At 40.2% G+C, this 113,395-nt stretch overlaps 5 protein-coding genes and 2 pseudogenes across 5 annotated transcripts; all 7 read right to left on the bottom strand.

Annotated features, from left to right (window-relative positions):
- Positions 1 to 940: 940 nt before the first annotated feature.
- LOC132955386 (growth/differentiation factor 2-like) lies at positions 941 to 5,429 on the bottom strand. Its single transcript, XM_061028232.1, has 3 exons — positions 5,337 to 5,429; positions 4,941 to 5,259; positions 941 to 3,914 (listed from the first exon to the last, which is right to left on the bottom strand). Exons 1-3 carry the CDS (start codon positions 5,427 to 5,429, stop codon positions 2,995 to 2,997), a joined length of 1,332 nt encoding a protein of 443 aa, XP_060884215.1. The 3' UTR covers positions 941 to 2,994.
- Positions 5,430 to 17,457: 12,028 nt separating this feature from the next.
- On the bottom strand, positions 17,458 to 46,432 carry LOC132955934 (dynein axonemal heavy chain 1-like; annotated as a pseudogene).
- Positions 46,433 to 49,443: 3,011 nt separating this feature from the next.
- On the bottom strand, positions 49,444 to 54,413 carry LOC132955700 (growth/differentiation factor 10-like; annotated as a pseudogene).
- A 4,271-nt stretch (positions 54,414 to 58,684) lies between these two features.
- LOC132955933 (growth/differentiation factor 2-like) lies at positions 58,685 to 60,466 on the bottom strand. The gene is made up of 2 exons (XM_061029023.1): positions 60,118 to 60,466; positions 58,685 to 59,085 (listed from the first exon to the last, which is right to left on the bottom strand). Exons 1-2 carry the CDS (start codon positions 60,464 to 60,466, stop codon positions 58,685 to 58,687), a joined length of 750 nt encoding a protein of 249 aa, XP_060885006.1.
- A 10,769-nt stretch (positions 60,467 to 71,235) lies between these two features.
- On the bottom strand, positions 71,236 to 100,303 carry LOC132955932 (dynein axonemal heavy chain 1-like). The gene is given in 76 exon segments (XM_061029022.1): positions 71,236 to 71,396; positions 71,759 to 71,993; positions 72,222 to 72,428; positions 72,769 to 72,913; positions 73,882 to 74,012; positions 74,109 to 74,279; positions 74,549 to 74,725; positions 75,642 to 75,821; positions 75,926 to 76,096; positions 76,206 to 76,337; positions 76,983 to 77,141; positions 77,434 to 77,578; positions 77,667 to 77,863; positions 77,988 to 78,139; positions 78,274 to 78,469; positions 78,578 to 78,803; positions 79,053 to 79,213; positions 79,321 to 79,470; positions 79,826 to 79,945; positions 80,129 to 80,254; positions 80,620 to 80,751; positions 81,068 to 81,259; positions 81,368 to 81,535; positions 81,741 to 81,932; positions 82,034 to 82,219; positions 82,457 to 82,567; positions 82,693 to 82,884; positions 83,338 to 83,509; positions 83,634 to 83,842; positions 84,098 to 84,233; positions 84,721 to 84,917; positions 85,131 to 85,361; positions 85,686 to 85,864; positions 86,445 to 86,618; positions 86,768 to 86,925; positions 87,031 to 87,191; positions 87,476 to 87,616; positions 87,701 to 87,802; positions 87,974 to 88,132; positions 88,521 to 88,640; positions 89,059 to 89,253; positions 89,345 to 89,522; positions 89,613 to 89,767; positions 89,857 to 89,948; positions 90,033 to 90,219; positions 90,327 to 90,413; positions 90,727 to 90,876; positions 90,967 to 91,080; positions 91,624 to 91,729; positions 91,837 to 92,025; positions 92,110 to 92,223; positions 92,339 to 92,502; positions 92,617 to 92,757; positions 92,868 to 93,047; positions 93,155 to 93,260; positions 93,527 to 93,648; positions 93,790 to 93,954; positions 94,046 to 94,258; positions 94,594 to 94,847; positions 95,045 to 95,243; positions 95,352 to 95,507; positions 95,724 to 95,865; positions 96,006 to 96,088; positions 96,179 to 96,298; positions 96,447 to 96,672; positions 96,804 to 96,997; positions 97,177 to 97,327; positions 97,563 to 97,861; positions 97,953 to 98,164; positions 98,268 to 98,431; positions 98,554 to 98,809; positions 98,909 to 99,046; positions 99,143 to 99,260; positions 99,342 to 99,477; positions 99,732 to 99,801; positions 100,144 to 100,303. Coding segments are annotated over 76 exon segments (12,351 nt in total). The 3' UTR covers positions 71,236 to 71,274.
- A 3,011-nt stretch (positions 100,304 to 103,314) lies between these two features.
- Positions 103,315 to 108,303, bottom strand: LOC132955696 (growth/differentiation factor 10-like). The gene is made up of 3 exons (XM_061028650.1): positions 107,814 to 108,303; positions 105,619 to 106,511; positions 103,315 to 104,757 (listed from the first exon to the last, which is right to left on the bottom strand). Exons 1-3 carry the CDS (start codon positions 108,097 to 108,099, stop codon positions 104,566 to 104,568), a joined length of 1,371 nt encoding a protein of 456 aa, XP_060884633.1. The 5' UTR covers positions 108,100 to 108,303; the 3' UTR covers positions 103,315 to 104,565.
- Positions 108,304 to 109,982: 1,679 nt separating this feature from the next.
- Positions 109,983 to 111,763, bottom strand: LOC132955930 (growth/differentiation factor 2-like). Its single transcript, XM_061029021.1, has 2 exons — positions 111,415 to 111,763; positions 109,983 to 110,383 (listed from the first exon to the last, which is right to left on the bottom strand). The coding sequence occupies exons 1-2, from the start codon at positions 111,761 to 111,763 to the stop codon at positions 109,983 to 109,985; spliced, it is 750 nt and encodes a 249-aa protein (XP_060885004.1).
- Positions 111,764 to 113,395: the final 1,632 nt, after the last annotated feature.

Raw genomic sequence — 113,395 nt, 5'->3', positions numbered from 1 at the left:
CTCTCTCTCTCTCGCTCTCTCTCCTGTGTCTGTTGTGAAAGCTAATGTTGGTATATTTTGGTACTGTTGGCTTTAGAGGTCATGTCTGGGTTGATCCACTGGTGAAATTATTACACAGTTTATAGACATGTGGAGGAGCATTTTAAAACTCATGCCTAATAGAATTTCTTTATTTGAACTTAAGGTTGGATTATCTGCTCACTTACTTTTGGCCTGTCTTGCTTTCCCCCCCTGAAATGCTTCATGTGTTTTTTTTTTTTTTGAAAAAATAAAACATATTTTAATTTGATGCATAGTAGAACAGGAGAAAATGCAGTGTAACTATTCATACTGTGCCATTTTGGACCCTATCCTTTAAATAAAATGGTGTATCTCCTAAACTCTTTTATTTTCACATTTAACTTAAACCTATATTTTGAATGAAATTATTACTTAAGACAATGATTAACACAATCATTGAAACTTAAAATTACTCGTCATTTGTCATCTCCTTTGCAATGCCAGGCATTGCTCAGCTAATCCTAACGTCTTAACCATTAATATCTCCTTAGTGTTACATAATACTATCCCCTTTGCCAATTCCCAGGACACTAACTATGACTTCTTAACACTGTATACTGCTTTTAAGAGTCATTGCCCCCATGTGTTCTAAATATAACACTGGTTAGACAGCAGTGGTTTTGAAATCCTGGCACAATTAAGTTAGAATACAACACAGAGGAAAACTTTTAAGCATGACATTTCTTTTGCCCACCATTTGAACGCAAGACTGCTTGGACTTGTATCGATCAGGTGAACCGACATGGGATAAAAAATGATGTGTTATGCTACTTCAAATTTGTAGAGTTTAAGAATTATAGTCTTCACAAAAAACCCCAACACATATGAATAAGTAGGCAAATAATTTATTGGCCATGTTTTTATCCAATAACTTAAAAGAATACAAACATCTTTCATTTCCTCAAACATTTCCTCAAACAAGCAAACTAAAATTTTAATGTGAAAGTAAAGTTACTTTATATTGCTTTCAACACCGTGTCATGGGTGTGATTGGTACTGTGCTGCAATTGTAAATCCATTCCTTGTCAACAGTTCACTGGTATGATTTTGCTGCTTTTAATCCTGCCACTCTGCAAAGGATGATGGTCCTCTAAGAAATGACGCCCCCTGGCTGCATCTTGGAGCTGTCACACCCCATGTCATATCGGTTTATAGGTGTAGTTGGGATGCAGGCTTCTGTTTGGTGTATTTAGAGATATAATTATTTTTCACTGCTGTGAAAAAGGCTTTTTCTTGCAATCAACAACTAACACTGCAAACTAGTCCATGATGTTTTATCAGTGTTTTATACCTTTTAGTAGCCTACAGTCAGCACCTGAAGTTAAAAGAGATAGGAACGAGGGTTAGAAGCTTTATTACAGATTTGGCAGATTGAGTCCATCAAATTCTCATTTACCTTATTTAGAAAAGTATGAACTTTATATAATGTAACAATTGTATGAAATGCCACTTTAAGAATTGCTTGTAGTGGAGGTAACAAACACAATTTAACAAGTGATGTAAGCTGAACAAGTAAATGTATGAATCCTGATTATTCACATTATACAGTATTCCTGTTATTAGCAGATGAACAGATGGGATTACATGTTATCTTACTGTCGTCAATTAGCTTCATCACTATGGACAGTTTTAGAAATACTTTTGAATTCTTTCAGAAAAAAAGTATTGTTGATTTGTTGTACTAGTAATAAAATAAGACCATAGACCAATTTTTGACTTTACACATTTATTTTCACTTTACTTTTTACATATTTAAGTTCACTTTTACATTATTTGCCCTTTAATAATATAATTAATTTGTTTTATTGAAGCACATTGGACCAAGATGTATGTACATGTATTAAATAAACAGTTAAAAGACGTCTATGTCCTTTAGTTTTCTGCTGAGTAATGTTAAAATGCGAACAAAAAAAAAGATTACATTATTATTGTAGCATTGCATGACCTTTATGATCTCCTTCCCCATACAAGGGGCATAACTCAAGAGAATGGCTATGTCATTTGTCCATCACCTTGGTCTGTAATATGTAACCAGTCAGCCATTAAGATTTGTACACAGAGAAGAACACCTTTGCCTTTGGAGCAGCTTCTCATCCAGCCCAAATCATCAGACTGATAATCTTTGCATCTTGTCTAATATCCTGCAAAGCTAAAGATATTTCCATACTATTTTTTTTTTAGAAATGATTAGCTAATGCTAACATGTTAACACACTTACATAAGATAAAAGATAATGATTACCATTTTACCTGTAAAAAATTGCAGCATGTTTTCATTATCATGTGTGCATGGCAAGGACACCAAGTAGCTCAAAAATAAGATGCTAACAACCTTGTCAGGGTGTCAGAAAACTCGCTAACACGGAAGAGGTCATGAACATAGACCTTTATTATACCTGCAAAATATCATTGATCATGATTTATTATCATTGTGAGCATGCTCATCAAATCATGAAGCTCAAAACTAACAAACGTACATGTGTTTCAGGCTAGCTTAAGTGCTAACACATTTGGATAAGATAATGAATATGATCAGTAGGTTTTTTAATAGCTTAACACTGTTTGTGTGTAGATGATACTGTTTAGCTTAATGCTAACATGCCAACACTTGGCGTTAACATGTTGACAGGTCAAATTCAATGTCATAAATAGACTATTATAAACATGTTTTTGTCATTCTGGTAATAACACTAATTATCTCTGTCACAGAGCTGTTGGCATGACTGTAGACTTTTTCGATTATCATGGTGTAATAGGCTTACATGTGGTGGCAAAGGGGGTAATATTTAATTTTTCTTATTGACCTAGGACCTAAGTAGTAGCTGGTGTTCATGTTTCTTTGTGGACCTTGTTCCTTTAACTGGATCCAAGGAGGGACATGCGAGTGACATGAATGAAACCGTTTAAGTCGCATCAGGAAACCAACTCTCACTGACTACCTGCAACCACACTCTGCCACCCTCATCTCTTCGTAAAGATATCTTATAGTGAGGCGTCCATTCTCCTTATACATCACTGTGATGGGGTCCAGTTTGATTGGGACGCAGCAAGCCATGTTGGCCTTTTTGGGGTCCCTGATGTTGATCAGCGTCTGGATGAGGGCGTGTTTCGATGGGGTCGATTCGTCCGTCAGCGGGTGGTAGCACAGGCCTCGACATTCGTAGGCGTCATATTCTGGAGGCGCAACAATCCAGCTGTCCCATCCGATGTCTTTGAAGTTGACCTTGAGCGAGGTCCGCTGGCAGTATTGCCTCTCGGCCTTTCTTTTCTTTCTCCGCGGATGTTCCGCTTCAGGGATCTCGTTTGAAAGTTGATCTCCTATGTTCCAGTCAGCTCCCGAGTGAAAGATGGTCTCTTCTTCATGGAGAATCATCTCTCTTAACTCCTTCTTCTTCTCCCTTCTCCTGCTGCCCAGGTCGTCAGAGAAGACTATCAAAGCAGCTGAAGTGTTATCTCCGACAGAGGTGCTCATATTGATGCAGCGTACTCCTTCCTCTCCACTTCTAGGAGTTTTGCAGTCCTTCCTATCAACCACTACATCAAAAACGGTTGCTCCATGGCCAAACTTGATCCAGCTCTGAATGGCTGTAGTAACATCAAAGGTCTCCCATGTGCCCTGCGAGCCTTTCACCTCTTTGCCCACCAGTAGTTGGTTTGTGGATGTGAAATTGTTGTAATCCACTTCATAGACTTTCACTGTGGTCCTGAAACTGTTTGAGTTGACCGTTGACCTGGGCTCCGGGGTGAAGAACAGCTGTAGTTCAGCAGTAGTGATCTTTTCGTGGTTGGGAATGCTGATGTTGAACTGCAGCCTGTGTTTGGACTTTGTGCCATTTGTCACAGAGAGAGTGATATCTGTTGATGAGATACAAAGAGGACAAAGGTTTAAAAAAAAAAGAAATGGCAGTCTGATGTTTGATCTACCTAGCCCCCTTCCTTTCTGTAATGCAGGTTGAATGCCATTGGTGTGCTGATAACAGATCAGCTAAACCAAATGTATTTTTTAAGTGGAAATGTTAGCAAGTTTGGCTTATCAATGCTGCGCAGTAACCTCTAGTGTTCAAAAAATGCCAGTTTTTACAGCATTAATTAATATGTTTACAGCCAGGTTCAGATAACGCAATTGTCTCTATATGCACAGACTGTACAGGGGATGGATTTTTGTATGACTCATCCAGTTTGATTTGATGAAGGATAAGAGTTTTCATAATAAGGCGCGTAGCTCTGCGTGGTGTGAAGGTTTGTCGCGAGGCTGATGACCTGCCTCCCCTACTTTGAGACATCTTTTCCAGCATGGCAACGGCCATTGACGGGCTACCAAAGCCCCCTTCAGTAACCAATGGCTTTGTCCACTTGAATTTACAGTCAATGATAAATACTCACTTTCATTGTGGAAAGTAAGGAAGCCGACATGGATTCACATATTTCAATATTCTCTGTTTTTGCACAATAACAAGTAAACTTTGGTTGTTTTCTCATATCTTGTTTTTGATCTGAGTTTTTTTTTATGTTTTCATGAACAAGGATACCGACAATGGTTTTGTCATTCTTGTCTCGATGTTTATTTTCATTCAAATTTTTAGGAGTTTCTCATTTTCATTTTAAGTTTTCCATTTCTTATTTTCCAATTACCCATTGGTAAAAGCAAAGAACTCAACTATGTCTAACATGGATAACATTGGCAAGTGATATAAAAGTGATAGCCTAAACTAAATGGTAAGTGGAAAAGGATTTCCAAATATTTATATCAAGGTTGTGTTAAATAACTGAGATGGCTAAGAAGGTTAAAAGCCGTCATTGGCATGTCAACGTCTCATTAGATTGACAGATGATAATTACACATTGGACCTATGTTCTTCTAAGTGTTACCTCTTCACTTACCTTGCACAGTGAAGCTTCGTATGACATCAGACTGAGGGATTGAGCTGTCAGAAGCGTACTTATTGTAGAGCTCCATCATGAACTGAGGAGGGTAGATCTTGCTTTGCTCCTGAGGAACATCCGACAGGTTGAGTTTCCTTAAAAAGCTCTCCTTCATGCTTCCCAGGAGGTTCGCCATCCTGGCGTCAGTGTCTTCCTCCTCCAGAAGGTCCTGCTCTGACAGCTGAGAGTAGAATTCCTCACCATAGTCACTCTGGATGTCATTATGGAGAGGTTTACATGTGCAGGAGCAGACAGAAACCACCAGACTCAAACACACCTGAAACAGGAATGATCTTGAGCTCTGCATTTTAAAATTGCACTCTTTCTAAGCCACTAATCTGGAACAAACGTCACCTTCTTCCCGGCTTGAAAACAGACTTTGCGATTGCAAAAGTTGAAAATGGAGATCCCAAACACAAGGACCACTGTCCTGATGTCCGCTCCCATGCTCCCAGAGTAAACACGGGGACATGTGTCATCCAAAATAGTAGCTTGGCCATGCTTATCACTACCATTGATGCCTTCCTTCAAGCTTTGTTATCATTTTGGGGCTGGCTGCTAATGAAGACACTGTAAACACTTGACAGCGATAATTAGGGAGGCACTGGAAACTGTGAGGATATGACAAGCAGACATTTCCATGAAATGGTTTTTCCCAGCTTGAGGGTGAAACTTTTTGTCTGATTCTGTGGAAATAACACATTTAGAAGAAACAAAGAAATTCTTAGCATTCTTCACAATCTTTATTCTTACATATTTGTGACGGGCTAGTGATTTTTCTCACTTGTAACCAATCACTGTACATCAAGGATCACACACATGTTTCAGATACAGACAGTTATATCTGTGTGTTCAAGAGGAATAATCAGTCAGTGACATAGAGCAGAGGGCAGAGCCAAAAATAGAACACATTGCACAGTAAAAAAAAAATCCAATAACATGCACTAGGCACACTTAATTACAGGGTAGTCGATGGGTCACTGACTAAATATAATTTGTAAATTAAAAGATGTAAAGGCTAAAAAATGATTGAAAAACCGCTTTGCTCATATTGCTTGTGATGTGGTGCACAGATGTTAAAATGGTAACATCATACCAACATGGTAAAATCCAAGCTAACCAGAGCTTGAAATGAAAGATGCATAAACAACTACTCATGGTTCTTAATTTCCAGGACAACTAATTTCCAAACAGCCTCAAATTGATAGACCAAAAAGATAATGTCATGATAAAATGCTTGGTATGCAGATGCAGCTGGGTGTGTTCCAAGATATATCAAGTCATGAGCCAGGCATTCATTAAAAAAACAGACTGCACAGCAGCAGCATGCTTATATCAGAAGCTAAAGTGCGAACACTTGTGTTGCTATATTAAGCAGCTGTAATATTAGGTAGGTTCTTTTTTATTGCACTAAAAATTTTGATGCACTAATGCAGCTCGGCTCTAACTCAATGCATGAATATGAAAAAACAGAAAGAGAACACTTTGGGGGTCAGGCATTATGGGTGGTATTCTCACATTCGCTCCTTGTCATGTTTGTAGGCTCATTTCTTTCAGTGTCCTCCTCAACATAGGGGCAACCACTAACTTATTTTTCCTATCAAAAATGTTCATGAACTGATAGCATTATTGTGGGAATCTGTAAATCCAGAGACACTTGAGATCAGAATATTACAAAACACGGCCAAATGGAACAAAGATGGTGCCTTCACCATTACATCCTGTGTGTCATTGATGGATGATGGGATCTGCTTCTTGTTCCTGCGGGGGGGGGGGGGGGTTTGAGCCCGAACCAAAGCCAATGTTTCTGGGGACATTGGCCCGAGTCCCGCATGTCTTGGAATTTTTGTCTCACACCCATACAGTCACTCAGTGCTTGATTCATACAGAGTTTCATAAAAATGCATTCAATGGGCTAATTTTAAGGGTTCCTCTCTGTGGAGTCAATCAGCGATGAAAGGGGAAGACAAAATCTACTGGCATGGTTTTTTCTTAAAAATTATGCATCAAACTACTAATATTTTGTAGTTTCAAAGATAGTGCAGTCATGGTAACAAAATCATGCAATCGATAATTAAATTGTGCCAAGTCAAATACTGTTTGAACAGCTTTAGGAAAAGATAAAAATGTAACATATCTTGTAATTGATTATCTTATTACCAGTGATATTGTTGCTCTGTGGGAGGAAAGTACTTTTAAACAAAAGAAAACCTGAAAACTGTACAATAAATATGTGAATCTTTCCCTTATATTTGTCGTATGTAAATAAATCTAGGGTTCTATTTTAATGACTGCTCTGTCAATGTTGTATTCCTCTTTGCTTGAACAGAACTTAATGGTCGGGAGAATGGAATGAGAACATTCTCTAATGTCAATTCAGCACACATTTGGCTGAGCTCTTACTCCAAGATGAGTGTTAACACATTGTTCCTGATGGTTACCCTGACTGCAGTCTATATCATTTCTAATATTTAAAGGCCTTAATTTGCGGCTTAACAAAGTTTTGTATTTGAAGATGTTGGTTACCATGTGATTCTATGTAAATATATAGAGAGCTCTTTTTAAGTTCAAATCATCAAATCATAAAAAATATCAAAACTCATTTGTACAAGAGTTTCTTTTATAAATGTACGTCATTCTCATTTTTTTTTTTTTACTTCACCTCTCCTGTAAAGGTATTAGCCAAACAAGGGACATTTTCCAACATCGTCAAAAAGAAGAAGCAGAGGCAAACATATTTTGAATTCAAGTCTTACTTGCTATTTTTATTATGTCATGTCCATATCATAAGGATGAAAATACTTTGGCACTGTTCCACATGTCGAGGCAGTTGGAGGTTGTTGAGGTCGGAGAGGATGATTTGGCCTACAGCTGTGAGAATTTGCAGGTGGGGGTGAAAACTGATAATTGCTGACAGAGGCTCCAGTTAGTGGTAGTGGCTGCTGGTGTTTGGCTGAAGTTTGTGTTTATGACATGAGCTACAACTATTAGTTTCCAGTAATGAAAAAAAGTTGAGGAATGAACAGTATACGCCCCGAACTGCAATGATTTCTGATGTGACCTGCTGCAGGTTGCTGGCAGAGGCTTCAGTTGGAGGCATTTGAAGCAGCTGTCCTGCATATTCCACAGATGAAGGTAGAGGTCGATGTTTTCGGGTTGAGGCTAAAAGTTAGTCAAGGTTGCACGGAGAGGCATTTTGTTTGCAGGTGGAGGAAGAGGCTATACAGATATGCATAAGAGGCGGAAGTTGGTGGCTACTGGCGTTTGCCTGAGGTTGGAGTTTACAAGGCAAGAGCAGTTGTCACCCTTAAACTGCAGGTGGAGCTGGCTGCATGTTGCTGGCGGAGGCTTGAGTTTGAGACCATTTAGGCAACAGTCTTTAACATTGTGCCGAAGGAGACAGTGACTGATGGATGAGTACAAAGGTTGGAGATGGAGATTGACAGATGCTAAAAAAAAAAGACAAGATAATGGCTTGGAGTTGGAGGCCTTCAGCTCTAAGTGCTAGTCACAAATTGTCACAAACTGAATGAGCTGTAGGCAGCTCAATTTTGATGGCAGAGGCTTCAGTAAGAGGCACTGAAGCCAACTGTCTTTTATGTTGTGAAAGTGGAGATATATACCCATGTTTTCCGGCAGGTGGAGTCGGCAGCTGGAGTTTGTGGCAGAGCAACAGGTGGAGTAACTTAATTTGCTAATGGAGGCTGCAGGTGGGAACACTGGACGCAGATGGCAAAGGCTGTAGTTTGAAGCCACTGGCTGTCGTTGATTGGCCGAGGTTAAAGTCAAAGGCCTGCACGTGTCTGCCTTACACTGCAGGTGGAGGCAGCTTCAGGTCCTGGCAGAGGCTTGAGTTGGAGGTTGGAGATGTAGGCTGAAGATATCGGCTGCAATAGGTGGTGGCAGGTGTTGGTGTGGCAGAGATAAAAGATAATCGTTGTCTTCAGAAGTTGTAGTTGAAGGTGGTGGCAGCTGGGTTTTGGAAGAGACTTGAGTATGATCCATTGAAGGCAGCAGCCTTTTAAATAGTAATCATGAAGGCAGAGGCGTATGTTATCTGGCAGAAGCTTCAGGTGGAGACATGCAGCTGTCAGACACAATCTGCAGGTGAAGGCTGCTGCTGGTGCTGGAGGAGGGTTGGGGTTGAAGGTATTGGAAGTTTAGACGGCAGGTTGAGGAAGCAGCTGCAGGTTGCTGGCGATGAAAAAGGCTGAGTTAAAGAAACTGCTTGTGGAGGCTACAGGTGGAGACAACAGCTGCTGGTTTAAAGCAGAGGTTAAATATGGAGCCCATGTCTCTTAGAGTTTGACAGGTTGGAGTAAAGGCAAAAAACATGCAGGTGGAGCTAGCTGAAAGTTGCAAGAACATACTGTTTTGGGAACTTAGCAAATGTGCAGTTTGTGGTAGGGGTGATTTCTTGGCAGAGGATTCTGTTAGTGTTTGGCTTTCAGCAAGTTAGAGCAGGGGGAGGCAGCGGACCACATTGCAACTGTCTTTAATACTGTGCAGGACGTAGTCGAGGCTTATGTTTTTGGATGAGCCTTCACTTGAAGTCAGGGCTCTTGGTGTTTGGCAGAGGTTAGACAAGGAGCAAGAAAATGCAGACGACGGTGGCTGCTGGTTCACAACAGTTGCTTGAGATGTAAGGCAGTCGTCTGACATAGAGCACAGGTGGAGGTACAGGTGGATTTTGTTTTCTGTCGGAGGCTGCAGTTAGAGGTGACTGACTGTTGGTGTTTTGCAGATGTTGGAGTAAGAGTCATGGGCTGCAGCTTTCCGAAACATTCTACAGGTGGATTTGGCTAAAGATTCCTGCTGGTGAGAGGTCAGGCTTCAGTTTGAGGAAGGGGCTACAGCTTTAAGCCAAAATCTGCAGGTAGAGGTAGTTGCAGGTTGCTGGCAGAGGCTTGAGTTTAAAGCTTTTGAGGCAGCTGTCGTTCATATGACACGTGAGGGTGTTGTTTTCTTGTCGAGGCTGCACGGGAAGGCAGCAACTGAAGATGTTGGCAGAGGCAGCAGATGGAGTCAGCAGCTTGGTTTGCTGTTAGAGGATGCAGATGGAGAAAGATACTACTGATTTGGATCAGATGCTGCAGTTGGAGGTGGGTGCTGCTGGCGTTTTGCAGAGGCTGGAGTATGTCACCCTCGTTCTGCTGGTGAAGGTGGCTGCTGGTTCTCTTGGAGGCAAACGTCTTTAACATTATGCAGGTGGTGGCAGAGGTTGATCTATTTATGCAGAGGCTGGAGATGGAGCTTAAATGATGTTTTCATGTGCAGCAGTTTGGTGGTTATAGTCACTGGCACATGTTGGAAATTGTTGATTTTTTTAGGTTGAAGGCAGGTTGGAAGTTTGACAGGCTGGCTGTTTGGTTTGCAGAAGTTTTGTGGTTGGAGGCAGGAGGGCTAACGGTTGAGGACTATTCAGGTACTAAAAGTTTTTCAGAGTTTTTTTTTACTCCTACTTAAAATGACAATATTTACAGAACTTAAAACTACAATATTTACAGAACTTAAAACTACAATATTTACAGAACTGAAAACTACAATATTTACAAATCTTAACGTATCGACTAATGTAAAGACTTTCATATCAGTTCTTTACTCTCTTTCTTGGTGGAGCCTCAGGCTGTGGTTCCCCACATATATATTCACATTATGGAGGGGAGGATAAACTCCAACCCCGTATGAAACGTCCACATGAACGAGTCCTGTCTCATCCACTGATTCAGTGAACATGGGACGATCCATACGCTCCCACAGCTTCTGCTTCAAACAAGGTCAGAGAGCTAGGCTGTAAGGACGTGGACGGCTGCTCTTGAACCTGTGGAGGGGACATATCTTATCATGATTGTGCATATGATTAAAAAACATGACTAATGGGAATATAGATAGTGGCATGTTCCTGATGGTGACATGAACATACCTTAGCATGTCATCCACCACAGCATGGTAGAGCTGCTGGTACTCAGACACTGAATAGTTGTTGATCTTCAGTGGGCTGTTATCTAGCAGAGGAGCGGTGGGAGGCTGGAGACCGGGGACCACTTTCCAGGCGACAGGCAGCTCAGGAGGTGGTATGGTAGACTGAGGCCTTTGGACCCAAGTTGGAAAGTTAGCATGCATTTCAATTGGATTTTGATAAAAGTAAGGGTGAAATTCAATCCAATTCATTTAGACATTCTTAGAGCAGAAATGTTGAAATGAATTGTGAAAAATATGTGGCTGTCCATCATTGAAAGAACATAAGCTTGAGGTGTTTAGACTTTTACTCTTGTAATAAGCCAGTGTAATCAATCATTTAAATTTTTTGTTGTTGCATTAACTGAATCAGAACTCCAGATTTTGCATATCAAACTAATATGACTCCATGAAGTGGATTAAAAGATAGACTTGTTTGGCACCACCTTGTGGCAGAATCACTCTTAAATGTGTAGAGAGTAGTATGTATGTAAAACTGAACTTAAAGACATGGTTTTGCAATATTTCATTTAAAAAACAGATTTAGGTATCATTATATGAACAACTTTAGATCAAGTACGTCTGGAGATAACCTGACAAAGTTTACGTTTAATGGTTTCCAAGAATTGAATTCAGAATAACTTGACATGAGGTCACAAATGTAACATTTTTAAGGAATACGACTTTTGGAGATCAAGTGTAGATGACATTGAGATTAATAATATGAAAGTCTTGTTTAAGTCTGTGCAATAAACTTCCCCATTTAAAACCAATTTTGAAAATATAGTCCACTTTGTGTTTATTATTATACTATCAGTTATCTATCTGCTGAGGGTTATATTTATAACATCTGGGACTTTTTGTTCCAAAATGAGAAAATCAAAAGTGTTACCTGGTGGTTCCTGCAGCATGAACAGCGACTGAAAGCTCGGGGCTTTCTCTCCGCCTGGCGTGCTGAGATCCTCCTGGTCTGATAAAGGTCGTGGTCCTGAAGGTGAGACGCACCACACTGCAACAAAACAGACACACAAAGGCTTCACATACAATAAATGCAAACACTGAATGATGAATAATCTTCTCCAAAATATAAGCCTCCTGTAGAAAATGAATATTTTCAGCAGTCTGTCAGTCCTTTGAATTCATCCTCAGAATAACACACCGAGCATGAGCTGCTGGACCATCACTTACCTCCGGTGTGTTCAGGTTTTAATATGTGGGAATAACTAGCTCCAGATGTAGTAATCTCAATATATAAACACAAAATGGGTATAATGAATGTTCACATCAACTATTTTAAAGGGACATTATCTTAGGATTTCTAGATCTGAGATGAGTGTTGTGTTATTGTTGTAAAATTATTGTGTTCAATATTTGAAAAAGACTGCAGGAGCCTAAAGAAATCTTTGTTGATGCAGAGAAAGAATGTGACACATGTTGATCTAAAGATTATATTGTCAAAGTTAATCATTTGTGTTTAAACTGTGTTTTAAGTAAAGATGATATATTACTTTGCTTATAGCCTATGAATCAAAATGTGAAGTGAAAAATGTGTAATACTTTTACTCTCAATTTATTAGAAAATGAATAGCTAGGCCGATCTTTTAAATGCAACACTTCAATTATGTTCTATAGCCTATATTTAATATTAAAATCAGGAGACTTGCAGATACTGTTTTCTTAAGATATTTAAGGTTTTATTAAAGATTATTTTGTTAAATTAGACTACAAAATGTAAGATTCACAACACTCTTCACTGTGTGTAAAGCATCATTTTAGAATAAAGGGGGTTATTTGCACTCAGATTTATTCTAGATAGCCGATGGGTTTTTACACAAAATGAAGTAAGCTATGTTTTGATTGCTAATTGGCTAATTTGTGAATAACTCTGTTTGCCTCCAACACAGCTCGGAGTTTGAATATTTTAAACAAATGATTTATATTAGGCTATAGGCCTTTTCATATTTGATAATTTGATATAGGAACAGACCGGATAGGCTACAGTCCAGTTTTAGCTAGTCATTAAGATTAAGATTAAGATTTACTTTATTGATCCCTGCAAGGGGAAATTCTGTTTTTACACTCTGTAAGTCATGAACACACACATAGGCTGAAGTATACACACATGCACAAACAGGATCCTCTGGACATGCACTAATGGAGAGATGTCAGAGTGACGGGCGCTCCTGAACTGATGGTGGTGGGGAGGGGGTTTGGTGCCTTGCTCAAGGGCACCTCGGCAGTGCTCAGGAAGCGATCTGGCACCTCTCCAGCTACCAGACCAACTTCCATATTTGGTCCGCACTGGGACTTGAACCGGCGACCCTCCGGTTCCCAACCCAAGTCCCTACAGACTGAGCTCTGCATCATTAACACCGGAGCTCGTCAAACAGTTCAATTCTTACATTTTCATTTCGGAAGTTGGTTCTTTGGATCTTGTGTGTTTCAGGGAGTCTTTTTATCAAGGTGATAAAAGTCCTCAGCTGAAGCGTGAATTTAGCAAAGTACGTAATTTAAAACTTGTTGGATACTTGTCTGTGTCACTTTGACCGGGGAGTCGGGTTCAGGTTCAGCCTTCGGCGCCCGCAGCGGTTTGTCCTTTTCGTTTTCATTTTGCAGCATGGTCACACCGGCTTGTTTTTACCAGCAGAGGAAGAAAGCGTGAGTCAATCAATGCGATGACTCCTGCTGTCCTCCGGTAATTTTGTAAAGCTGCGAGGGAGAAACCGCTGGTGCGTCTGCTTGTCCTGGCGCCACAGACTCCAGAGATTAATCCAAATGAACCTAGAGTGTAGCACAGAAAACCAATAACATTGTTTGAACAACTTAATAACTATTCATTCTCATCCGACTTAAATATTTATCCATCTACCTAAGAAGTATTCTTTGTCAAATATGTCTCTTCATAGAAATCCAAAGACAGTAAACATCTGAAAGTCTCAAAAGGATAATTCCAGTCAGAATGTGGAGGAGACAGCAACAGTGGGGATTTTCTGTTGATCCTGGTGAGCTCAGCTTCCCGTTCATCAGGAGTCCTGTGGTTGTGTTCACATGGCCAGTCACTGTCACTGCTGATTTAAGCACCACCCACCTACAGTCAAGTCATATTTCTCAACAGCCACTATGCGGTCGCCTTAAAGGAGCAGGACGTATGTTATGTTTAGTGTCCAGTGAGCTTTGTTGGTTTGGAGATTTAAGGAAGGATGGAATAAATCATTGTGTTTTTAATATTGTTCTTTATGTAAGACACTTTGTCCTTGCAGCAAAGTTTTTGTGGAGCATGACTGTCACCATTTTTCTCATCCAGCCTGCAACTCATGGGATTGTGATTTTCACAACTCTAAATCTTATATTGTTGTCCTCTGACAAAATCCTGCTAAAACAAAAAGTGTAATAAAGGACAGACACGATTACAAGACACTTTCATAAGGATGAGCCAATAACTTTTCATGTATTACCCAATATGTGTTGGAAATAACTGTAATAAACAAAACAAACTCAAACTTTCATAGTATAATAAAGAGTGGACTGTTCATGAGTCACATCCTACAGGTCATGATCAATAGCAGATGTGCTTTATGCAAAAACAAAAACACCTTAACTCAAATTCTATGAAGTGTGGGAAGTTGTGACCAAGTGTGTCATGACAATCCCCACAGTCCAGGATTCACAGCAAGGAAGGAAAAACATTGAAATTTGAAATGGTTGATCCATCATCATGTGTAAAATACACAAAGATAACATGAGGATGTTTTTTCACTCAGTCCACGCCATGTTTTTTGCAGCTCATATCAAACAAGCTTTGAGAACCATCAGACCATCATCCAGCCAGGGATGCTTAATTTTGTATTCCCGAATTTCCCCTCTGGGGATCAATAAAGTATTATCCTTAATCAGGCTCAATGATGGGAAGCTAGAGGAAATGTTATTTTTCTTTATACAGGGGACAACTGCATGTACCAAAACATTTCTATGCAATAACATTTGAATATAATACATGTTTGAAATAAAGAATTTCACTGATTTGTGATGATTCCTCTGACCTGTTGATTTGTTTCTATGCTTTCATTCTGTGCAGTAATGATTTAAATATATCTGTTCAGAGTTAGTGATCCAGATGACTCTGTGTAACTTCTTGTTGAAAAGAGGCTCCTGATAACATGTTCTTTTTTAGGAGTAGTTTAACCACTACACATTTTTGGAACACTTTCAACTGATTACATTTAGAAAATCTTCCACCAGCCAAACATCCCTCGAGGGAAATCAATTCACCAAATACCAATACTGCTTAAGATGTGTGAGTGCTTTATTGAATTCAAAACAAACCAGTTGGGTTTAGATGATGACATACATGCTTTGTGTAGTTCGGTTGACGTCCAATCACAGGGGATCCAGGATCAAGTCCAGATCTATGAAATAGAAGAAAACAAGAAATACATATTTCTTAGCCATTTGTATTCAACAATAAGTTAATATAAAACAATTTATACCAATGGACTATTAATTTACAGAATCCAGAAAAAAAAAGATCTGCAATTTCTATTGTTTTTGAGGGACAGGGCAGTGGATAGAAATCAGGGAGAGAGAAAGATGTGGGAATGACATGCGGGAGAGGAGCCACAGGCAGGATATGAACCTGTGCCGTGTGGTTCCAGGACAACAGCCTCTGTACATTGGGCGCGCAAACTTACCACTACACCAACGGCGACTCAGGCCTTAACTTTTGCACTGACGATTGGAGCAATCACATGTCCAGAGAGAGGTTAGGTATTAGAAAAATCATCAGCATACTACTCCTGCAGGTCAGAGGTCATTGCTTTATCTTTGCCGTCAAGCAAATCATGGATGTGCTGAATTTGCTGTCCTTGTATTCCATCCTGTTTTACTGTTTTGACCACCACAAGGGAACTGCAGGAGCTCTGGCTGTGATGGAGTAAGATGAGGAAAAAAAATGTGAGTGATTAAATTTACTTTTACATGAATAAACAGGTTTGTCTTTATAATTAAACTTACAGTGAGAGCTAAATCAGGAGCTAGTACTGGTCCGCTGCTCATGAGGTCGAGTAAGATAAAAGGAGAGAAAAATAAATGATGATTAGTCAGATTTATAATCTCTGAATTTGTAAATCAGTCATATCACATAAATAACCAGGCTATGCTGGTTTAAAGTATTCTGCGTTACTTTTTTCTTTACAAAGTAGTAGCTCATTCTTCCTGTATGTATCACTTACACAGTGAATGGCAGCAGCATGGTGGTGGAGTAAGAAAACAATGTTAGAATGATGAACAAGCACCAGATTAAAATACAATAATATTATACAGTGAAAGTTGAAAAGAAGTATTTCACTCGTGATGAAATCCACTCAAACACGATTAGCATTTGGAGTACTTCATTTTTTATTTCAGTCAGAAACTCATACTCATCTTTTTTCAACCACAGTGAGTGACAATCAGCAGCTCTGACTTTGGTCTGCAGGGTCTCCTCCACGGGGGGTCCAGCCGGTGAGTTTAGCTGTGTAGGCCTAGCTTTTCAGTCAGGTGGTCTTCTTCTCTTCAGGGGTTCGAGATTTTGTCTTGCAGACAAAGTTCTAGATAAGGATTTCCAATTTCTTTGCTGAGAGGTTTTTGAAATCTTGAAACTTGGGTCAAGTTCGAGAACAAATGAGAAATTTGGAAAGGCCTGAGGCTCTCATTCTGTTGCCATAATTATTACTGAAGCAGGTGTGTGAGAGATCGGTTAAAATGTGTTGTCTAATACTTGACCATTTTCTTTGGCTGTCATTTTGTACTTTATTTTAACACCATTCATAATGAGAAATAGCAGTTTTGACTTTTCAAAACATCTTCAAGACAGAATATTAATAACACAGAATACTTAAATAAAGTAGGATACAGTAACCCCGTGTTTCAGAATAAAATGTTTTTACACAAATAATACGCTATAAGATTATGTTTTCCCAGACTTATTTGCTCAATATGTGTTTCTTTTACTTTTCTTATGTATTTTAGAGTAACTTGAAGATGTTGCTCTTATGATCAGTTTTTCTTCACCCTCCTTAATTTCTGTAAAGGTTCTGAATCTTTTCTCAACATCTGATAACAGCTACAACCGGTCGTTAAAGGAGGAGATGTAGGCCATGTGGATGTATAAAGTCACAGAGAAGGAAATGGTAAATAGACTTGAGCTTGTAGTTGTGCTTTTCTAGTCTTTTAAACCACAGGTCATAGTCTCTCAAGTGGAACGATTGAGGGTTCGATCCCCAGCTCCTGCAGCAACATGTCCAATGTGTCCTTAGGCAAGACACTTTCCAGCGGCGTATGAATGTGTATGAATGGGATTAGTTACTTCTGATGATCTCGCTACATAGCAACCTCTGCCATCAGCGTGTGAATGTGTAGGTGTGACATGCGGTGTACAAGCACTTGGAGTAGTCAGAAGACTAGAAAAGAGCTATACAACTCAAGCCCATTTCCCATTTTTACCATGTGGGCTTTAAAATAAAGACACAGTCACCACAGGTGTTTTTTCTTGTTTAAGAAAAAATGTGTGTATTTGTGTTTAGTAGTCCAATGCACAGATGAGGGCCACTCCCCGTTTGATCCAATGTCCCTGACTCTGATCTGTAGGCAGCTCCACTGCAATCACATAGTTGGTTGAATGACCGGTTGTAGACAGAGTCCCTACAAAGCAAACAAAGCCATTTAGTGAGAAAATTCAGATAGTAAGTTATTTTTCCATTACTGCACTGAGTTCTCTGCCGGTCCAATGTGCCAACATGAAGGTGTCAGCTTCATGCTGTGGGTGGAAAACACAGAGCTGCACATTTAGACGCTTCATGAAACAGTAAACTAACTGGAGTCTATTTTTGGTGAGTAATAAAACCACTGAGAGGAGATACACACAAACACAAGAGCGAGAAGCCTGAGACTAAGCCATGCTAAAGAAAGTGTTAATGATGCAGCAAAAGTTTTAGTTGCCTATTTCCCTACCAAAAGGAAAATACATTGAATACATTTTTAAATCGGACATTGCGCAGACTAACCAGCACGTGTGAGGGTCTTATAGATGGGGCACACGTAGACCCCAGTGGGTGGAGGTTTGCGGTTAGGTTCCGGGATGAGCCGGATGACCGACATTTCTGTGTAGAGCTCCTTGGGCCTGGAATCCGTGAGTTGACATTCCTGCTTATCCCAGCGAGCACCCTCCAGGAATAGACCGTGGATATAGCAGCCTGAGCTTGGTTTCTCTGTTATCTCTGACACTGGCTTCACTACAACCTGAGGTAGAAAAGAAACAAAAAGAAAAGGGAAAACAAGAAAAGTCAGCGTAAATCATAAAAAATACATTTTTAAATACACAAAACCTGGCAGTTTCCTTTACAGTATTTGATATACTCAGTCAGAGTGGTAAATATGTGTGTGCAGAGTTAATACACCTGACAAAAGTTTGTCAGTGAGACAGAAACAGTAGAAATGATAGACTTTCTGATAAACAGCTTACGTCTCACCTCAAAGTCAAATCCAATAGTGTCGATGGAGAAGCCCGAGCGACGGGCATAATTCTGGAGGGTTCCGGTGAGAAAAGCCTGGGGGAAAAAGAAGCCACTAATCCAGAAGACAGGTGGAATGCCATTATAGATCCATCTGTGCATGAAATTGATCCTCTGGAGCAGATCTGACACCCAGGAGGCCAGAGGCTTCAGAGACGGGTAGGCCTAGGGTGAGAGAGACACACCACCAGAGGTATTTATTGTTAGAAAGAAGATCCTGCATTGGTAACAGAATTAAAGAACTGTTTTCAAAATGTTTATTATAAAGCTTCTTAAGGTAGAATATCTGAGTAATATCTCCAACATGATGCAAACAAACAAAGATGGAGATCATATTTTAGGTTCAGTTCCAGACAAGCAGCAGCTGTCTGTACTTTGACATTTTGTGTTTTTATTTCTTTTTAAATAAAAAAAATAAAAAAAGTTGTAAGATTTCAAATTTTGAACAGTGAACATAAGCCCACTGGTATCACCAAGAGCATCATAAAAGTGGTGTGCGTCTTGCCTTAGCTTTCCACATATCAGGCACCAGGTTGTTAAACAGACTGTTGGCCATATGCTCCAGTTCTGATGACATCACCACTAAACCATTCAGAGCCTTCACAATATCACCCAGACTCTGCGAGATGACCTCCAGCAACTTGTTATATCTGAAAGAAAAAAAAGATACAAGCACCACTTTAGTACTGACGTTTTCATGATTTATGTTATTCATGTTTTCATTTGATGTTTGTCTAGTTTTCATCTAGATAACTGGACATGGGCGTCACTATTTTCCGGTTTATTAGTTTGATCAAGTTGTGCATATTTTACAGCCTGTTGTCCAAGTGAAGTCCATCCAACATGTGCATACAAAAAACAGTGATGAGAGAGGGATTTAAAATGAGTGATGAACCTCAGAGCTCCATATTACACAGTATCAATAGTATGTTAGCTTAGTGAGGAGGCGTGCATGTATAAAACATCAGTGTAGTCCAGCACAGACATTTCATTTCAAACCTTGATTGAAGCCTCGAAAATTATTGAGGTTTTCCCTCATTTGCAATGATGTCGAGATAGAAAGAAACAATCACACACTGTGGTAAAGTGGATTGAGATAATTGTCTTAATTTGTCCAAGAGAAACAAGAGAGTGGGATGTAAATGATTCCACATTTTTGGAGCAAAATAGCTAAAAGCGGATTTTCCAAGTTCAGAGCTAACCCACGGGACTTGAAGCAATAGACAGTGCAGCAAACAACCTCTTCTTAGATTGAAAAGAGGGGCAAATTTTGATTCTAAAGTAGAATCCCGGTTTCAGCTTTAACCTGTTTACCAGCTGCTGAATGTGAGGAGTAAAAGAAAGAGACTCATTAATTAAAATACCAAGATATCTGTCGCTCCATACAGACTCAATTTGTGTACCATGAGAGGTGGAGATCGAAGGGAGGTTAGAGGGTTTATATTTTTTTGAAAACATCATGACTTTGGTTTTGTCTGCATTTAAAACGATCATACTATTTTAAATCATTAAAAATGTGTTGAACAGTGTTAAAAGCAAGTTATAAAAGCTTGGTCTTAAGTGGGTGCAGAGCATCAATGTGTGTTTTATGTTGTTATCTAATAGTACAGCCTGTTGTGTTACCTGATGACCTCCTGCATGAGCACTGTGTTCATGGACTCTTCATAGAGGACCGGGTACTTTTCCATCACCTCCTGAACACTGAAAGGCTGTGGGATCTTTACAACGATGTCTGCCACTATCTCCTCCACTATCTAGAGAACAAAAGAGGACGATCATCCATGAAGCACAACATGTCATTTTAATTATGCAAGTTGTACTAAAACTCCTTCATCAATGTATTTTTGTACCTCCTCATGAGTTTTTCCCCCAGCAGAGGCAGTTCTAGGCTGGAGACGAACCACGGTTCCCAGCAGGGCAAAAGTCTCATTCTGGGCAAAACTGATGTTAGCGTTGTCATGGAGACCAAAGATCTCCGGTGAATCGTTGATGGGCAAACCACGGATGTATGACAAGTAACCCTAGGGTAAGATTTACCATGTGAGGTCACATACTGATAGTAACTGCTGATAGTAATTGTCATCAATTAGTTTGAGGTTCAGCAGTACAGACGTTTTGTGCTTGGATTTAACTGAGATACTTCACATACTACAGCCTGTGATTTTCAGTCAAAGTGATCTATCCTGACCAGTGAGCCAATCAGGGGTGCAACAAACTGATGCTAGACAAAGGTGAAGTCAAATGCATGTCTTGTATTACAATCTTTCGAGGTCTTAGGACTTTATCTGACCTTGATATCCAGATTTGTGTCAATCTGCCTGTAGACTCCAGATGAAGAGTAGTTGTGTTCTTCAACAAGCACATTGGGAGAGTAGAAATCCTCCAACACACTGAGCAAACATCGTCTGTCCCAGTCATCTGTCACACGGCCGCCATAGTTGATCTCTCCAGCAGTGTATCTTAGTACCTGGACAGGCGGTAGACAAAAAAGAGAAGACAGATATATAAACAAGCAGTAACACACATTCTCTGGTTAAAACAAAAACTTCTGAAACTTACAAAGGACTGTGTTTCTGTAAGCTCACACATCAGTTCCCCACAGTGATCAGAAGAAAAAAAGTACATTAGCAATTAAAGCTACAGTGGGAAACATTATTCCAATAACAAATTTTGATCTTTGCACATTATTAACAATATTAAATTAAAAGTTTCCTTTAAATAAATGCTGATCTGATCTGAGTCTGTGAGCTCCTGCCCCTTTGTATTATTGCTTTTTAAACAACAGAAAACGATCAGGGTTAGCTTGCACAACACTAGCCAATCACAGCCCCCGAGCAAAAACTGCATCATCAAGCTTCCATGTGTCTGTTAGTGGCAGCTCTCTCTCTCTCTTTCTCTCACTCACTCTCCTCGCCACGTGGGGCTGAGACCACAAACGGTGTACAGAACACACCAGTTGCTACTTTTTTCCGCTTTTTTTACACGTGTGTATTGATCAGACGTCAGTGTTTCTGTCATTTGCAATTTAGGTTCTACATTTGGTGGGAGTTGCTTAGACAGTTAATATGAAGTAGCAGAGGGTGAGCCAGAAGGTTATTTTCATTGGAAAGTTCATGATGCCTACTGCCAGAACAGCAATGGATATGTAGTGAAAATGAAGAATTACTGGGACAGGATTAAAGTGATGACGATAAAACAGAAAGAGGGACAAAAAAAGACAAAGAAAATAAAAACACTGTTTAAATCGTGCGGCTTTAGATTTGTTATTGATTGGTTGTAATGAAATATAAACTCTCCCCCACCTTGAATGGGGTGTCCTGATACTCGTCCAGGAACATTTTGAGTTGGCTGATGCAGATATTCAGGTCTCCGTCTGTGAACTCGTAGGGAATGTTAAAGCCTAATGGACCAAACTTCCTTCTCTCAAGAGAAATTCCATGGAAGAGACACAGAGAAAGGAGCAAAGACTTCAAGTGTGCCACCTGAAAAGAACAGAGAGGAATACAGAAGACATAATTGGACATAGTTTTCATAGCAGGTCATGTAATAAAAAGTCAATTTAAAAAGTAGGACTGTGAGTCAGGACTTTGGTTGAAGAGGTGATAAAGTCATTGGTGAGTCTCAGGTAGGTTTTCTGCAGATTGGCCTTGATTCCCCTGGGAGGCTCGATGGTCATCTTTGATCCATTTTGGAGAATGGAGACGGGGAACTTGTTGCTGGGGAGACTTGTGAGCCACAGACGGAAGTCCTTGTGCACCTGTTTGATAGTTTAAGATAAATGTGGTGCCCATCAGTAAAGTCAGTAAAGGTTTGTCTAACATACAGTATTACCTGGGTGTGCATTATACATATGCAGATGTTCTGACCTTTGTTGGGTCGATGTTCTCAATGAGTCTCTCCAGGGAGGGCATCCAGCTGGGAGCCAGGTGACAGTTCTGGAAGAAGACCCAATGACCTTGTTTCATTGCAGCGTGCATCATGAGCTCAGCCCAGGGGCCCTAAGTCAGACAAGCAGCAGAAGAAGAAAGAAGGTAGACGTGAAGACAACAACAAGAGCAGTGCTAAAAACTACTAAGTAAGGCGTAAGCCTCTAATTTGATATGTAAAATCCAAGTTCCTTAAAGTGTGATCCTTATTTAAGCAGCAGGCAGCATAGATTCAGCTCATCTAACAATAACCAGTTTGATCTTCTAAGAAACTTTCAGGAAGTTGGAGTGCTTAGTTTGATGCAGACAGAAATTTTGGACAGGGTATTGCAAGTGCCAAGCGTGAAACAGCAATTTGGGCTCAAATAATTGGAAGACATGTAACAAACACACTGACATGTATTAAACAGTCACAAGGACAGCGTGTTGCTGTGAACATGTTTGGCTGGTTCCTACGCTTCAGGTTTGGCAGTTGAGTCAGCAATTATCACAAAGGTTGTAGTGGGGTGATGAAATCTACCATGTGTAAAAAAAGAACATTACAGTGTCCCTGGCTATGGTCACAAATAGGGGAAACAATTAGCACCAGTGTGGCCATTCTTAACAAGACAAAGGAGAATGGCCTGGTTCTGTGAGAAAGTGATTTCCTCCAGGGTCAGACAGAGAAGAGTGTCAGAGAAAGAGAAAGAAATCCAAGGCATCCCCCCTGGCACTGACCTGGCCCTGACCCAGAGAGATGGCACTCATTTTCTTTGAGAACTGCATGACGTCGGCAAACTTGTAAAGATCAGCTGCAGGATCAGTGCCAGGGGACAACACAAAGATGAGGGGAGTGGAGAGGGAGGAATCCTTGAAGACCACAGCCAGGTCTGAAGTCTGTTGGAGAGAGACGGGAAAAATTACAAAGTTACTTATTATATACTAGTTATTAAAGTTACAAGCCATAAAGCCAGCTATCATTTTTAGACCAGCCAGGTTTGCAAAGTAAATTCTTTACTTATTAAACAAAGTTTACACCACAGCAAACTCTTACAAAATTGAACTTTATGACACTTCTGGGTGCTCAATGTCAAATGTATGAAAATAGCTGTGTGTTTCAGCAAACATTGGAACTGTTTTTTTACATGAAAGTAAGGAAGGCAGGAAGAGTAAGGACAGGTGTTCTACCTGAGGTTCTATGAAGCGTTGTCCCAGCTGAGCTGATACGTAGTCCTGCAGGCCTTGAACGAGACAGTCAGCCCTCAGACAGCGGAGGACCAACAGCCTCTGGAATGAGTCCAGCTCTGTGTCCCACTCGCCTGGCAGGGGCTCCCTTTGTCAAAAACAAAGTTCCATGCACACCATGTTAGAGACAGTATGACAGCTTCTGCACAGAACAAATGAGGGTAACAAGCGAGCACCTGTGAGGGTGGTTGCTATCAAAAATTCTCTTGAAACCCTGAAGATGTTCGGGGAAGCTCTCTGCCAGGTTGCTGAAGTTGTCCAGAGCACTGAGGCCAAGAATGTCCCGCCAGGCTCGATCTGACAGCCAACTCACTGCAGGGTTAGTCAGCTCTTGCATCGGCATCCCTCCTGATAGCAGGTAGCGCCACTCAGCCTGCCACAGGGAGACGAACCACACTCATCAAATTTCCTTAAAATAAACTGACTAATGTGTTGCATGGGTTCTTACAGGAAATGAAGGAGAGGAGTGAGAGACAGCAAATTATTCTGTGACTCACCATATTAATTTTGTTATCATTCATCATGATGCGAGTGCAAAGGAGGAAGGCAAACATAAGTTTGTGCTTCTCAAACAAGCTGCGGCACACGTTGCTGTACAGGCTGAAGGTGAAAAATTCATTGATGTTTTCGATTCTCTTCTCCACCGTGTCTGTGAAAGACATGTTGAGACAAAGTCAGTTTTAGCTGGTGAGACCACTTCTGTTTTTTTTTACCTGCAAATTCTTGTTTCAGAATGATTCATAACTTCTCCAAGTAAAGTGTACTATGATAATATCTCACTACCTGCTCTTTCAGAGTTTGCAATGCCAGCCATGAAGATCCGAAGGAACCACTCCAGAGAGTACTGGTACATGGGGTCTACATTGGACAGGTCAGATACACAGAAGAAGAGGATCTGTGTGCGCACAGCCACTGGCACATACTCCAAACGTGTGGCATCAATGTCCTTCTCTGTCTGCTCTGCTGCTATCACTTTAGCCTGCCCAAATAATTGTGTAAAAAGTGGATTATTTATTTGATGGCAAAGGTGTCATACATGAGGTTGTTTTGGGATAGCACTGAAAATAAATAAAAAGGACGAACTGACCTTGATCTCTCCTGCTTTAATCTTGGAAGCCTCCAAGACTTGGATGAGCTCTTCATTGTCCACAGGGTTTCCTTCTGTGGAGCTCAGACGGAACAGAATCTCATCCTCAATTTCTTTTAGCTCCTGTTTCATCTGAGCATTGCTGACGATCAGCTGGTTCTTAGCCTCCTCAAGGTCTGGACGTTCCTCAGCCACAACCTGACCCAGCAGCTGGTCCTCTAGACCACTGTAAATATACAAAAAAACTTAAACTTGGATCTGAAAAAACAAGGGTTTTCTGTCCCGAAAACAGTCACAACCATTGTTGTTGATCTACCAAATCTTTTATCAAGCATTAATACATAAGCACAAATTTAGGGAGCTTGTTTAAATAGCATCATTACAAATACATACATGTGGCACAGACAGAAGTACCTACCAAAATAAGATCAATATTATGAAGAAATACATTTAGCTTTTGTCTGAAAATGCATACCTGGGTGATAGAGTGAAGTTTATAAGGGTGACATTGGTGGAAACTTCTGGAGAGTAGTGTGGGTTAGGTAGCTTGGTGGTAATGTACATCTTGAAGTCTTCATGGTAAGGGATGACTGAGTCGCCCAGCTTCAGCACTGTATTGCCCTGCTGCTTAAATGTCTACAGGCCCAAAATGGGCATAACAGATCAGTATATGGTAGATATTTGCATAACGCTAACATACAATACGGGTAATGATTATTTGGAACATATGTGTGTGTATTTACCTGTTGCAACAAGACAGGTTCTAGGGCTGGATCCAACTCCTCTCCTACATTCTCCAGGACGCAGGGTTTCCCAAAGCAAATGGCGTTCTCCAGACTGCGTAGGAAGTCCTGGTCACTAAGCTTCATAGCCTCCAATCCATTGTCTCGCTCCTGCATCATGAAAGGAAGCAAGAATGAATGAACAGTGGAAACAAGAATGAATGAACGGTGCATAAAATAAAACTTCAGATATAAAGAGGCTTTCCATAGTAGTTGTGGATGATGTGAGTAAGAGACAAAAAAACAACAATACACAACCAAAGCAGGCACCCGTGTTTGTACTGAACCTTGTATATCATATTTAGCATCTGCATAGTCTGCTTTTTCATTTGTTGATAGTGGTGAATAAGGTTCACATGTGGTGGGAAGGGATGAATTAAAATCTTGATGTGGTGTCTTTGATGAGTTTTTTGTCTCACTGGCACCCTCTGCAGTCTCGGTCTGATCAACAGAAAAGTGTTCTCACCATAGTTTTGATCCATGTGTTTGCTTGTCCCTGAGGATCAATGAAGAGTGCCCAGCGCAGAGAGTACTGCGTAATCACACCATTCTCCACTGAATGGTTGTCTTTTGGCAATCCTGATATCTATGCACATAGAAATGACAGTGTTCAAATGTGTGATAAAAGAAAATAGCCTAGTTAATTAGGGTCTAAAAGCACATACCAGTCAGCCTGATGGTCTGACTATTCTTATTCTCATGTAACAGTTAAGATCGGTCTTAAGAAGTGTAGACCCTGAAAGTCAGATCATGAAAGCTTGTTTCTAACCTGCCAGGAACGGATCTTGACTGGATCTCCAAGAGTGCTGATCAGGTTTGGTTCTTCAGTGTGCGGGACACTTAGCTCTTTGAAACAAATCAGCCACTCCTCTGCCATGGCTGCCCTGTACTCTCCCTAAACACACAACAAATGAACCTTTATGAAATCATGCAATAATGCTGAACTGTTGAGCACAAATATATGTACTGTAAGTCAAGGGCCACACAGAGACAGTCACACACAAGGCCTTTCCAACAAAAATCTACACTTGTACTTTTGTCTCCAACAGTATCAATCAGTAAGGTTCAGATTTCTGGTTTAATCAAGTTTTAGCTTGAGTTATGTCAACAGGCAGAAAGGAACTTATCAAAACTTACTTTTGACTAGTCAACAATCACTGAATTAAATGAATCATATTCAGTCATTTATGATACGATACATGTATCTATAAAATAAATGCAACTTTCAACTTTCTAATCACTGAGGTACAACCAACTTACAGTGAAGGGTCCCAGGTATGCTATATATCCTGCAGACAGCAGCACGTCACCTGTCACATTATTAACCATGTAATCCAGATGTTGTACTGTTTCCTTCCAACGCACCTTCTCATCTGCAAGACCACCTATGAGCTGGAGAAAAAAATAAACATGAAGAAAAATTAAAAAACATATTCAGTTATATATTTATATATTTTCTAAAACACATTTGCACTGTACTCTTGATTGCACTGATTATCCACAGAAAATAGTCTACATATATTCCTACATTTAATGTATCTTATGGCACTTCATTATTGGTTTTCCCTGAAATGTTATTTTTCATTTATTTTCTACCTATGTGTACCCTGTTCACCATCACTCTGTTTATTGTGCCACAAAAATGCTTACATTTCTTCCTTTAAATTACGAGAGTTTTGTCTTATCTTGTCTTATCCATAACCCTGACCTTGTCTGCTCGGACGAGGCGGGCTCCACACAACTGAAACTTATTGTCCAGCTCGTCCTTCTTTGCCAAGCAGGCTTGGTACTTGGCCTGCAGAGTGGCAATGCCTCCCTCCACTACTGCCAGCTTTTCATTGGCATCATCCAGGATGAGCTGGGTAGCCGCTAAGTCTTCCTGAGCCTCTTCGAGAGCTTGCTGTGAAAATATTTACAATTTAGTGACAAAATGACTCTCTTATTTGAACACATTTAGGAAAAAGGTGTCTTAAACAAGATATTGAACAATGTAGATATTTGTATTTACCCTTTTAGGTTCCACAGCCCTAGCCACAAAATGATAAACATGCATGGCCCGCACCCACTGGCAAATGGAGGTACAGGCTTTGGAAACCTTGGCAATGGAGGCTGGCTGGAATTCCTCATTATCTATGTAGGGCTGGACTAAGTTTATCACACTATCCGGGATATTCTCCTGCAGAATTGACAATTGGGGGAAAAAACCCTGCTCTTAATACAACTCAAGCAGGAAATGATGCAACAAACACTGGATGTAATAGAATTCAAGAGCATAAAACCAAATTAAGAGAGACATAACTCTTTTTCCTGAAAAAAACGTGAAAAATTCCCCATTAATAGTAAAACATGTCAATAATAAATCAACCTGGTGTGTGCTTTACCTTATCATACTTGAAGAGGCTCTCCAGGAACTTGCCAGGGTCTTGTAGCAGACACTTGCCAGGTTCCCAGTAGTCATCAATCTTAGTACCAGGCTTCTCTCCAGGAACTCTTTTGGGTTTGATGCCTTTCATAATGCACATCGCCTCGATAACCAGCCTCACACCCTGTGGAGGTCGCTGCATCGCTCGTAACTATAAGAAAAAAAAAACAATTATCGGTAATTCATATTTTTTACATGTAAACAGTATCCCATTTGAAGAATGTAAAACCAATCATCATCAAACTCTCTGACCTCGGTGACATCACCCTTGTTGAGGGACTTGAGGCTCGTGAGAGCAGCATCCAGGGCTGGCAGAGCCTCATCCAAGTCTCTCTGGGCATCTGCAGCGATGGCTCCTGCAAAACGGGCTTTCTCTGAAGCTTTGGCTTCCTCAGCTTGTACTGACTTACGGGTTTCCTCTGCAACCACTGTGTCTACCTGGCAGTGTACAGAAGAAATGACAATCAAGGACCACAGATTATAAATGAATGAACATACATGGGACAAACGCTTTATAGTGTCCAGTGCTGCCCACTCTTTTGTTCCACCATCAATGATTTTAAATATCGTGGTCATGAAAACAAAGAGTTTCAGTTCATTCAAGATTTTTTCAAAACCAAAAGTAATTTAAACTGAAAAGTTTTTGGCTATGAAATGTTTCTTTTTATTTCTTACTTTGATGGTCTCCATAGTGACTTCGGTGTCCTTGGCAGCCTCCTCCAAAAGAGGTCTCATCGACTCCAGTTCCTCCTGCATATTACTCACATCCTCAGCTGTGCTAAGAAGCTACAAGACAGCAGGTAGTCAGATAAGAATGCTTACAACTCATGCACTACACATGATAAATCGAACTTCTAGGTCTTTTGTTTATTTTATGTTTATTTTGTATAATCATTATTAAGATGCCTTGCCTTGTCCAGGCCAGTCTTCATGCGCAGACGAGCACCACACAACTCTTGCTTCTTACGTCCAATGAGATCTGAGAATATTTTGAGCAGTTCCAGGTAACTCTTGGGAGTGACATAGTTGTGTCGCGAAAGCTCAGCCAGGTACTGTTCACACTTCTTGGCTACTGTCTGGTGGATCTTAACACACATCAGTGTCTGGAAGAAGGGAATCCATCAGGAGAAGACAACGCTTTATGATCATTTTTATTTTGGGAGTTATTTTTCCTTTTGTAAGCAGCCAATAGTTTGTATTTATTTAACAAGATAATATTCTGTTTTCAGTGGTTTGAAAGTTGCTTGAGACTGTTTTCCATCACCGTGCGCTTACTGCTTCAACTGTTTGCAAACTCTTGTTTCTGTTACTTGGCCTGAATTACTCCAGAGTCAATACAAACTATAAATCTGGCTCAAACTAACAGTGCAGACTATTCTCTGTCACATCACATTCACCTTGTTGTTTTGTTTAATGGAATGATTAAGTTGGTTTCTATACAATATTATTTAAAGGATGTAAATATTTCAATGTAAAGTACCTCCCTGCTAAGAACTTCCTGCCAGTAAAGCTTTCTAACATCCACACACAAATAAACACACAAACATCACCCTCACCAGTCCTCTTGTAGCTGTCGGGCTTAATTCAAGCTCAGGCAACTCATTAAGAAATGATGTGGCAACAGCCTGAAGAGCCTCCTCTGGCCAGGCGCTGAACCAGTCTATGGTACAACATGTCACCAGGGAGGGAAACTGCCTGAGCCGGGCACGAAACACCTCACCAATAGGACTGTGGAGGAAAAAGTGAAGGTGAAGGGGAGAGGCGGGGGAGAATAGGGAGTAGGGTGATGGACAAGCTCAAAGGAATTATCTTGGTTAACGTTTGATCATGTATGTTTTGAACAATTGCTAACCTCATGCAAAGCACAGTGTGGATGTTGGTGCGGACTCTCCTGATGTAAGCAGCCATGAGGTTGGATTTAGTTGGCTGTTGGCCCAGATCTTGCACCACTGGCTTCATGGCTGCTAGGATGCGTTCCTGCTCGTCTGACGCGTACAAGTTGGGAACATCTCCAGAGTTCAAAATGTTGTTGATATCCTCCAGGAATGACTCACTCTTAATCTGGGAGAATAACACAAACGCAATGATAAACCTTCTGTCCTGGTGAGAACAGACAAACATTACTGCGTAGATGATCAACTTTAATTTAAGTTCATACTCTCAAACAAACTGACCCCAAATAAGTGCAGTCAGTATAACCACTGTGTAGGATTGCTGTTTGCGTAGTTCATACTGTAAAATCACAGTGCAGTCTAAAGGACTGTGTGGTTGTATAGAGTATAATGTAGAAGGTGATAAGACACAGATTGTGTTTACCTGTGTGTCAACAAAGAGGAAGGTGATCTGCTGGTCCTGGAGGCCGGCCTTCAGCATGATGCTTTTAATATCTTCTCTCCACTCTGTCTGACCGTAGTTTTTGGCCAACTCAATCTGGAAACACTCATACTCTGACCTGATTGTAGAAAACAAGGCTCCATAAGTTGGCTACAAGATGTTTAAGTCCCATACTTATAATATCTATATATATCCATAAATTCATTGTTTTCAAAAATAACTTATAAAAAATATTTTCAACACTTTTTGAGTCTTCTCTTAGCTTGTATATGAACTTTAACTACACTGTCATGAAATACCACTCTGAACAAAAACAGAGGCAACCCTGTGATGATTGATCTAATTCTATGTTTTTCCAGATTTCATAGTATGCTGAAATTGATGGAATCATACAGCTGCCTGTGGAGAGGTACATCAATCTTAAAAGCTGAACATGCTTTGAAAAAAAAAATCTCATCTGTAACCTAACCTTAGAAAAGACAATATTAAAAAAACAGCAATGGGATCCTTACAGCAGCAGTAATCTGGAGACACAGAACTTTTTTCAATGATAATTGTATTTTGGTATAGGTGTTGCAAAGAGAGTGTGAATCTCACATATATGAGGCCATCTTAGTAAGGGACTGGCGTCCACTGCCGCCCACTCCAAGCAGCAGGGCGTTGCCCAGGGGCTGGCGCAGGATGCGGCTGATACGACACACATGCTCAATAGCATCCATGAAGAGCACCAGCTTCATCTTTGTGGTACTGATCTGGTTGTAGTCCTCCATGTATTCCTCCATCACTTTCGCCAACTAATACATAAATCATTTAAACATTTTTTTTAAAAAGCAACCATTTTGTTGTGAAATATAGTTGGTGTGGAACAAAAACATTGAGTGGAACAAAAACATTGACAATGGGTAGAAAGAACAATGGAACTAGCCTTGAACAAGCTGGTCAGCTGTTTGGCAAAAAGAAAAAGAAATCTTAAAATAAGACCATATCAAACCGGTTGTAACCGATCACCTTTTCCTTGTCTTCTATGAGTGTGTAGACTTTGTTGTCAGCTCCAGGAATCATGAAATCTCCATATAAAACAGGTTGGAATGGCACAACCTCGTCAAAGCTGCAGTCAAACTTCTGAATGCAGTCCTTTAGGAGCAGGTTAAACCAGTCCCTGTCTTCAGTACACACCAGGCGGTCCTGGAATACCCGGCAGCTTTCATGGTACCACAGCCGCAGTAGCTGCAGTTTGTCCTAAAATCACCCAAATAATGTTACTTTTACAATTGAAATATAAAGATGAACCCTTTCAATTCTTCCAACATTTCCCTTTAGTCCACACTTCCTCATACATCATATTTCTAGGGTTCCAATAAGATCAGTTGCATGTATCCTCTAGGTGACATAAGCCATACAATATCAATGCTTTTAGTAGTTGCTTCACTTGTAGTTGTAGTTGGCTCAGATTGTTTGTACCTATTGATCAAGAGGCTAATACTGAAAGTAAATTGAAATAATCTATATCATAGAAGTCATCTGATTGTGTCATATGAATTTGAGTCTGTGGGATAAGACAACCTCCATCATTCCAGCCTCAGCCATCAGGATGCCCTGGAAGACTTTGGACAGGTCTCTGAGGTTGAAGGTGTAATGGGATTTGGCCGGTGTTGGGAGGAGCTGAGATGTAATGGTAGCGTAGACTCTGATAGTAGCGTCTACCAGGGACTCATTCAGCGGCTGGATTGCTGGCACAGGTCCTGGTGAAAGCAGCAGCAAATAGGAGAGAACTAAAAAAATCTACTAACATGTGGAAAATTGAAACAGTTACATCAGAGAACAGAACATATGCTCCAGCAATAAAAATACTTTTATTGACAATTATTTTAATGTTTTATTTATACCATGTGTGCTATACAAAGCAGCTAAAGACTCATCTGTTCATACTTGCCTTAGTTTGAACTGTCTGTATTAGATTTTATGTGACTGTCTGTTTGAATTTTCTCTGTTCAATTCTTTATTGTGAAGCACTTTGTGATGTCCGTTCTTGAAAGGTGCTATAAAAATAAACTTTACTTACTTACTTACTTGCTATACCAACTTATTCTTATTATCAAACTGCATTTTCTCATACATTAATTTCTGTCTGTTTGTTATCTCTGTGTCCCTGACTTACTTCCTGGCTCCTTTTTACTCATATTTCCATCTGGAAAAAGAGCAAAGATTCAGTTAAAAGCTGTTGTTGGTTTCTTTTTCACAGGCTAATGACAATACTTTCTACCCTGCAACACCTGTCCTGCATGTAAATCCAAACAGACTAGCGGCCATAACTAACCCATCCAACTGCCCAAAATGGTGGAAAAAATCCTTTTCTTGCTGGCATCCTCCATTTCAGTGAAGGACAGGAAGTTGAAGTGGCGTGTAAAGCGCTGGGTGATGGGGTTCCTGCCTCCCCCTGGGGGTCCCATTGCACAGGCAAAATTGATGTCCACTATGTGTTTGAAAGTCCCTGTGGGGGTTAATGAGATGTTTCACATTCAGGAATGAAAACCAAAATCCGGATCTATCTCTAATAGTAATGAGGAATATGTTTTTAGGCATAAAGATGCACTCTAGAGCCACACATACTGGTAGATAAATAAGACGCTAAATACCAACCTATCTGTTTCCTGTCATACCAGCCTCTGTGGTCCATCCACTGCCTCAGCAGTTCAATAGGAGGTTGAGCACCATAGGTCTCCAACATTGGCATGTTTAGGTCATCGATGAAGAAGATAAAGTACTTCCCTAGTGGAGGTCCAAACATACCTTTCCGCCTGACAAACAGACACATAAAGGATTGAAATGGTTGGTCACAAGTATATTATTGTAATGTAGATGATGTGTAGTGGGCTAGACAAAGTCTAGCAGTAAAAGCCCACCTTTTATCTAGTTTACTGTCAATGTAATCCTGAGTCTGGTTGGCTGAGGAGCGGGCAGAGAACATGAGGAAGTGTGTGATGTATTCAGCAGGCATGTTTTTCAGCAGCTTGTCAGACATGGTCAGGGTCTTTCCTGTGCCTGTGGGCCCAATACAGAGCACCTGGAACACACACACATTGAATTGTAAAAGTAATGTAATGGTCTGTGAAGTCTTTCTGGAATTCGTAATTCTAAATTTTTGTCCAAAGGGCATACTTCAGGCTATGTCCAGCAGTACGTTTATTGAAAGCCAAATGAAATGAAAGCCAAGAACTTCAACCAGTCTGGTTTTATGGTGACTTTTCAAGGGAAATAAATAATTTCAATATTTATGTAAGTATTCAATATTAATTTTAAACAAAATTGTTTGTAGACCAATGTGTGTTATCACAGTACTCACAGGTTTCTTATTGGCCAAAAGCATATCCATGAGGAAAGCCATTCTCACAGTGTCAGCAGTGGGAACGATGATGTCAGCATAGCTTGTGTTCGGGGTGATAACAACACTCTTTGCAGATTTCATCCAGCTTGCCCACTGGACCTACAGTACAGGAAAACATATAAAAGAAACTATACATCCTATGGTGTTAGTTTCGTGAAACACCTGTATGCATCATCGACTTACTTTACGGTCCTCATCTTCATCGTCATCCTCAAAATTACTTATCCCTGCATCATCAAGCCTGTAGTCATACACCAGTTCCTCCTCTGGAAAACAAAGCTGAATCTAAAGGACAAACACATTGTGTTAAAAAAAAACATATATTCCTTAGTTATGATAAATCAATCTGTAAAAGGTGGATAGAGACATTTCCCTTTTTTTACAGGTGGCTAGAAATTAAAATTAATAAGGTATTTGGATGTTAAAGCACTAATGCTGATATGACCTGAGACTGACCTCTTCTTCTGCCATCTTGTTTTTGAGCCAGGCACTGAAGCGCCTACAGCTAGCTCCATCTCCTGTCGCTCCTACACTCCACACTAGAGAGAAGAAGAACCAGGGTTCGATCAGCTCCTTGAGGCGGTCCAATTTCTTTTTTGGAGGAGGCTTTTCTCCCTACAGAACAATAAGGTGTTAAAGAGGGGATCACAGATACTCACATAAGCAACAGGTCTTTCCTAAACTCCAGGGTGATTTCAATAGCTCGCTGCATATTGTTCTTAATGTGGGAAGTTTGTTAAATTACAGTGATATGTTGAAGAAATATCAGAGCATGAACAACATGTACTGAAACAGAGTAGAGGCAAGAAAACACTAAATTATTTTCAATAACAGAGCAGCGTCTGTATTTTAAAAAAATAGTTCAGCACAGGATGGGTATTTCAATAACAAATAAGACACATCAAACCTTTAGTTTTAAAGAAGTAAAGAAGAATATTTGTACAGAAATCCATATACTGTATATTCAATAATGGGTGATTGTAACATAATTATGATTACAAACCTCTTTAACTTTGAAGGGATTGAAGAAGCAGTCCATTAGTTTAAGAAGACTACATGTCAGGTTGCTGTCCAAAGATGTAATGACCTCCTTTACTGATGTTCGGACACATTTGATGGAGTCCTGTGTAAAAAAGACAAAAGTATAACAATCATTAGAGCCCTTTTAAGGAGTATTTAAGTAGTTATAAAAAGACCGGAAATAATAATGATGCCTCTTTATGAGCTTCAAAAGCAAACAACAGTATTATATATATATATAACAACCAGCAACAAGTATGAGTATTAGTATAGAGTCATTTCTAGTGTTTGTAATCACAGAAAAACATTCACAGTGAGTGACAAGGATGACTTTTTTCAGAAACTACACTACATTTAGTGGACAAAATCAACAGAGAAAAATCAAACCACTTTGAACACAGGGCTCACCAAAATCTACACAAGATGAAAGTTGCTGTCATTGCCTTTTTTACCTATCATAATAAACTTGTTAAAAACATGTTAAAAACATATTTAAATATCCTGCTAGTCTCCCCTCTGACCTGCAGGAACCTGGCAAACAGGGAATTCAGCTGCTCTGTGAAAGGTTTCATGGCTTCAGGGATCCGCCTCAGCCAGCACTCTGTGAAAGGGACAAGGCCCAAAATACTTGGCTCCAGGTAGACCATACCACAGCGAGACACTGTGGCTGGAGATGCAACTGCCAAGTCTTGTACTTCAAACATCATGGTCATCACCTACAGAAGTAAGGACACAGAATGCCTGGGTATACATTTGACAGAATCAGCACAAGAGAAATAAACAAAGAATGCGAAAGCTTAACCTTACATCTGTCAGTTTAATGATTTCTCCTGAGCTGAGGCACAGTTTTTTGTTGTCATCCAGCACTGTGTTCATGTTCTCAATCCATACAGCATCCACTGGCCCATCAAACATGTACCACTTTTTCTCTTCGTCCATGGATGATGCACCTCCACGGATAAGAGATGAGAGGATACCATCGGTCCTATAGGGATGGACAAAGAAGCAAAGTGAGTGTTAAGTCAGTCTCAGAGTTTTTGTCTTTGTACTGTAGTTTGCTATTTGTAGTTCTTACCACTCGTGTGTGAGCAAGTCATACTCTCCATAGAGCTGTCCCATTGTGATAGACTTGGGATTGAGGACATACATCTGAACAGATTCATACATGCCTCCACTCACAGAGGGCTGGCCCTTCAGAGCTGTTACTGCAGCACCTAGTATCTCGTAACACTAACAAATGTAACATTAAACGTACATGAAGAACTATACACTGAAAAAGTAATGTCATTGTTTTCTTTTGGGAAAAGTCAAAGACTCACCTTGGTTTTCCCTGATCCAGAGGGCCCCACCAACATCAGTCCATGCCTCACCACTGTGGTCTCATACAGCTGAATACATTTACTGATATATCCTACAATCAACAAAATACTGTGACCTCTTCTTCATGAGAAAACAGGTGCATCAAAATATATTTTCTGTACCCAAAATCACTTACCATCCACATCTTTGAGGTTTTTCTTGATGCAGACGTTACGCATGGATTCTTCGAGTGTGCCATAGTTGATCGGTTCCTGCTTAGTCTTTGGGAAAAGATCGGACACGATACCGTTGAAGAGCTTCAGGTCATCCTGTAAGAACTTAGGCACATTGACATCTTGTATTGCCCGCAGGCAGATCAACTCCTGGGAGACAGCAAGATTGCAGACACATAAGCAATCATAGGACAGGTAGAGTTTAGATACAAACTTACAATTTGGGTCAGTATTTCTTACACTTTCACATTTCTAACCTCATTCATGTCAGGATTCTCTCTCTTCAGATTGCCAGCAGCTGAGATCACAGTCTTTACAGCTCTCATTCCAAAATCATAATGATCCTTTATTAAAACAAGAAAATACACAACATTTTTAAAGGTTTGTTATCTTATGTACATACTCACTTCATCTTTTACCAATATCTATATAACTATGCGCTGTAGGCCAGATTTTTTTTAAGTCTAAAGTTGTACAAGGTGAAAAAAGTCAGAGGTCTGTATCAATTTACAAGATTTTACAATATGTGAGTTTAATTTGCTTTCTGTTTCATGTATACTCACTTCATTGGACCCATAGCACATTTTCTTGGTGTACATAAAGTACATTGAGTTTAAACAAGTCCCATTTCTGACATCCTCTGAACCCATACAGTACCTGAGAGCTCAGCTGTTCAGAGGAGAGTTTGAATGTGGTGGTGATCTTCTTGGAGAGGACTTTGGCATCACTGAAGCCAAATGAGTACAAAGAGATCTCAGCAATCATAGCGTAGTTAGGGACCATCATGGCCACAGGGCGAAACAGGGCCTGTAGAAAATAGAAACTCCTGTATTGTAAACCTCATCTGTTCGCCCTCAGGGATAAACAGTTATTCAATTTCAGATAGCATTTTCAAACCTTGAGATTGTCAGGAAGTTCAGTGCGCCCAGCATATCCAGGATTCATAGTGATGAACACAGCGCAAGAAGGAACAAGAGGGATCTCTGACCCTTCAAACATAAATCGTTCTGCCTAAAGACACATCACAAACACACTGATTTAGTAACAGATTACTGACTCTTTATGGCCCTATGGCTGATTTACATTTTTTGTACCAAGCGAAGTTACAAAGGTTTACAAAAAATTGTAAACACTTGTAAAAAAAATTGTAAACATTTGAAACTTCCTTTTGCACAAAAAATTAAAATCACTTGCATATATGCAATTAAAATGCAATTCTTGTAAGAGTTGTATATTAGGTTCATTTTACATTATTCTGTAGTCCTACAATACTAAAACACAACATGATGTTAAACTTTCTACTTGCATTGTCATAGTTCTGTTTTATTAAGCATCACTATAGAAGTATGCTTCTATAGTGTTGCATAAAAAAGTCTTTATGCTTCCTCCATAAGCTGACCTGACCATTATTCAACTTAACATTATGCACAAGTACAATTGTCAGATGGAAAACATTCTCCCTGTAAATACAGAGAGTACATGTATAACTATAGTTTTCTGTTAATAAGTGCAGTCAGTCCCAGAGTGTGAATTCTTAGTTAAACAGCATCTCACCCTTTGCTGCTGGGCCTTTTGTATGGTGGTGATCTGCTGTGCCACCACAGACAGCACTTCCACATCAATACGATTAAACTCATCAAAGCAAGCCCAGGCCCCTGAGCTAAAACAAAAAGCATAAATATGATTAAAAGAAGATTTGTATTATTGAACAGCAAAAAAACTCAAGCAACTTGGTACTGATACATTTTTCCCACTTTATTAACTCACGTTGCCAGTCCTTTGAGAAACTTGCCCATTGCAATGAAGTCCAGCTGATCAGAGCAGTTGAAAACAACGGTCTGGATAGCCAGAGCCTTTCCCAGGTCTTTAGTCGTTTCTGTTTTTCCTGTACCTGCTGGGCCTGCAGGAGCCCCTCCAAATTTCAGGTGTAGAGCTCCTGTTAGGGTCAAGTAGCACCTGAAGGATGCAGGAAATGGTGTATTTAAAATGCTGTGTGGCATTGAGCTAAAGCTGAGTAGATAACTAAGACTAAACAACTACCTGTCAGTGAGCTGGGTGATGACCAGACGTCCAGAGTTACCAAGGTACTCGTATCCATACAAAAACTCTGCATTTACTGCACAGATGTAAAGGTCATCTTTTGCCCAGTAATATCTACGAAAAGAGCAGTATCCAACTTATTCTGCGCCCACAGAATTGCAAAAAGGTGTGAAAGGAGTGATACAACTAAAAGCCAAAAAAAGACAGGCCAAAAACATCAAAAGATAACCTGAGTTGGCTGATCCACTCAAAATCATTGACGCTTGAGACCTCCTGCTCCACTAGCTTGGCTGCAACATCCTTAGCATGCACTTCTATGACAATAAGTGCAGAGAGCACAGATCGCTGCATCTTTGACAGACCTCCTCTCACTAGCTGCACCAAGTCCCCCAGCTTCAGAAACAGATGTGAAAATGTTAAGAATGTCAGCATAAAGTTTGGGGTAAACTGCCATGTGCATGATGTTTGGTGTAAATGTTAGTAAAGTAAAACAGAAATTGTTTATACCTGTGTCTGTAGTTGTGGATAAAGACGGCTGGCCATGTCTCCCTGCTCCAAGGCCTCAGACACCTCAGTGGTCCAGAAGACCTGACAGCCAGCGATGACTACTTGGCCAGGCCACGATAAGACCCACTCTGTACGAGGTTGCTGAAGGGTCAAGAGAGAAAGCACAGATCAAACATAAACTCCACATATTAAATATTCCTCAGCTTGAAATTGCACAAAAATGAATGTTATACAAGAGGAGGGTTTCAGACCTCAGGATAGACTTTGAGAGAGCGGTCAATATTATCCCTCAATGTGGCCTTCATAGATTTCTCAACATCCCTAAGCCAGTCCTCCACATTTCCAGTCGGCCACACAGGCAGGAACAGCTTCACTTCCTCCCCTTCTCCTGAGTACATGTGAGTGATCTGTAGATCTGACTGGAATTTAAGCTGAAAACCGACAGAAGACTTTATCACAGGCAGCATGCGTATTGCATTTTAAGTAATATCTAAAAGAAAATCAGAATAAAGTAAAGGCAGAACCAGCCAGAACAAACCCTTGCAATGTTCTCAAAGCATTTGCGTAAGTGTGGCTGCACAGCATTAGGATCTTTGGTCTGGGACAGAATCTCGAGGAGCTCATCATCCGATAGGAAGTAAAACCTACAAACAAATATTCACTAAGTCTGTATAATCAATAGTGTTTCATCATTTAACCAATTCTCGCTTGAAGTAACCATTATTGTTTGTTTCTTTGTGTCATAGCTTCCCATTTTATAAGAATTTAAAGCATATTTATTTTGCTGATTAGTATTGATGATGAGATGGCAATATAATATGAAAAAGTGACATAAATGTATAAACTCTTTAAGTAATGGTAAGTGGAATCAAGGTCAGAGCACTTTCATAGTAGTTGTGGTGATGCCTACCTGGGAAAGGAACTTCTTTTAGTCTCCAAGTACTCACTCAGACCCTTCTGTACCTGTTCTAACAACGTGTTGCAGTATTTCAGTTTGTCTAATAGGTGAGCATCTGGACAAATTTCTATCACCTGCAGAAAAATCCAGAAACATTCATCTAAAGGTTTTCACAAGGAAATCAACAGTTTCATTCTTTAGCTCTAGAGTAAAAATTTTTAAAACATTTTGATTAAGCATCCTCCTATCTAAGGCGTCTTTAGGAGAATCTGACCTTTGGATTTTTAAAGGCACTTTTCATTGTTCTCCTCCAAGTTTGTTCCATTTGCTGGTATCTTTTTCCTTCAACGGGCAGCTGCTGGTTGATATCATCAGAGCTGAAAATTGGCTCCAAGTAGAGCCAGGAACGCTGGCATGTAAGCCACTCCTCCAGCACATCCTACAAGCACCAGACGAAGGCAGTAGCACAGCATAAGACACGGCATTTTAATAATACAAGACAACTAAACTTGAAGTGAGTCTGTGAGTACTTGAGTTATTCTGAGCTTGCTCTCCCAGGTGTTGATGTGGGCTTCAAAGGTCTTTTTGAAGGGAGAGAAGGACATGCTCTGGGTCATGACTATGTGGTCATCCAGCAACTGGGAAACTTCATCTGGGCTCTTTAAGATGTAGGTGCCTGTCTCCTTGTAAGGCAACACATCAAAGAATACATTCGCCCACTCTTGCTCCATCTTTTCCAGGGCCTACGAGCCAGGTTTGGAAAAAAAGCAGCCCGTTAATTTAAAGTTGACATTCCCACAATGACTTATTGATCAAAAGAAAAGTGAGTTGGGTTGTATTCATTTGAAAAAGCTTGCTCATTAGCAAGCATTGGTGTAACTCCCCCTGAACTGCTCCGACTGTGTTGACATGCATAACTACTTCCAATATTTTGTTCACAAAGGAGATTATAGTGTGTTAACAGAATCCTATTCAATCTTTTCAGATCCAACTTCACAATGAATTGATCAGACATCTTTTACAATACACATCTTAACAATGAATAAAACACTGCCCTTAATGTGCTGCTCAAAAGTACCTGTTCGATGGTGTACTCTTTTCCTGCCACCTCAGCAACATGTGCTATGTCATCCACATGGTTCTGTAGGCCAAGCGCCAGGCAACGTGAGAAAGTCAGGTTAGCTTTGGGCTTGACTTTCATCTGAATCCGTTCTGAAAGCATGTCCCAGTGGCGGTTTCTCATCCCATGGTGCCTCAAGCCCTGAATCAGAGGAATATAAGGACTGAAGTCCTCAATCTTGCTGCGGATCACAGTTGCCACCAACTGGCTGTCTATTGTGGGGTAACACAAGAAAGTGGAAAAGGTAAAACACACATCAAACAAACAAATTGTTGTACTTCACTTTTTTTTCTTTTTTTTTAAAGGTTTATTTTTGGGCTAGAAAAAGAGAGGAGCCACAGGTCAGATTCGATCCTGGGCCGCCCGCTTGGAGGACTTAAGTGTGATTTTTGATGGAAGTGTGACGTACCAGGAATGTCCTTGAATTGTTTAATACATTTGTGCATGGTCCTGTGTGCATCTGAAACATTGCGCTCAAGCTGCTCAGGGTCGATGGAGGACAGTGGGTCATTGAGCCAGCTCTCATACCAACGCAGCCAATCAGACGTGGTTGTCCAAAGGTCTTTAAAAGGCTGGAAGTCCTTTACCAACTTTTGCAGACGATCATACTGTAATACACATTTGTAAAGGAAAGGCACGACAAAAGTACATCAGTTCCCATTTCATTGGAATGACAATATTTATCTAAAGATAACTTTGGTTTCTCTTTTACTCACATTGGTGACAGGACTACCAAACAAACGTTCTCTGGTGTTGTAGGTCTGAACCATTGTCTGGCACTCCTTAAGTTGCTTGCTTGTACGCCTCATCTTATTGGCCACCTCATGGGCATGATCAATGTCCGAGTGGCCCGTAAACCCAGCAACCAACCTCTATAAACAAAGTTGTAGTGATTTCAGAATCAGAATAAGAATCAGAAATACTTTATTAATCCTAGGGGGAAATTCGGTAGGAACAAATTTAGGAACAAATTATATCATCTTTAGGTGAGGAATTAGAAATAATTTTAAATTTCAATACAAATTAAACCAAGGTCTGAGCATGTGAATTTTTAAATTGTTGACACGAGGGTAGATATTACAGCTCACCTGTAGAGAATCCAGATGCTCCTCAAAGTTGTTCTGGTCAACCAGCTGGATTTTACGGAAGAGCTCCTCATCCTCCACATTTTGAATCCCTGCTACTTCCATCTGGCTGATAATCCTTTGTGGCCATCCAATAGCTGACCATCTGCACAGATAAAGTACTTAAGCATCACATTGATAACTCTCCATGTCCCTCTACTCACTATCAACCAAACAAATCGCTCTTAATCCCAAATGACACTAACCAGATTTGTTTTTAAATTATCCTGAAGAAGTAACACTTACTTTTTGTTGAAATCGTCATTTGAAAGACTATAGACAAGTTCTTCAAGTAGATCATAATCTGTCAGGGTCTTGTCAATGAGTTCCTGTTGAACATTTTAATTAAAAATTAAGCAGATTTGTTTGAAAATAAATTATTCAGATTTAACAGAACTGGAATAGACAGTTTTCTTTACCTTGTAAATCTTGAGCTGTTCAGGGATTTGCTTCATCCAGTCCCTCTTTTCAGTCAGTTCCTCAATGCTGTTGGGCTTCTCATGCAGCTTTCTACTAATTACATTATACTCTTCACACACCTGTACACACACAGACAAGATACAAACTTCATGCAAGCTAATAAGCAGGTGAGGGTCACTTTCAAGATGAAGTTAAGTGATGTGTTTTGTTTACATTTACTGAACATAAATCCCCTACATTATAAACTTTTTTAAATAAATAACTTACATCATCAACCTGCTTGCGTAACTTGTGAGCAAGCTGTTCCAACATAGCATTGGCCAAAGACTTTTTTTTGTTTGCGAGAGCCTTACGCACAGCTTCGACGTGGACTACAAATGGGCCGATGACAATCGAGGCTGGCAGGGAGTATTCGATTAATTCCTGGTCTTTTAGATGCTGTTCCACCTCTCTCTTCACTATTTGGGATGTCATTTCTGCATTTGTATTCAATCTGGAAGAGAAGACGAAATGAGGACTAATAGAGGACTAATAGAGGAAAACTAGCAGAGTAGAACATAAACCAGAATGACTACCTCTATGCACTTGTAGGAGAAATGACCAAAGTAATATAAACAGACTTACTTGAGATGAGTTTCTATGTCCAGGTTGTGTAGCGCCAAGTGTTTCTCATATTCAGCAGCGTAAGCCCTGAGCGGAATGGCTGCTTGTTTCACGACACTGCGGACCTTCTCTCTTAGCTCAGTTACTTCTGATTCCCGTAAACTCACCGAGTCAAGCAACAGATCATCGCCGAATAACAAATTTTTCATCACAAACTGTCATGGACAAGAGAGGTCAAATTGAATCCTCAACATCATCGCCACTTTGAGCATATTCTGTATGTGATTGTTATCATAAATCGATAAGGAGCTCCCAGTTAACAAGTTTCATATCCTCATATTCACATCTTTAATTCAACTATCTGTATCTCGTGTGATTGCAGATTTTAGTTTACCTTTTCAAGCTGTGGTACATTTTTTGTGACCAAAATACCCTTATCAAAAAGGTTAATGATGGATGGCTCAAAACCTTCCAGAGGAGGGCTGTAATGGACCCCAGTCTGATCAAGTACCAAGTCCACCAGGAACAGAGGGTTCTTCTTTGGCCTTGTTTTTGGGAATGATTTATAATTACCAACACAAAACTGAGTATTCTGAAAGTAACTTGTTATGTCTTACTCACATCAAACACTCATTACAATTGCAGAGCATACAAAATATAAAACAGGCTCAAAGGTATACTCATGAAATACAATGGAAGAGGAGTGCAAAGGTGTGCTTAGCTGTTTATCTGATTGCAAATGTGCTGTCATTTTATTCATTGATGTGCATACTATCTTACTTGTAGGGGCTTGTGATAAGGTTGCTTCCCCAGACCAGTTCCTGAGGACATGTCAGCACATTGTGGCAGGCATCTAAAAGCAGCTGAGTCAGGCTGGCCAATGAATCCTGCACAAGGAAGCGCAGGGAGTCCTGCATGTAGAGGCGCACCACAGCCATCAGTCTGGGCATCTTGGAAAACTTGTACATGTCCCAGCAGGACTCGTTGACGTTATAAGAGCCCCTGCCCAGGACCCCAAGCTTGGAACAGATGCTGTTGCTCAGCGTGGTTATCCATGTTTCTCTTAGAAACAAGTTTATCTGCAGAGGGAGAAATAGATCCACTGCTTCTAAAGATCAGTTGTATTTATCCCAGTATGATATATATAAAAGATCCCCTTTACCAAAATACCTGAGTGTGTACGTGAAACTGCATGACTTCAAACTCGTCGAGTTGCAGAGGTTTGTCTGAAGTGACATTGAACAGTTTCATGGTTGCTACTTTGTGGCACTCCAGCCATGTTATAGATAACACACAGATCACCTCGGGCTTTGTTAGCAGGGAATGGAAGACAAAAGCAGCTTGTTTTCTCTTATTGTCAAAGTAAGGTACTGGAACGCAACCTGTGCAAAGAAAAATACAAAACAATGTTAACAATTGTATTTGGTGGTAATTCATTTGTTTAATATTAACTCAAAGTAATGGATTCAAGACTAACAGCCTTACCACTTTGGGGTACAGACTTGGGTTCAGACTCCTTCTCTGGCAAGTTGATGTGTGAAAAATCCTCTGATTGGCTCTGAACAACTTTGTCAAAGATCATGCGATTCATTGTTCGGTCATAATCTAGCTTGACCTCCATCTCCAGGTCCCCTAAACACTTTTCCACACTGCACACATGATATCTCAATTATTCAACCAAGTAGTTGGTTTACATTTCAACTCAGATGGACTGATATTAAACTGAATAAGGAGAGAATGACTGCAGAAGCACTTAAACACTTATACTCACATTTTTTGCCTGAGCCCAGGAGTTGAAAGGGTATAAGTTTTGATACGCTGTAGACTGACAGTATCAAGAGATGGTGTTCCACTCCAGATGGGCATGCAGTCCACAGTCAAGTGATAGAAAATCAGAGCCTCTACGTTATCTCTCAAACGCAGGGCAAACTGGATCCGTTCGACAAATACACGTGGGTCCTCAGCAATGAATAACACTCTAATCCTGGGTACCCAGTGCCCAGTGTCTGTTTGCAGTGTGTTTACCTCTAAGCAACCGAGTGAGATTGAAAGCATGAATACATGGTAAAAAAAATAATCAAAGTGTTTAGAAGACAAAAAAAGAAAAGAAATATTGTAATAAAGACAAAAAAAATGTTTTTTTTTACCTGTCGGCTTAGTGTTTTGGTGAACCTTCTGTACAAGATACTGGCATTTCTCCTTACTGAATTCAAGAACTTCAACTAAATGCCAGCTGTACTCCAGCAGGGAGCTTTCTGGATCATCTTAATGAGAGATATGAAAGTAAAACTCAGAGAACAGAATTCTGATCATCAGTGTTAAAAAAAAAAATGTAGGAAACCTTACTGAGGAAATCTTACCAGAAGGAATGTTGTTCTCTGTAGGCAGCAGGGCTTTTCCATGAACAGTTTTTCCATCAGCATTGCAGGCCAGCCAGTCTTCTGGAGTCCGGCAGTCATACTCCTCATTGTCAAAGATCTAAGTGAAGGATGTAGGAAAGATGAGAGATGTGCTCCAGAATGTAATGGCTCAGACGGGTTGCAGCAGTTACAGACTGACCTCTAGTGGGAGGTAAGGTGGCACAGAATGGTCTGGTGTAGTCACAGGCTCGTCGCTGATCATGAGGTGACTGGAACATATGCCTTTTTCTTCCAGAAGCTGTTCCAAGTCCAACTTCAAGTACTCCCTTCGGCATCTATGCAAACAATAAAAAGCACTTTAAGTTAAACATTCACAAATAAACAAATTCACAGACAACACTTTATCAGCTAACCATACTAAATAAGTAGGCTAAGTTAATGCATGATAGAGTCTCATAGTAACATTAACATTACACCACTTAATCTGCCCTGTATGTACACCACATCACATGTTTAAAATGGAAAGCTCAAACACCACTAAAATAAATGCCCTCTTCTATAATACATGTTAAACACAAACAGTACATACCTCTCTATCTTTAACTTGCGGGGGATCTGCCCAGGAGTTGTTTGGTAGGGCAGCTGAACCTTGGATGTATCTTCATTCCAGAAGAAGTCAGAAAAAAAAGTGAGGAAAACAGTGCAAAAGATCAAGTTTTTACACAGAAATGTGTTTTATTAAAAATCAATTGACTATCAGTTAAATGAGGCCTTTTGTGCTCAATCTCACAATGTGTTGTTTTGTGATTCCTGAACTTCAGGATGGGTTGGGGCTGTGACCTCTTCCGGATCTCAGGTCCAACACTATTAGACTAATAAATAAACAGTTAGCCTATAACCGATTGCATATAGCGGCAGTGAATTAAATTACTTATAAAACGTCAGAATTTGAAGTTTCAAAAGCAATTGCTTGTGTTCTTTTACCTGAACATGGATTGTACTGATGTCACCTGAGTAGAGGCCCTTCTGTTCAGTCGCAGAGGAATTTCTGATTGGAGGAAGTTTTTGTCTGTAACTCAGGGCTGGAGGTTTGGGCTGCGCAGGTTTGCTCGGAGGATGAGGCACCAGAACACCGAAACCAGGGAAGTTTTTCCTCTCCATCATCTGGAAGTAGAACACGATCGATACGTAATAATTCCTCAATCAACTTTAGGTAGTTACACAATGTAGGCATGAATTAAAGAGTAACTAAACCCTAAAACCACTTTTTTCAACTATAAACCTCTGTATTTGAGTATTAAGTAGTGTTATGGATTTGAGTACAAAGTATTGAAATTCTAAATATTGTGTTAGAAATGTGCATAGTGTCTGCCCTTCCGTTTGAAAAAGTCTAACGGCACCAGGGCCACAGCCCGAGGAGACTGTGAGGTCCCATACAGACGCACTACATTCGGACAAACTGTTCTGTCAGTCAAAGGAACTAAATATTGGAATATTCTCCCACTCACAATAAGAGACTCACAAACATATGCAACCTTCAAAACACACCTCAAACAGTGGATAAAGGAAAACCAAGTCTGTGACCACCTTTAACCTTTAACCTCTATTATTGTCTTGTGTCACTTGTGCCTTTGTATTTGTATTTGTAATTTGTCTTTCTCTGTTACCTGCCTAGGGACAACAGATGGAAATCTGGCATTTTCACAGCTGTAATTGTTACAGCTGTTCATTAATATGCACTGTCCCTAACAAATAAATAATAATAAATAAAATAAACGGCTGTATAAAGGCTATCTGTATTTCCTTCTGATACTGTCATCTAATGTAGCTATAAGATTCACCCACAAATAACCCAAATACTTTTAGGCAAGTCAACTTTACAACACTAAACCGAGTGCTACAGTCAAATAACTAGGGAAACAGCTAAATAAGCTATTTCATAACATTAGCATGCTGTCGCTCCCGATTATCGCTTCATACAGCTAAAAGTGTTAGTAGCTATGCTACCAAACTCAACACTTTTACTTTGAAAACAACTTAAAACTATAATTGAAGTACCTTATTTCATTGCAGGTGGTGACTGTTCTTTAAAGTATTATCAACATAGCGTAGCATAGACAGCTGGACGAGTTTAAATCTCAGTAGAAGTTAATGTGTAGGCTACGCGGCAACGGTTGTCATGGAGACGAATCTCTCCACCCTGGTGCCAGACCACACAGACCGATGTTTTTTTTTGTGTTGATGATTTGATGATTTGATATAAATGATGCACCATGGAATGACTGTAAATATCACAGGCTATTATTTACAGTCTATGCTTTAATCAGTCAACATTAGGCTACAAAGAGCGCAAAAGTAATTCAAGCACACAAATCCAAACAAAACAAAATGCAAAAACACAACTTATGATTGGACCTACTGTCAACAATAAGGTTCTGTTTGATAACATCATATACGTACTTGTATTTCTTTTAAGCGGAGGGATAGCCTATTAGTATGCGCGTTTGCTAATCGAGAGAGGTGCTGTGCGCATTTTACGCACTTGGCACAGCCCCTTTATTTTCAGTTCATTAAATATCCTGACACGACAACAGCATCAGACGAGATGTGACGGTCCTGACCAATAGTTCTACTATTAGCAGGTGTGCTGTTATAGTAGGCTAATAATCCAGGAGTAATAAAACCTGCAGGACAGATTTCGTCCTCATCTGGCAACCATCGGAGATAGGCCAAGAAGGAACCGTATTTACGCCTTCTTATTATCCTGTGATAAGGCAATATGCTGTTTAACTAGCCTACATTAAATATTTGCAAGCAAATTAAAGAGAGGCAACCAACAATAGGATTTAAAGACGGGTAACAAAGCGTGGATCATGGTTAGACCTTCATGTGTCTTTTGGTCTTATAACTTAGAGCTACACATGCCCCCAGAAGTAATAATGAAGACCTACATTTACATGAACACAAAATACTATTTTGGCATTTACTGACATGTGGCTTACAGTATAATGGCACTTATCAGAAGAGTATGAACTTTCGTGAAAATAGGCCTATATTATATTTACTTACTGATTATTTAAAAAAACTACATTTAGATGTAACTTTGCATTAATAAAATTCTATTCAGTAATTAAGAGCAGTTTTTGGTCTTGTTTTAATAGATGAATTGATCCGGTACAGTCTGATTCTGACAGTTTGCATTAGCCTAATAGTAAGATCGTCAAATAGTTCAAATCTTACCTTTTCCATCCCGGAAGTTGATTGTTTGGATCTTGATGTGATTTAGGGAGTATTCCTTCTCAAGGTGATTAAAATCCGCAGTTGAAGCGTGAATTTTGAAGAAATCGTAGCTGAAAGACTTTCCGTGTCACTTTGAGGTTTTGTTTGTGTTCAAATGATGATTTGATATAAATGATGCACCTGGAGACGAACCATACCGACCATGGATTCCTCTTCAGCCAATCACAATCTACCCAGTGATCGAAAGATTTGTTCAGAAATAGCCTATGCAAAGTTTTAAAGACACAGAAATCTCCATAACAAAATACACCTCACAGGTGATTCATCATCTGCAGCCTTTATTGTTGCCTGAAGTCCAAAAGGAAAACGTTTTTGGGTCATTATTCTTATTATATATGAAGTAGACATTTAGGTCTATGTGTAACTTTTAGCTTGAAGTCATCTGTCCCTGGGTCAAGTTTTAAACATCTACTGCCTTATTTTAAATTTCATAAAAATCCAACAAACTTTAAATAAGAATGGCACATTAATCCATATGTTAGTGAAATGTTTGATCATTTTGAAGGTTAAATAGTATAGGATTGTTCTTCTTTCTGCTCAGTTGGTAGAGTCGGCGTCTCTCTCAACCGGAAGGTCGGGGGTTCGATCCCCATCTCCAGTGCTTGTGCTGTGTGTCCTTGGGCAAGACACTGAACCCCAAGTTGCTCCCAATGCTTCGTTGGCGGCGTATAAATGTGTATGAACGTGATTAGTATACCTCTGATGGAAAATGTACACAGCAGCCTCTGCCATCAGTGAGTGAATGTGTAGGTGTGACCTGCGGTGTAAAAGCGATTTGATTAGTCAGAAGACTAGAAAAGAAATATATATAAGCTCAAGTCCATTTAGTCTATTCAGTGTCCCTTATATATTTCATATATAATATGTCTGAATTTCTCAAAGAATCTATTTTTATTAAATCCAAAAGAATCTCTTAAGATATGTACAATTTGTTTTATTTCCTTACCAGGCTTATTCTATAATCTGTTAAAATACACATCACATACCTTTTCAAGTCCACTTTGAAGCATTCAGTAATAAGATTGGATATATATGTATAATAGATATGTCAATCTATTATTATTATTACAAACTGTACATGTCCACCTTGATAACAGAATAGTTTATACAGGGAGTATTAGAACTGGTCTCCTTCAAAATGTCCCTTTCAACTTTCCCAAAAATGCACAGCAGGGGGCAGCAAAGCACTGTTTTCATAATGAAGTAAAAACAAGCCATGCTGTGCTACATGAAATCTCAGACGATACACTCATTATGTACAAGATATAAACAAATGGTAACTGAAACTTAATTCAAAGGAGATAAAACCTCTCATGCATTACCAACACCCCGCTAAAATAAGGGGGGTGCTCATATTATGACACCTATTAAAACATCACTTATGAATAAGTAGTGTTTAGTTTGCATTAGTAGCTACAGTGTTTACATGACAAGGGTTTAGGATGTAAATGTGCTGCCATAGATCCTCTGTGTTCCTCCAGAGTCTGTGAGTCCACGTAAAGTTCACGAGTCTGCAGGTTAATCCTCAAGGAATGGGCAAAGACAAGAGGCTCCTGAGGTCACACTGTTTCAGAAACTGTCCAACCCAGAAGTTGAGCTTATCAAAAAAAAGAGAGACCAGAAAATCAAATATAAACGTCTGACACGTTAAAAAAGGGTAAAAACACTGTATAAAAGTGAAAATGTGCTGCAAAAAGGATCGAAGAAATGTTCTTGAGTAATCTACAAAGCTGAAGACTTTTGTCCTTAATGTTCAGTTAATCTACACAGCACACATTTACAACCATTACATACACAGGATAGTATTAAGTGCACTTCTTATAAATGCTTTTAGGGAAGGAAAATACACAAAGAAGCACCGTTTGGACAAGAATACATCTATAAGAATAAGTAAGAAAAAACTGAGTCAATGTCCGAACATGCAAAAAATATTCCAAGATCCAGCAAAGAGTTCTCAAACCGAGACTCAAACTGAGTCCATTCCATCAGATTAGTTCATCCTCAGCTCTCCGCATCCCGTCTGTCCTCTTGGAAATGCTGTCCTCATGTGTTGAGTCTAAATATACACGTCCTCCTCGTAATCTTTTAATCTCCTTTGATGAAATGTTCACCCATCTACATCCTTATCGACACGAACAGGTGTCCACAGACATGCCCGGGTAAACCTTTAGCACCTTGTTCCTGTGCGGATCGAGGAAGAGAACGCTGAGCGGGCTCATCTTCTCCGGGACGCAGCACGGTTCAGGGACACCGGGGACGATTCCCACGGCTCTGACGATGCTCTGGATAGTGGCGTGATTGGAAGGACGAACCACCTGCGGTAATGAGGGGAAGTGAAAAGGATTAAATCTTAAAGGTCTTATTATTACAACTGACAAAATCAAGGCAAAATGTCAACAGAGCTTTAAAAGTACTGATTTAAATTTACTCAAAATAAAAAAAGTGACCAAAAGGTTTAAAACTAGACTGAAATACTCGTTCTTGAATGCCTTGCCTTGGACTTTAAAGCCCCCTATGAGGAGTTTTCAACTGGTTCTTAAACTGACTGAAATTAACACTATTAGCAAACGAGCGTATCAGTATGAAGAATGAAACAAAAGAATACACTTTAATTTTTAATGCCTGTAACTGCTGCCACGGGGTAGGTGCCAGATGAGACATGCTAAAAACATTTTCCACAGCAGACACTCACATTAAGTGGTATGTTTGTCTGTTTAAGGAAAGCAGCAGGAGATATTTTGTCAGAATAAATGACCTACGTGTGCGTATACAAGATAGGATCAATAAAAAGATCGGTGACACCACTTTGTCCACAGAGGGCGCCACAATCAACAAAAAACAAAAGATCCTCACAGGAGCTTTAAATACGCAACAGATAATCACTTTTAATGGTTATGTGGCCCTGATTTCTTAGTTTTTAATCCATGATACACAGAACAAAACCTTCATTTAGTCTAATTTTACAATGAAAGACATAAAGAAAAAAAATGTTTAAATTGTAGTAAAATGAAAAAAAAAAAAGCCAGACATATTACAGAACATGCAACTGTATCTTCAGTTGTTTTTCCTAATATAGGTCCTAATGTAAGACAGTTAATTTCACAGATGCTGCACGAGCATGCTCTGTGTTATTTCCTGTTTTATACATTCAAAATGATACGGGTGTATGTAGAAGGCATCAAACGACTTTGGTGCCAAAACCCACTCGCTCCAGCCGATGTCAGCGAAGTCCACCCTGAGGTACCTCCTGGCGCACACCCTGGGCTCGCTCCACTGTCTCCTCCGGGCCTTTTTCATCGTCCTCTCATCGAAGCTCAGCACCTGGGGCTTACTCAGGCCCTTGCCGCTGTCCTGACCCGGCCTCCTGACCGATTTGTCTGCTGCTTTGGCTTTGGCAGGGAAATATGTGTTCTGCCACAGCTCGTGGTTCTTCAGGGAGTTGAACTGCACTTCTGGGATGTCGTTGGTTTGGATCTGGAGGTGAAGCTCCCTACGTGTCCTTGAGGCTGAGGCTGAGGCTGAGGTGGGTGCGTCTTCCCCTACAGGTAAAGAGCCATACCGCTGCAGGGACATGGCCACGCTGTTCGGTTCATCTATGGCTCGATCATCGGCGTATATCAAAATGTACGGCAGGTTGGCTGGAGAGAGGCGCTCTTTCTGCTGCACCCGAGCCGCACCAAGCCCCAAATCAAACTCCACCGTGACCACAAGCTCTTTGTTTTCCCTGGCATGTTTCACCAGCACTGTTATATCCCTGCTTTGCCAGGAGCCCTTTTTGAAAGGAGCCAAAGTTATGTTTCCCAGTGGTGTTGCAAAAGCAGAGTTGAGGGATGACCCATGGAAGAGGAGCGTCGGGGAGGAGGGATGCTGGAGGCCGCTGGACGGGTGGCGAGGTCTTCTGAAGCGCCATGGTCACTGGTGATGGCGCGGTCGCTTGTAGAGGTAATGGAAGGAGGCGGATAGGATGAGCTCCGATTCTTGGATGGAGGACAGGTTGAACTGGAACACATCTTTGCCGTGAGAGACTTCTGCGGCGATTGAAAAGAAATCTAAAGTTAAAATGAGACATGAAAAAAACAAAGTTCTCCTGAGAAGCACAGAGTGTTTCATACACTCTTTCATGCGCTTCTTTTTTTTCTATTCATTTTAAAATGGACAGTGATGGTTCAACTATGTCACAGAAGTTTTTTTGAACAGATGACCTGAAGGAGGATCTCTCACTGAAATACACACTAACTTTAAGTAAAGTGTTCCCCTCTCTTCTTCCCTTTATCTTTATGGGTTCATTCTGGCAGAATAACTGACGTGAATAATCACACCTTATTTATGTTCCGCAAAATGTTGCTCAACACATCTGATAAATATACGCAGCAGCAGCATGGAAAACATTAAGTGTGCCACGCTTATGTTCCTGCCTCACGCATAACCAAAAAGCCTCATCCTGGATCACTGTACTCGTGAAGTTGAACCTCCTTGTCTCCCACACTTCCAGCTCCACAGCCTGAAAGACAAACACTGGATCGGTCCAGCAGGTCTGTCGCACACATATGGAAGTGCTTATAGCAGAAAGAGCTCCTCTGAGGCTTTCCTCTGTGCGGCCAGTGTCTGAGTGTGATAATAGGCTCTTGTCTAACACCTAGGCTGTCTCGGCTACCGGGTAACTAACAGGGTTCGGCACTTAATCACTAAATCATGGCCGAGCAGAGAGTTGAAGATGTTAACCCTGAAGGGAAGTGAGGGCTGCAGGGTGATTGACAAAACACCTGCGTTCAGGATGTTTTCCACTAATAAAACAATCAAGATCAGGATATTTGCAACGATATTAAAATGTGAATGAACTTACATTTTTTTTTAAATAAAATGTGGACTTTCTATTCTTTTCTCTAGTTATGGACCCAATATGGAAGATCTGTGATAAAACGTGCAGTAGGTAAAAACAGAAGTGGAAGATGAATATTACATTTATAAAAACGGAAATGAATCTTGGTTTCAAAAAAGTGTAAACATAAATAAATAAAACGTGCATGTCCTATCATAGGAAAAATAATTGGAGTTAATGAGTGTAATTTAACAATTTTAAAGTAACTTCTGGTAACAAACCCAACACGGTTTCTGTTTAAGTTTACACCTGAAGTAGTGAAATGTGTCTACAGAACAAATGATCATGATTGAGTGGTCTTTTTTTTTTTAGTTCAATTTTTGTGACAAAATACTCGCGATTTTTTTCAACAGAAAGTGATTATAACATATTGTGAAACCATCCAGCAGTTAGCAGGTCTCATTATTTCTTTTTTTGGGACTGGATAAATCGTCACATTGTTCACTCACTTGGGACTGCTTTAAAACTTCTCACGGTGTTCCCGTCCCTCTGGCTCTGCGGCTCTTTCGTGTACTTCTCGTACACTTTGAACATGTTGATGGAGACCATGTCCCGGTGTGCGTTTTCGTGCGTAAAGACGCGCTGCTCCACGGAAAGAGGGGAGTCCGCACAGCTTCTCCGAGATCCTCAGACACTTTCCCCCAGCTCGACTCAAGAATCAGTAACAGATGCAGAGTGTGAAAAAGTCCACTCGCCATGGTTGGGGTTCTTTGTAGTGAATCCATTAAGAAACAAACGTGGATAAATTATTTTTTCCACAAAAATAAGCAAAGCAGCGCTGCCTTCAGTTTCTCGCTTATGGATGCCCACCCACGCTTACAAGTAGTATCCAGGTAATCCGCGTCAGACCCGCGCTCCACGGTTCATGGTCTACAGCTGTTTCCACAATGGGAGGAGACCAGAGGAGGACGCATGCATGAAACTCTGCTGCTGGATGACAGATGATGACGCCTCGGAGCGCACAACCAACGAGAGACACGCAGCCTTTTCGGTCAACTGCTTACAAAGTTTTGCAAAGTTCAGAGCAAACCGTCACGAACCAATCCACTCCACTGAGAGACAGGGGGACTTGAAGAGGTCAGACAATGTGGGATCAAAAGGGGGGTTTAAGCTGTATACTTTAATTAAGAAAATACAAATAAATAAAATATTTTTTTTGCCAAATTTGCAAATTTGCCTTCATTTTATTTTGAAAAATTGAATTTTAAAACAGATCATCAAGCAGTCAAAGTTATTATTCATTATTTTGGTAAGGTCATGGAGAATAAAATCCGTAAAAAATTACAAGCAGCAAGAAAAAGTTTTAAAAATAAAAGACTAATCAAAATAGTTTCATATCATTTTTATAAAATACAGTACAGGCCTATTTCCCCCATTGTTCTTTTCCCCAAAATAAAGATGTAAATGGTATTAGCAGTGAAAATTGTGTCTGTCAGGTGGAGCTATCTGCCTGCAGGAGAGCAACATTCAAACAGATGTAACTATCTGACTGAAGAAGAAGAAGAAGAAGAAGAAGAAGAAGAAGAAGAAGAAGAAGAAGAAGAAGAACTTTCCTTAAAGAGGTATTTGTTGCTCTTTTTGCACTTGAATTGCACATTTGCACACCTCCACTTTGCACTTTAATAACTTGAATTTCCATTCTGGTATGAGCTCTTGGCTGATTTTATTGCACTGTTTTTATTTGGTTTTATATTTTGCTGTGTTGTCTGATTTTTTTTAAATTTCTTTTGGTCCATGTTTTTATGGTGATGTTGTCCTTGTGTTTCTCGTCTTCTGTGTGCTCCTGTTGCAACGCAAATTTCCCCTTTTACAATAAAAAAAACTGAATCTGAATCTAAAGACGTCCTCTGCTTTCTGTGCTTCAAATGCTGCACAATAGTTTCCCTGTGTGTGATTGATGGCAGCAGGGTAGAGCCACCACGGGTCAGACGGCTATTAAAATACCGCCTACTGGCCTTGAGGGGATCACAAGGAGCTCTTTGACAACACCGTGTCTTACATCAGAGATAAAGGACTCTGCTGGGACTGGGGTTCTCTTCAGTAAAAACACTGTTGTGTTTAAAGGTTGTGATGCTTCATTGACAGAGCCAGATAACATCTGTCTCCACCCAGGGAGCTTTCAACCTCAGCTTTCACTCAGCGTGGGCTTGTCTAATTGGTTTTAATTGGGTAAGGACAACTAAATGTTGCTTTGGTGTTTGTTCTTTTGGAGATGTAACTTTTTTTTGTAAATGGTTTCAGATAAGTTGATGTTAAAGGGGTTAAGATCAGTGCTGTTACACAGACATATGTGTCTAACGGTTCTAAGAAGCAGAAACTTAAAATGATTGATGCATGTGGGCTTGACTCTTCTCACTAGCCAAAGTTTGATTTCCAAAATCTCTCTTAGGATCTGGGCCCCTGAAAGTGGCTTTAAAGTATTAAAACCACAAACCCTCTTAAAGAGGATGACCAGGAGGATTTGATATTGGAGACAGGGTTCATATTTGACCTGATATCAGGAGATACATTTTGAAACCCTCACCATAACCTGTTAGTGGAATTGCCTAAACTGAACCAAGAGACTTGAAAGATTAGTGGAAATTATTGGCAGATGGGGAAACAGATAGGCAGGCAGGCAGATTAAGGATTTAGATAAAAAAAAAACTCAAAATAAAAAACAAATACCGAGACAGTAGCAAAGCAAACCAGAAAGGATGAACTAACAGCTTAACAAAGGACAAGGTCAGGAATATATGAAGGGAGGCAAAGGAGTGACTGAGCTGTTAGTAGGGAAGGTCAGAAAACCGAGGGGACCCTGACGACCCCCCCTCCCCCCCAGTTCTAGTCTTGTTGCAACCGATCATTTGTCCAGATAATCCTCAAGTGTGTGGTGTTTTTATTTTATTGTTTCTCATCCAGTCGGAGCTTCCTGTAAATTTCAAACATTTTGATATTTGAAGATTGGACTGCCTCCAAATACCCGCAGTAGCCAATGAAATTTTTTTGGAAGTCATGTTTGATCAAGCAAGTTTCTGTGAGATCTCATGCCTGTGGAATCGTCTCTGTGAAACCTGACTATATACGGCAGATGTGTGGTCTGATGGCCTGGCTGAATCATCGAGTGCATTTGGAGGATTACAAAGTTAAAAATTGCTTGAAATTGTCCTCATTAAGATTTAAAATACCAAGATTTAAAATGTTATCTAGTGTGTTGCCAGCTAAAGGTAAGGATATAAAATCTGACTTCTTCAACAGGTGTTTGAAGATTATAAAACTTTTTCTGCCCCAAAAGGAAAAGACCTGTACAGTAAACTATATCAACTCCTCTGGCTAAGCAGCTGTCGCCACTGAGCCAAAAAACGTCTTCACCACAGTGATTAGCCGACACCTCGAGTATAATTTAAACACTTATGAGTACTTGTCACACCCAGCAAACCTTCTACTTAATGGCTTTCCTGCTATATGAGAAGTAAAGAAAATGTCAGGGTGGACATTGTAAATGACCAGGCTCATAATTTGTTGAATTGAAAACTGTTTTTCCCAATGAGCATAAATTCTCAATATTCATGAAGTCACCTCATTATGGTGCGTTTGCAGCCAGAGATCAGAGGAGCATGTGAAGGCTCTGCGTCCCACACACGTCAAGCTGGCCAGCAATGCAGCCGCTGAACAAAGTAGAGAGTGTCCAGAGGGAATGGGTGAATGAAGACAAACTCATTATTATTAGGTGTTAAAACCGCGATATTAAAAGTGAACATGAGACTTTATGTTCCATGAGGAGTTTTATTTTATTTATTCTAAGAGAAACTAATTTGGAATAAAGGCTATGTAATATATTTTTTCTGTCTTTGTAGTTGTGCTGAAAATATCACAGCTCATCATATTCTATGTGTGAAGATAGTGAAAGTGAAATTTTCAACATTTTTGGAAAACATTTTTTTCCATCTTTGCTGAAAGTTGGATGTAAATATCGATGGGCTACCTCTCTCATGCCCATCTTTTGGATAAGAAGCTTAATACGGCTTCATGAACACAATCCACCAACCAACAACTTCACACACATCTTACTTTTAAACCGGTTATACCTCTGGTGTGAAACCACGATCATTATGGAGCTTTAGGTTTGCTGTTTCCTCGGGATCAGCCCACCAGGTATCCAAAAAAAAAACCTTCAGAGGATTTTAGGTCTGTTAGCTCTTTGTTTTGGTAGAAGGTTAGGGCGGGATTGAAAAGCGCAGTGATGCGATTGGCATCTACTTGTTGCTTGATGTGTCTTTGATGTTTTTCTCTGGGAAGCTTTTCCAACTTTGAGTACAGACGACTGCTGTTCATGTTCTGTGTGAAAGACCACTGACTTGGTTTAACCCACTGAATGGGCCAAACTGGGGAGGTTTCACAATCCCAGGTACTCCCCACTTGGTTATGTTTAGGCAACAACTCTTTTTATTTAGCTACTAAAACTACATGCTTAAGAATATGATCATGGTTTAGGTTAAATTACTTAGTGAACATAGTCAGTTGGTTTTACATAAAGTACAAATAGCAACTTCCTGGTTAAAACTCTTGGGTTTGAGCTCACCTGTTGTGGGGTAGCTGTGGCTGAGTTGGTAGAGTCGGTTGTTTCTCAACCGGAAGGTCGGGGGTTCAATCCCCAGCACCTGAATGGGAATGGGATTGGCAACCTCTGCCATCAGTGTGTGAATGGGTGTGAGTGTCATGTGGTTTAAAGACAAGAAAAGCACTACACAGGCTCAGGTCCATTTAACATTTACCTGACAGCACTGTAGGGTTAGACTGAGTGCTACTCCACATGGTAAAAAAAGTGCATTCCAGCCTGAATGCTAAACTAATTTAACTATCTGTAGCTTGACTTTAAGTATTTGTGCATGTACCTTTATATTAAACCCTTTTAATTAAAGAATGAAAATAAGCACATTTGACATTCTGTTACGTAAAATCAATTCATGCCTTATTATATCTGTTTGTTACATCATATGGGCTTCTTGGCTGTTTAGTCCACTAACAAGCACAGTGTTGTTGACCAGAGAAACTTGAATGGATTCCTATGAACTCTGAGGATCACCAAAGTCGGAAAGTCAGAGAACCAGAGTTTTTTTTTCTGAAATAATGGAAGTACCAGACAAAGAGGCAGGCCAACATTTACATCCTCTATTACATATTCAGACTAATTTGACATTTTTTCATCTCATATGACATCATAGGTGAGTCACATGTCCTCATGCTTCTCTTTCTCAGACAGAGGTGCTCATATTGATGCAGCGTACTCCTTCCTCTCCACTTCTAGGAGTTTTGCAGTCCTTCCTATCAACCACTACATCAAAAACGGTTGCTCCATGGCCAAACTTGATCCAGCTCTGAATGGCTGTAGTAACATCAAAGGTCTCCCATGTGCCCTGCGAGCCTTTCACCTCTTTGCCCACCAGTAGTTGGTTTGTGGATGTGAAATTGTTGTAATCCACTTCATAGACTTTCACTGTGGTCCTGAAACTGTTTGAGTTGACCGTTGACCTGGGCTCCGGGGTGAAGAACAGCTGTAGTTCAGCAGTAGTGATCTTTTCGTGGTTGGGAATGCTGATGTTGAACTGCAGCCTGTGTTTGGACTTTGTGCCATTTGTCACAGAGAGAGTGATATCTGTTGATGAGATACAAAGAGGACAAAGGTTTAAAAAAAAAAGAAATGGCAGTCTGATGTTTGATCTACCTAGCCCCCTTCCTTTCTGTAATGCAGGTTGAATGCCATTGGTGTGCAAGAGCTGATAACAGATCAGCTAAACCAAATGTATTTTTTAAGTGGAAATGTTAGCAAGTTTGGCTTATCAATGCTGCGCAGTAACCTCTAGTGTTCAAAAAATGCCAGTTTTTACAGCATTAATTAATATGTTTACAGCCAGGTTCAGATAACGCAATTGTCTCTATATGCACAGACTGTACAGGGGATGGATTTTTGTATGACTCATCCAGTTTGATTTGATGAAGGATAAGAGTTTTCATAATAAGGCGCGTAGCTCGGCGTGGTGTGAAGGTTTGTCGCGAGGCTGATGACCTGCCTCCCCTATTTTGAGACATCTTTTCCAGCATGGCAACGGCCATTGACGGGCTACCAAAGCCCCCTTCAGTAACCAATGGATTTGTCCACTTGAATTTACAGTCAATGATAAATACTCACTTTCATTGTGGAAAGTAAGGAAGCCGACATGGATTCACATATTTCAATATTCTCTGTTTTTGCACAATAACAAGTAAACTTTGGTTGTTTTCTCATATCTTGTTTTTGATCTGAGTTTTTTTTTATGTTTCCATGAACAAGGATACCGACAATGGTTTTGTCATTCTTGTCTCGATGTTTATTTTCATTCAAATTTTTAGGAGTTTCTCATTTTCATTTTAAGTTTTCCATTTCTTATTTTCCAATTACCCATTGGTAAAAGCAAAGAACTCAACTATGTCTAACATGGATAACATTGGCAAGTGATATAAAAGTGATAGCCTAAACTAAATGGTAAGTGGAAAAGGATTTCCAAATATTTATATCAAGGTTGTGTTAAATAACTGTGATGGCTAAGAAGGTTAAAAGCCGTCATTGGCATGTCAACGTCTCATTAGATTGACAGATGATAATTACACATTGGACCTATGTTCTTCTAAGTGTTACCTCTTCACTTACCTTGCACAGTGAAGCTTCGTATGACATCAGACTGAGGGATTGAGCTGTCAGAAGCGTACTTATTGTAGAGCTCCATCATGAACTGAGGAGGGTAGATCTTGCTTTGCTCCTGAGGAACATCCGACAGGTTGAGTTTCCTTAAAAAGCTCTCCTTCATGCTTCCCAGGAGGTTCGCCATCCTGGCGTCAGTGTCTTCCTCCTCCAGAAGGTCCTGCTCTGACAGCTGAGAGTAGAATTCCTCACCATAGTCACTCTGGATGTCATTATAGAGAGGTTTACATGTGCAGGAGCAGACAGAAACCACCAGACTCAAACACACCTGAAACAGGAATGATCTTGAGCTCTGCATTTTAAAATAGCACTCTTTCTAAGCCACTAATCTGGAACAACATACCCGAAGCCCGAACCAAAGCCAATGTTTCTGGGGACATTGGCCCGAGTCCCGCATGTCTTGGAATTTTTGTCTCACACCCATACAGTCACTCAGTGCTTGATTCATACAGAGTTTCATAAAAATGCATTCAATGGGCTAATTTTAAGGGTTCCTCTCTGTGGAGTCAATCAGTGATGAAAGGGGAAGACAAAATCTACTGGCATGGTTTTTTCTTAAAAATTATGCATCAAACTACTAATATTTTGTAGTTTCAAAGATAGTGCAGTCATGGTAACAAAATCATGCAATCGATAATTAAATTGTGCCAAGTCAAATACTGTTTGAACAGCTTTAGGAAAAGATAAAAATGTAACATATCTTGTAATTGATTATCTTATTACCAGTGATATTGTTGCTCTGTGGGAGGAAAGTACTTTTAAACAAAAGAAAACCTGAAAACTGTACAATAAATATGTGAATCTTTCCCTTATATTTGTCGTATGTAAATAAATCTAGGGTTCTATTTTAATGACTGCTCTGTCAATGTTGTATTCCTCTTTGCTTGAACAGAACTTAATGGTGGGGAGAATGGAATGAGAACATTCTCTAATGTCAATTCAGCACACATTTGGCTGAGCTCTTACTCCAAGATGAGTGTTAACACATTGTTCCTGATGGTTACCCTGACTGCAGTCTATATCATTTCTAATATTTAAAGGCCTTAATTTGCGGCTTAACAAAGTTTTGTATTTGAAGATGTTGGTTACCATGTGATTCTATGTAAATATATAGAGAGCTCTTTTTAAGTTCAAATCATCAAATCATAAAAAATATCAAAACTCATTTGTACAAGAGTTTCTTTTTTAAATGTACGTCATTCTCATTTTTTTTTTTTACTTCACCTCTCCTGTAAAGGTATTAGCCAAACAAGGGACATTTTCCAACATCGTCAAAAAGAAGAAGCAGAGGCAAACATATTTTGAATTCAAGTCTTACTTGCTATTTTTATTATGTCATGTCCATATCATAAGGATGAAAATACTTTGGCACTGTTCCACATGTCGAGGCAGTTGGAGGTTGTTGAGGTCGGAGAGGATGATTTGGCCTACAGCTGTGAGAATTTGCAGGTGGGGGTGAAAACTGATAATTGCTGACAGAGGCTCCAGTTAGTGGTAGTGGCTGCTGGTGTTTGGCTGAAGTTTGTGTTTATGACATGAGCTACAACTATTAGTTTCCAGTAATGAAAAAAAGTTGAGGAATGAACAGTATACGCCCCGAACTGCAATGATTTCTGATGTGACCTGCTGCAGGTTGCTGGCAGAGGCTTCAGTTGGAGGCATTTGAAGCAGCTGTCCTGCATATTCCACAGATGAAGGTAGAGGTCGATGTTTTCGGGTTGAGGCTAAAAGTTAGTCAAGGTTGCACGGAGAGGCATTTTGTTTGCAGGTGGAGGAAGAGGCTATACAGATATGCATAAGAGGCGGAAGTTGGTGGCTACTGGCATTTGCCTGAGGTTGGAGTTTACAAGGCAAGAGCAGTTGTCACCCTTAAACTGCAGGTGGAGCTGGCTGCATGTTGCTGGCGGAGGCTTGAGTTTGAGACCATTTAGGCAACAGTCTTTAACATTGTGCCGAAGGAGACAGTGACTGATGGATGAGTACAAAGGCTGGAGATGGAGATTGACAGATGCTAAAAAAAAAAGACAAGATAATGGCTTGGAGTTGGAGGCCTTCACCTCTAAGTGCTAGTCACAAATTGTCACAAACTGAATGAGCTGTAGGCAGCTCAATTTTGATGGCAGAGGCTTCAGTAAGAGGCACTGAAGCCAACTGTCTTTTATGTTGTGAAAGTGGAGATATATACCCATGTTTTCCGGCAGGTGGAGTCGGCAGCTGGAGTTTGTGGCAGAGCAACAGGTGGAGTAACTTAATTTGCTATTGGAGGCTGCAGGTGGGAACACTGGACGCAGATGGCAAAGGCTGTAGTTTGAAGCCACTGGCTGTCGTTGATTGGCCGAGGTTGAAGTCAAAGGCCTGCACGTGTCTGCCTTACACTGCAGGTGGAGGCAGCTTCAGGTCCTGGCAGAGGCTTGAGTTGGAGGTTGGAGATGTAGGCTGAAGATATCGGCTGCAATAGGTGGTGGCAGGTGTTGGTGTGGCAGAGATAAAAGATAATCGTTGTCTTCAGAAGTTGTAGTTGAAGGTGGTGGCAGCTGGGTTTTGGAAGAGACTTGAGTATGATCCATTGAAGGCAGCAGCCTTTTAAATAGTAATCATGAAGGCAGAGGCGTATGTTATCTGGCAGAAGCTTCAGGTGGAGACATGCAGCTGTCAGACACAATCTGCAGGTGAAGGCTGCTGCTGGTGCTGGAGGAGGGTTGGGGTTGAAGGTATTGGAAGTTTAGACGGCAGGTTGAGGAAGCAGCTGCAGGTTGCTGGCGATGAAAAAGGCTGAGTTAAAGAAACTGCTTGTGGAGGCTACAGGTGGAGACAACAGCTGCTGGTTTAAAGCAGAGGTTAAATATGGAGCCCATGTCTCTTAGAGTTTGACAGGTTGGAGTAAAGGCAAAAAACATGCAGGTGGAGCTAGCTGAAAGTTGCAAGAACATACTGTTTTGGGAACTTAGCAAATGTGCAGTTTGTGGTAGGGGTGATTTCTTGGCAGAGGCTTCTGTTAGTGTTTGGCTTTCAGCAACTTAGAGCAGGGGGAGGCAGCGGACCACATTGCAACTGTCTTTAATACTGTGCAGGACGTAGTCGAGGCTTATGTTTTTGGATGAGCCTTCACTTGAAGTCAGGGCTCTTGGTGTTTGGCAGAGGTTAGACAAGGAGCAAGAAAATGCAGACGACGGTGGCTGCTGGTTCACAACAGTTGCTTGAGATGTAAGGCAGTCGTCTGACATAGAGCACAGGTGGAGGTACAGGTGGATTTTGTTTTCTGTCGGAGGCTGCAGTTAGAGGTGACTGACTGTTGGTGTTTTGCAGATGTTGGAGTAAGAGTCATGGGCTGCAGCTTTCCGAAACATTCTACAGGTGGATTTGGCTAAAGATTCCTGCTGGTGAGAGGTCAGGCTTCAGTTTGAGGAAGGGGCTACAACTGTTAGCCAAAAATCTGCTGGTGGAGGTAGTTGCAGGTTGCTGCCTCAAAAGCTTTGCAGGTAAAGCTTTTGAGGCAGCTGTCGTTCATATGACACATGTGAGGGTAGAGGATGTTGTTTTCTTGTCGAGGCTGCACGGGAAGGCAGCAACTGAAGATGTTGGCAGAGGCAGCAGATGGAGTCAGCAGCTTGGTTTGCTGTTAGAGGATGCAGATGGAGAAAGATACTACTGATTTGGATCAGATGCTGCAGTTGGAGGTGGGTGCTGCTGGCGTTTTGCAGAGGCTGGAGTATGTCACCCTCGTTCTGCTGGTGAAGGTGGCTGCTGGTTCTCTTGGAGGCAAACGTCTTTAACATTATGCAGGTGGTGGCAGAGGTTGATCTATTTATGCAGAGGCTGGAGATGGAGCTTAAATGATGTTTTCATGTGCAGCAGTTTGGTGGTTATAGTCACTGGCACATGTTGGAAATTGTTGATTTTTTTAGGTTGAAGGCAGGTTGGAAGTTTGACAGGCTGGCTGTTTGGTTTGCAGAAGTTTTGTGGTTGGAGGCAGGAGGGCTAACGGTTGAGGACTATTCAGGTACTAAAAGTTTTTCAGAGTTTTTTTTTACTCCTACTTAAAATGACAATATTTACAGAACTTAAAACTACAATATTTACAGAACTTAAAACTACAATATTTACAGAACTTAAAACTACAATATTTACAGAACTTAAAACTACAATATTTACAAATCTTAACGTATCGACTAATGTAAAGACTTTCATATCAGTTCTTTACTCTCTTTCTTGGTGGAGCCTCAGGCTGTGGTTCCCCACATATATATTCACATTATGGAGGGGAGGATAAACTCCAACCCCGTATGAAACGTCCACATGAACGAGTCCTGTCTCATCCACTGATTCAGTGAACATGGGACGATCCATACGCTCCCACAGCTTCTGCTTCAAACAAGGTCAGAGATCTAGGCTGTAAGGACGTGGACGGCTGCTCTTGAACCTGTGGAGGGGACATATCTTATATCATGATTGTGCATATGATTAAAAAACATGACTAATGGGAATATAGATAGTGGCATGTTCCTGATGGTGACATGAACATACCTTAGCATGTCATCCACCACAGCATGGTAGAGCTGCTGGTACTCAGACACTGAATAGTTGTTGATCTTCAGTGGGCTGTTATCTAGCAGAGGAGCGGTGGGAGGCTGGAGACCGGGGACCACTTTCCAGGCGACAGGCAGCTCAGGAGGTGGTATGGTAGACTGAGGCCTTTGGACCCAAGTTGGAAAGTTAGCATGCATTTCAATTGGATTTTGATAAAAGTAAGGGTGAAATTCAATCCAATTCATTTAGACATTCTTAGAGCAGAAATGTTGAAATGAATTGTGAAAAATATGTGGCTGTCCATCATTGAAAGAACATAAGGTTGAGGTGTTTAGACTTTTACTCTTGTAATAAGCCAGTGTAATCAATCATTTAAATTTTTTGTTGTTGCATTAACTGAATCAGAACTCCAGATTTTGCATATCAAACTAATATGACTCCATGAAGTGGATTCAAAGATAGACTTGTTTGGCACCACCTTGTGGCAGAATCACTCTTAAATGTGTAGAGAGTAGTATGTATGTAAAACTGAACTTAAAGACATGGTTTTGCAATATTTCATTTAAAAACAGATTTAGGTATCATTATATGAACAACTTTAGATCAAGTACGTCTGGAGATAACCTGACAAAGTTTACGTTTAATGGTTTCCAAGAATTGAATTCAGAATAACTTGACATGAGGTCACAAATGTAACATTTTTAAGGAATACGACTTTTGGAGATCAAGTGTAGATGACATTGAGATTAATAATATGAAAGTCTTGTTTAAGTCTGTGCAATAAACTTCCCCATTTAAAACCAATTTTGAAAATATAGTCCACTTTGTGTTTATTATTATACTATCAGTTATCTATCTGCTGAGGGTTATATTTATAACATCTGGGACTTTTTGTTCCAAAATGAGAAAATCAAAAGTGTTACCTGGTGGTTCCTGCAGCATGAACAGCGACTGAAAGCTCGGGGCTTTCTCTCCGCCTGGCGTGCTGAGATCCTCCTGGTCTGATAATGGTCGTGGTCCTGAAGGTGAGGCGCACCACACTGCAACAAAACAGACACACAAAGGCTTCACATACAATAAATGCAAACACTGAATGATGAACAATCTTCTCCAAAATATAAGCCTCCTGTAGAAAATGAATATTTTCAGCAGTCTGTCAGTCCTTTGAATTCATCCTCAGAATAACACACCGAGCATGAGCTGCTGGACCATCACTTACCTCCAGTGTGTTCAGGTTTTAATGTGTGGGAATAACTAGCTCCAGATGTAGTAATCTCAATATATAAACACAAAATGGGTATAATGAATGTTCACATCAACTATTTTAAAGGGACATTATCTTAGGATTTCTAGATCTGAGATGAGTGTTGTGTTATTGTTGTAAAATTATTGTGTTCAATATTTGAAAAAGACTGCAGGAGCCTAAAGAAATCTTTGTTGATGCAGAGAAAGAATGTGACACATGTTGATCTAAAGATTATATTGTCAAAGTTAATCATTTGTGTTTAAACTGTGTTTTAAGTAAAGATGATATATTACTTTGCTTATAGCCTATGAATCAAAATGTGAAGTGAAAAATGTGTAATACTTTTACTCTCAATTTATTAGAAAATGAATAGCTAGGCCGATCTTTTAAATGCAACACTTCAATTATGTTCTATAGCCTATATTTAATATTAAAATCAGGAGACTTGCAGATACTGTTTTCTTAAGATATTTAAGGTTTTATTAAAGATTATTTTGTTAAATTAGACTACAAAATGTAAGATTCACAACACTCTTCACTGTGTGTAAAGCATCATTTTAGAATAAAGGGGGTTATTTGCATTCAGATTTATTCTAGATAGCCGATGGGTTTTACACAAAATGAAGTAAGCTATATTTTGATTGCTAATTGGCTAATTTGTGAATAACTCTGTTTGCCTCCAACACAGCTCGGAGTTTGAATATTTTAAACAAATGATTTATATTAGGCTATAGGCCTTTTCATATTTGATAATTTGATATAGGAACAGACCGGATAGGCTACAGTCCAGTTTTAGCTAGTCATTAAGATTAAGATTAAGATTTACTTTATTGATCCCTGCAAGGGGAAATTCTGTTTTTACACTCTGTAAGTCATGAACACACACATAGGCTGAAGTATACACACATGCACAAACAGGATCCTCTGGACATGCACTAATGGAGAGATGTCAGAGTGACGGGCGCTCCTGAACTGATGGTGGTGGGGAGGGGGTTTGGTGCCTTGCTCAAGGGCACCTCGGCAGTGCTCAGGAAGCGATCTGGCACCTCTCCAGCTACCAGACCAACTTCCATATTTGGTCCGCACTGGGACTTGAACCGGCGACCCTCCGGTTCCCAACCCAAGTCCCTACAGACTGAGCTCTGCATCATTAACACCGGAGCTCGTCAAACAGTTCAATTCTTACATTTTCATTTCGGAAGTTGGTTCTTTGGATCTTGTGTGTTTCAGGGAGTCTTTTTATCAAGGTGATAAAAGTCCTCAGCTGAAGCGTGAATTTAGCAAAATACGTAATTTAAAACTTGTTGGATACTTGTCTGTGTCACTTTGACCGGGGAGTCGGGTTCAGGTTCAGCCTTCGGCGCCTGCAGCGGTTTGTCCTTTTCGTTTTCATTTTGCAGCATGGTCACACCGGCTTGTTTTTACCAGCAGAGGAAGAAAGCGTGAGTCAATCAATGCGATGACTCCTGCTGTCCTCCGGTAATTTTGTAAAGCTGCGAGGGAGAAACCGCTGGTGCGTCTGCTTGTCCTGGCGCCACAGACTCCAGAGATTAATCCAAATGAACCTAGAGTGTAGCACAGAAAACCAATAACATTGTTTGAACAACTTAATAACTATTCATTCTCATCCGACTTAAATATTTGTCCATCTACCTAAGAAGTATTCTTTGTCAAATATGTCTCTTCATAGAAATCCAAAGACAGTAAACATCTGAAAGTCTCAAAAGGATAATTCCAGTCAGAATGTGGAGGAGACAGCAACAGTGGGGATTTTCTGTTGATCCTGGTGAGCTCAGCTTCCCGTTCATCAGGAGTCCTGTGGTTGTGTTCACATGGCCAGTCACTGTCACTGCTGATTTAAGCACCACCCACCTACAGTCAAGTCATATTTCTCAACAGCCACTATGCGGTCGCCTTAAAGGAGCAGGACGTATGTTATGTTTAGTGTCCAGTGAGCTTTGTTGGTTTGGAGATTTAAGGAAGGATGGAATAAATCATTGTGTTTTTAATATTGTTCTTTATGTAAGACACTTTGTCCTTGCAGCAAAGTTTTTGTGGAGCATGACTGTCACCATTTTTCTCATCCAGCCTGCAACTCATGGGATTGTGATTTTCACAACTCTAAATCTTATATTGTTGTCCTCTGACAAAATCCTGCTAAAACAAAAAGTGTAATAAAGGACAGACATGATTACAAGACACTTTCATAAGGATGAGCCAATAACTTTTCATGTATTACCCAATATGTGTTGGAAATAACTGTAATAAACAAAACAAACTCAAACTTTCATAGTATAATAAAGAGTGGACTGTTCATGAGTCACATCCTACAGGTCATGATCAATAGCAGATGTGCTGTATGCAAAAACAAAAACACCTTAACTCAAATTCTATGAAGTGTGGGAAGTTGTGACCAAGTGTGTCATGACAATCCCCACAGTCCAGGATTCACAGCAAGGAAGGAAAAACATTGAAATTTGAAATGGTTGATCCATCATCATGTGTAAAATACACAAAGATAACATGAGGATGTTTTTTCACTCAGTCCACGCCATGTTTTTCGCAGCTCATATCAAACAAGCTTTGAGAACCATCAGACCATCATCCAGCCAGGGATGCTTAATTTTGTATTCCCGAATTTCCCCTCTGGGGATCAATAAAGTATTATCCTTAATCAGGCTCAATGATGGGAAGCTAGAGGAAATGCTATTTTTCTTTATACAGGGGACAACTGCATGTACCAAAACATTTCTATGCAATAACATTTGAATATAATACATGTTTGAAATAAAGAATTTCACTGATTTGTGATGATTCCTCTGACCTGTTGATTTGTTTCTATGCTTTCATTCTGTGCAGTAATGATTTAAATAGATCTGTTCAGAGTTAGTGATCCAGATGACTCTGTGTAACTTCTTGTTGAAAAGAGGCTCCTGATAACATGTTCTTTTTTAGGAGTAGTTTAACCACTACACATTTTTGGAACACTTTCAACTGATTACATTTAGAAAATCTTCCACCAGCCAAACATCCCTCGAGGGAAATCAATTCACCAAATACCAATACTGCTTAAGATGTGTGAGTGCTTTATTGAATTCAAAACAAACCAGTTGGGTTTAGATGATGACATACATGCTTTGTGTAGTTCGGTTGACGTCCAATCACAGGGGATCCAGGATCAAGTCCAGATCTATGAAATAGAAGAAAACAAGAAATACATATTTCTTAGCCATTTGTATTCAACAATAAGTTAATATTAAATAATTTATACTAATGGACTATTAATTTAGAGAATCCAGAAAAAAAATGATCTGCAATTTCTATTGTTTTTGAGGGACAGGGCAGTGGATAGAAATCAGGGAGAGAGAAAGATGTGGGAATGACATGCGGGAGAGGAGCCACAGGCAGGATATGAACCTGTGCCGTGTGGTTCCAGGACAACAGCCTCTGTACATTGGGCGCGCAAACTTACCACTACACCAACGGCGACTCAGGCCTTAACTTTTGCACTGACGATTGGAGCAATCACATGTCCAGAGAGAGGTTAGGTATTAGAAAAATCATCAGCATACTACTCCTGCAGGTCAGAGGTCATTGCTTTATCTTTGCCGTCAAGCAAATCATGGATGTGCTGAATTTGCTGTCCTTGTATTCCATCCTGTTTTACTGTTTTGACCACCACAAGGGAACTGCAGGAGCTCTGGCTGTGATGGAGTAAGATGAGGAAAAAAAATGTGATTGATTAAATTTACTTTTACATGAATAAACAGGTTTGTCTTTGTTAAATTAAACTTACAGTGAGAGCTAAATCAGGAGCTAGTACTCATGAGGTCGAGTAAGATAAAAGGAGAGAAAAATAAATGATGATTAGTCAGATTTATAATCTCTGAATTTGTAAATCAGTCATATCACATAAATAACCAGGCTATGCTGGTTTAAAGTATTCTGTGTTACTTTTTTCTTTCCAAAGTAGTAGCTCATTCTTCCTGTATGTATCACTTACACAGTGAATGGCAGCAGCATGGTGGTGGAGTAAGAAAACAATGTTAGAATGATGAACAAGCACCAGATTAAAATACAATAATATTATACAGTGAAAGTTGAAAAGAAGTATTTCACTAGTGATGAAATCCACTCAAACACGATTAGCATTTGGAGTACTTCATTTTTTTATTTCAGTCAGAAACTCATACTCATCTTTTTTCAACCACAGTGAGTGACAATCAGCAGCTCTGACTTTGGTCTGCAGGGTCTCCTCCACGGGGGGTCCAGCCGGTGAGTTTAGCTGTGTAGGCCTAGCTTTTCAGTCAGGTGGTCTTCTTCTCTTCAGGGGTTCGAGATTTTGTCTTGCAGACAAAGTTCTAGATAAGGATTTCCAATTTCTTTGCTGAGAGGTTTTTGAAATCTTGAAACTTGGGTCAAGTTCGAGAACAAATGAGAAATTTGGAAAGGCCTGAGGCTCTCATTCTGTTGCCATAATTATTACTGAAGCAGGTGTGTGAGAGATCGGTTAAAATGTGTTGTCTAATACTTGACCATTTTCTTTGGCTGTCATTTTGTACTTTATTTTAACACCATTCATAATGAGAAATAGCAGTTTTGACTTTTCAAAACATCTTCAAGACAGAATATTAATAACACAGAATACTTAAATAAAGTAGGATACAGTAACCCCGTGTTTCAGAATAAAATGTTTTTACACAAATAATACGCTATAAGATTATGTTTTCCCAGACTTATTTGCTCAATATGTGTTTCTTTTACTTTTCTTATGTATTTTAGAGTAACTTGAAGATGTTGCTCTTATGATCAGTTTTTCTTCACCATCCTTAATTTCTGTAAAGGTTCTGAATCTTTTCTCAACATCTGATAACAGCTACAACCGGTCGTTAAAGGAGGAGATGTAGGCCATGTGGATGTATAAAGTCACAGAGAAGGAAATGGTAAATAGACTTGAGCTTGTAGTTGTGCTTTTCTAGTCTTTTAAACCACAGGTCATAGTCTCTCAAGTGGACTTGATTGAGGGTTCGATCCCCAGCTCCTGCAGCAACATGTCCAATGTGTCCTTAGGCAAGACACTTTCCAGCGGCGTATGAATGTGTATGAATGGGATTAGTTACTTCTGATGATCTCGCTACATAGCAACCTCTGCCATCAGCGTGTGAATGTGTAGGTGTGACATGCGGTGTACAAGCACTTGGAGTAGTCAGAAGACTAGAAAAGAGCTATACAACTCAAGCCCATTTCCCATTTTTACCATGTGGGCTTTAAAATAAAGACACAGTCACCACAGGTGTTTTTTCTTGTTTAAGAAAAAATGTGTGTATTTGTGTTTAGTAGTCCAATGCACAGATGAGGGCCACTCCCCGTTTGATCCAATGTCCCTGACTCTGATCTGTAGGCAGCTCCACTGCAATCACATAGTTGGTTGAATGACCGGTTGTAGACAGAGTCCCTACAAAGCAAACAAAGCCATTTAGTGAGAAAATTCAGATAGTAAGTTATTTTTCCATTACTGCACTGAGTTCTCTGCCGGTCCAATGTGCCAACATGAAGGTGTCAGCTTCATGCTGTGGGTGGAAAACACAGAGCTGCACATTTAGACGCTTCATGAAACAGTAAACTAACTGGAGTCTATTTTTGGTGAGTAATAAAACCACTGAGAGGAGATACACACAAACACAAGAGCGAGAAGCCTGAGACTAAGTCATGCTAAAGAAAGTGTTAATGATGCAGCAAAAGTTTTAGTTGCCTATTTCCCTACCAAAAGGAAAATACATTGAATACATTTTTAAATCGGACATTGCGCAGACTAACCAGCACGTGTGAGGGTCTTATAGATGGGGCACACGTAGACCCCAGTGGGTGGAGGTTTGCGGTTAGGTTCCGGGATGAGCCGGATGACCGACATTTCTGTGTAGAGCTCCTTGGGCCTGGAATCCGTGAGTTGACATTCCTGCTTATCCCAGCGAGCACCCTCCAGGAATAGACCGTGGATATAGCAGCCTGAGCTTGGTTTCTCTGTTATCTCTGACACTGGCTTCACTACAACCTGAGGTAGAAAAGAAACAAAAAGAAAAGGGAAAACAAGAAAAGTCAGCGTAAATCATAAAAATATTGTTTAAATACACAAAACCTGGCAGTTTCCTTTACAGTATTTGATATACTCAGTCAGAGTGGTAAATATGTGTGTGCAGAGTTAATACACCTGACAAAAGTTTGTCAGTGAGACAGAAACAGTAGAAATGATAGACTTTCTGATAAACAGCTTACGTCTCACCTCAAAGTCAAATCCAATAGTGTCGATGGAGAAGCCCGAGCGACGGGCATAATTCTGGAGGGTTCCGGTGAGAAAAGCCTGGGGGAAAAAGAAGCCACTAATCCAGAAGACAGGTGGAATGCCATTATAGATCCATCTGTGCATGAAATTGATCCTCTGGAGCAGATCTGACACCCAGGAGGCCAGAGGCTTCAGAGACGGGTAGGCCTAGGGTGAGAGAGACACACCACCAGAGGTATTTATTGTTAGAAAGAAGATCCTGCATTGGTAACAGAATTAAAGAACTGTTTTCAAAATGTTTATTATAAAGCTTCTTAAGGTAGAATATCTGAGTAATATCTCCAACATGATGCAAACAAACAAAGATGGAGATCATATTTTAGGTTCAGTTCCAGACAAGCAGCAGCTGTCTGTACTTTGACATTTTGTGTTTTTATTTCTTTTTAAATAAAAAAAATAAAAAAAGTTGTAAGATTTCAAATTTTGAACAGTGAACATAAGCCCACTGGTATCACCAAGAGCATCATAAAAGTGGTGTGCGTCTTGCCTTAGCTTTCCACATATCAGGCACCAGGTTGTTAAACAGACTGTTGGCCATAAGCTCCAGTTCTGATGACATCACCACTAAACCATTCAGAGCCTTCACAATATCACCCAGACTCTGCGAGATGACCTCCAGCAACTTGTTATATCTGAAAGAAAAAAAAGATACAAGCACCACTTTAGTACTGACGTTTTCATGATTCATGTTATTCATGTTTTCATTTGATGTTTGTCTAGTTTTCATCTAGATAACTGGACATGGGCGTCACTTTGGTTTATTAGTTTGATCAAGTTGTGCATATTTTACAGCCTGTTGTCCAAGTGAAGTCCATCCAACATGTGCATACAAAAAACAGTGATGAGAGAGGGATTTAAAATGAGTGATGAACCTCAGAGCTCCATATTACACAGTATCAATAGTATGTTAGCTTAGTGAGGAGGCGTGCATGTATAAAACATCAGTGTAGTCCAGCACAGACATTTCATTTCAAACCTTGATTGAAGCCTCGAAAATTATTGAGGTTTTCCCTCATTTGCAATGATGTCGAGATAGAAAGAAACAATCACACACTGTGGTAAAGTGGATTGAGATAATTGTCTTAATTTGTCCAAGAGAAACAAGAGAGTGGGATGTAAATGATTCCACATTTTTGGAGCAAAATAGCTAAAAACGGATTTTCCAAGTTCAGAGCTAACCCACGGGACTTGAAGCAATAGACAGTGCAGCAAACAACCTCTTCTTAGATTGAAAAGAGGGGCAAATTTTGATTCTAAAGTAGAATCCCGGTTTCAGCTTTAACCTGTTTACCAGCTGCTGAATGTGAGGAGTAAAAGAAAGAGACTCATTAATTAAAATACCAAGATATCTGTCGCTCCATACAGACTCAATTTGTGTACCATGAGAGGTGGAGATCGAAGGGAGGTTAGAGGGTTTATATTTTTTTGAAAACATCATGACTTTGGTTTTGTCTGCATTTAAAACGATCATACTATTTTAAATCATTAAAAATGTGTTGAACAGTGTTAAAAGCAAGTTATAAAAGCTTGGTCTTAAGTGGGTGCAGAGCATCAATGTGTGTTTTATGTTGTTATCTAATAGTACAGCCTGTTGTGTTACCTGATGACCTCCTGCATGAGCACTGTGTTCATGGACTCTTCATAGAGGACCGGGTACTTTTCCATCACCTCCTGAACACTGAAAGGCTGTGGGATCTTTACAACGATGTCTGCCACTATCTCCTCCACTATCTAGAGAACAAAAGAGGACGATCATCCATGAAGCACAACATGTCATTTTAATTATGCAAGTTGTACTAAAACTCCTTCATCAATGTATTTTTGTACCTCCTCATGAGTTTTTCCCCCAGCAGAGGCAGTTCTAGGCTGGAGACGAACCACGGTTCCCAGCAGGGCAAAAGTCTCATTCTGGGCAAAACTGATGTTAGCGTTGTCATGGAGACCAAAGATCTCCGGTGAATCGTTGATGGGCAAACCACGGATGTATGACAAGTAACCCTAGGGTAAGATTTACCATGTGAGGTCACATACTGATAGTAACTGCTGATAGTAATTGTCATCAATTAGTTTGAGGTTCAGCAGTACAGACGTTTTGTGCTTGGATTTAACTGAGATACTTCACATACTACAGCCTGTGATTTTCAGTCAAAGTGATCTATCCTGACCAGTGAGCCAATCAGGGGTGCAACAAACTGATGCTAGACAAAGGTGAAGTCAAATGCATGTCTTGTATTACAATCTTTCGAGGTCTTAGGACTTTATCTGACCTTGATATCCAGATTTGTGTCAATCTGCCTGTAGACTCCAGATGAAGAGTAGTTGTGTTCTTCAACAAGCACATTGGGAGAGTAGAAATCCTCCAACACACTGAGCAAACATCGTCTGTCCCAGTCATCTGTCACACGGCCGCCATAGTTGATCTCTCCAGCAGTGTATCTTAGTACCTGGACAGGAGAAGACAGACATATAAACAAGCAGTAACACACATTCTCTGGTTAAAACAAAAACTTCTGAAACTTACAAAGGACTGTAAGCTCTCTCTCTCTCTTTCTCTCTGATGTGTGAGCTTACAGAAGTAAGCTCACACATCAGTTCTCCACAGTGATCAGAAGAAAAAAAGTACATTAGCAATTAAAGCTACAGTGGGAAACATTATTCCAATAACAAATTTTGATCTTTGCACATTATTAACAATATTAAATTAAAAGTTTCCTTTAAATAAATGCTGATCTGATCTGAGTCTGTGAGCTCCTGCCCCTTTGTATTATTGCTTTTTAAACAACAGAAAACGATCAGGGTTAGCTTGCACAACACTAGCCAATCACAGCCCCCGAGCAAAAACTGCATCATCAAGCTTCCATGTGTCTGTTAGTGGCAGCTCTCTCTCTCTCTTTCTCTCACTCACTCTCCTCGCCACGTGGGGCTGAGACCACAAACGGTGTACAGAACACACCAGTTGCTACTTTTTTCCGCTTTTTTTACACGTGTGTATTGATCAGACGTCAGTGTTTCTGTCCTCTAAGTGTGACATAACCAGCACAGTGGATAAGACAGTTTTGTTGTGACAGTGGCTGGAGTGCAATTTAGGTTCTACATTTGGTGGGAGTTGCTTAGACAGTTAATATGAAGTAGCAGAGGGTGAGCCAGAAGGTTATTTTCATTGGAAAGTTCATGATGCCTACTGCCAGAACAGCAATGGATATGTAGTGAAAATGAAGAATTACTGGGACAGGATTAAAGTGATGACGATAAAACAGAAAGAGGGACAAAAAAAGACAAAGAAAATAAAAACACTGTTTAAATCGTGCGGCTTTAGATTTGTTATTGATTGGTTGTAATGAAATATAAACTCTCCCCCACCTTGAATGGGGTGTCCTGATACTCGTCCAGGAACATTTTGAGTTGGCTGATGCAGATATTCAGGTCTCCGTCTGTGAACTCGTAGGGAATGTTAAAGCCTAATGGACCAAACTTCCTTCTCTCAAGAGAAATTCCATGGAAGAGACACAGAGAAAGGAGCAAAGACTTCAAGTGTGCCACCTGAAAAGAACAGAGAGGAATACAGAAGACATAATTGGACATAGTTTTCATAGCAGGTCGTGTAATAAAAAGTCAATTTAAAAAGTAGGACTGTGAGTCAGGACTTTGGTTGAAGAGGTGATAAAGTCATTGGTGAGTCTCAGGTAGGTTTTCTGCAGATTGGCCTTGATTCCCCTGGGAGGCTCGATGGTCATCTTTGATCCATTTTGGAGAATGGAGACGGGGAACTTGTTGCTGGGGAGACTTGTGAGCCACAGACGGAAGTCCTTGTGCACCTGTTTGATAGTTTAAGATAAATGTGGTGCCCATCAGTAAAGTCAGTAAAGGTTTGTCTAACATACAGTATTACCTGGGTGTGCATTATACATATGCAGATGTTCTGACCTTTGTTGGGTCGATGTTCTCAATGAGTCTCTCCAGGGAGGGCATCCAGCTGGGAGCCAGGTGACAGTTCTGGAAGAAGACCCAATGACCTTGTTTCATTGCAGCGTGCATCATGAGCTCAGCCCAGGGGCCCTAAGTCAGACAAGCAGCAGAAGAAGAAAGAAGGTAGACGTGAAGACAACAACAAGAGCTGTGCTAAAAACTACTAAGTAAGGCGTAAGCCTCTAATTTGATATGTAAAATCCAAGTTCCTTAAAGTGTGATCCTTATTTAAGCAGCAGGCAGCATAGATTCAGCTCATCTAACAATAACCAGTTTGATCTTCTAAGAAACTTTCAGGAAGTTGGAGTGCTTAGTTTGATGCAGACAGAAATTTTGGACAGGGTATTGCAAGTGCCAAGCGTGAAACAGCAATTTGGGCTCAAATAATTGGAAGACATGTAACAAACACACTGACATGTATTAAACAGTCACAGGGACAGCGTGTTGCTGTGAACATGTTTGGCTGGTTCCTACGCTTCAGGTTTGGCAGTTGAGTCAGCAATTATCACAAAGGTTGTAGTGGGGTGATGAAATCTACCATGTGTAAAAAAAGAACATTACAGTGTCCCTGGCTATGGTCACAAATAGGGGAAACAATTAGCACCAGTGTGGCCATTCTTAACAAGACAAAGGAGAATGGCCTGGTTCTGTGAGAAAGTGATTTCCTCCAGGGTCAGACAGAGAAGAGTGTCAGAGAAAGAGAAAGAAATCCAAGGCATCCCCCCTGGCACTGACCTGGCCCTGACCCAGAGAGATGGCACTCATTTTCTTTGAGAACTGCATGACGTCGGCAAACTTGTAAAGATCAGCTGCAGGATCAGTGCCAGGGGACAACACAAAGATGAGGGGAGTGGAGAGGGAGGAATCCTTGAAGACCACAGCCAGGTCTGAAGTCTGTTGGAGAGAGATGGGAAAAATTACAAAGTTACTTATTATATACTAGTTATTGAAGTTACAAGCCATAAAGCCAGCTATCATTTTTAGACCAGCCAGGTTTGCAAAGTAAATTCTTTACTTATTAAACAAAGTTTACACCACAGCAAACTCTTACAAAATTGAACTTTACGACACTTCTGGGTGCTCAATGTCAAATGTATGAAAATAGCTGTGTGTTTCAGCAAACATTGGAACTGTTTTTTTTACATAAAAGTAAGGAAGGCAGGAAGAGTAAGGACAGGTGTTCTACCTGAGGTTCTATGAAGCGTTGTCCCAGCTGAGCTGATACGTAGTCCTGCAGGCCTTGAACGAGACAGTCAGCCCTCAGACAGCGGAGGACCAACAGCCTCTGGAATGAGTCCAGCTCTGTGTCCCACTCGCCTGGCAGGGGCTCCCTTTGTCAAAAACAAAGTTCCATGCACACCATGTTAGAGACAGTATGACAGCTTCTGCACAGAACAAATGAGGGTAACAAGCGAGCACCTGTGAGGGTGGTTGCTATCAAAAATTCTCTTGAAACCCTGAAGATGTTCGGGGAAGCTCTCTGCCAGGTTGCTGAAGTTGTCCAGAGCACTGAGGCCAAGAATGTCCCGCCAGGCTCGATCTGACAGCCAACTCACTGCAGGGTTAGTCAGCTCTTGCATCGGCATCCCTCCTGATAGCAGGTAGCGCCACTCAGCCTGCCACAGGGAGACGAACCACACTCATCAAATTTCCTTACAATAAACTGACTAATGTGTTGCATGGGTTCTTACAGGAAATGAAGGAGAGGAGTGAGAGACAGCAAATTATTCTGTGACTCACCATATTAATTTTGTTATCATTCATCATGATGCGAGTGCAAAGGAGGAAGGCAAACATAAGTTTGTGCTTCTCAAACAAGCTGCGGCACACGTTGCTGTACAGGCTGAAGGTGAAAAATTCATTGATGTTTTCGATTCTCTTCTCCACCGTGTCTGTGAAAGACATGTTGAGACAAAGTCAGTTTTAGCTGGTGAGACCACTTCTGTTTTTTTTTACCTGCAAATTCTTGTTTCAGAATGATTCATAACTTCTCCAAGTAAAGTGTACTATGATAATATCTCACTACCTGCTCTTTCAGAGTTTGCAATGCCAGCCATGAAGATCCGAAGGAACCACTCCAGAGAGTACTGGTACATGGGGTCTACATTGGACAGGTCAGATACACAGAAGAAGAGGATCTGTGTGCGCACAGCCACTGGCACATACTCCAAACGTGTGGCATCAATGTCCTTCTCTGTCTGCTCTGCTGCTATCACTTTAGCCTGCCCAAATAATTGTGTAAAAAGTGGATTATTTATTTGATGGCAAAGGTGTCATACATGAGGTTGTTTTGGGATAGCACTGAAAATAAATAAAAAGGACGAACTGACCTTGATCTCTCCTGCTTTAATCTTGGAAGCCTCCAAGACTTGGATGAGCTCTTCATTGTCCACAGGGTTTCCTTCTGTGGAGCTCAGACGGAACAGAATCTCATCCTCAATTTCTTTTAGCTCCTGTTTCATCTGAGCATTGCTGACGATCAGCTGGTTCTTAGCCTCCTCAAGGTCTGGACGTTCCTCAGCCACAACCTGACCCAGCAGCTGGTCCTCTAGACCACTGTAAATATACAAAAAAACTTAAACTTGGATCTGAAAAAACAAGGGTTTTCTGTCCCGAAAACAGTCACAACCATTGTTGTTGATCTACCAAATCTTTTATCAAGCATTAATACATAAGCACAAATTTAGGGAGCTTGTTTAAATAGCATCATTACAAATACATACATGTGGCACAGACAGAAGTACCTACCAAAATAAGATCAATATTATGAAGAAATACATTTAGCTTTTGTCTGAAAATGCATACCTGGGTGATAGAGTGAAGTTTATAAGGGTGACATTGGTGGAAACTTCTGGAGAGTAGTGTGGGTTAGGTAGCTTGGTGGTAATGTACATCTTGAAGTCTTCATGGTAAGGGATGACTGAGTCGCCCAGCTTCAGCACTGTATTGCCCTGCTGCTTAAATGTCTACAGGCCCAAAATGGGCATAACAGATCAGTATATGGTAGATATTTGCATAACGCTAACATACAATATGGGTAATGATTATTTGGAACATATGTGTGTGTATTTACCTGTTGCAACAAGACAGGTTCTAGGGCTGGATCCAACTCCTCTCCTACATTCTCCAGGACGCAGGGTTTCCCAAAGCAAATGGCGTTCTCCAGACTGCGTAGGAAGTCCTGGTCACTAAGCTTCATAGCCTCCAATCCATTGTCTCGCTCCTGCATCATGAAAGGAAGCAAGAATGAATGAACAGTGGAAACAAGAATGAATGAACGGTGCATAAAATAAAACTTCAGATATAAAGAGGCTTTCCATAGTAGTTGTGGATGATGTGAGTAAGAGACAAAAAAACAACAATACACAACCAAAGCAGGCACCCGTGTTTGTACTGAACCTTGTATATCATATTTAGCATCTGCATAGTCTGCTTTTTCATTTGTTGATAGTGGTGAATAAGGTTCACATGTGGTGGGAAGGGATGAATTAAAATCTTGATGTGGTGTCTTTGATGAGTTTTTTGTCTCACTGGCACCCTCTGCAGTCTCGGTCTGATCAACAGAAAAGTGTTCTCACCATAGTTTTGATCCATGTGTTTGCTTGTCCCTGAGGATCAATGAAGAGTGCCCAGCGCAGAGAGTACTGCGTAATCACACCATTCTCCACTGAATGGTTATCTTTTGGCAATCCTGATATCTATGCACATAGAAATGACAGTGTTCAAATGTGTGATAAAAGAAAATAGCCTAGTTAATTAGGGTCTAAAAGCACATACCAGTCAGCCTGATGGTCTGACTATTCTTATTCTCATGTAACAGTTAAGATCGGTCTTAAGAAGTGTAGACCCTGAAAGTCAGATCATGAAAGCTTGTTTCTAACCTGCCAGGAACGGATCTTGACTGGATCTCCAAGAGTGCTGATCAGGTTTGGTTCTTCAGTGTGCGGGACACTTAGCTCTTTGAAACAAATCAGCCACTCCTCTGCCATGGCTGCCCTGTACTCTCCCTAAACACACAACAAATGAACCTTTATGAAATCATGCAATAATGCTGAACTGTTGAGCACAAATATATGTACTGTAAGTCAAGGGCCACACAGAGACAGTCACACACAAGGCCTTTCCAACAAAAATCTACACTTGTACTTTTGTCTCCAACAGTATCAATCAGTAAGGTTCAGATTTCTGGTTTAATCAAGTTTTAGCTTGAGTTATGTCAACAGGCAGAAAGGAACTTATCAAAACTTACTTTTGACTAGTCAACAATCACTGAATTAAATGAATCATATTCAGTCATTTATGATACGATACATGTATCTATAAAATAAATGCAACTTTCAACTTTCTAATCACTGAGGTACAACCAACTTACAGTGAAGGGTCCCAGGTATGCTATATATCCTGCAGACAGCAGCACGTCACCTGTCACATTATTAACCATGTAATCCAGATGTTGTACTGTTTCCTTCCAACGCACCTTCTCATCTGCAAGACCACCTATGAGCTGGAGAAAAAAATAAACATGAAGAAAAATTAAAAAACATATTCAGTTATATATTTATATATTTTCTAAAACACATTTGCACTGTACTCTTGATTGCACTGATTATCCACAGAAAATAGTCTACATATATTCCTACATTTAATGTATCTTATGGCACTTCATTATTGGTTTTCCCTGAAATGTTATTTTTCATTTATTTTCTACCTATGTGTACCCTGTTCACCATCACTCTGTTTATTGTGCCACAAAAATGCTTACATTTCTTCCTTTAAATTACGAGAGTTTTGTCTTATCTTGTCTTATCCATAACCCTGACCTTGTCTGCTCGGACGAGGCGGGCTCCACACAACTGAAACTTATTGTCCAGCTCGTCCTTCTTTGCCAAGCAGGCTTGGTACTTGGCCTGCAGAGTGGCAATGCCTCCCTCCACTACTGCCAGCTTTTCATTGGCATCATCCAGGATGAGCTGGGTAGCCGCTAAGTCTTCCTGAGCCTCTTCGAGAGCTTGCTGTGAAAATATTTACAATTTAGTGACAAAATGACTCTCTTATTTGAACACATTTAGGAAAAAGGTGTCTTAAACAAGATATTGAACAATGTAGATATTTGTATTTACCCTTTTAGGTTCCACAGCCCTAGCCACAAAATGATAAACATGCATGGCCCGCACCCACTGGCAAATGGAGGTACAGGCTTTGGAAACCTTGGCAATGGAGGCTGGCTGGAATTCCTCATTATCTATGTAGGGCTGGACTAAGTTTATCACACTATCCGGGATATTCTCCTGCAGAATTGACAATTGGGGGAAAAAACCCTGCTCTTAATACAACTCAAGCAGGAAATGATGCAACAAACACTGGATGTAATAGAATTCAAGAGCATAAAACCAAATTAAAAGAGACATAACTCTTTTTCCTGAAAAAAACGTGAAAAATTCCCCATTAATAGTAAAACATGTCAATAATAAATCAACCTGGTGTGTGCTTTACCTTATCATACTTGAAGAGGCTCTCCAGGAACTTGCCAGGGTCTTGTAGCAGACACTTGCCAGGTTCCCAGTAGTCATCAATCTTAGTACCAGGCTTCTCTCCAGGAACTCTTTTGGGTTTGATGCCTTTCATAATGCACATCGCCTCGATAACCAGCCTCACCCCCTGTGGAGGTCGCTGCATCGCTCGTAACTATAAGAAAAAAAAAACAATTATCGGTAATTCATATTTTTTACATGTAAACAGTATCCCATTTGAAGAATGTAAAACCAATCATCATCAAACTCTCTGACCTCGGTGACATCACCCTTGTTGAGGGACTTGAGGCTCGTGAGAGCAGCATCCAGGGCTGGCAGAGCCTCATCTAAGTCTCTCTGGGCATCTGCAGCGATGGCTCCTGCAAAACGGGCTTTCTCTGAAGCTTTGGCTTCCTCAGCTTGTACTGACTTACGGGTTTCCTCTGCAACCACTGTGTCTACCTGGCAGTGTACAGAAGAAATGACAATCAAGGACCACAGATTATAAATGAATGAACATACATGGGACAAACGCTTTATAGTGTCCAGTGCTGCCCACTCTTTTGTTCCACCATCAATGATTTTAAATATCGTGGTCATGAAAACAAAGAGTTTCAGTTCATTCAAGATTTTTTCAAAACCAAAAGTAATTTAAACTGAAAAGTTTTTGGCTATGAAATGTTTCTTTTTATTTCTTACTTTGATGGTCTCCATAGTGACTTCGGTGTCCTTGGCAGCCTCCTCCAAAAGAGGTCTCATCGACTCCAGTTCCTCCTGCATATTACTCACATCCTCAGCTGTGCTAAGAAGCTACAAGACAGCAGGTAGTCAGATAAGAATGCTTACAACTCATGCACTACACATGATAAATCGAACTTCTAGGTCTTTTGTTTATTTTATGTTTATTTTGTATAATCATTATTAAGATGCCTTGCCTTGTCCAGGCCAGTCTTCATGCGCAGACGAGCACCACACAACTCTTGCTTCTTACGTCCAATGAGATCTGAGAATATTTTGAGCAGTTCCAGGTAACTCTTGGGAGTGACATAGTTGTGTCGCGAAAGCTCAGCCAGGTACTGTTCACACTTCTTGGCTACTGTCTGGTGGATCTTAACACACATCAGTGTCTGGAAGAAGGGAATCCATCAGGAGAAGACAACGCTTTATGATCATTTTTATTTTGGGAGTTATTTTTCCTTTTGTAAGCAGCCAATAGTTTGTATTTATTTAACAAGATAATATTCTGTTTTCAGTGGTTTGAAAGTTGCTTGAGACTGTTTTCCATCACCGTGCGCTTACTGCTTCAACTGTTTGCAAACTCTTGTTTCTGTTACTTGGCCTGAATTACTCCAGAGTCAATACAAACTATAAATCTGGCTCAAACTAACAGTGCAGACTATTCTCTGTCACATCACATTCACCTTGTTGTTTTGTTTAATGGAATGATTAAGTTGGTTTCTATACAATATTATTTAAAGGATGTAAATATTTCAATGTAAAGTACCTCCCTGCTAAGAACTTCCTGCCAGTAAAGCTTTCTAACATCCACACACAAATAAACACACAAACATCACCCTCACCAGTCCTCTTGTAGCTGTCGGGCTTAATTCAAGCTCAGGCAACTCATTAAGAAATGATGTGGCAACAGCCTGAAGAGCCTCCTCTGGCCAGGCGCTGAACCAGTCTATGGTACAACATGTCACCAGGGAGGGAAACTGCCTGAGCCGGGCACGAAACACCTCACCAATAGGACTGTGGAGGAAAAAGTGAAGGTGAAGGGGAGAGGGGGGGGAGAATAGGGAGTAGGGTGATGGACAAGCTCAAAGGAATTATCTTGGTTAACGTTTGATCATGTATGTTTTGAACAATTGCTAACCTCATGCAAAGCACAGTGTGGATGTTGGTGCGGACTCTCCTGATGTAAGCAGCCATGAGGTTGGATTTAGTTGGCTGTTGGCCCAGATCTTGCACCACTGGCTTCATGGCTGCTAGGATGCGTTCCTGCTCGTCTGACGCGTACAGGTTGGGAACATCTCCAGAGTTCAAAATGTTGTTGATATCCTCCAGGAATGACTCACTCTTAATCTGGGAGAATAACACAAACGCAATGATAAACCTTCTGTCCTGGTGAGAACAGACAAACATTACTGCGTAGATGATCAACTTTAATTTAAGTTCATACTCTCAAACAAACTGACCCCAAATAAGTGCAGTCAGTATAACCACTGTGTAGGATTGCTGTTTGCGTAGTTCATACTGTAAAATCACAGCACAGTCTAAAGGACTGTGTGGTTGTATAGAGTATAATGTAGAAGGTGATAAGACACAGATTGTGTTTACCTGTGTGTCAACAAAGAGGAAGGTGATCTGCTGGTCCTGGAGGCCGGCCTTCAGCATGATGCTTTTAATATCTTCTCTCCACTCTGTCTGACCGTAGTTTTTGGCCAACTCAATCTGGAAACACTCATACTCTGACCTGATTGTAGAAAACAAGGCTCCATAAGTTGGCTACAAGATGTTTAAGTCCCATACTTATGCATGAAGAATATTTATATATATCCATAAATTCATTGTTTTCAAAAATAACTTATAAAAAATATTTTCAACACTTTTTGAGTCTTCTCTTAGCTTGTATATGAACTTTAACTACACTGTCATGAAATACCACTCTGAACAAAAACAGAGGCAACCCTGTGATGATTGATCTAATTCTATGTTTTTCCAGATTTCATAGTATGCTGAAATTGATGGAATCATACAGCTGCCTGTGGAGAGGTACATCAATCTTAAAAGCCGAACATGCTTTGGAAAAAAAAAGCTCATCTGTAACCTAACCTTAGAAAAGACAATATTAAAAAAACAGCAATGGGATCCTTACAGCAGCAGTAATCTGGAGACACAGAACTTTTTTCAATGATAATTGTATTTTGGTATAGGTGTTGCAAAGAGAGTGTGAATCTCACATATATGAGGCCATCTTAGTAAGGGACTGGCGTCCACTGCCGCCCACTCCAAGCAGCAGGGCGTTGCCCAGGGGCTGGCGCAGGATGCGGCTGATACGACACACATGCTCAATAGCATCCATGAAGAGCACCAGCTTCATCTTGGTGGTACTGATCTGGTTGTAGTCCTCCATGTATTCCTCCATCACTTTCGCCAACTAATACATAAATCATTTAAACATTTTTTTAAAAAGCAACCATTTTGTTGTGAAATATAGTTGGTGTGGAACAAAACCATTGAGTGGAACAAAAACATTGACAATGGGTAGAAAGAACAATGGAACTACACTTGAACAAGCTGGTCAGCTGTTTGGCAAAAAGAAAAAGAAATCTTAAAATAAGACCATATCAAACCGGTTGTAACCGATCACCTTTTCCTTGTCTTCTATGAGTGTGTAGACTTTGTTGTCAGCTCCAGGAATCATGAAATCTCCATATAAAACAGGTTGGAATGGCACAACCTCGTCAAAGCTGCAGTCAAACTTCTGAATGCAGTCCTTTAGGAGCAGGTTAAACCAGTCCCTGTCTTCAGTACACACCAGGCGGTCCTGGAATACCCGGCAGCTTTCATGGTACCACAGCCGCAGTAGCTGCAGTTTGTCCTAAAATCACCCAAATAATGTTACTTTTACAATTGAAATATAAAGATGAACCCTTTCAATTCTTCCAACATTTCCCTTTAGTCCACACTTCCTCATACATCATATTTCTAGGGTTCCAATAAGATCAGTTGCATGTATCCTCTAGGTGACATAAGCCGTACAATATCAATGCTTTTAGTAGTTGCTTCACTTGTAGTTGTAGTTGGCTCAGATTGTTTGTACCTATTGATCAAGAGGCTAAACCTGAAAGTAAATTTAAATAATCTATATCATAAAAGTCATCTGATTGTGTCATATGAATTTGAGTCTGTGGGATAAGACAACCTCCATCATTCCAGCCTCAGCCATCAGGATGCCCTGGAAGACTTTGGACAGGTCTCTGAGGTTGAAGGTGTAATGGGATTTGGCCGGTGTTGGGAGGAGCTGAGATGTAATGGTAGCGTAGACTCTGATAGTAGCGTCTACCAGGGACTCATTCAGCGGCTGGATTGCTGGCACAGGTCCTGGTGAAAGCAGCAGCAAATAGGAGAGAACTAAAAAATCTACTAACATGTGGAAAATTGAAACAGTTACATCAGAGAACAGAACGTATGCTCCAGCAATAAAAATACTTTTATTTACAATTATTTTAATGTTTTTTTTTGTTTTATACCATGTGTGCTATACAAAGCAGCTAAAGACTCATCTGTTCATACTTGCCTTAGTTTGAACTGTCTGTATTAGATTTTATGTGACTGTCTCTTTGTATTTTCTCTGTTCAATTCTTTATTGTGAAGCACTTTGTGACGTCTGTTCTTGAAAGGTGCTATAAAAATAAACTTTACTTACTTACTTACTTGCTATACCAACTTATTCTTATTATCAAACTGCATTTTCTCATACATTAATTTCTGTCTGTTTGTTATCTCTGTGTCCCTGACTTACTTCCTGGCTCCTTTTTACTCATATTTCCATCTGGAAAAAGAGCAAAGATTCAGTTAAAAGCTGTTGTTGGTTTCTTTTTCACAGGCTAATGACAATACTTTCTACCCTGCAACACCTGTCCTGCATGTAAATCCAAACAGACTAGCAGCCATAACTGACCCATCCAACTGCCCAAAATGGTGGAAAAAATCCTTTTCTTGCTGGCATCCTCCATTTCAGTGAAGGACAGGAAGTTGAAGTGGCGTGTAAAGCGCTGGGTGATGGGGTTCCTGCCTCCCCCTGGGGGTCCCATTGCACAGGCAAAATTGATGTCCACTATGTGTTTGAAAGTCCCTGTGGGGGTTAATGAGATGTTTCACATTCAGGAATGAAAACCAAAATCCGGATCTATCTCTAATAGTAATGAGGAATATGTTTTTAGGCATAAAGATGCACTCTAGAGCCACACATACCGGTAGATAAATAAGATGCTAAATACCAACCTATCTGTTTCCTGTCATACCAGCCTCTGTGGTCCATCCACTGCCTCAGCAGTTCAATAGGAGGTTGAGCACCATAGGTCTCCAACATTGGCATGTTTAGGTCATCGATGAAGAAGATAAAGTACTTCCCTAGTGGAGGTCCAAACATACCTTTCCGCCTGACAAACAGACACATAAAGGATTGAAATGGTTGGTCACAAGTATATTATTGTAATGTAGATGCTGTGTAGTGGGCTATACAAAGTCTAGCAGTAAAAGCCCACCTTTTATCTAGTTTACTGTCAATGTAATCCTGAGTCTGGTTGGCTGAGGAGCGGGCAGAGAACATGAGGAAGTGTGTGATGTATTCAGCAGGCATGTTTTTCAGCAGCTTGTCAGACATGGTCAGGGTCTTTCCTGTGCCTGTGGGCCCAATACAGAGCACCTGGAACACACACACATTGAATTGTAAAAGTAATGTGATGGTCTGTGAAGGTTCCTCATTCTGGAAGTCCTAATTCTAAATTTTTGTCCAAAGGGCATACTTCAGGCTATGTCCAGCAGTACGTTTATTGAAAGCCAAATGAAATGAAAGCCAAGAACTTCAACCAGTCTGGTTTTATGGTGACTTTTCAAGGGAAATAAATAATTTCAATATTTATGTAAGTATTCAATATTAATTTTAAACAAAATTGTTTGTAGACCAATGTGTGTTATCACAGTACTCACAGGTTTCTTATTGGCCAAAAGCATATCCATGAGGAAAGCCATTCTCACAGTGTCAGCAGTGGGAACGATGATGTCAGCATAGCTTGTGTTCGGGGTGATAACAACACTCTTTGCAGATTTCATCCAGCTTGCCCACTGGACCTACAGTACAGGAAAATATATAAAAGAAACTATACATCCTATGGTGTTAGTTTCGTGAAACACCTGTATGCATCATCAACTTACTTTACGGTCCTCATCTTCATCGTCATCCTCAAAATTACTTATCCCTGCATCATCAAGCCTGTAGTCATACACCAGTTCCTCCTCTGGAAAACAAAGCTGAATCTAAAGGACAAACACATTGTGTTAAAAAAAAACATATATTCCTTCGTTATGATAAATCAATCTGTAAAAGGTGGATAGAGACATTTCCCTTTTTTTACAGGTGGCTAGAAATTAAAATTAATAAGGTATTTGGATGTTAAAGCACTAATGCTGATATGACCTGAGACTGACCTCTTCTTCTGCCATCTTGTTTTTGAGCCAGGCACTGAAGCGCCTACAGCTAGCTCCATCTCCTGTCGCTCCTACACTCCACACTAGAGAGAAGAAGAACCAGGGTTCGATCAGCTCCTTGAGGCGGTCCAATTTCTTTTTTGGAGGAGGCTTTTCTCCCTACAGAACAATAAGGTGTTAAAGAGGGGATCACAGATACTCACATAAGCAACAGGTCTTTCCTCAACTCCAGGGTGATTTCAATAGCTCGCTGCATATTGTTCTTAATGTGGGAAGTTTGTTAAATTACAGTGATATGTTGAAGAAATATCAGAGCATGAACAACATGTACTGAAACAGAGTAGAGGCAAGAAAACACTAAATTATTTTCAATAACAGAGCAGCGTCTGTATTTAAAAAAAATAGTTCAGCACAGGATGGGTATTTCAATAACAAATAAGACACATCAAACCTTTAGTTTTAAAGAAGTAAAGAAGAATATTTGTACAGAAATCCATATACTGTATATTCAATAATGGGTGATTGTAACATAATTATGATTACAAACCTCTTTAACTTTGAAGGGATTGAAGAAGCAGTCCATTAGTTTAAGAAGACTACATGTCAGGTTGCTGTCCAAAGATGTAATGACCTCCTTTACTGATGTTCGGACACATTTGATGGAGTCCTGTGTAAAAAAGACAAAAGTATAACAATCATTAGACCCCCAGTGAGGAGTATTTAAGTAGTTATAAAAAGACCGGAAATAATAATGATGCCTCTTTATGAGCTTCAAAAGCAAACAACAGTATTATATATATATATAACAACCAGCAACAAGTATGAGTATTAGTATAGAGTCATTTCTAGTGTTTGTAATCACAGAAAAACATTCACAGTGAGTGACAAGGATGACTTTTTTCAGAAACTACACTACATTTAGTGGACAAAATCAACAGAGAAAAATCAAACCACTTTGAACACAGGGCTCACCAAAATCTACACAAGATGAAAGTTGCTGTCATTGCCTTTTTTACCTATCATAATAAACTTGTTAAAAACATGTTAAAAACATATTTAAATATCCTGCTAGTCTCCCCTCTGACCTGCAGGAACCTGGCAAACAGGGAATTCAGCTGCTCTGTGAAAGGTTTCATGGCTTCAGGGATCCGCCTCAGCCAGCACTCTGTGAAAGGGACAAGGCCCAAAATACTTGGCTCCAGGTAGACCATACCACAGCGAGACACTGTGGCTGGAGATGCAACTGCCAAGTCTTGTACTTCAAACATCATGGTCATCACCTACAGAAGTAAGGACACAGAATGCCTGGGTATACATTTGACAGAATCAGCACAAGAGAAATAAACAAAGAATGCGAAAGCTTAACCTTACATCTGTCAGTTTAATGATTTCTCCTGAGCTGAGGCACAGTTTTTTGTTGTCATCCAGCACTGTGTTCATGTTCTCAATCCATACAGCATCCACTGGCCCATCAAACATGTACCACTTTTTCTCTTCGTCCATGGATGATGCACCTCCACGGATAAGAGATGAGAGGATACCATCGGTCCTATAGGGATGGACAAAGAAGCAAAGTGAGTGTTAAGTCAGTCTCAGAGTTTTTGTCTTTGGACTGTAGTTTGCTATTTGTAGTTCTTACCACTCGTGTGTGAGCAAGTCATACTCTCCATAGAGCTGTCCCATTGTGATAGACTTGGGATTGAGGACATACATCTGAACAGATTCATACATGCCTCCACTCACAGAGGGCTGGCCCTTCAGAGCTGTTACTGCAGCACCTAGTATCTCGTAACACTAACAAATGTAACATTAAACGTACATGAAGAACTATACACTGAAAAAGTAATGTCATTGTTTTCTTTTGGGAAAAGTCAAAGACTCACCTTGGTTTTCCCTGATCCAGAGGGCCCCACCAACATCAGTCCATGCCTCACCACTGTGGTCTCATACAGCTGAATACATTTACTGATATATCCTACAATCAACAAAATACTGTGACCTTCTCTTCATGAGAAAACAGGTGCATCAAAATATATTTTCTGTACCCAAAATCACTTACCATCCACATCTTTGAGGTTTTTCTTGATGCAGACGTTACGCATGGATTCTTCGAGTGTGCCATAGTTGATCGGTTCCTGCTTAGTCTTTGGGAAAAGATCGGACACGATACCGTTGAAGAGCTTCAGGTCATCCTGTAAGAACTTAGGCACATTGACATCTTGTATTGCCCGCAGGCAGATCAACTCCTGGGAGACAGCAAGATTGCAGACACATAAGCAATCATAGGACAGGTAGAGTTTAGATACAAACTTACAATTTGGGTCAGTATTTCTTACACTTTCACATTTCTAACCTCATTCATGTCAGGATTCTCTCTCTTCAGATTGCCAGCAGCTGAGATCACAGTCTTTACAGCTCTCATTCCAAAATCATAATGATCCTTTATTAAAACAAGAAAATACACAACATTTTTAAAGGTTTGTTATCTTATGTACATACTCACTTCATCTTTTACCAATATCTATATAACTATGCGCTGTAGGCCAGATTTTTTTTAAGTCTAAAGTTGTACAAGGTGAAAAAAGTCAGAGGTCTGTATCAATTTACAAGATTTTACAATATGTGAGTTTAATTTGCTTTCTGTTTCGTGTATACTCACTTCATTGGACCCATAGCACATTTTCTTGGTGTACATAAAGTACATTGAGTTTAAACAAGTCCCATTTCTGACATCCTCTGAACCCATACAGTACCTGAGAGCTCAGCTGTTCAGAGGAGAGTTTGAATGTGGTGGTGATCTTCTTGGAGAGGACTTTGGCATCACTGAAGCCAAATGAGTACAAAGAGATCTCAGCAATCATAGCGTAGTTAGGGACCATCATGGCCACAGGGCGAAACAGGGCCTGTAGAAAATAGAAACTCCTGTATTGTAAACCTCATCTGTTCGCCCTCAGGGATAAACAGTTATTCAATTTCAGATAGCATTTTCAAACCTTGAGATTGTCAGGAAGTTCAGTGCGCCCAGCATATCCAGGATTCATAGTGATGAACACAGCGCAAGAAGGAACAAGAGGGATCTCTGACCCTTCAAACATAAATCGTTCTGCCTAAAGACACATCACAAACACACTGATTTAGTAACAGATTACTGACTCTTTATGGCCCTATGGCTGATTTACATTTTTTGTACCAAGCGAAGTTACAAAGGTTTACAAAAAATTGTAAACACTTGTGAAAAAAATTGTAAACATTTGAAACTTCCTTTTGCACAAAAAATTAAAATCACTTGCATATATGCAATTAAAATGCAATTCTTGTAAGAGTTGTATATTAGGTTCATTTTACATTATTCTGTAGTCCTACAATACTAAAACACAACATGATGTTAAACTTTCTACTTGCATTGTCATAGTTCTGTTTTATTAAGCATCACTATAGAAGTATGCTTCTATAGTGTTGCATAAAAAAGTCTTTATGCTTCCTCCATAAGCTGACCTGACCATTATTCAACTTAACATTATGCACAAGTACAATTGTCAGATGGAAAACATTCTCCCTGTAAATACAGAGAGTACATGTATAACTATAGTTTTCTGTTAATAAGTGCAGTCAGTCCCAGAGTGTGAATTCTTAGTTAAACAGCATCTCACCCTTTGCTGCTGGGCCTTTTGTATGGTGGTGATCTGCTGTGCCACCACAGACAGCACTTCCACATCAATACGATTAAACTCATCAAAGCAAGCCCAGGCCCCTGAGCTAAAACAAAAAGCATAAATATGATTAAAAGAAGATTTGTATTATTGAACAGCAAAAAAACTCAAGCAACTTGGTACTGATACATTTTTCCCACTTTATTAACTCACGTTGCCAGTCCTTTGAGAAACTTGCCCATTGCAATGAAGTCCAGCTGATCAGAGCAGTTGAAAACAACGGTCTGGATAGCCAGAGCCTTTCCCAGGTCTTTAGTCGTTTCTGTTTTTCCTGTACCTGCTGGGCCTGCAGGAGCCCCTCCAAATTTCAGGTGTAGAGCTCCTGTTAGGGTCAAGTAGCACCTGAAGGATGCAGGAAATGGTGTATTTAAAATGCTGTGTGGCATTGAGCTAAAGCTGAGTAGATAACTAAGACTAAACAACTACCTGTCAGTGAGCTGGGTGATGACCAGACGTCCAGAGTTACCAAGGTACTCGTATCCATACAAAAACTCTGCATTTACTGCACAGATGTAAAGGTCATCTTTTGCCCAGTAATATCTACGAAAAGAGCAGTATCCAACTTATTCTGCGCCCACAGAATTGCAAAAAGGTGTGAAAGGAGTGATACAACTAAAAGCCAAAAAAAGACAGGCCAAAAACATCAAAAGATAACCTGAGTTGGCTGATCCACTCAAAATCATTGACGCTTGAGACCTCCTGCTCCACTAGCTTGGCTGCAACATCCTTAGCATGCACTTCTATGACAATAAGTGCAGAGAGCACAGATCGCTGCATCTTTGACAGACCTCCTCTCACTAGCTGCACCAAGTCCCCCAGCTTCAGAAACAGATGTGAAAATGTTAAGAATGTCAGCATAAAGTTTGGGGTAAACTGCCATGTGCATGATGTTTGGTGTAAATGTTAGTAAAGTAAAACAGAAATTGTTTATACCTGTGTCTGTAGTTGTGGATAAAGACGGCTGGCCATGTCTCCCTGCTCCAAGGCCTCAGACACCTCAGTGGTCCAGAAGACCTGACAGCCAGCAATGACTACTTGGCCAGGCCATGATAAGACCCACTCTGTACGAGGTTGCTGAAGGGTCAAGAGAGAAAGCACAGATCAAACATAAACTCCACATATTAAATATTCCTCAGCTTGAAATTGCACAAAAATGAATGTTATACAAGAGGAGGGTTTCAGACCTCAGGATAGACTTTGAGAGAGCGGTCAATATTATCCCTCAATGTGGCCTTCATAGATTTCTCAACATCCCTAAGCCAGTCCTCCACATTTCCAGTCGGCCACACAGGCAGGAACAGCTTCACTTCCTCCCCTTCTCCTGAGTACATGTGAGTGATCTGTAGATCTGACTGGAATTTAAGCTGAAAACCGACAGAAGACTTTATCACAGGCAGCATGCGTGTTGCATTTTAAGTAATATCTAAAAGAAAATCAGAATAAAGTAAAGGCAGAACCAGCCAGAACAAACCCTTGCAATGTTCTCAAAGCATTTGCGTAAGTGTGGCTGCACAGCATTAGGATCTTTGGTCTGGGACAGAATCTCGAGGAGCTCATCATCCGATAGGAAGTAAAACCTACAAACAAATATTCACTAAGTCTGTATAATCAATAGTGTTTCATCATTTAACCAATTCTCGCTTGAAGTAACCATTATTGTTTGTTTCTTTGTGTCATAGCTTCCCATTTTATAAGAATTTAAAGCATATTTATTTTGCTGATTAGTGTTGATGATGAGATGGCAATATAATATGAAAAAGTGACATAAATGTATAAACTCTTTAAGTAATGGTAAGTGGAATCAAGGTCAGAGCACTTTCATAGTAGTTGTGGTGATGCCTACCTGGGAAAGGAACTTCTTTTAGTCTCCAAGTACTCACTCAGACCCTTCTGTACCTGTTCTAACAACGTGTTGCAGTATTTCAGTTTGTCTAATAGGTGAGCATCTGGACAAATTTCTATCACCTGCAGAAAAATCCAGAAACATTCATCTAAAGGTTTTCACAAGGAAATCAACAGTTTCATTCTTTAGCTCTAGAGTAAAAAAATTTTAAAACATTTTGATTAAGCATCCTCCTATCTAAGGCGTCTTTAGGAGAATCTGACCTTTGGATTTTTAAAGGCACTTTTCATTGTTCTCCTCCAAGTTTGTTCCATTTGCTGGTATCTTTTTCCTTCAACGGGCAGCTGCTGGTTGATATCATCAGAGCTGAAAATTGGCTCCAAGTAGAGCCAGGAACGCTGGCATGTAAGCCACTCCTCCAGCACATCCTACAAGCACCAGACGAAGGCAGTAGCACAGCATAAGACACGGCATTTTAATAATACAAGACAACTAAACTTGAAGTGAGTCTGTGAGTACTTGAGTTATTCTGAGCTTGCTCTCCCAGGTGTTGATGTGGGCTTCAAAGGTCTTTTTGAAGGGAGAGAAGGACATGCTCTGGGTCATGACTATGTGGTCATCCAGCAACTGGGAAACTTCATCTGGGCTCTTTAAGATGTAGGTGCCTGTCTCCTTGTAAGGCAACACATCAAAGAATACATTCGCCCACTCTTGCTCCATCTTTTCCAGGGCCTACGAGCCAGGTTTGGAAAAAAAGCAGCCCGTTAATTTAAAGTTGACATTCCCACAATGACTTATTGATCAAAAGAAAAGTGAGTTGGGTTGTATTCATTTGAAAAAGCTTGCTCATTAGCAAGCATTGGTGTAACTCCCCCTGAACTGCTCCGACTGTGTTGACATGCATAACTACTTCCAATATTTTGTTCACAAAGGAGATTATAGTGTGTTAACAGAATCCTATTCAATCTTTTCAGATCCAACTTCACAATGAATTGATCAGACATCTTTTACAATACACATCTTAACAATGAATAAAACACTGCCCTTAATGTGCTGCTCAAAAGTACCTGTTCGATGGTGTACTCTTTTCCTGCCACCTCAGCAACATGTGCTATGTCATCCACATGGTTCTGTAGGCCAAGCGCCAGGCAACGTGAGAAAGTCAGGTTAGCTTTGGGCTTGACTTTCATCTGAATCCGTTCTGAAAGCATGTCCCAGTGGCGGTTTCTCATCCCATGGTGCCTCAAGCCCTGAATCAGAGGAATATAAGGACGGAAGTCCTCAATCTTGCTGCGGATCACAGTTGCCACCAACTGGCTGTCTATTGTGGGGTAACACAAGAAAGTGGAAAAGGTAAAACACACATCAAACAAACAAATTGTTGTACTTCACTTTTTTTTCTTTTTTTTTAAAGGTTTATTTTTGGGCTAGAAAAAGAGAGGAGCCACAGGTCAGATTCGATCCTGGGCCGCCCGCTTGGAGGACTTAAGTGTGATTTTTGATGGAAGTGTGACGTACCAGGAATGTCCTTGAATTGTTTAATACATTTGTGCATGGTCCTGTGTGCATCTGAAACATTGCGCTCAAGCTGCTCAGGGTCGATGGAGGACAGTGGGTCATTGAGCCAGCTCTCATACCAACGCAGCCAATCAGACGTGGTTGTCCAAAGGTCTTTAAAAGGCTGGAAGTCCTTTACCAACTTTTGCAGACGATCATACTGTAATACACATTTGTAAAGGAAAGGCACGACAAAAGTACATCAGTTCCCATTTCATTGGAATGACAATATTTATCTAAAGATAACTTTGGTTTCTCTTTTACTCACATTGGTGACAGGACTACCAAACAAACGTTCTCTGGTGTTGTAGGTCTGAACCATTGTCTGGCACTCCTTAAGTTGCTTGCTTGTACGCCTCATCTTATTGGCCACCTCATGGGCATGATCAATGTCCGAGTGGCCCGTAAACCCAGCAACCAACCTCTATAAACAAAGTTGTAGTGATTTCAGAATCAGAATAAGAATCAGAAATACTTTATTAATCCTAGGGGGAAATTCGGTAGGAACAAATTTAGGAACAAATTATATCATCTTTAGGTGAGGAATTAGAAATAATTTTAAATTTCAATACAAATTAAACCAAGGTCTGAGCATGTGAATTTTTAAATTGTTGACACGAGGGTAGATATTACAGCTCACCTGTAGAGAATCCAGATGCTCCTCAAAGTTGTTCTGGTCAACCAGCTGGATTTTACGGAAGAGCTCCTCATCCTCCACATTTTGAATCCCTGCTACTTCCATCTGGCTGATAATCCTTTGTGGCCATCCAATAGCTGACCATCTGCACAGATAAAGTACTTAAGCATCACATTGATAACTCTCCACGTCCCTCTACTCACTATCAACCAAACAAATCGCTCTTAATCCCAAATGACACTAACCAGATTTGTTTTTAAATTATCCTGAAGAAGTAACACTTACTTTTTGTTGAAATCGTCATTTGAAAGACTATAGAAAAGTTCTTCAAGTAGATCATAATCTGTCAGGGTCTTGTCAATGAGTTCCTGTTGAACATTTTAATTAAAAATTAAGCAGATTTGTTTGAAAATAAATTATTCAGATTTAACAGAACTGGAATAGACAGTTTTCTTTACCTTGTAAATCTTGAGCTGTTCAGGGATTTGCTTCATCCAGTCCCTCTTTTCAGTCAGTTCCTCAATGCTGTTGGGCTTCTCATGCAGCTTTCTACTAATTACATTATACTCTTCACACACCTGTACACACACAGACAAGATACAAACTTCATGCAAGCTAATAAGCAGGTGAGGGTCACTTTCAAGATGAAGTTAAGTGATGTGTTTTGTTTACATTTACTGAACATAAATCCCCTACATTATAAACTTTTTTAAATAAATAACTTACATCATCAACCTGCTTGCGTAACTTGTGAGCAAGCTGTTCCAACATAGCATTGGCCAAAGACTTTTTTTTGTTTGCGAGAGCCTTACGCACAGCTTCGACATGGACTACAAATGGGCCGATGACAATCGAGGCTGGCAGGGAGTATTCGATTAATTCCTGGTCTTTTAGATGCTGTTCCACCTCTCTCTTCACTATTTGGGATGTCATTTCTGCATTTGTATTCAATCTGGAAGAGAAGACGAAATGAGGACTAATAGAGGACTAATAGAGGAAAACTAGCAGAGTAGAACATAAACCAGAATGACTACCTCTATGCACTTGTAGGAGAAATGACCAAAGTAATATAAACAGACTTACTTGAGATGAGTTTCTATGTCCAGGTTGTGTAGCGCCAAGTGTTTCTCATATTCAGCAGCGTAAGCCCTGAGCGGAATGGCTGCTTGTTTCACGACACTGCGGACCTTCTCTCTTAGCTCAGTTACTTCTGATTCCCGTAAACTCACCGAGTCAAGCAACAGATCATCGCCGAATAACAAATTTTTCATCACAAACTGTCATGGACAAGAGAGGTCAAATTGAATCCTCAACATCATCGCCACTTTGAGCATATTCTGTATGTGATTGTTATCATAAATCGATAAGGAGCTCCCAGTTAACAAGTTTCATATCCTCATATTCACATCTTTAATTCAACTATCTGTATCTCGTGTGATTGCAGATTTTAGTTTACCTTTTCAAGCTGTGGTACATTTTTTGTGACCAAAATACCCTTATCAAAAAGGTTAATGATGGATGGCTCAAAACCTTCCAGAGGAGGGCTGTAATGGACCCCAGTCTGATCAAGTACCAAGTCCACCAGGAACAGAGGGTTCTTCTTTGGCCTTGTTTTTGGGAATGATTTATAATTACCAACACAAAACTGAGTATTCTGAAAGTAACTTGTTATGTCTTACTCACATCAAACACTCATTACAATTGCAGAGCATACAAAATATAAAACAGGCTCAAAGGTATACTCATGAAATACAATGGAAGAGGAGTGCAAAGGTGTGCTTAGCTGTTTATCTGATTGCAAATGTGCTGTCATTTTATTCATTGATGTGCATACTATCTTACTTGTAGGGGCTTGTGATAAGGTTGCTTCCCCAGACCAGTTCCTGAGGACATGTCAGCACATTGTGGCAGGCATCTAAAAGCAGCTGAGTCAGGCTGGCCAATGAATCCTGCACAAGGAAGCGCAGGGAGTCCTGCATGTAGAGGCGCACCACAGCCATCAGTCTGGGCATCTTGGAAAACTTGTACATGTCCCAGCAGGACTCGTTGACGTTATAAGAGCCCCTGCCCAGGACCCCAAGCTTGGAACAGATGCTGTTGCTCAGCGTGGTTATCCATGTTTCTCTTAGAAACAAGTTTATCTGCAGAGGGAGAAATAGATCCACTGCTTCTAAAGATCAGTTGTATTTATCCCAGTATGATATATATAAAAGATCCCCTTTACCAAAATACCTGAGTGTGTACGTGAAACTGCATGACTTCAAACTCGTCGAGTTGCAGAGGTTTGTCTGAAGTGACATTGAACAGTTTCATGGTTGCTACTTTGTGGCACTCCAGCCATGTTATAGATAACACACAGATCACCTCGGGCTTTGTTAGCAGGGAATGGAAGACAAAAGCAGCTTGTTTTCTCTTATTGTCAAAGTAAGGTACTGGAACGCAACCTGTGCAAAGAAAAATACAAAACAATGTTAACAATTGTATTTGGTGGTAATTCATTTGTTTAATATTAACTCAAAGTAATGGATTCAAGACTAACAGCCTTACCACTTTGGGGTACAGACTTGGGTTCAGACTCCTTCTCTGGCAAGTTGATGTGTGAAAAATCCTCTGATTGGCTCTGAACAACTTTGTCAAAGATCATGCGATTCATTGTTCGGTCATAATCTAGCTTGACCTCCATCTCCAGGTCCCCTAAACACTTTTCCACACTGCACACATGATATCTCAATTATTCAACCAAGTAGTTGGTTTACATTTCAACTCAGATGGACTGATATTAAACTGAATAAGGAGAGAATGACTGCAGAAGCACTTAAACACTTATACTCACATTTTTTGCCTGAGCCCAGGAGTTGAAAGGGTATAAGTTTTGATACGCTGTAGACTGACAGTATCAAGAGATGGTGTTCCACTCCAGATGGGCATGCAGTCCACAGTCAAGTGATAGAAAATCAGAGCCTCTACGTTATCTCTCAAACGCAGGGCAAACTGGATCCGTTCGACAAATACACGTGGGTCCTCAGCAATGAATAACACTCTAATCCTGGGTACCCAGTGCCCAGTGTCTGTTTGCAGTGTGTTTACCTCTAAGCAACCGAGTGAGATTGAAAGCATGAATACATGGTAAAAAAAATAATCAAAGTGTTTAGAAGACAAAAAAAGAAAAGAAATATTGTAATAAAGACAAAAAAAATGTTTTTTTTTACCTGTCGGCTTAGTGTTTTGGTGAACCTTCTGTACAAGATACTGGCATTTCTCCTTACTGAATTCAAGAACTTCAACTAAATGCCAGCTGTACTCCAGCAGGGAGCTTTCTGGATCATCTTAATGAGAGATATGAAAGTAAAACTCAGAGAACAGAATTCTGATCATCAGTGTTAAAAAAAAAAATGTAGGAAACCTTACTGAGGAAATCTTACCAGAAGGAATGTTGTTCTCTGTAGGCAGCAGGGCTTTTCCATGAACAGTTTTTCCATCAGCATTGCAGGCCAGCCAGTCTTCTGGAGTCCGGCAGTCATACTCCTCATTGTCAAAGATCTAAGTGAAGGATGTAGGAAAGATGAGAGATGTGCTCCAGAATGTAATGGCTCAGACGGGTTGCAGCAGTTACAGACTGACCTCTAGTGGGAGGTAAGGTGGCACAGAATGGTCTGGTGTAGTCACAGGCTCGTCGCTGATCATGAGGTGACTGGAACATATGCCTTTTTCTTCCAGAAGCTGTTCCAAGTCCAACTTCAAGTACTCCCTTCGGCATCTATGCAAACAATAAAAAGCACTTTAAGTTAAACATTCACAAATAAACAAATTCACAGACAACACTTTATCAGCTAACCATACTAAATAAGTAGGCTAAGTTAATGCATGATAGAGTCTCATAGTAACATTAACATTACACCACTTAATCTGCCCTGTATGTACACCACATCACATGTTTAAAATGGAAAGCTCAAACACCACTAAAATAAATGCCCTCTTCTATAATACATGTTAAACACAAACAGTACATACCTCTCTATCTTTAACTTGCGGGGGATCTGCCCAGGAGTTGTTTGGTAGGGCAGCTGAACCTTGGATGTATCTTCATTCCAGAAGAAGTCAGAAAAAAAAGTGAGGAAAACAGTGCAAAAGATCAAGTTTTTACACAGAAATGTGTTTTATTAAAAATCAATTGACTATCAGTTAAATGAGGCCTTTTGTGCTCAATCTCACAGTGTGTTGTTTTGTGATTCCTGAACTTCAGGATGGGTTGGGGCTGTGACCTCTTCCGGATCTCAGGTCCAACACTATTAGACTAATAAATAAACAGTTAGCCTATAACCGATAGCATATAGCGGCAGTGAATTAAATTACTTATAAAACGTCAGAATTTGAAGTTTCAAAAGCAATTGCTTGTGTTCTTTTACCTGAACATGGATTGTACTGATGTCACCTGAGTAGAGGCCCTTCTGTTCAGTCGCAGAGGAATTTCTGATTGGAGGAAGTTTTTGTCTGTAACTCAGGGCTGGAGGTTTGGGCTGCGCAGGTTTGCTCGGAGGATGAGGCACCAGAACACCGAAACCAGGGAAGTTTTTCCTCTCCATCATCTGGAAGTAGAACACGATCGATACGTAATAATTCCTCAATCAACTTTAGGTAGTTACACAATGTAGGCATGAATTAAAGAGTAACTAAACCCTAAAACCACTTTTTTCAACTATAAACCTCTGTATTTGAGTATTAAGTAGTGTTATGGATTTGAGTACAAAGTATTGAAATTCTAAATATTGTGTTAGACATTTGCATAGTGTCTGCCCTTCCGTTTGAAAAAGTCTAACGGCACCAGGGCCACAGCCCGAGGAGACTGTGAGGTCCCATACAGACGCACTACATTCGGACAAACTGTTCTGTCAGTCAAAGGAACTAAATATTGGAATATTCTCCCACTCACAATAAGAGACTCACAAACATATGCAACCTTCAAAACACACCTCAAACAGTGGATAAAGGAAAACCAAGTCTGTGACCACCTTTAACCTTTAACCTCTATTATTGTCTTGTGTCACTTGTGCCTTTGTATTTGTATTTGTAATTTGTCTTTCTCTGTTACCTGCCTAGGGACAACAGATGGAAATCTGGCATTTTCACAGCTGTAATTGTTACAGCTGTTCATTAATATGCACTGTCCCTAACAAATAAATAATAATAAATAAAATAAACGGCTGTATAAAGGCTATCTGTATTTCCTTCTGATACTGTCATCTAATGTAGCTCTAAGATTCACCCACAAATAACCCAAATACTTTTAGGCAAGTCAACTTTACAACACTAAACCGAGTGCTACAGTCAAATAACTAGGGAAACAGCTAAATAAGCTATTTCATAACATTAGCATGCTGTCGCTCCCGATTATCGCTTCATACAGCTAAAAGTGTTAGTAGCTATGCTACCAAACTCAACACTTTTACTTTGAAAACAACTTAAAACTATAATTGAAGTACCTTATTTCATTGCAGGTGGTGACTGTTCTTTAAAGTATTATCAACATAGCGTAGCATAGACAGCTGGACGAGTTTAAATCTCAGTAGAAGTTAATGTGTAGGCTACGCGGCAACGGTTGTCATGGAGACGAATCTCTCCACCCTGGTGCCAGACCACACAGACCGATGTTTTTTTTTGTGTTGATGATTTGATGATTTGATATAAATGATGCACCATGGAATGACTGTAAATATCACAGGCTATTATTTACAGTCTATGCTTTAATCAGTCAACATTAGGCTACAAAGAGCGCAAAAGTAATTCAAGCACACAAATCCAAACAAAACAAAATGCAAAAACACAACTTATGATTGGACCTACTGTCAACAATAAGGTTCTGTTTGATAACATCATATACGTACTTGTATTTCTTTTAAGCGGAGGGATAGCCTATTAGTATGCGCGTTTGCTAATCGAGAGAGGTGCTGTGCGCATTTTACGCACTTGGCACAGCCCCTTTATTTTCAGTTCATTAAATATCCTGACACGACAACAGCATCAGACGAGATGTGACGGTCCTGACCAATAGTTCTACTATTAGCAGGTGTGCTGTTATAGTAGGCTAATAATCCAGGAGTAATAAAACCTGCAGGACAGATTTCGTCCTCATCTGGCAACCATCGGAGATAGGCCAAGAAGGAACCGTATTTACGCCTTCTTATTATCCTGTGATAAGGCAATATGCTGTTTAACTAGCCTACATTAAATATTTGCAAGCAAATTAAAGAGAGGCAACCAACAATAGGATTTAAAGACGGGTAACAAAGCGTGGATCATGGTTAGACCTTCATGTGTCTTTTGGTCTTATAACTTAGAGCTACACATGCCCCCAGAAGTAATAATGAAGACCTACATTTACATGAACACAAAATACTATTTTGGCATTTACTGACATGTGGCTTACAGTATAATGGCACTTATCAGAAGAGTATGAACTTTCGTGAAAATAGGCCTATATTATATTTACTTACTGATTATTTAAAAAAACTACATTTAGATGTAACTTTGCATTAATAAAATTCTATTCAGTAATTAAGAGCAGTTTTTGGTCTTGTTTTAATAGATGAATTGATCCGGTACAGTCTGATTCTGACAGTTTGCATTAGCCTAATAGTAAGATCGTCAAATAGTTCAAATCTTACCTTTTCCATCCCGGAAGTTGATTGTTTGGATCTTGATGTGATTTAGGGAGTATTCCTTCTCAAGGTGATTAAAATCCGCAGTTGAAGCGTGAATTTTGAAGAAATCGTAGCTGAAAGACTTTCCGTGTCACTTTGAGGTTTTGTTTGTGTTCAAATGATGATTTGATATAAATGATGCACCTGGAGACGAACCATACCGACCATGGATTCCTCTTCAGCCAATCACAATCTACCCAGTGATCGAAAGATTTGTTCAGAAATAGCCTATGCAAAGTTTTAAAGACACAGAAATCTCCATAACAAAATACACCTCACAGGTGATTCATCATCTGCAGCCTTTATTGTTGCCTGAAGTCCAAAAGGAAAACGTTTTTGGGTCATTATTCTTATTATATATGAAGTAGACATTTAGGTCTATGTGTAACTTTTAGCTTGAAGTCATCTGTCCCTGGGTCAAGTTTTAAACATCTACTGCCTTATTTTAAATTTCATAAAAATCCAACAAACTTTAAATAAGAATGGCACATTAATCCATATGTTAGTGAAATGTTTGATCATTTTGAAGGTTAAATAGTATAGGATTGTTCTTCTTTCTGCTCAGTTGGTAGAGTCGGCGTCTCTCTCAATCGGAAGGTCGGGGGTTCGATCCCCATCTCCAGTGCTTGTGCTGTGTGTCCTTGGGCAAGACACTGAACCCCAAGTTGCTCCCAATGCTTCGTTGGCGGCGTATAAATGTGTATGAACGTGATTAGTATACCTCTGATGGAAAATGTACACAGCAGCCTCTGCCATCAGTGAGTGAATGTGTAGGTGTGACCTGCGGTGTAAAAGCGATTTGATTAGTCAGAAGACTAGAAAAGAAATATATATAAGCTCAAGTCCATTTAGTCTATTCAGTGTCCCTTATATATTTCATATATAATATGTCTGAATTTCTCAAAGAATCTATTTTTATTAAATCCAAAAGAATCTCTTAAGATATGTACAATTTGTTTTATTTCCTTACCAGGCTTATTCTATAATCTGTTAAAATACACATCACATACCTTTTCAAGTCCACTTTGAAGCATTCAGTAATAAGATTGGATATATATGTATAATAGATATGTCAATCTATTATTATTATTACAAACTGTACATGTCCACCTTGATAACAGAATAGTTTATACAGGGAGTATTAGAACTGGTCTCCTTCAAAATGTCCCTTTCAACTTTCCCAAAAATGCACAGCAGGGGGCAGCAAAGCACTGTTTTCATAATGAAGTAAAAACAAGCCATGCTGTGCTACATGAAATCTCAGACGATACACTCATTATGTACAAGATATAAACAAATGGTAACTGAAACTTAATTCAAAGGAGATAAAACCTCTCATGCATTACCAACACCCCGCTAAAATAAGGGGGGTGCTCATATTATGACACCTATTAAAACATCACTTATGAATAAGTAGTGTTTAGTTTGCATTAGTAGCTACAGTGTTTACATGGCAAGGGTTTAGGATGTAAATGTGCTGCCATAGATCCTCTGTGTTCCTCCAGAGTCTGTGAGTCCACGTAAAGTTCACGAGTCTGCAGGTTAATCCTCAAGGAATGGGCAAAGACAAGAGGCTCCTGAGGTCACACTGTTTCAGAAACTGTCCAACCCAGAAGTTGAGCTTATCAAAAAAAAGAGAGACCAGAAAATCAAATATAAACGTCTGACACGTTAAAAAAGGGTAAAAACACTGTATAAAAGTGAAAATGTGCTGCAAAAAGGATCGAAGAAATGTTCTTGAGTAATCTACAAAGCTGAAGACTTTTGTCCTTAATGTTCAGTTAATCTACACAGCACACATTTACAACCATTACATACACAGGATAGTATTAAGTGCACTTCTTATAAATGCTTTTAGGGAAGGAAAATACACAAAGAAGCACCGTTTGGACAAGAATACATCTATAAGAATAAGTAAGAAAAAACTGAGTCAATGTCCGAACATGCAAAAAATATTCCAAGATCCAGCAAAGAGTTCTCAAACCGAGACTCAAACTGAGTCCATTCCATCAGATTAGTTCATCCTCAGCTCTCCGCATCCCGTCTGTCCTCTTGGAAATGCTGTCCTCATGTGTTGAGTCTAAATATACACGTCCTCCTCGTAATCTTTTAATCTCCTTTGATGAAATGTTCACCCATCTACATCCTTATCGACACGAACAGGTGTCCACAGACATGCCCGGGTAAACCTTTAGCACCTTGTTCCTGTGCGGATCGAGGAAGAGAACGCTGAGCGGGCTCATCTTCTCCGGGACGCAGCACGGTTCAGGGACACCGGGGACGATTCCCACGGCTCTGACGATGCTCTGGATAGTGGCGTGATTGGAAGGACGAACCACCTGCGGTAATGAGGGGAAGTGAAAAGGATTAAATCTTAAAGGTCTTATTATTACAACTGACAAAATCAAGGCAAAATGTCAACAGAGCTTTAAAAGTACTGATTTAAATTTACTCAAAATAAAAAAAGTGACCAAAAGGTTTAAAACTAGACTGAAATACTCGTTCTTGAATGCCTTGCCTTGGACTTTAAAGCCCCCTATGAGGAGTTTTCAACTGGTTCTTAAACTGACTGAAATTAACACTATTAGCAAACGAGCGTATCAGTATGAAGAATGAAACAAAAGAATACACTTTAATTTTTAATGCCTGTAACTGCTGCCACGGGGTAGGTGCCAGATGAGACATGCTAAAAACATTTTCCACAGCAGACACTCACATTAAGTGGTATGTTTGTCTGTTTAAGGAAAGCAGCAGGAGATATTTTGTCAGAATAAATGACCTACGTGTGCGTATACAAGATAGGATCAATAAAAAGATCGGTGATACCACTTTGTCCACAGAGGGCGCCACAATCAACAAAAAACAAAAGATCCTCACAGGAGCTTTAAATACGCAACAGATAATCACTTTTAATGGTTATGTGGCCCTGATTTCTTAGTTTTTAATCCATGATACACAGAACAAAACCTTCATTTAGTCTAATTTTACAATGAAAGACATAAAGAAAAAAAATGTTTAAATTGTAGTAAAATGAAAAAAAAAAAGCCAGACATATTACAGAACATGCAACTGTATCTTCAGTTGTTTTTCCTAATATAGGTCCTAATGTAAGACAGTTAATTTCACAGATGCTGCACGAGCATGCTCTGTGTTATTTCCTGTTTTATACATTCAAAATGATACAGGTGTATGTGGCCTACCTTAGGAATGGGGAATCCACAGGTCCCCGCGCAGTAGAAGGCATCAAACGACTTTGGTGCCAAAACCCACTCGCTCCAGCCGATGTCAGCGAAGTCCACCCTGAGGTACCTCCTGGCGCACACCCTGGGCTCGCTCCACTGTCTCCTCCGGGCCTTTTTCATCGTCCTCTCATCGAAGCTCAGCACCTGGGGCTTACTCAGGCCCTTGCCGCTGTCCTGACCCGGCCTCCTGACCGATTTGTCTGCTGCTTTGGCTTTGGCAGGGAAATATGTGTTCTGCCACAGCTCGTGGTTCTTCAGGGAGTTGAACTGCACTTCTGGGATGTCGTTGGTTTGGATCTGGAGGTGAAGCTCCCTACGTGTCCTTGAGGCTGAGGCTGAGGCTGAGGTGGGTGCGTCTTCCCCTACAGGTAAAGAGCCATACCGCTGCAGGGACATGGCCACGCTGTTCGGTTCATCTATGGCTCGATCATCGGCGTATATCAAAATGTACGGCAGGTTGGCTGGAGAGAGGCGCTCTTTCTGCTGCACCCGAGCCGCACCAAGCCCCAAATCAAACTCCACCGTGACCACAAGCTCTTTGTTTTCCCTGGCATGTTTCACCAGCACTGTTATATCCCTGCTTTGCCAGGAGCCCTTTTTGAAAGGAGCCAAAGTTATGTTTCCCAGTGGTGTTGCAAAAGCAGAGTTGAGGGATGACCCATGGAAGAGGAGCGTCGGGGAGGAGGGATGCTGGAGGCCGCTGGACGGGTGGCGAGGTCTTCTGAATCGCCATGGTCGCTGGTGATGGCGCGGTCGCTTGTAGAGGTAATGGAAGGAGGCGGATAGGATGAGCTCCGATTCTTGGACGGAGGACAGGTTGAACTGGAACACATCTTTGCCGTGAGAGACTTCTGCGGCGATTGAAAAGAAATCTAAAGTTAAAATGAGACATGAAAAAAACAAAGTTCTCCTGAGAAGCACAGAGTGTTTCATACACTCTTTCATGCGCTTCTTTTTTTTCTATTCATTTTAAAATGGACAGTGATGGTTCAACTATGTCACAGAAGTTTTTTTGAACAGATGACCTGAAGGAGGATCTCTCACTGAAATACACACTAACTTTAAGTAAAGTGTTCCCCTCTCTTCTTCCCTTTATCTTTATGGGTTCATTCTGGCAGAATAACTGACGTGAATAATCACACCTTATTTATGTTCCGCAAAATGTTGCTCAACACATCTGATAAATATACGCAGCAGCAGCATGGAAAACATTAAGTGTGCCACGCTTATGTTCCTGCCTCACGCATAACCAAAAAGCCTCATCCTGGATCACTGTACTCGTGAAGTTGAACCTCCTCGTCTCCCACACTTCCAGCTCCACAGCCTGAAAGACAAACACTGGATCGGTCCAGCAGGTCTGTCGCACACATATGGAAGTGCTTATAGCAGAAAGAGCTCCTCTGAGGCTTTCCTCTGTGCGGCCAGTGTCTGAGTGTGATAATAGGCTCTTGTCTAACACCTAGGCTGTCTCGGCTACCGGGTAACTAACAGGGTTCGGCACTTAATCACTAAATCATGGCCGAGCAGAGAGTTGAAGATGTTAACCCTGAAGGGAAGTGAGGGCTGCAGGGTGATTGACAAAACACCTGCGTTCAGGATGTTTTCCACTAATGAAACAATCAAGATCAGGATATTTGCAACGATATTAAAATGTGAATGAACTTACATTTTTTTTTTAAAATAAAATGTGAACTTTCTATTCTTTTCTCTAGTTATGGACCCAATATGGAAGATCTGTGATAAAACGTGCAGTAGGTAAAAACAGAAGTGGAAGATGAATATTACATTTATAAAAACGGAAATGAATCTTGGTTTCAAAAAAGTGTAAACATAAATAAATAAAACGTGCATGTCCTATCATAGGAAAAATAATTGGAGTTAATGAGTGTAATTTAACAATTTTAAAGTAACTTCTGGTAACAAACCCAACACGGTTTCTGTTTAAGTTTACACCTGAAGTAGTGAAATGTGTCTACAGAACAAATGATCATGATTGAGTGGTCTTTTTTTTTTTAGTTCAATTTTTGTGACAAAATACTCGCGATTTTTTTCAACAGAAAGTGATTATAACATATTGTGAAACCATCCAGCAGTTAGCAGGTCTCATTATTTCTTTTTTTGGGACTGGATAAATCGTCACATTGTTCACTCACTTGGGACTGCTTTAAAACTTCTCACGGTGTTCCCGTCCCTCTGGCTCTGCGGCTCTTTCGTGTACTTCTCGTACACTTTGAACATGTTGATGGAGACCATGTCCCGGTGTGCGTTTTCGTGCGTAAAGACGCGCTGCTCCACGGAAAGAGGGGAGTCCGCACCTTGACGCACAGCTTCTCCGAGATCCTCAGACACTTTCCCCCAGCTCGACTCAAGAATCAGTAACAGATGCAGAGTGTGAAAAAGTCCACTCGCCATGGTTGGGGTTCTTTGTAGTGAATCCATTAAGAAACAAACGTGGATAAATTATTTTTTCCACAAAAATAAGCAAAGCAGCGCTGCCTTCAGTTTCTCGCTTATGGATGCCCACCCACGCTTACAAGTAGTATCCAGGTAATCCGCGTCAGACCCGCGCTCCACGGTTCATGGTCTACAGCTGTTTCCACAATGGGAGGAGACCAGAGGAGGACGCATGCATGAAACTCTGCTGCTGGATGACAGATGATGACGCCTCGGAGCGCACAACCAACGAGAGACACGCAGCCTTTTCGGTCAACTGCTTACAAAGTTTTGCAAAGTTCAGAGCAAACCGTCACGAACCAATCCACTCCACTGAGAGACAGGGGGACTTGAAGAGGTCAGACAATGTGGGATCAAAAGGGGGGTTTAAGCTGTATACTTTAATTAAGAAAATACAAATAAATAAAATATTTTTTTTGCCAAATTTGCAAATTTGCCTTCATTTTATTTTGAAAAATTGAATTTTAAAACAGATCATCAAGCAGTCAAAGTTATTATTCATTATTTTGGTAAGGTCATGGAGAATAAAATCCGTAAAAAAATACAAGCAGCAAGAAAAAGTTTAAAAAATAAAAGACTAATCAAAATAGTTTCATATCATTTTTATAAAATACAGTACAGGCCTATTTCCCCCATTGTTCTTTTCCCCAAAATAAAGATGTAAATGGTATTAGCAGTGAAAATTGTGTCTGTCAGGTGGAGCTATCTGCCTGCAGGAGAGCAACATTCAAACAGATGTAACTATCTGACTGAAGAAGAAGAAGAAGAAGAAGAAGAAGAAGAAGAAGAAGAAGAAGAAGAAGAAGAAGAACTTTCATTAAAGAGGTATTTGTTGCTCTTTTTGCACTTGAATTGCACATTTGCACACCTCCACTTTGCACTTTAATAACTTGAATTTCCATTCTGGTATGAGCTCTTGACTGATTTTATTGCACTGTTTTTATTTGGTTTTATATTTTGCTGTGTTGTCTGATTTTTTAAAAAATTCTTTTGGTCCATGTTTTTATGGTGATGTTGTCCTTGTGTTTCTCGTCTTCTGTGTGCTCCTGTTGCAACGCAAATTTCCCCTTTTACAATAAAAAAAACTGAATCTGAATCTGAATCTAAAGACGTCCTCTGCTTTCTGTGCTTCAAATGCTGCACAATAGTTTCCCTGTGTGTGATTGATGGCAGCAGGGTAGAGCCACCACGGGTCAGACGGCTATTAAAATACCGCCTACTGGCCTTGAGGGGATCACAAGGAGCTCTTTGACAACACCGTGTCTTACATCAGAGATAAAGGACATGGGATTGGCAACCTCCGCCATCAGTGTGTGAATGGGTGTGAGTGTCATGTGGTTTAAAGACAAGAAAAGCACTACACAGGCTCAGGTCCATTTAACATTTACCTGACAGCACTGTAGGGTTAGACTGAGTGCTACTCCACATGGTAAAACAAGTGCATTCCAGCCTGAATGCTAAACTAATTTAACTATCTGTAGCTTGACTTTAAGTATTTGTGCATGTACCTTTATATTAAACCCTTTTAATTAAAGAATGAAAATAAGCACATTTGACATTCTGTTACGTAAAATCAATTCATGCCTTATTATATCTGTTTGTTACATCATATGGGCTTCTTGGCTGTTTAGTCCACTAACAAGCACAGTGTTGTTGACCAGAGAAACTTGAATGGATTCCTATGAACTCTGAGGATCACCAAAGTCGGAAAGTCAGAGAACCAGAGTTTTTTTTTCTGAAATAATGGAAGTACCAGACAAAGAGGCAGGCCAACATTTACATCCTCTATTACATATTCAGACTAATTTGACATTTTTTCATCTCATATGACATCATAGGTGAGTCACATGTCCTCATGCTTCTCTTTCTCAGACAGAGGTGCTCATATTGATGCAGCGTACTCCTTCCTCTCCACTTCTAGGAGTTTTGCAGTCCTTCCTATCAACCACTACATCAAAAACGGTTGCTCCATGGCCAAACTTGATCCAGCTCTGAATGGCTGTAGTAACATCAAAGGTCTCCCATGTGCCCTGCGAGCCTTTCACCTCTTTGCCCACCAGTAGTTGGTTTGTGGATGTGAAATTGTTGTAATCCACTTCATAGACTTTCACTGTGGTCCTGAAACTGTTTGAGTTGACCGTTGACCTGGGCTCCGGGGTGAAGAACAGCTGTAGTTCAGCAGTAGTGATCTTTTCGTGGTTGGGAATGCTGATGTTGAACTGCAGCCTGTGTTTGGACTTTGTGCCATTTGTCACAGAGAGAGTGATATCTGTTGATGAGATACAAAGAGGACAAAGGTTTAAAAAAAAAAGAAATGGCAGTCTGATGTTTGATCTACCTAGCCCCCTTCCTTTCTGTAATGCAGGTTGAATGCCATTGGTGTGCAAGAGCTGATAACAGATCAGCTAAACCAAATGTATTTTTTAAGTGGAAATGTTAGCAAGTTTGGCTTATCAATGCTGCGCAGTAACCTCTAGTGTTCAAAAAATGCCAGTTTTTACAGCATTAATTAATATGTTTACAGCCAGGTTCAGATAACGCAATTGTCTCTATATGCACAGACTGTACAGGGGATGGATTTTTGTATGACTCATCCAGTTTGATTTGATGAAGGATAAGAGTTTTCATAATAAGGCGCGTAGCTCGGCGTGGTGTGAAGGTTTGTCGCGAGGCTGATGACCTGCCTCCCCTATTTTGAGACATCTTTTCCAGCATGGCAACGGCCATTGACGGGCTACCAAAGCCCCCTTCAGTAACCAATGGCTTTGTCCACTTGAATTTACAGTCAATGATAAATACTCACTTTCATTGTGGAAAGTAAGGAAGCCGACATGGATTCACATATTTCAATATTCTCTGTTTTTGCACAATAACAAGTAAACTTTGGTTGTTTTCTCATATCTTGTTTTTGATCTGAGTTTTTTTTATGTTTTCATGATCAAGGATACCGACAATGGTTTTGTCATTCTTGTCTCGATGTTTATTTTCATTCAAATTTTTAGGAGTTTCTCATTTTCATTTTAAGTTTTCCATTTCTTATTTTCCAATTACCCATTGGTAAAAGCAAAGAACTCAACTATGTCTAACATGGATAACATTGGCAAGTGATATAAAAGTGATAGCCTAAACTAAATGGTAAGTGGAAAAGGATTTCCAAATATTTATATCAAGGTTGTGTTAAATAACTGTGATGGCTAAGAAGGTTAAAAGCCGTCATTGGCATGTCAACGTCTCATTAGATTGACAGATGATAATTACACATTGGACCTATGTTCTTCTAAGTGTTACCTCTTCACTTACCTTGCACAGTGAAGCTTCGTATGACATCAGACTGAGGGATTGAGCTGTCAGAAGCGTACTTATTGTAGAGCTCCATCATGAACTGAGGAGGGTAGATCTTGCTTTGCTCCTGAGGAACATCCGACAGGTTGAGTTTCCTTAAAAAGCTCTCCTTCATGCTTCCCAGGAGGTTCGCCATCCTGGCGTCAGTGTCTTCCTCCTCCAGAAGGTCCTGCTCTGACAGCTGAGAGTAGAATTCCTCACCATAGTCACTCTGGATGTCATTATAGAGAGGTTTACATGTGCAGGAGCAGACAGAAACCACCAGACTCAAACACACCTGAAACAGGAATGATCTTGAGCTCTGCATTTTAAAATAGCACTCTTTCTAAGCCACTAATCTGGAACAACATACCCGAAGCCCGAACCAAAGCCAATGTTTCTGGGGACATTGGCCCGAGTCCCGCATGTCTTGGAATTTTTGTCTCACACCCATACAGTCACTCAGTGCTTGATTCATACAGAGTTTCATAAAAATGCATTCAATGGGCTAATTTTAAGGGTTCCTCTCTGTGGAGTCAATCAGTGATGAAAGGGGAAGACAAAATCTACTGGCATGGTTTTTTCTTAAAAATTATGCATCAAACTACTAATATTTTGTAGTTTCAAAGATAGTGCAGTCATGGTAACAAAATCATGCAATCGATAATTAAATTGTGCCAAGTCAAATACTGTTTGAACAGCTTTAGGAAAAGATAAAAATGTAACATATCTTGTAATTGATTATCTTATTACCAGTGATATTGTTGCTCTGTGGGAGGAAAGTACTTTTAAACAAAAGAAAACCTGAAAACTGTACAATAAATATGTGAATCTTTCCCTTATATTTGTCGTATGTAAATAAATCTAGGGTTCTATTTTAATGACTGCTCTGTCAATGTTGTATTCCTCTTTGCTTGAACAGAACTTAATGGTAGGGAGAATGGAATGAGAACATTCTCTAATGTCAATTCAGCACACATTTGGCTGAGCTCTTACTCCAAGATGAGTGTTAACACATTGTTCCTGATGGTTACCCTGACTGCAGTCTATATCATTTCTAATATTTAAAGGCCTTAATTTGCGGCTTAACAAAGTTTTGTATTTGAAGATGTTGGTTACCATGTGATTCTATGTAAATATATAGAGAGCTCTTTTTAAGTTCAAATCATCAAATCATAAAAAATATCAAAACTCATTTGTACAAGAGTTTCTTTTATAAATGTACGTCATTCTCATTTTTTTTTTTTTACTTCACCTCTCCTGTAAAGGTATTAGCCAAACAAGGGACATTTTCCAACATCGTCAAAAAGAAGAAGCAGAGGCAAACATATTTTGAATTCAAGTCTTACTTGCTATTTTTATTATGTCATGTCCATATCATAAGGATGAAAATACTTTGGCACTGTTCCACATGTCGAGGCAGTTGGAGGTTGTTGAGGTCGGAGAGGATGATTTGGCCTACAGCTGTGAGAATTTGCAGGTGGGGGTGAAAACTGATAATTGCTGACAGAGGCTCCAGTTAGTGGTAGTGGCTGCTGGTGTTTGGCTGAAGTTTGTGTTTATGACATGAGCTACAACTATTAGTTTCCAGTAATGAAAAAAAGTTGAGGAATGAACAGTATACGCCCCGAACTGCAATGATTTCTGATGTGACCTGCTGCAGGTTGCTGGCAGAGGCTTCAGTTGGAGGCATTTGAAGCAGTTGTCCTGCATATTCCACAGATGAAGGTAGAGGTCGATGTTTTCGGGTTGAGGCTAAAAGTTAGTCAAGGTTGCACGGAGAGGCATTTTGTTTGCAGGTGGAGGAAGAGGTTATACAGATATGCATAAGAGGCGGAAGTTGGTGGCTACTGGCGTTTGCCTGAGGTTGGAGTTTACAAGGCAAGAGCAGTTGTCACCCTTAAACTGCAGGTGGAGCTGGCTGCATGTTGCTGGCGGAGGCTTGAGTTTGAGACCATTT

This window comes from Labrus mixtus, chromosome 21 (genome assembly GCF_963584025.1).
Source record: "Labrus mixtus chromosome 21, fLabMix1.1, whole genome shotgun sequence".
NCBI classification, from domain to species: Eukaryota; Metazoa; Chordata; class Actinopteri; order Labriformes; family Labridae; genus Labrus; species Labrus mixtus.
This window is presented reverse-complemented; position numbering and strand designations above follow the sequence as displayed.

Excerpts from the sequence above, each read along its gene's own strand:
- LOC132955386 (XM_061028232.1), bottom strand. The coding sequence starts at position 5,429 with ATGGGAGCGGACATCAGGACAGTGGTCCTTGTGTTTGGGATCTCCATT. Across the intron at positions 5,260-5,336 it reads GTTTTCAAGCCGGGAAGAAG|GTGTGTTTGAGTCTGGTGGT; the intron begins GTGACGTTTGTT and ends TTCCTGTTTCAG. Across the intron at positions 3,915-4,940 it reads ACGAAGCTTCACTGTGCAAG|ATATCACTCTCTCTGTGACA; the intron begins GTAAGTGAAGAG and ends TCTCATCAACAG.
- LOC132955933 (XM_061029023.1), bottom strand. The coding sequence starts at position 60,466 with ATGCAGAGCTCAAGATCATTCCTGTTTCAGGTGTGTTTGAGTCTGGTG. Across the intron at positions 59,086-60,117 it reads ACGAAGCTTCACTGTGCAAG|ATATCACTCTCTCTGTGACA; the intron begins GTAAGTGAAGAG and ends TCTCATCAACAG.
- LOC132955696 (XM_061028650.1), bottom strand. The coding sequence starts at position 108,099 with ATGGATTCACTACAAAGAACCCCAACCATGGCGAGTGGACTTTTTCAC. Across the intron at positions 106,512-107,813 it reads AAGTTTTAAAGCAGTCCCAA|AAGTCTCTCACGGCAAAGAT; the intron begins GTGAGTGAACAA and ends CAATCGCCGCAG. Across the intron at positions 104,758-105,618 it reads GTGGATTCCCCATTCCTAAG|GTGGTTCGTCCTTCCAATCA; the intron begins GTAGGCCACATA and ends TCATTACCGCAG.
- LOC132955930 (XM_061029021.1), bottom strand. The coding sequence starts at position 111,763 with ATGCAGAGCTCAAGATCATTCCTGTTTCAGGTGTGTTTGAGTCTGGTG. Across the intron at positions 110,384-111,414 it reads ACGAAGCTTCACTGTGCAAG|ATATCACTCTCTCTGTGACA; the intron begins GTAAGTGAAGAG and ends TCTCATCAACAG.